At 40.3% G+C, this 141018-nt stretch overlaps 19 protein-coding genes across 20 annotated transcripts in view; 10 read left to right on the top strand and 9 right to left on the bottom strand.

Annotated features, from left to right (window-relative positions):
• The window catches only part of LOC107192256 (cell surface glycoprotein 1-like), a 71794-nt gene extending 63628 nt beyond the window's left edge, over positions 1-8166 (bottom strand). Inside the window, exon 1 of the mRNA XM_015581469.1 lies at positions 8062-8166. The gene's annotated coding sequence lies outside the window, so the exon portion shown is untranslated. The remainder of the gene's footprint in view (positions 1-8061) is intronic.
• Positions 8167-8705: 539 nt separating this feature from the next.
• LOC107192251 (radial spoke head protein 9 homolog) lies at positions 8706-9872 on the bottom strand. Its single transcript, XM_015581463.1, has 4 exons — positions 9544-9872; positions 9313-9478; positions 8935-9223; positions 8706-8866 (listed from the first exon to the last, which is right to left on the bottom strand). The coding sequence occupies exons 1-4, from the start codon at positions 9768-9770 to the stop codon at positions 8706-8708; spliced, it is 843 nt and encodes a 280-aa protein (XP_015436949.1). The 5' UTR covers positions 9771-9872.
• A 107-nt stretch (positions 9873-9979) lies between these two features.
• Positions 9980-10841, top strand: LOC107192252 (ankyrin repeat domain-containing protein 49-like). The gene is made up of 3 exons (XM_015581464.1): positions 9980-10176; positions 10255-10415; positions 10506-10841. The coding sequence occupies exons 1-3, from the start codon at positions 10029-10031 to the stop codon at positions 10839-10841; spliced, it is 645 nt and encodes a 214-aa protein (XP_015436950.1). The 5' UTR covers positions 9980-10028.
• A 374-nt stretch (positions 10842-11215) lies between these two features.
• Positions 11216-25644, bottom strand: LOC107192216 (lysosomal-trafficking regulator). The gene is made up of 25 exons (XM_015581426.1): positions 25405-25644; positions 23999-24084; positions 20669-23343; positions 20516-20581; positions 20063-20217; positions 19730-19971; positions 19490-19659; positions 18871-19389; positions 18601-18705; positions 18204-18513; positions 17966-18120; positions 17672-17893; positions 17391-17587; positions 16858-17307; positions 16463-16780; positions 16271-16387; positions 16004-16204; positions 15670-15930; positions 15207-15597; positions 12939-15136; positions 12685-12871; positions 12438-12602; positions 12215-12351; positions 11898-12133; positions 11216-11823 (listed from the first exon to the last, which is right to left on the bottom strand). The coding sequence occupies exons 1-25, from the start codon at positions 25477-25479 to the stop codon at positions 11343-11345; spliced, it is 10119 nt and encodes a 3372-aa protein (XP_015436912.1). The 5' UTR covers positions 25480-25644; the 3' UTR covers positions 11216-11342.
• A 3969-nt stretch (positions 25645-29613) lies between these two features.
• On the top strand, positions 29614-31168 carry LOC107192237 (palmitoyltransferase ZDHHC23). Its single transcript, XM_015581449.1, has 3 exons — positions 29614-30178; positions 30250-30426; positions 30775-31168. Exons 1-3 carry the CDS (start codon positions 29649-29651, stop codon positions 30965-30967), a joined length of 900 nt encoding a protein of 299 aa, XP_015436935.1. The 5' UTR covers positions 29614-29648; the 3' UTR covers positions 30968-31168.
• A 358-nt stretch (positions 31169-31526) lies between these two features.
• Positions 31527-33862, bottom strand: LOC107192182 (calponin homology domain-containing protein DDB_G0272472). The gene is given in 5 exon segments (XM_015581388.1): positions 31527-32171; positions 32324-32522; positions 32606-33258; positions 33306-33594; positions 33657-33862. Coding segments are annotated over 5 exon segments (1992 nt in total).
• An 899-nt stretch (positions 33863-34761) lies between these two features.
• On the top strand, positions 34762-38559 carry LOC107192240 (PR domain zinc finger protein 10-like). The gene is made up of 11 exons (XM_015581452.1): positions 34762-34926; positions 35005-35407; positions 35545-35874; positions 35941-36267; positions 36342-36551; positions 36621-37124; positions 37206-37470; positions 37536-37677; positions 37756-37944; positions 38013-38204; positions 38284-38559. Exons 1-11 carry the CDS (start codon positions 34762-34764, stop codon positions 38557-38559), a joined length of 3003 nt encoding a protein of 1000 aa, XP_015436938.1.
• A 1549-nt stretch (positions 38560-40108) lies between these two features.
• On the bottom strand, positions 40109-42079 carry LOC107192181 (potassium channel subfamily K member 13-like). Its single transcript, XM_015581387.1, has 5 exons — positions 41951-42079; positions 41676-41868; positions 41117-41191; positions 40646-41051; positions 40109-40583 (listed from the first exon to the last, which is right to left on the bottom strand). The coding sequence occupies exons 1-5, from the start codon at positions 42077-42079 to the stop codon at positions 40109-40111; spliced, it is 1278 nt and encodes a 425-aa protein (XP_015436873.1).
• Positions 42080-42988: 909 nt separating this feature from the next.
• Positions 42989-45151, bottom strand: LOC107192248 (coiled-coil domain-containing protein 85C). The gene is made up of 4 exons (XM_015581461.1): positions 44481-45151; positions 43517-43889; positions 43166-43431; positions 42989-43079 (listed from the first exon to the last, which is right to left on the bottom strand). Exons 1-4 carry the CDS (start codon positions 45042-45044, stop codon positions 43035-43037), a joined length of 1248 nt encoding a protein of 415 aa, XP_015436947.1. The 5' UTR covers positions 45045-45151; the 3' UTR covers positions 42989-43034.
• Positions 45152-48069: 2918 nt separating this feature from the next.
• Positions 48070-50070, top strand: LOC107192225 (UDP-glucose 4-epimerase). The gene is made up of 7 exons (XM_015581436.1): positions 48070-48120; positions 48519-48664; positions 48879-48994; positions 49060-49350; positions 49415-49595; positions 49671-49955; positions 50018-50070. The coding sequence occupies exons 2-7, from the start codon at positions 48535-48537 to the stop codon at positions 50068-50070; spliced, it is 1056 nt and encodes a 351-aa protein (XP_015436922.1). The 5' UTR covers positions 48070-48120; positions 48519-48534.
• A 3710-nt stretch (positions 50071-53780) lies between these two features.
• Positions 53781-68717, top strand: LOC107192212 (protein bark beetle). Its single transcript, XM_015581421.1, has 27 exons — positions 53781-54158; positions 57438-57607; positions 57871-58064; positions 58157-58331; positions 58420-58589; positions 58677-58915; positions 59002-59251; positions 59454-59839; positions 60116-60768; positions 60843-61296; positions 61416-61806; positions 61890-62317; positions 62397-62642; positions 62720-63660; positions 63750-64216; positions 64300-64496; positions 64577-64975; positions 65052-65329; positions 65409-65662; positions 65738-65949; positions 66027-66151; positions 66223-66453; positions 66534-66659; positions 66739-66997; positions 67071-67272; positions 67335-67582; positions 67665-68717. The coding sequence occupies exons 1-27, from the start codon at positions 53838-53840 to the stop codon at positions 68454-68456; spliced, it is 8808 nt and encodes a 2935-aa protein (XP_015436907.1). The 5' UTR covers positions 53781-53837; the 3' UTR covers positions 68457-68717.
• Positions 68718-73258: 4541 nt separating this feature from the next.
• Positions 73259-106491, bottom strand: LOC107192258 (RNA-binding protein fusilli). Of its 2 annotated transcripts, XM_015581474.1 has the most exons (12): positions 106252-106491; positions 94577-94771; positions 93500-93728; positions 90219-90308; positions 88121-88175; positions 87921-88031; positions 87214-87484; positions 86909-87124; positions 86575-86802; positions 86276-86477; positions 74174-74376; positions 73259-73608 (listed from the first exon to the last, which is right to left on the bottom strand). In XM_015581474.1, exons 1-12 carry the CDS (start codon positions 106396-106398, stop codon positions 73429-73431), a joined length of 2127 nt encoding a protein of 708 aa, XP_015436960.1. In that variant the 5' UTR covers positions 106399-106491; the 3' UTR covers positions 73259-73428. The 2 variants fall into 2 exon arrangements, with proteins under 2 accessions (XP_015436960.1, XP_015436958.1); XM_015581472.1 differs by lacking the exons at positions 73259-73608; positions 74174-74376 and having other exon boundaries at positions 85638-86477.
• Positions 106492-112357: 5866 nt separating this feature from the next.
• LOC107192180 (GPI mannosyltransferase 3-like) lies at positions 112358-117421 on the bottom strand. Its single transcript, XM_015581386.1, has 3 exons — positions 117050-117421; positions 116779-117019; positions 112358-112464 (listed from the first exon to the last, which is right to left on the bottom strand). The coding sequence occupies exons 1-3, from the start codon at positions 117419-117421 to the stop codon at positions 112358-112360; spliced, it is 720 nt and encodes a 239-aa protein (XP_015436872.1).
• Positions 117422-118503: 1082 nt separating this feature from the next.
• Positions 118504-121111, top strand: LOC107192247 (zinc finger BED domain-containing protein 1-like). The gene is made up of 4 exons (XM_015581460.1): positions 118504-119784; positions 120050-120465; positions 120552-120709; positions 120789-121111. The coding sequence occupies exons 1-4, from the start codon at positions 118504-118506 to the stop codon at positions 121109-121111; spliced, it is 2178 nt and encodes a 725-aa protein (XP_015436946.1).
• A 2069-nt stretch (positions 121112-123180) lies between these two features.
• Positions 123181-125561, top strand: LOC107192235 (T-cell activation inhibitor, mitochondrial). Its single transcript, XM_015581447.1, has 8 exons — positions 123181-123283; positions 123354-123468; positions 123690-124084; positions 124167-124479; positions 124554-124654; positions 124715-124858; positions 125019-125150; positions 125218-125561. The coding sequence occupies exons 1-8, from the start codon at positions 123261-123263 to the stop codon at positions 125450-125452; spliced, it is 1458 nt and encodes a 485-aa protein (XP_015436933.1). The 5' UTR covers positions 123181-123260; the 3' UTR covers positions 125453-125561.
• Positions 125562-126054: 493 nt separating this feature from the next.
• On the top strand, positions 126055-129241 carry LOC107192226 (engulfment and cell motility protein 1). The gene is made up of 7 exons (XM_015581437.1): positions 126055-126364; positions 126693-126980; positions 127062-127490; positions 127569-127985; positions 128046-128483; positions 128574-128880; positions 128953-129241. Exons 1-7 carry the CDS (start codon positions 126233-126235, stop codon positions 129114-129116), a joined length of 2175 nt encoding a protein of 724 aa, XP_015436923.1. The 5' UTR covers positions 126055-126232; the 3' UTR covers positions 129117-129241.
• A 494-nt stretch (positions 129242-129735) lies between these two features.
• On the bottom strand, positions 129736-132030 carry LOC107192241 (probable protein S-acyltransferase 23). The gene is made up of 8 exons (XM_015581453.1): positions 131849-132030; positions 131648-131762; positions 131442-131567; positions 130914-131359; positions 130590-130839; positions 130342-130514; positions 130107-130272; positions 129736-130021 (listed from the first exon to the last, which is right to left on the bottom strand). Exons 1-8 carry the CDS (start codon positions 132028-132030, stop codon positions 129818-129820), a joined length of 1662 nt encoding a protein of 553 aa, XP_015436939.1. The 3' UTR covers positions 129736-129817.
• A 1163-nt stretch (positions 132031-133193) lies between these two features.
• LOC107192229 (RNA polymerase II-associated factor 1 homolog) lies at positions 133194-135351 on the top strand. Its single transcript, XM_015581439.1, has 7 exons — positions 133194-133340; positions 133419-133511; positions 133576-133900; positions 133983-134126; positions 134199-134302; positions 134377-134834; positions 134912-135351. The coding sequence occupies exons 1-7, from the start codon at positions 133267-133269 to the stop codon at positions 135325-135327; spliced, it is 1614 nt and encodes a 537-aa protein (XP_015436925.1). The 5' UTR covers positions 133194-133266; the 3' UTR covers positions 135328-135351.
• A 492-nt stretch (positions 135352-135843) lies between these two features.
• On the top strand, positions 135844-136920 carry LOC107192179 (CCAAT/enhancer-binding protein gamma). Its single transcript, XM_015581385.1, has 4 exons — positions 135844-136000; positions 136382-136492; positions 136590-136746; positions 136817-136920. Exons 2-4 carry the CDS (start codon positions 136382-136384, stop codon positions 136918-136920), a joined length of 372 nt encoding a protein of 123 aa, XP_015436871.1. The 5' UTR covers positions 135844-136000.
• Positions 136921-141018: the final 4098 nt, after the last annotated feature.

Raw genomic sequence — 141018 nt, 5'->3', positions numbered from 1 at the left:
AGCAGCAACAGCAGCAGTAGCAGAAACGTCAGCGGTGCGGCTGCGCCAATGTAGTCTAATCTTAACACGTTTCACGAGGCGAGTTGATCGAGTTAAGGCGGCCACAAAGGCACGAAGGCATCGCGCCATAATCGTGCCATTGTACTCGGGTTTATCCAGCCGGTCATTTATTCATTCGCGAGAACGTTGAGGAAAAGAAAAAATCGACGACGTCCCACGGTCGTACGGAAATAACGCCGCTAGATTAACGTGGGTGTTCGAGTGACTCAGAAACAATTAACGTGACTGCTCGTCGGCGCCTAATACAGATGCAATAGAATCATTTGTAAGCGACCGAGCATCCCGGGAAACTATACATAATGCGGTTAACACGCGTGAAGGAATCCACAACTTGCAAAAAGTGTATATCGGCTTTGTGTATCTCGCCACAAGTCGATATCAAGGATCTCTACATACTTTTCGTTTTTTATCTTCACGGTTTCATTCATTGCACTTCGGTTTAATTTCCAAGAGAATCAAGGGGGAATCAAGTCCCTCGGGCGTAAGGGCCGAAGTTCGTGTAAAAAACTTTCGCTTTAAGTAAATTAATCACGCGATTCGACAGGAACGGACGGCCGCGGTTTGAAAAATCGCTGAGAACGGGAATAGGAGGGGGGGGGGGAATGTGAAATGGAAGTGAGATCGACGATGAAAGTAATTGAACGAGACTGTACGCGAAATGATTTATAACCCCCGGTCGAAGAAGCGTTAGTCAGGACGTTACTATTCCCGTGGATGGTCGGAACGATGCAACGCGAGATTTGATATTTACGTGATACCAGGCCGACGTTACTCAGTTCTTCAATTATCAGATTGCCATCGATCCAACGATTCGTTCCAACTGCCGCTAGGATACCCTCCCCACCGATTGGGCTATCCGGTTTTGCCATTCGAAACGTAGGAACGGAATAATAGAGAAACACGTGTCGTTTTGGTGCATCCGAGGAAAACAAATAAGGGTCCTGGTCTCTTCCGAAGCAATATCGGGCCCGACCACCCTCCCGGTTCGATCCGTGAAATTCGAAGCTGTAACTACATTTCCTTCGGTAACGGTGTTACGGTTCGGGACAAAACGGCATCGAATAAGTACACAGGACACGGGAAACCCCACTCGATCGTAATAATTGGAACACGATGCTCTTTCTTCTCCATGAACGTTACAATAAAAGTCTACGTGATAACAGGCGGGAACGATACAAAGAAGTGTCCTCGCGTCGCAGTGGCGCGTAACATGTGACGATGTAAGACGAGGAATGCAACGCCACGGAGTCGTGCAATCGCATTAGTTGGACCAATTAACGTAATTAACTGTAATTAATTAGAAACAGTCGGAGAGTACCGGACACTCGTGGAAGACGTTGTGCAGCCGGTTCAACGAAAGCGCCGTTCTATTCCGAGGGACGCCGTCAATTTGTACAAACGGTTATCGTTCTTCCCGTTTTTTTTTCCTTTTTCGGACGTCGAAGTTAAAACGAGCAATTGCGAGTTTCCGCGACAACGGTCCTTTGTTCTCGACGTGCTTTCTCTGTTTCGAGAACAAGACGCGGTCGATCCTCCCGCATCATCGCTGCTGACAGATAAGTAGCAGCCGTTATACTTTCGGCAAGGTAAATATTTTTACGACGGACATTCCTTTTCGCCATTTTTAGCGAAGTAATTTCGGATGATATACTTCGGAGTCCTCTGCCGAGTAAAAAAGGAAAAAAAAAAATTAATTCTGACGCGGAAACGGATCCATCAGCCGTGCTCTCTCGTACAGCCAAGTATCATCGTCTTAACAAGCTAAGACAGGAGGATAATCCCGAAGTCAGAAATTCCTACGCTCCCCGGCGTTCCTTCTTCAAACTGGCAGGGATCCGGCAATTCTTTCCTCTTCCCGTGTTCCAGCCTCCTTGGCCGATACGCCGAAATGAAAAGGGGGCGCGAAGGAAACGAGGAAAAGGTCCTCGTAACCACATTATCATGGATTTTCTTGTCGGTTCGTGGCTCGTCAACCGGGACGTGGCTTAATCCATATTATGTAGCTACTGTGTTGGCTCTTCAAGGCGGCTTTTCAAGCGTCTCGTGTGCGCGCGCCTGCACACACATCTCCACCCACACCGTCTGCCTGCTCTCTCGTCTTTCGTTCGAGCAAACAGCGATATGTATTACTCGGCCGACGACGACGACCACCACCACCATGCTCTGAGAAGGAACGTCGGACGTTCGTTTCACGTTCGTCGGAATATTTCGCGTGTTACGGTTCGCAAAGCCGGAATGGAAGCTGAATAGAGGGGGTGGGAGCGGAAAGGTGATGCGCTGACCGACAATACGCGAAAATGTTGGAACCGTTCCCCCGTAAACCGGGAGCCTAGAATAAGAACGGGGTAGAAGAAAGGAATACTTTCCAACAGTGACGAGTTCGGACTAAATATTCGCAACATCTCGAATCGTTCCATTCTACCGCGACTGGAATATATATATTATTATGTTTGTTTTTTTCTTTTCAGAATTTCATGTAGACCGATGCGGTAATAAACCATCGAAATCCGTCGTATTTGCATAGGAATCTCGATGTCGTAGCGAGGGGAGGCCGGCTCTGTCAATCATTGGAATCCTCGAGACACGACCCAAGAAAGAGTCCTGTTGCAGGGTCCGCTTCGTCAAGGCTCTCGAGGTCCTCTGGACAAGATTTATGTCCGCTCGGGCAAATACAAACAGCTCCGATATATTTCGACCACATGTCCGGGTTATGTAATAAACGTGATCATCCCCCTTCCGGCTACGTGGCTCGCGCGTGCTTTCGACGGACTCGGGATTTTCTACGACGACGAATCGTACGATAACCGTTTTAAAACGTTCCGAGAGTCATACGAAGAGGGAAGATTACGAGTGGTGGTGATGTTAGACGACGGAGAGGCAACCCCTTTCAACGAGAAGACTTCGGGGGAAGAAAGTCTTGCTCCGTATATATCCGTCTCGAGATCCCTCGCGTCCCGAGGAGTCGGAGAAAGAAACGAGAACGAGCAGAGAAGCACAGAAGCTACGAACTTTTGTACGATCAGCATCGAGGGGCTAAGGTTGGAGGAAGGGCGAGGCTAAACCGAGCTAAGAATGCGGGGGAGAGAGAGCAGCGTGGAGAGTAGGGCACGGATGGTGAACAGCTGCCAGTGCCTATGGTGGCCGTTTTGTGTGAACGTGCCCCCATAACCCCCATACTCCCCTTTGCCCGTTCCCTCTTCGTTCTTGTCCGTTCATTCGCTCGCTCGTTCACTCACTCTTATGGCCACCGTAAGCCCTCGTGTATACAGTCATCCATCTATCCCCGCTGGCTCCCTGGTTGCAAAGAATAAAGGCGCGTTCGCGACCCGCGTGCAAGTATAAATACAACCGATACTAATCTACGTGTCCGATCGAGCCGAAAATCTCCTCGTAGAATATTTCTTCGACGAGAAGGAAAAGTACGGGCCCCCGCCGAATAAAGAATAGAAAGGTGAAATCATCGGTGTTGTCGGAACCCAAGGAATGCCACGGTGAAACACATTTGATGACCATAGAATCGTAGCATCGTCACGGCTGTCGTGCGTTAAAAGAACTTGTTTCAGGAAGCGACGGGCATCTTCATCATAATATCGTCACGATCGACAATAGGACACGTGTATTGGGTTCTATAAAAGCGTGGAAAACCGTCGATGATTCGTTACCAACGTATCTCCCCGATGTGCTCGATGGATCTATGAAAAAGCAATCTTGTCTCGATTATTCGACGCGATCCGGTCTTATGTGTCTCAATCGAAATACCAAGTGGCCAATAGGCGGAGGTGGCAGGTATGGTGCGGGTTACACATAGACACCGAGACACCGGCTCTCCGTAACGGTAAATCAATGCGCTCCTCTTCAACCCTCTTTTCCATTAAGGCTACGCCACGAACAGATCTACTGCTGAACGTGACCGGTCGATGATAGGATTCGCAAACGAGCGTTCGTCGCGACCAAGACCAAATTAAATGTAACATGTTTCGAAGAGTCGATCGATCAATCCCGCGGAAACAATTGGTACGAAGTTCCAACGACGGGGAAAGAAAGCGAACAAACAAGAATTGCTACATCAAAGGCGACCGTAAATTTCTCTTAACGTAATGTTTACCTAATCGGCTACTTTCTATGTTTGCGCGTACAAAACGACGAAAAACAACGATGCGATGAAGAGATTTTTCATCGATCGAAGAAACGTAATAAATTATAACGCGATATCACGGGGCGCAAAACCGAGCAAGAACGCTGTTCGGCGAACACGATGGAGAGACACGCAAGAAGGAAACATCGGAGCGGGTCGTTTTGTTCGGCAACGGTAACATTGTTGTAACACGAGAAGATATTGTCCACTTGACAACGGAGCCACGGCATGGAAGAGAATCACTCCGAGTACACGTGATGCCCGGCCCCGACCGATACTCGGCCTCAGGCAGCCTTTTCGTCGAGCCTTTAGAAAATGGTAAATGCCCGGGAGCCTTTAACGAATTACACCGCGCCATTTTATCACGCAAGAATGAAACTATACGAATACAATGTGTGTATAAAAATTCTTACAAAGTAACGACCACGAACACACGAACGAACAGGGGAAAAAAAGAACGCAGTCGCTCGTAGATAAGCAAGCAACATTGCATACATTGGCCGGTTCTCGTATCTTTTTTTTTGTTGTTGTTTCGTCGATGAAATTCCAACTCGAATCTAAAACGATCGGGAACGTTTCGTAACGTCGGCCAGGTAGGCAACAGCCGTAGAAGGAGAAGAGGAAGAAGACGGAGAAGAAACAAAGCAAATGGAGTAAAAGAAGCGAAGGTGGCGAAGATGAGGGGCAAGAGGAGGACGCGGAGGAAGGGCACACACGTTTCGAATGGGCGGAGGGAGGTTCGAGAAAAGGCGGTTTCCGAGGCTCCTTGTCCCCGACGTTTAATTTCAGGCAGTCCAAGGAGCTCGTAACATCTCTGCCGTGTTTAACATCGAGAAGAGGGCCTTGGGAAGAAGATGCCCGCGATCAACCCAGAACCAGTTCTCGCGCCTTAAACGGGCGGTTCTCACGCATTATAGCCCTTCATCACGCTTTCCATTCGACCTAATTGCCCAAGATCGTGGCCCGTGAGAACCACTGTGTGTCTCTCGTATACCGTTTGCGGAACGCTGGAATATCTCCGCGGATAATCCAGTTTTTCGCAAATTTGAATCTTTGCAGCTCGGTGCGTCGCAACTATATTGTAATGAAGACTGGTCACGAATCACGACGATAAATTATTAACACGTAGTCGTATTCTTTTTTTTTTTTTTTTTTTTTTGGTTTTCAATTAAACGCCTTCGGAGAAACGTCGATTACGCGACGAGGAATAAGACGACCGCCATCGAATAAATGGTAGAACGAACAATTGCGATAACACGGGACAAAAGAAATCGGAATTGAACGCCACTCGTCGCGTAACCCGGGTTGAGAATTACTGTGTACGCGATACGATCCTATCGTGATCAATAATACGATCGTAACGGTCGGTATAAGAGAAGGCGGCCATGCTCTCTTACTAGCTTCCAAACGTTAATGAGTCATTCAGCAGTCGGTGTTTTGACACGTATCTGGTTCCTAATTGCACGACTCGCGGTCGACGAACAAGTTGAGTTTAGAACAAATTCACGAAACATGTGCAACAAATTACAAGCGCACGGAGGCTCGGGTAGGTAGGTACTTGGGACCACCTCGCCTCTCGCCTCTTCTCTCGCCAGTTGGAGGCTACGGAACGGGAGATTACGCTAGCGGAACAAAGAAAGTCAATGCCGTGACGTTTCCACGAGGTTTTTACGGTTTACTCTAAGTCCCGTTACCAGAGATTTCGCCGCGATCGTCGTGGAGTATTAAAAAAAAGCGACAAACCGTATCGGGAGGGGTCGATAACCGGCGTTCGATGCCTCGAATACTAGAACCCGAGAGTGCTTCGGGCAGGAATCGTTGCGATACGATACGAAGGAACGTTTCTTTCCGCGTGAAAAGGTAATTTCGAGACGAATTATGGTCGACTATAAAGAAACAATGAAAAATGACAGTCGGTCGACCGTCGAGTTGCGCAGGAAACGACAATGGCAGCAAATGGCCAATTTCGACCTTGTTGAAATCGTACAAATATTTACATATCGCATAAATGGTTTTTATACCCACGTATGCATATGATATTTTCTATGTATATCTATATTCAACGTAAAATTCTCTGTCGTCCTTCGATCGATGCATTCTTTATTACGGAGTAATCTGTGGCGGAGGAGAATGAACCGAGGACCGAGAACTACAGAATGTTCTATTTCGATCATAGTGGTCCTTTCGAGGAATCGAGTGGTCGAATGATTTCCTAGGAAGCATAGGCACGAAACCGTAAGCATATATCCACTGACTGGACGATGCTTGGAGTTATCGACGAGGAAGACGAAGAAAAAGAAGGTACGTCGGGATACAGAGAGGATACCACTTGAATAGGAACCGGAACTCGCAAGTCCGTGCTCGGAATTGACTACACGATTGCACATGTACGGCTGTGCATATGAATCAGATAAAAGAGAGCCGCAGGGTTTCCTATCCGTGCCCCGCGTGGAGAAAGAAAGAGAGAGACAGGGAGAGGTTATCGGCTCCGTCATTGATTTCTTCGTCGCGCGAAAATAAATCTCAGTATCGAGGAGGAAAGGAAAGGAACGATGGAGGCCAGTATACGAACACGCCGAGTAGAGGTGGACGCTTTCGAAACCGCAGGGACGCCTCGAAAATGGTACAACAAGAATATCCCCTGCCCCACTCCGCGGTCCCTACTATCAAGCAACACGAGATGCGTGATTGTTGAAACGAAAGGATTAATAACAGAGATTTTAAACGCTGCGTTGCACCTGCAACTGGTATGGTCTACTAGAGTCCGCGTGAATGCTATCCGCTAGCTTCTAAATTCGATGCTCCGGTATTTGTAACGAGTCCATAGCCTTCGATTAATTCGACAGACCACCGGAAGTTGAGGAACAACACCCCGACAATGATACGACCAAAGAAGGCGAGGTGAGCAGCCTCGTACGGGTTATTTTTCGATTGTAAAATTGTATGAGTATCTAATTTATCGTCTTTTACACGTTCACAGGTGCGTCCAAACTGCATAAAATCTACAGATTATTCGTTAACTATGGTAGGTAGCATATTAACTTCCCAAAAGACTTGTTTAATTGATAAAAACTGTCAGTGTTTTTATGAACTGTCTGGTGAAGAGTATTGTCCAATAACGGCGGACTTGTTAACTCCTCCCTCTGACCCAGCTAACCTTCAATCGCATCGTATAAAAGTTCTTATTACGAATAAAAATATAAACTTATATCGACGAAAGCATACCACGCGATTTCGATCGTGGTTTATCTTTAAATATTTTCCGCGATGGATGCGACCGTTTCGTCGGATTCAGTGAGAGGAATTTGAACGATTCTGCGACGTCGCCGTAGGTAGAATAAAAACGATACGCAATGAAAGTCGATCGATGCAGAATTGTCGTGTATAAATCGGTGTTTTGGTTTACATCCATCTTGGAATGTTATTTGTATCGATACGGTATCGTTGCGTATCGATCTTATGGCTCTCCAATGATACAATACGAGCCGGAAATTTCGACAACGTCAGGTGACGCGCAATTCGTGCGGAAGCAGGCAGAATCTTGACGCCGCTTGTCTGTCAACGAAAAAAAAATTGCACACGACGACGTGTTGCGTCATCGATAAGCGATGTCGTTATATTTTCTAGAAGCTCTCGAAAAATTACTGGATTTTAAAGAACCGGTAACAGCAGGTATCCTAAACGTTCGCCCAGAGCCCGCTAGGATCCACGTGCTAGGAAATACGTTTCCGCAGAACCGGCGTCACCCGGCGATACGCCGTTACCAAACTTGTGTTTTAACGGTCGAAGTAAAGCGATTTAACCGTTCAAAATTGGTTCACCGATATGAGAAGAACGTTCGGGAATATGATGAATGTTTTACTCACCGTTAACGGCAATATATCCTGTGGAAATGCGTCGGAATACGGATCCCAGGCACTTGCAACAACACTTCACTCGAGTACGCCGGTCACTGCGCTTGTGCGTTCAAATTCATCGTCCTCCAGGGAAACACTGCCGCCATCTGACGCGATTCAATGGCAACTAATTTACCCACAAAGCCCGCGAACAATTCTCCGTTTTAATTCAGACACGTATGAAATTTATGAAAATTAAATACTCATTAATAGAAACTCAACTCGTATGTTTGAACAATTACTTTAAAAATAAAACGATACGCAAGGGGTACCATTAATATCATCAGATCTAGAGATAATTTTAGGTTAATGACTTACAGCGTCACTACTCAAAATGCTTGAAATTTTTAATGACAATTTTCTTCTGAACTCAAGTCATGATTGGAACTGTTGTTACTTGTAAAATTAACAAGGTGACGGATTTTAACATACGTCAAAAAAAAGGAACGTTATGTTGAAGCGAATGTTTGGTTGTCATAGAAAACAAAAACGAATCTGATGTTCGTCAATATAATTACTCGGAAGACTGGAGTGGACTAAAAAAAACGATATATTTTATAAAGATAAACAGAGACACATATAGACTCTTTAATTTTGTATTATACTGTTTATTGTCAAACCATAAAGACCACGTCCATATTCTTTTTTCCATGTCCAAAATAAAGAAACCCGTAATGTGGTGTATTTAATTTATGAAAGAAAGTCATACCAGGCCAATACAAGCTATGCAAAATTGCTAGTCTCTTTCCTTGTAATAACTGCAGGCTCCAACACCCTAAACAAAGATATAATAGAGGAAAACTACATTAAATTAATTACTTTATATATACATATGGCTAATACCTTGCGGAACGTCCAGATCAATCGTATCTAAAAAATCCAATGCGTAATTATAATCAGGCCTGGTCAATAAATTAGTATTCCATTTCTGTATGGGAGGACGTGCGTGTAAATACGATTTTAAATAAGTTGCATCTGCAGAATTAAGTCCTTCGAAGCTTAAGTTTTCTGTGATGTCGCCATTCGGACATTTAAACCATGCACCACGTGGAATTACAGCAGCGTTTTCTCTGATTAAATCTACGGTAACCGCGAGTCTATCTTCCTCTTTCAGTTCTTTCGGTATAGGACCCTAGTATGCATTAAATTTAATTGATTCACTATTAATATTCTTCCTTTCCTAAATTTAAAAATACATTCACAGAATCGTCTTCATCTTACATCATAATACTTTTTAGGATCATCGTTCGGAGGAAATGGAGGATTTACGTTGTAAACGTTCGTAATAATGGATGGATCACCTTCAAATTTATTAATTGCAAGAGGCGTCAAAAATCGTGCACATTTGTTTGCCTTTGGTAATAACAGCCAATTTAAAGCATCGGTACTAATCATACAATACTCATGTCAGTTTATTTTATATTGAAAACTGGTAATATAAAATTTGTTTACCTATAATAATAAACCTGTCCATCCATACAGTGTTTTTCAAAGCCATAAGCAATATGATAATCATTTCGTATTCCGTAGATTTTGCCCCAGTAATAGCATTTTTGAAAATGATTTTCGTGTTGCAGTATTATAAGAGAATTTTGCAATAACTGAGAATGTTCGGTTCCCACGCAATTACCCGCATAACCTAGAACATCTACACTTTCCAGCAGTTTCAGGCATTCCATTTTCTGACCGTATATTTTGTCGCGATGATGAAATACCAATGAATTGTTAAAACAAACTGCCAAAGAGTTTTAAAACATTCTGAAAACAAACAAAAAGAAGAATATCTCTCACGCTTTAACAAAACTATTTAAATATATGATCTATGCTGCAAGGGAAAGTGGCTCCGCTTTTAGTTGACAGATTCAACTGACAGAAGATAGGACGATAATTTGAGGTTCGTAGAATAGATTATTTCTGTAATTGTTTGTAAGAGAAAGATGTCATCGTCTGACGAGGGAAGTGACAAGTTGACGGATTTAGAAGCGATTCGTGATAAAATTTTAAGTGAACCGCGGAGTGAGCGTATGCAAGTCAGTGCTTGGGAAGACGATGATGATGGAGTAGAAGCTGACCGTGATGCGAAAGGTTAGAAATAGAGAACTTCAAATTGTGTTTCCAATGATCGTAATAACAATTCAATTAATTACATATTTCTTTTCATAGAGCCTGATGCACAAGAAATTCTCCATGCAGCTGAAAAAGGTAATTTGGAAGAAGTGAAAAAGTTAGTACAAAGAAATCCGCGATTGTTAGAATGCACTGATAAGGATGGTTACACTCCGCTACATAGAGCATGTTATGGAAATCATGTGGAAGTTGTAGAGGTACAGTTTTGTTATTTTCTGATTCTAATTTCTTAACCAGCAATTTTTCTTGATAAGATCACTGTTAGCTCGTATTTGTTTTATTTGTAGTATTTACTTCATGCCGGTGCACAGATAGATGCTAAAACTATGGATGGTTGGCAGCCACTGCACTCAGCTTGTTGCTGGAATAATGTGGAATGTGCTGCAGTCTTAATTGCATATGGAGCAGATATCAATGCTAAGAGCAAAGGGGATCAAACACCTTTGCATTTAGCATGTGCGAGTTCGCACAATTCTCGTTCCTTGCAACTCCTTCTCCTACATTCAGACACAAATCCTCGTTTAGTAAATTCAAGTGGTGACACAGCGGAACAAATTGCTAAAAGATCAGGAAAGTATTATCCAATGTTTGAGATTATTGAAGACTGCTTAAATGTAATCTGAGGTAAGTTAAAATGCATTATACTGATTACGTGTCATGAATTTATTTAATATCCTTATATACATACATTACAATGTTATGAAGATAAAAAGTTTATGAAAGAAATAGTTTGATATAAGCGTATCTTCAATATACTATTGTTCTATTCATAAATATATTAATAACAAAACGTGTACTTCCTGTATAAGTGCATTATATGCTTTAATACAACAGAGTATAAAAATATAGATGCAGATATATTACTAGAAACATAACAAAAATGATAAATGATTGTAGTGAAAGCTTCAATAAAATAATACTTCAACATGTTGCTTTTTCTTCAACAGATGCAAACGCGATACGAAACTATTTCTCTAGCGAATGGACATAAGTTCGAGCGATTTTATTTTCATAAAAGTGCAAATGCGACATTGATGCCGTATTGATTGCATAAAACGCGTTTCTCCGTTCAATACGATATCTATAAGGTAAAAACGAGTGTTTCTTGGTTTCATTTATTTACATTAGAGGGATGTTAAGTTAACGAATTTGGATGTACCGTTGCTCAAACGTTTCGATCCTTCCCATATGAGAACAGTCGAATCTTCCGTAACTGCGTACAAATGATGCTGATCTAATGACCACGCGATCGCGATTACCGCTCCACATCCTTTGATGCCATTTTTAATTTCTCTAACTAATCTTAAATCCCAGCTACTCCATAATCGTATCACTCCGTTATCTAACCCTGTCGCAATAACGTTCACGGAAACTCCCTCGGGCGCATTGCTGTAACAAAGAGCTGTAATCTTTCTCCTAGATAAAACAGAACCAACAGCTCTCGCATTTATTGTAAATACTTTCAGTTCTGACTGACTGGAAGATGCGTTCTCCACTGTCTTAGATGTTTCGTACGTAACTGCAATATCTCCAAGAGTTTCGCTAATCGCTAGTAACTGAATAGGATAATTCTCTTCGGAAGATATCGATCTTACGTATGTTAAACTGCAACGAAATAATATATTATTTTAACGTAGAGTTTTATGCAGGTTCGCATTTATATATTAACAAATATGTACCTGTTCAAGTCCCAGATAATAATAACTCCACTTGCATCACCGGTAACAGCTATACTAAATGCCCGTGAAAGAGATATCGTTATTACTCTACTCCTGTGAGCCAAAAGCACACACGCTGGTGCCGAACTGAAATCAATTTTGCTTGTTACCACGGTATACGTATGCACTGTGATTCTACCAGATAAGTGACCTGCCCATAGTTGCCCACAATCTGGAGCAGATCCTAAAATAGTAATCTAAAACAAGGGATATATGATTTTATGTTACCAAATTTTCAATGGAATAGATCATTTTGAAACGAAAATTGTATTACGTACTGGATCGAGACCTAACGACTTAATTAATGGCTTTGGCGGTTGTTCTTTTTTACATTTCAGTCTTGCAATTCCATCTGTACTGCTCCATGACACCAGGGCAGCTCCCAATACAGACGTTCCACTTAACATACTCGCGCCTGAAAACATTACGAATCGTGGAATTAATAACGAACTATAAAATACTTAATGATGTAAAAATGATCAGATTAAAGATCAGACGCACTTTTTTCTTTCGTGTAACCAAGTAAAAGAGTAGTATAACTAGGTAATCCGAAAACATCCCCCGTCATTAAGGGAACCAAACTCGCTAATGTTGCCCTATTTTTATGCTTCCAACATAAAACTGGTTCATTTCTGGGTGCACCTACGTAATTTCCCCATTTTATACCTGTAATAACGTAATAAGAAAATTTGAGTTTCAGTATCGGAACATATAAAAATAAAGAACACGTTTCAAAATTGAAGCGTACCATCTACACCTTCGATTACTTGTGGTAGTGACGTATGCAAAACATTATTTCCAAGGTTCTGTAGTGGTAGTGGGTGAGCAACTGTAAACAGTTGCGCTGGTGTCTGGCCATAAGTTCGAACCATAGTTTCCCAAGCTTCACGTACTACAGTATCCGCTATCTGTTCCACGTTAAATCCGTAATAGGTCTAAAAACATCAGTTGAATGAATTTTATGTCGAATTTTGAATTTAAAAAACAATCACTTTAACTTACTGCAGGATGAAAAACATTAATTGCTTCCACTGCTGGTCTTCCTGTCTGCCTAAATCCAAAAACTAGATCGATCCAGTAGGGTAAAACTTCTCTAACGACATCTGCTTCTAATGCTGCTCTGTGAGCAAGAATGAAAAGTCTTGCATCACCTCCGCACCATTTCGGTAATTCAACGTCTCCCACCCTGTTGCCATTTTGCCGCACACCAAAATTAAATCCTTCGGAGTTTAATAAAAATTCAGGCAAATAAAAAAATTCCGGAATTAATTCCTTCACGTCGGTCGTAGAGTCGCAGCTAGTTAATCTCCATGTTGTTGCCAGTGCGTGAAATGTCCGATCCGGAATATCAAAGTTATTATCTTGATAACATAGGAACATGCTAGTGAACGGTGGTAATCGTACCAAAAAATGCAATACCGTCCCGGAATTACTATAATGCGATCCATAATGATACGGTTCTTGATGTAATGTGATTAATTGCGCTTGTTTAAGATAGTTATAATTATTTATATAATGTTGCTCGTTCTTCTTATCCTGCACAGCCATAGGTCGTTTGAAGTTTCGGTATATCTTAGGATTATTTAAATCGATTTTCTCACTGGTGTAATCGGCTAATACAAATGGGAACACGGGATACTGCATCAAATCGTTATAGGAACGACCAGCCAATTTGTTCAGACAAGTTATGTATTCCCAATTAGTTAAAGTTCCACTTCGCCACAGCGTAATAGCCTCGTTTAAATCGTCTCCAGGCACTCGCCTCGGTAAATTGCAAGCGGACAATTCTGTCACGAATTCGTCCCTTTCTTTGGACGAGTTGAACGCTAATAAATAAGTTCTTCCGGTGATTAAAAATATTTCAATGGCCCTCTCTTCTAGTTGATACCTACGCCTGTGCAATTCTCGAATGTCTTCGAGACGCCAAGCTGTTCCACCCGCCATAGCCAAGTCCAATCCACCTAGAGCTATGTCCGTGTGCAACGGTACATCGGGTTTATCAGGTACAAAGTAAAGACAAGTCTCGCCGATAAGAACTTCTCCGGCTAATTCCGCTCTAGGCGTAACTACTTGCGCCTGGGACATTTTACGTATTCTTTCGCTGGTATGTAGTCGTTCGATTAACGCCGTGGCATTCGCGTCTTGGCGATCCGTCATGAATAAGTAAGACAATGGCGCTTCGATTTCCGTTGCTTCTAATTTATTTTGACAGTCTGCCATGAAGAATCTCTTGTCGATGTTCAGGTGACACCGTTGGAGACGTATTCTGACTCTGGCAGGACCTTCCGTTGGATCCAATTCCCAGCTTCTTGGATAACTTTTTGGAAAATGCCAGGGAGCTCTTTCGTGCGTCAAACGTTTGGTCAAGTCTCTCCATTTGGCAACAGCCTGAGCTTCCATTGCCCTCGAGTGTTTCAGTCTTTCCATTAATACTTTCCGTTCTTGATTCTGTTCTTCTACCACGGTTCGCGTTATGGTCATCGCACTCTCTGTTAGTTGTTTAGCGAGCACATCGAACCTGTTACCGATTCTTTGGATAGCTGGAAGATTATTATCGATCCATATGTCACGGTCCCTCATCAGTTCGCGTCTCAGCAGCGCCAATTCCTCGTTCCACATTCCTGGGCTACTTTGTTCTATGCCTTTCGCCAAGTCCCATATGTTCAAAGCTTCTCTCAGCTCCGCGCATATTCTCGCGTCAGCGCTGGGCATCTCGTCCCGTCTTTGCAACAGATCCCAAAAGAACACTGTAAATTTCTGTTCCACCTGAGGATGAACTTCCAAAAGGGAAGATAATATTTCACGAGCTTTTGGTTCTTCCATCAGCGATCGAACGGCAAAGATTCGCGTGTTATTACTCTGATGCGGTCCAAGAAGCCACACCATTATCTTAGCCGTGTACTTTCTTAGAGCGTGTCTGGTCGACCATCCACTGCTCCAATGATTCTTCTTTTCGAGCGGATTACAGAAACCGTGTAACAAAATCGAAAATAATCGTTTGGTCAATTGTAACTCGTTTCCAGTCGGCGATTCATCAGCGGTTGTTATGAATTCAACGGCACGGGTTAGAATAATACGGAATCGGTCTAATAGTTCCCCTTTGCCTGGCTCTCGCATCGTTGCGATCGCTGGTGCGTGCAAACTCGTGAAACTGGACGATCGAGAGCCGTGATCGCTTTGATCGCTAGACGTTGTGAAAACTGAAACGTACAAGATTGTAAAGTAATCGATAGTTTTAGATCTTTTATATTTCATTGATACAATTGTTACCTGAAGTTATATGAGACGCTGACGCTAGGTACGACGCCGTGCTTCGTAAACGGAAGCCCGACTGATTCGAGACTTTAGCCGTGAGTATGTCGAGTTCTCCATCGAAGAGGGCAACTTGTGCGTCCCTCACGACTGACACGCAAGTTCTATTCTTCGTGCAATAAGCCTTCTCTTTTAATTCCACGTGATTCAGTATCAGATGTAGGTCTAAAATAGCTTGTACTTGATGATTTCCTGGAGATTCTAACATTTTCGTAGCAATAGCCAAAAATAAGACATGGATATCTCGGCAGAGGGATGTAGACCCACCCTTGTGTGCTCCACCGACTAATGCTTGGGCCAGCGATTCGATCAGCCCTTGTTCCAAAAGCATTCTCAAAGCGTTGGGATTCTAAAATGAAAATTAATGCATTCTCTTGTTTTCGTTTAATAGTAGTTAAAAGATTCATCTGCAACTATTTACCTTCCCAGTTATATCAGTGATAAATGATACTATTGGCCTGGCTATGTTCGATTCAGTGGCTGCCGCTTTCGCAATCATAGCCATTAACGGTGGTATCGCAGCCACTGTTGGTCCCCTTAAAGCTAGATTTTCCAGAGCCACTACGAGCGGTTCGCTTCCAGGATACAATGCTATCTGATTGGCTAAGTGCATGAAGTATTTTTGCTTGATAAATTTGTTGACTTCTTCATCGCTGGCGCGTTGCAAATATGTTTGTACGACCTATATACAACGTTCACTGTTATATATCGATGCGATTACAGAGAGTATTATTTTCTTATGAGTCGTCTAATACCTTGATCAACGCTGTACGAACTCTAGCATCAGGATTGTTTGCCAACACGAGCAAGAGTTCAGCTCTTAAAACATGTTTTAACACCGAACCAACTTGACTGTCGGGTAACACTCTGACTGCATCCCGAAGTAGTAGTAGGAGACCTTCGCAAACTAGGCCCTGGCAGGCTCTTCTTTCGTCCGTCCATGTGGATTGCTTTTCCTGCATAATAAAATTATGCTGAGTGATTATAGTAATAGGAAGAGAAGGTAAACATTTTCTACTTACGTTGCTAAGAGGATTAGAGCCATCGCTAGCCGCAATTCCAGAATCTTCTCCAGCACTGGTATCTTGAGGGGGACCGTTTCGACGTTCTTTTCTCTTTGGCATTTTACTTTTTTGTATCTGTCAAACGACATACACTTAAATAATGTTATGTTTCTTCAACTCTAATCACAGTTCTTTGTAATAAACACCAACCTGTGCATTCGTTAAACCTTTGTTCAATTTACTGTTCTCTAAGGTTCCTATCGATTCTTCCGAGGAACTGGTGGTTACTGTCGAGTTGATTTTTACTAATTTCTTTTCGCCAAGAGATGGTAACAGAAAGTATATATTGTGCCTAGAATGTGTGATGTATGTTTCCGATGCCTGATGTACGAGAACTAGAAAATCAGTGATAGCCACCAGGTGAGCAAATTCTGGAGGAGCGCCCATAAGTGCTCTTATTAACTCTACAACAGCCGTTCCCGTTGAAGAGTTTAGTGCAGCTCCCAATTCCTCGTACAAGAAATGCTCCTAAGATATAAAAAAAACTGACGTCTGTATTTTGTACTTGAAATGGTTTGGTACATGAAAGATCGTTCAAAATTTACCTTGCACAACGTCAAAATCGTGTCGACGATTTCTACTCTGTTCAATTGAGACGCATTAAACTCGCGCTGCGAGTGCTGATCTCTTAATAGCAATAGCAACGCTTGCAATAGCAAGTTCAATGTGTCATATTTAGCCCATGTTCTCCACGCGGTCAGCGCGCCTTTGATTAATTCAGGATCCGTGATGACGGCTTCACAATTTTGCGACACCAAATGATTGCCGCTACCGATATCTTTTATTAGGATCGAACTATCACAAGCTGCGTCTAACATTGCTTTCAGAATATGTCTACCTGCGTGGCATCGAGACGATTCTAAAACACGTAGAATTAACGATGTCCCACCTTCTGATCGATATTCATTCAACAATTCGGAATCATTTCGTATTAAATGCAGAACTATCGAGAGAGCTAACGCTTGTTCTTCCTCGGTGGAATTCAATTCGACTACCTGCGGTGCAATAAAATTCCGTTTATTACCGATCAAACGCTTGTGCATTCTATGTATATATGTACACGGGGGGTCATGCTTACTCTTGCAAAAAGATACAGAAATATGGGCACTCCGCCCACTAAGGTGGCTGCAGGTACCAGACCCCTATACTGTTGACATTCTAATTGAACGGACAGGATCGGAGCCACAGACAAAGGCGGTTGTTGCGAAACTCTGTGCTCTGGCGCAGAGACAACCCTAAAACCTGGTTGACCCGGAAATAGATTTCTTACCACGGCTAGAAACGAGTATACGATATTTACACGTAAAAATTGACGACTCCAAACATCGACAATGTTTTAGCTTTAACTTGAAAACTTACCAGCAGGATTCGCGATAGCTTGAGGATACAGATGCACGGTATTGGGATTCTGTGCTTCGTAAGTTAGAAGTAGATTATTCTGTAATTCTCCCAGATGAGAATTCGTAGCATCCATAACAGTGTCCCAATCAATTTTCGTGTCGGACACTTTCGTCTCGATGGCATGTCTCAAGTACGTTCCGCCGTATGATTTCCTCCGACTCGTATCGAATTTTCCTCCTTCTGTGCGTTGAATATAGATGCTATTCAATATCCCAAGATAAAAATAACGCATAAGTAAATTATGATACTTACCGAATCGTATTTCTCGAACGCCGTCCAATGCTCCAGATGCAATTAACGGTGCAAAATCTGGCTTCTCCGTGTTCAAAACACATTCCGCGAGATTAGTATAATTAGGTCCGAGACTCGCTAGGTACAGAGCCCTTTCTTTCGTAAACACCGGACACCTGTAAAGTAATTCGTTTATCAATAGGTACGCAGAATACGTTAATCAATTGTTACCATAACGCCACGCAATAAAGATGCATACCTAAATACCATTAAGTTGCCAAGATACCAAGCACCGATGCTACTCGAACCGACTTGTCCTAATAGAACGCATGTAGTTCCAGGTTTTCTCACTAATAAACCGTCGAACGGCAATTGTGCACTGATTTCTCTCCATCCGTCTACCCAAATGACAACTTCAACCACGGCGCTACGTTTGTTTAGAATAGTGTCCTTAAAATTCAGTGCTAAGTGATGCCATCGGCCAGAAGGAAGCATACCGGTTATGGATGTCTCGGACACCGTTCGATTCGTCTTGTCGCTTGGCCGTGTTAACCGTAAGATTAATTTATCTAAAAGACGAAATCAAGATGATGTAACTACGTCACGGTCAATAAATGATGTGCGATTAATTGTAACGTTCGAGTGTAGTTAATCACCTGATCGCAGATCCAACCATGTCTCGAGAACCAGAGACTCAAATCCGACAGACATCAAATGTATAATCGACGTTGGCGTAGGCGGTGACGTCGAACCTGCTATGACTGACGTACCGGAGAAAATATCAGACATTGATTGATCTTTCCACGATAATTTGAGGAGCATGCGTTAAACGAAAAACAACACTTATTGCTGCATTTGTGTTATACGTTAAAGTAAACACGTATTCTAAACCTGCTAGTTCGGTTAGGGTATTGTGTTTTACTCACCTTCGCGACTCCAGTTATCGGACAGTACGCCCCAATCGGACAAACTTTCACTATCCGAGTCAAGTAAAGGTGACGTACTGATGAGTGTTCCTTTGCCAGACGCAGGTGATCCTCTTTCAACTCTTAACCACATAGAAACGGAGCAACCGTGTAGCCAAACTGGCCAAGCGATTTCAGGACCAATTGGTAAGCACGCTGCGTAGACAGACCACGGACTGCATATTCCTGAGGCGAGGTGTTTGGTCCGAAAATTATTCACTAGATTTTCCGTCTTCTCAACGTTTTTGTACTCTTTCGATTGTGTTTTTGGCGTTACTTTCGTTTCAGCACGCATCGGGAACGACAGGATAAAATTCGGTTGAGGTCGTGCAGTTAGCACGAGATGAAAAAGCGGTTCAAGTAGCGATAAAAGCGGAGGTGCATCGACTTTGAACAGGGACAAGTACGTGACTAATTCTGACGATGAAATCGATTGCGTCGCTAGTAATGTGAACACTTCTAGAACAGCGTGTTGCAGATCTGAAACACGGTATTACAATACATTACGGTGAGCTGTGAAAATTCAATGCGAGTATCGTCTTGGTATTAAATAAATATAATTTTTTCATGTTAATAGAACCTTGGTACTGAGGATCTCTGCTAGTGAATATATCCCTGAAGCCATTTAATAGTTTTGTAATCACTCCTGAAGCTGCTAGGGTGGCACAACTCGAGGCACTTTCTCTGCAGGTAGCCGCAACTTTTCTCAAGCCGGCAGTTATGATAGTTCCTCTTTCTGCGTCCAAACCTCTGAGGAAGAAATTCGTTGATTGAAACTCTTATCGATCATCACGGATCTGTACAACATTTAAAAACTCACTGCTCACTGAAGTGAATCAGGAGATCAACCGCCAAGGAACACAAAGCTGGGTGTGCGTTTGCATTGCCCCTGGGCTCGACCACCGGCCCCAAAGAGTTGCTTCTCTTCACGGTGTTTGTGTGAGGACTTCTTCCTGGTATTTCGATGTCTGCTTCATATCCATCGTCGGCAGTCACGTATTCGCCTGTGCTGCTGTCGTCCGCGGCACAATCCGGCATAGCGTCCAACGTCATGATCGGTAGCTGTAACGAAAAATGATCAGAGTTAAACGGACGAAGTCGTTGCCAAGCGGCTATCTAAATCGTTCAATATGGAATACACGAAGGAACTTACCCTAGGCCGAGCGTACTGTGGTATAGTTTCTTCTTGAGTAGGTTTCAGCATAGAGACTTTCAATAGGGCCTCCACGATCACAGCCAATCCACGACCCAATTTGACGCCGATCTCCATCAGTGCTCTTCTCAGCTCCATGACTACATCGCAGTCACCTGCGCCGCACGTCATTTTATATATGTATTACTCGTAAAAACAATAGAGCGTTCGAACGTGCCATTAGTGAAAATTACTCTGTACTACGATTCTAGGAAAAGGGTAAGCTCGATTGACGTTTGATAGCTTCGAGATGTTTACCGGTGCTGCACGTTCTGTGAACTATTTTCACGGCGAACGATTTCTCTGAGCTTATTGGGATTATAATCCGCAGCTGCGCGCGATCCGGTAGCACGTAGAACAGAAACGTACTCCAAATGCTTGTGATTCACGCGTTCGTTATATAAAAGTACTTACACAACGGAGACGTCAAGCAGCACGTGAGTAAAGCCTCGAAGAGTCTGTGCGCTGATTTATTGGTATCTAAAAGCAGGGACAAATATGTTAATATAAATCCAGATATTTTTATATCCGACATTCAATCTGATCTGAACAGTTTTAGAAACGTACCTATAATACTGCCCGTGGAAATACGTATAGCCAACGTTTTGAAAAGCCTCAGGGATTTCTCCGATATAGAGTGTAGCGACAATTCCATTCGGAATTTCGGACTGCTCAGAGCTACACCGGCCGCGGCTCTCCACGCGGCGCTCGCTTGATACAGATTCAGTTTCTTATTTGTATCCGCATCGGTATCAGCTTCTGCGTATGTTGCTGTAGCTTCAAGATGATCGAATACTTCCGGAAAATATGAAATCGCACTGACAGAACTATCCGTTTCGCCACTTTCCATTTGAGAATCATTTTCGGTACTGGTATTTATTGTTTGCTCGACAATTTGATCGTTGTTTTCTCGCTGGAATGTCTGTTGCATTTCATCGATTTGCCCTGGATTTTCCAGATTGTGCAATAATTCTGTCGTTTCTTTTTCGAGGGAGTCGAATAAAGATTTCGACGCGGGTTTCTCGCCACTCTCGGAATCAGATTCCGCGGGACACGACCTCCAAATCTCGATGATAACTGTGACTTCTAGAAGAGCGTACACGGTTCTCGTGAAAGTGGCGTCCGATAGTAAGGTCAACGCCTCTTCCAAACCGTTTATTTCCGTGAACCCCTCGCATATCTGGGTGTTCACGATTAAACAGGATATCACGGATAGACAGGCCTGAATGAGAAACTTAGCAGTCGCGTTACTCCTGTCGGAGGCGTAGTAAGTTTTAGCATTCAGGAAGGTGGGGTAGAACACTTTCAGCAACAGTTCCCGTCGAACTTGGTATCTAGAGTTAGGCCCTATCTTCAGAAGGTGCGCCATTACAGCGTAACACAGTTTCGGTTCGTCGGGAGTTAGTAATTCAGCGTACATCTCGAGAAAGTCCCATGAATATGTCGTAGGCCTGTCGCAGGTGGTGCATAGGTCTAATTCCGAGTGAGCACCGAGTTCCTTGAAGAAGATACGCTCGAGAAGTGCCACGGCTGGGGCGTAAGTGGCCGGATCGTGTCTCTTCAAAAGAGACACGACGTTGAACATGAGTATCCTGGGCGGGCAACAGCAACAGGTGCCCGCCGCCGTGGAGACTTTGATCAGTCGGACTTGCAGCTCGCTGGTAAAAGGATGAGACTCTTTCAGGAGATTAGTGAGCGTCACGAACAGAGAGGAAATACAGCATGCCTGTTTCATAACGGCACCGACGATCGGTTGAGCGTACGCTGTCCCAAATACGTCGGAGTGATGATGCGTCTGAATGTTATTGATGCAGGATTTGTGTTTCGTTCGGTTGCAGTTGGCCGCGTGCGAAATATCACGTCGCACGGACTTTAGGCCGCTGGTTAACGCACCTATCATATCGATGACTTTTCTGGCGCGGATAACCGACCTCGTTGGATCGACGCTCGGCAGATCAACAATAGCGAGGATGGTTCTTTCGACGAGCTTACCATCCTGGCTGTCGGTGAACAGCTGAAACAACTCCAGAAAATCGGACAGCTTCTCTATAGCGGCACCCTGTTGATGTAGCAAACAATAAAGGAACGTCACGATGCCGTAAATGGTTGCGAAGATGAACTCTTGTAGCAGCGAGCCCTCCTCCGGCGAGAACACGTTCACCGGTTTGCTGCAAGCATCTTCGAGTAATCTTAGAGTCATGGGTAGTAAACCATTGTGAATGACCGCAGTGGTCGGCTCGTCCGCTCTCAGTACGCGTTCCAACGCTGTGAGCATCAGCCTAGCGGCCGCTGCCTTTAACGTGGCGCATTCCGTTCCGCTCAAGCCGGCACCGTCTATGCCAAACTGAAGAGACCATAATGTGTCCAAGGCGAATTTCAAAACTTGCACGGCCGGAGTCTGCTCGGCCGGCGTATCGTAATCCCGCAGTCCCTGGAGTAGCTGGATAATTAACAGACTAGTTTCGAAGTTGCTGATCCTTGCGTCCAGAACGTTCTTGATCCTCTCGTCTATGTAATCCCTCGGCGTTTTTTTCGACGGTCGTGTTGGTAGCTCATAGAGCGCCGTTTGCCATTTTTGTTCCTCGTCGCTTCTAACAACGGACGTGAAGTATTCGAAATCCATCGGGTTCAGGCGGATCTTCAGTGTGAGCGACCGTGCCTGATCTATACCGTCTGTCAGCAATTCGGACTCGCTGCTCGCGGTTTCCGGCGTGGTACGCCGCGTTTCGAACATACCGAACGATCTTTGCTTATGGTGGATCGGCATCTTGGCACCGATACTATGTCTACGACCCGTTCTTCTTCTCGTCGAAGCATTGCCCTCGTAGGAAACACCGTTTCGGCTAGACTTTGTCGCCTTGCGCTTCGCGTGCGGCACGATATCTACCGTGTCGACGGTGTCGTCGTTACAGTGGAATTTTACATACGGATTGCGCGCCGGCCCGACGAACGCGGAAGTACGCCCGGAACCGTTCGAACCTGCGAAATCGACCTTCTTCACCTCCTCTTGAAGGGCGACCGGATAGAGAGCCACCAACAGAGCGACCAGCTCGCGCGCACAAGATATACCACGTACGCCCAGCAATTGCAGAACCGCCAGGCAACGCCAGCCGCGATCTTGAGCCAAATACTTCCTCAATCCGATAAGCTCGTCCCCGTCGAGCCTCTTCGCGCAGAGCTCGTGTACATCAGAGAGCAGCTCGCAAGCTATAAGGGTAGAAACTCTGCCACCGGCGACCAAACTGAAATGGATAATTCCATACTACGTCTTTTTATATCTGTAATCTTATCCATCGGGCAAGGTGCTCTTATCGTTATATTATCGTCCCGGATACAAACTATTGTTCGAACGTCCGCGCTGTATGCAATCTTATTTCCAGTGGTGGACGTGATATCTTCGAAGGAAGATTTGTACGTGAAATGGAATACAAGTTCTGTGACGAAAGTTGATTGTACGCCGAATGGTGATACATATACTCATGACCCGACACGAGTAGACACGAAATTATCGAACTCTCTACCCTATAATATTTAGACGAAAATATGAAGTCTATGGCGAGTGCAAACGTGAGAAAGTGACGACGGCAAAGTAGGAAGAGTGGAAACTAACAGTCGAACGTAAAAACTTGCATTCAGCATCGAGACCGCAAACACGAGATCGTATTATCATTCTGCGGTCAGTGATCGCCGTGACGTATCGTAAAAATCACCACGTTGCTGATTCCTTTTCTACTTTCTCAGAGCACGATACGTCGTGATTGTGGTTGAATTACGTTCGCGAAGTATATTTCGAGCCTTGATTTTATTTTTTTCGTTGCAAGAATTAATCGTGAGAAATCTGTCACCGGGAGACGCACTATCTAAATCGAATCGAGTAGGTACTCTATCCAATCTTACCAAAACGATAGGGCATCTTTCACGTCCCGGCCTTCTCTTACTTGAGCAAGAAGCTCGGCGAGGAATACGTCCAGCCAGGATGACTTCTGTAACGAAAAAAGGATACGGTAATTCGTACGAGGATTCGCTCGAATCACTGGCCAGTCGAAATCGAAATTCTGATAATCGAAAGTTCATACCCAGAGCTCGATAACGCTAACGAACAACTAATTAGCATAGTCTATATAAATATAAATAATTTCACTCGTTTTTTTCGACGACAGCATGCGCACCAGATTCGATACGGTAGCAAGAAAACAACTCGTTACGACAGAGATACGAACCAGACGAGGAAATAGTAGATATAGGGTACTGAAGAAAGATATGGCTTTCTTCCATTTTCGAAATGCATGACGATTATTGTACGCGTTGCCGATAAAATAATCGACACGATAAATTTCGCGACCGAAAACACGGTGATTAAGGTTTCTAAAATGTGATTTCGCTCTATAAATTCCCGTGGCATGTGCGATCCTGTTTATTATTATTAATTAAACGCTTGTAATTTAACCCTTTGGAAGCGTGAAAAGGAAATTTTGTGCACCAATAAGCGGCGTATCGCGTTTGTTCGAAGCGTAAATACATGATTCACAACGGAAAGACCCCCATTAGAACATCTTGTCGATCGTAGATTGCGGGAGCTTTGTGTCAATTTTGACGGATAACAATTACATTCGTGCACGAAGAAGAAACCACGTTCGTGGTGATAACGTTTTTTTTTTAATTTAGAAACATTACAGCTGAGTGGCATAATCGTTAACCAAGATTTTTCATTGATACGAGACAGTTATCTTGCTAAAAGGAACATCCATCAATTCGATCGGTTGCGAATCTTCTCCACTGTTATTTCAACAATCGCGCCCGAAGAAATCGATAGTGTTTACGTTATACAATACCGGGAGATCACGCGTTATTTCGCTACCTGTGGGCGAAGTATTGACATGCCAGCTCCGGGTAACTTGTATGTCATCCCGATACGGAGCTAAGGTGGTGTTTAACCGTGGGGAACGATCATTGTCGATGATTACGAAATCTTGCATAGTGGAACGTCGCAGAAGACACGTTAATCAAGAATGCATTTAAATAAGAATGCTTATCGTTGGAGATTCTCGCGAATAGACGCTGCTAATAGAACTCGAAAGAGAAAGGACAGTGCATCAAGGTGAATGTTGCTTGACGTTGATCAAACTGAAAAGGATTTCCTTTACTCGTCTTCGATAAAGCAATCGTCTCTAACAAAAAAAACCTTCGTTCCTAAAACGAGACAATCGTTCTTACGAAGACCGTGTTCGAAAAGTGAACAGTAGAAACGATGCGAAAAGAAAAGGATCACCCTTGACATCCTAAATTCAAGATTGATTATATACCTCGTAACTCTGAGGCTCCGCATGAATGAAATAATCCCACAAAATTTGCAGCTTGTTGGTCGAAGCTGAAGACATTCCTAGACGTTCCTCGTACTCCTTCTCGTCGTCTTCCTCCCTGTCCTCGGTCTTCAGTCGCGTATCCTCTTCATAGCTCAGAAGCTCGTCGAAACTGAACCAAGGGTACAAGGTGTCCTCAAGCAGCCTTCGAGGATCACTGCTGGCGCACGTAACTCGATCACCTGAAATGATCGTTCACTTTATACGGCGTTTCGTTCGATCGGATTCCCCGTGTTCACGAGCATTTAATCGTTCGAAATGGTCGCGTTCAGCACACGCGTTTACGCGATTCCAGCCACTGACGGCGAGTATCCTCCGGTCAGATCTCCGCGGCTTTGACTACACGACATGTTCGCGCGTGTATGCGTTTCTGCCTGATCAACTACAGCTTACATAACATCCCCACGAGTCCACGGGCAGACCAGTTTCCAGCCTTCCGCGGGAAGCCTGAAAGCTTCTCGACCCACGAAGCACAGCCCACAGGGATAGAGAGCAGTAACCCCGGACTCATAAGCTCCTGAATGCCTCCGTCGCCACTAACATCGTGGCTCTAACGATACACCACTGGGAACATGGTGACACAATTTGTTGATTGCCGTCAGCCAGGACAGTGTCAGAATACCAGAGTCTAACCAGCAACTCGTTATCAACCGTCTTACTCTCACGACGCCTGCCTCTCTTTATCGCTTCGTCTTGGACCGTGCGACGATTCTTTCTTATACTTCTCAGACGTCCGAACGAAACCAAAGATCGTCGAACTATATACTCGAGATCTCACTCTACCAGGATCCCCGACGTATGAATCGATCTCCCTGAAGGACAACTACTGTCAATGCCCCTCGAGTACTACTATTACCGTATCATCGTTCTCGGCGAACGGTCGAAAAAAACGGTTAATGCACGTTCCGACCATCACCACCGGGGGATCACGACCTCTTCGAGTGATCAGTTATCATTCCGGTCAAGCAATAATGATTTACGAGTTCCCTTCTATTTCGACTTTTTACTATGACGGGGAGCCACGGTGGTCATTGATCCTGCGCTCCTCGCAACTTTTGCTACCGAACCGAAGATACCGTTGGCGGACAAACACGAAGGAACTTTTCCGACAGGACGCAATTACTGCCCCCGAATAAAAGTCACGCAACGTACTAGAAGAGTTCACGGTGTTACACTTTACAAACAGGGTCCCGTCCTATGAATTGACTATCCGATTTTTTTCAAACTCTGTCGCTATGAAATCCACGGGTGTATACATTAGCGAAACTTGAAACTATTCGACCGCTAGCCGTGTACATCGCTAGGCTACAAAATGAATTCTTGGGAAGCGAGAGCGCGTCGTGATACGATCGGAAACGTTGACGAACGACTACAAGGCTACTTTGCCGGCTGATCTCCGATGAGTCTCCACATTGGGATCCCCGTACTGCCCCCGTACTAACTGTCTACACGACACTATGCGAAGAAGGGGGAGGCTGGAGGGACGAGCCCCTCGTAGGTCAAAGAGAGCCTCCAATCGGCTTCTTTCCTGGACGAAAACTTATGATTCACACACCCCGAACGCCCACCCTTATTAAGAAGAAAGGAGGGTACGCGAATCCTATGAAACGTAGACGACGCCGGTAAACAGAATAATGTATACATACATATACCCCTCCCGCGACGCTCGATGCAAACGGAATGACCCCCGGAACAGGGGGTGTCCCAACAGGTATGCAATTAGTCAGTCGTTCACTCGTGTACCCGGTCACATAGACCACCGCGCAATAGTGACCGTTAAACTCGTTGACCCGTGTTTACTATTATCTGCCTATCAAACGTAAAAAGAGTAACTAACGCTCTAACTATTGTATAATTCCGATTCTAGAGGATTTCATAACGAGAGAAAACGGCGTTACGATATTTATGCTGATATCTTAACGAAACTGTATGTACAATATACATATACATATGGTGTCCTGAAATAGTACGTGGTTCTTTCGTTCAATTGGTAGAATGATGCTTTTAAAAAAAAAATTGACACGAACAGTAACGTATATATTGCTTAATCCTTTCTTCTCTCATTCTTTTATTATTTTTCAAAATAAGCACCATCTTATTCCGGGACGTGTCTCGTGTATTTTCTGAACACTGTGTGCACATTGGAAATCTGTGCCGTGAACGACAATGCATTTTCACCGTAGGAGAGCATTATACTTATCGGTTATTTGTACCATGCTGCCCCCCCTCCCCCTCCCTTCCACGACCAACCGTCCCGACCGAATCTGGCAAACAACGATAACGGCATGAACACGTGCAAACAATTGAAAACATTCAGTTTCAGCTAGGCAGCAGACGTGCGGTCGTAATTGTCGATCAATCTTTAACTTGCACAGTTCGCTCGTTATTGTGCCGCGTGATTATCTTAATGGAGTTCTACCCCGTCGTTCTTTAATTAGCCTCGGCACGACAATGTGCGATAATGGTGTTCATCCGCGTCTTCGGCTTCGCGAAAAACCGATCGCTATTCGTCCCGTTGTTTCTCGTGTTCATAAAAGAAAGAAGTAGACTGTAACGTGTGATCCTCGACACGAGGGAGATAAAGAAGATCGCAAAAAAAAGTGTTTGCCTGATTTTTCTGAAGTAACCACTCATCTATCGGGCGTGATTCTAAAAAGCAGATTTTTCGTTGATCATCTAATACAATCATTAACGGTAATGTACAATAATATTCGTTTAAATATTCATACGTATATAAATATTTAACATAGCGTGATGCGTTTAATCAATTTCATTTATAGAATTCCAAGTATTATAGTAACTCTATTTTAGAGAAACTAAATAAAAGACAATCGTAATGTATTCTGTTGTTTGTATAAACAGATAGTAATCGCTCGATCGATTTATCGATTGATAATCGAATATCCGGTAATCAAGATCTCTGACTTTCCGGTATCATTATCGACATTACACTTCGTTCAATTTTTTGTTTATCAACGCAAGAGATTACACTAGCATTATCTTAGCTTTGACTTTTATATTTCTTTCGACTAAAGAACTATTAAAGATTACTTTCAAATATCCTTTTCGACTTCCATCAATTCAGTAACCGATTGATCAATTTGATCGAGAATCACTTCTACCTGCCGCGTATAAATTAGCGTATAAGTTCACCCCGGAACGTTTTCTAATTTTCCATAATTTGATGAAGAACGATATATACCCTGTAACAAACAGTCAGCTAAGATAATAGTTAACCTTCAATCCTTTTGGTACACTTTTGATTATTAAGATACTCGGAAATTCTTTTCTTCTATGTTAAAACTCCTTCTTCTGGAATGAAACTGAACGTGTTTTCAAGTGCGTCATAATTCCCGCCACTGGTATTGCGTTTATGGTTTCATGCGCGACGAAAGATTACGGGAATGTCACACGGGAGAAGGAACGAAGAGGTAGAACAAGTTGACAATGTCTTTCAAATAAATGCGACCAGCTTGTTTGCTCGTGAAATATTCGTTACCTGAGATATGTCGTTGGAACGGAATTCGGTGTAACAATTAGTAACAATCCGGTACGATATTTGATAATCGTAATAACAACACCGACACCATTGTTCTTTTCGTACTGTACGGAGCACGTACGGTGATCGTGATTGGGCACTAGAAACTGGAACTGTTATTCTCACTCTCCCTTGCGATTTTTGCGCCACTTTCAAAGCACTGTCAGTTGCACTCTTTTTCGTGAGATTTTTCGTCGAAAGTAAAGTATGTACTGTGTCACAGAATGTAGATAATTAAATTGTGAAAATATGTGCGCAATCCTGATTTTGTCCCGAAACAAGCCGATCCGTTGTTTATAAATGTCAACTGGAGAAGATTCCACTCGAAAGAAGAGTATTGATTTTTTATCGAAACAATGGCTCGTTGACGAAAGAAAACATCTTCGTGAGCGTTGATAGAGTACCTACTCGGAATTTTCTAATCATTTATTAAATTATATTTAAGTAGTTTAAATGGTGCTGCCACCTGCTCCTTCGAGGGATACTTTTGAGAATCATTAGACAAAAATTTATGATAGCTCATACAAGATACAACGAGATTCCATGAAGCATTTTTAACCTCTGCAAACTGTGTGTTGTTTCCTGTATATACACAATACAATTCTCCATGAAAGTGTAAACGTATACGTTCGATAATTATCGTTGAAAGATGACTGTTTGGGAGAGACTGCGGAACCCTTGTGGTTGGAGATCCGGTGCTAAACAAATCTCAGTCGATGCTATAATACCGATTTTTGCAGTTCCAACATTGGCGGTCATAGCCGCACAAACAGTTCTATGTACTGTAATCATATTCGTTGCTACTCCGTTGCTGGTATATTATTTATATCACAATTTCCTGAGGTTTCTACTGCGTACGAAATTTTTTCTAATGTGGACAATCACCAGTGTTATTATGTTGATGCTGATCTTTGAAATGAGTGTCGTACCATTATTAGAAATCTTACCAGAAGAGAATTTAGTGTTTATAATTTGTGTGGTGGGAGGTATATTGTGTGGTTATAAGAGTAGACTAAATGCAGACTCTGCTACTCAAGAAAGTACCTTGACCCAAGGTTTAGAACTTGGTGAAGGAAGTGGAGAGCTATGCATTACGTGTAGGAGAAGAGCACCTCCAAAAGCTCATCATTGTCGAATGTGTCAGACATGTATTCTGAATAGAGAATATCATTGTAAATGGTATATTCTTAGTTTATATAGAAAATGATCTTTATCTTATGTAGTGATACAGTTTCTATTTTATATTGTAGGTTGGATTGTTGTATAGGTTCCAGCAATTTAAGATGGTATCTAGGATGCTTGTTTTTTTCAGCCATAGCTTTTATCTATGGTTCCAATTTAACTATGACTAGTGTCTGCCATCCATTTATACTTATTGGTACTGTCCTTTTGCCAGATGACTGCAGTGATGTATATCATCAATTGGAGTATGTATTATTTCAGTTATATTTTCCATTGAGGGACTGCAATTAATAAAGAATATATAATCTACTGAAATTAATTACAATTAGTGGTGTAAAGTTGTACTTGGGGCAAGCACAACACTTCTCATTATTAAGATCCTCAGAACTAAACTGGAAAGATACTGAGGATCTACAATGTAAACTTTAATAATCAGAAGATAGTGATAATTGTGGAGACTTCTGTTAACGTCGTAAATATTGTAATATCTCTTATTTGCTTTCTGACAATATAAAAGTTGAATAGATAACGTGTCGCGCAACTGTTTGCTTCAAGTACCCAATTGATATTTAATAATGTACATATTGTTCCAGCATTGCCCTCTGCTTCATCTCGGCACTCTACAGCCTGCTTGTTGGTATAGTGGTACTTTTCTACTTAATATATCATCTTTGGTTAATATACATTGGTACAACATCAAATGAACGACGTCTTCTTGAAGCTGGAAGCCAATATGACAATGGAATATTAAAGATTGTATCTCGATTGTTTTGCTGCAAAACTTAGATATTAAATATAGACTAGATTATTAAATTTAATTTATATGGGAGACTATAGTTTTCATTGTGCAGAGGGCATTAAAAAATCTTAAACAATGAGGTCAAAACATCAGGCATAGCGGTATGTGAGTCATAATGTAGACTTCAATATTAGTTCAAGCACACCTTTCTTTATTAATATACTTTTTACTTACTCTTGTTTTTTTTTTACAATAGTAAGATAATTTATACTTGAACTGTTGCTCATGATACTGAACTCCATAATAACATTTCACAATGCAATAATGCTGATTTTAGTTAATGTACTGGTTACTTTCATTTCACTACTGTGCACATTATTTATATATTTATTGTAACTGTGATAAAGTGGCCATTGTACGATTAATGCAATAAATTATATTAATCAATCGTGTATAGTACATCTACGGTCTAAACATAAAGAAATTACATGTGATAAGTGTCCGCATTTTTTCATGCAAAATAATATAAAATAGTTCACGTATCCATAATTTTGGTAACATTATAATACAGTCTTCATATTTTATTTTCATTAATAGAAAATAACTTTAATCTTCCAATGCTACACCTCTCTGTTTGGGATCGAAGTCAGGAATCACTGTTTGCACCAATTGCCTCAATTCATTTTTCCGTTTTTCGCTTTCTATAACATCTGCTGCAATTGTGAGATACTTTCTCCACATAAAAAAGTATCTAAACTTTAACTTATTTACATAGTGACAGGTAACTAATTTTTCCTTTCTTTTACATTCAGCTTTAAGTTCTAAAGTTATTGTTTGCCATAATCTAAAGTATTTATCTAACAGCTTCATATCAGAGAAATCAGTGGCTACTTGATAGCTCAAATTCACCTCATTAGCCATCAGCTTCCATTCCCTAAAAGCTCTCACCATTAAATTTCTATTATGAAAAGATTCGGCAATCTCAACCTTAACTTCATATTGAGTCTTAGTCTCTTGTTTCCACATTATAAATATTTTTCTTGTCAAGCTTTTTCTGTACTGATTATCTGCCTTTTTAACATTACTTTTTTTTTCTTCGATAAGAGCAATTAATGGCTCCATTAAATAATGTCGCAGCAGGTATTTCCGATAAAATTTATCTGCTATATGGTTCAGTTTCTTAAATCTTTCTATTTCACGAAGTCGGTTCTGTTCCTGTTCTTTGCGCAGTCTTCTCGCCTCGGCTACGGCCTGTTAATAAATGAGTAAAAAATTCATTACATCGCGTACGATCATATAATAAAAATGTATTGTCGAAGAGATAAGGGAGCTTGCGAGGTGAAATTAATGCTTGTGACACTTAGTATGACATTAATATAGTTTGACCCCATATATTATCTGACCTCTTGTTGTAATCTCCTCTTCTTCTGTTCCTCCTCTATTCTCGCAGCTTCTTCTTCCTGTTTCTGTTCCTCTAATTTCTTTCTGCGCAATTCTTCCGCTAGTCTTACCCTTTCTCGCCTGGCCTCTGCTCGAGCTTCCATCCTTGATAAAAATTTTGGTGGATCCGGTGCTCGGTGGGGTACCGTTAAACTTTCATCTCTTTTCAGAAAAGATACAGAATCAATTATACTTACCTGTGAGTAATCACATAACTCGTTAGTTGTTTTGTATACTTATATTACCTGTAACCAGCTTGTTGCATTAATTGAACTAAAGTTCTCCTCGTTTTTTTCCCACAGTAGGTCAGCGTTTCTTTGGCTATGTCTACCGTGTCTTTACCCGCTTTGTAAATTTCCTTTTGCGCCTCTTTCAGTTTCAGTTCATCGATGATTCTCTTCTGTTCTGCCAATTTGGCTCTCTGTTCCTCTATTATACGCTTTTGAGCGTTTAATCGACTCTGCGCGGGCGATTCGACAATAACGGATTGAGAATAAACATTTTTCCTTATCATTTCCGTTTTGTTGGTATCTTTTGCGACCACAATACCATCTCTGGCCTTTGGTTTCCGACATTTCATCAATTCCTTTTGACGATCTGTAATCGCGCTTATAAACATTTCGATCTTCCGTTCATCAGAAATCTCTGTATCCTCCTGTTTTCGCGTATTAACCGTTTTGCTTTTTATACACGTTCTCCAAATATCAAAGTACTTCTTCGTTAGCCTCATAGTCACATTTTGTTGGATCTTCGTCTTGATGTCTCGAAGACGTTGCTCTTCCTCAGCATTATCTTTCAGAGCGTCGAAACACTTCCTTAAAATATACAAACTCTGCATCTCTGTTTCAGAATTAGACTTGTCCTTGATCGTTACTTTGATACTTCCGACGCATGGTACCTCGCATTCTACCTCTTTCTTCTTTCAAAGCCACAACTTCTCTCCGCGTTCTCCTTAGAAGTAGTCTGTAAAAGATTTTGTATATTTTAAATTATGGTAATGGGTTTCTTCCTTAATTACGTGACATTTGAACCAACATTGCGTTTAGTTTTTCTAAATGTTCCCCAGAAATCTTCGTCATCCGATGGCGCAAAGCTTCTTCTTTTGCACGTGTACGGTTTATAAAACCTAGGCCGTGATTTTTTCAGTTCCGTTTCAAACCTCCTCAATTCACGTTCCAAATATCGTTGCTGCTTCTTCAAATACAATTGCGCCTCCTCCTCCTGTGTAAATAATCTGCGAAGTGTACATTTTTAAGCAGGAATTACTTTCTTTCCTTTTTGAAAAGCACATCGTACCTCTTGGCTTCCGTCAGAACAGAACGTTTCGTGGGTGAAATGGATAAATTCTCCCTATGTATTCGATGTCTTGCATCCATAATTAAGTTTGGATCAAGAAACGTTTTCTCTTCGTCCCTTAGCATTCGAAGTTTTTCCGTAGGGTGGAAAATATCTACTTTCAACATTTGATCCATCAGATCGGTCACTTCGTTTACGCGTATCATGACTGTTTTATATTTTAATAAAATACGCAATGATGGTACTAAATGTATCGGCTAATATATCGAAACACAATACAAGTCTCTTGTTGACGCGTTGTTGTTTCGTTGTTAAGGAAAGTTATGAAAGGTACCCCTGTACACGCAATTGAACCACCCCAACCCCATTCATAAATCAGGGGGTAGAAATAAGTAGTATGGGGCGCCAGAACGCTATCGACTTGTTTCGTCCTGAAAGAATTTTCGTACTCTTATACTAGTAGCTGTGTATATATGAAACGAAAAAATATACCAATTACATTATAGTTTATATTATAAATACTTGAGTATTCAAATCAATTATATATAAACCAATAAATATTTTAATAGGACGCAAGAAAATATAAACTTGCCAACTGGATACTAGTGCCTAGGTATTTGGATTTCGTAAAAAATGAAATTTATTGCAAATCGCTATGATTCTGCAAAAAAATGTAATTTACTCCGAAATTTCTCGGCAAAATTTCATTCGACAATTCGAAACTTTCCCGCCATTGCAGTGGTGCTCCGTCAACATTATGAAACTGATAACGTTAATTGTTGACGAACCAGTGTGCTGCAGCAGGTGCATCACAGGACAAAAAGTGCATCGACTTCGAGAACTAATGAATTGAGGATGGTAAGTCTTCCTCTTTCTAGGACACAAAGATTAAACCATTGTATGCTTATTTCGAAATTATCGAAAGTATTATCGTACCCTATCAGTCGTCCTGAAGTCACGCGAATGCATTCGTTGTGGTTAAAGAACATCAATTTCTTTGCCTCCATTCGTTCTGTAATAGCGGAACTATTTAGTTGTATTCTCAAAGTTCAATTTTAACAGGTAAAGGACGTTGTAATATTCGTGGTACAAAACGAGAACTAAAATGGATCCAAGGGGCCCTCCTGAGGGGGCCCCTGTTCATTCCTTTGAAATTCTAAACATTGATAAAGTGTCTGACACTTCAGTGAATTGGCCTGCTGATCATTCACTCCATTCATCAATGTGTGAACAGCCTAAAAAAATGAATAACAAATTATTATTTTTAACTGTAAGTAAACTCCATACAATTGTGTTTCTACCAATTCCTTTTCTTAACTAACAACAATTGAATTTATTTGTTTATTAGGTGGAGTACGTGGAAGATCAGACTCGAGAATATCCTAGACTGTTCCCAACATACGAACAAGTTTCCTTTTCCCCCAGAGCTTCTTCTCCACTTTCTGACTTTGAACACCGTGTTAGTCCTCTTGACCCAAATATGAGTTCAGCTGCTAGGTATTCACCTACTCCTGTACAACTTCCACCATCTCCTTTTCATAATGCTGTTGTTGTTTTACAAGGTCCATCTTCTCCTTTAATATCCCCCCCCGAGTCAAATGAAAGAACATCTGTTAACTATGTTTCTCAGTTGACGCATCCAATAGATGCACAGAGTGTACAACAGACAGATAATAATCCTGACTTTGTTGCCAATGAGAATGAAGAACAGTTGGTCCCTGGTGTTAGTAGTGAATTGATTCTGATGCAAGGTAAATTTCACTGAACAATATCCTTAAAACACACACTTCTTAAAACACACTTCCTTAGGTAACTGATGCAAGGTAAATTTCATTGAATACTATCATTAAAACACAGTTTATATTGTAATTGCGAAATATATTTACAGAAACTAATGCTGGATTAGTATCATCAGCAACTCCATTGATGCTTACAGCAATTCCTAGTACAGACTTTGCATTAAGTAGAGATTTTCTTGTTATGCAAGATGATCAGATAAACGTTATAAATTCGTTTAAAACTCAAAATATTGATGTAGATGATGCTACTTTATCATCTGCTGCAGAAAATTCAAACAAAGAGAATGAAACAAACGCTTTGGTTGAGCTAAAGGGACAAGAGATTAATCAGATATTAGTGAATACGGAGGTACAGAAGGATAGTGAAAAGCAGAATATTAGACGTTCCAAACGTCGTATAAACGATAAAACAGATTCTTGTATGTAATTGCATCATTAGATTTATAATTTTCTTAATACAATTCTAAGCTTATTTTTGTTTGTAGGTTGTGACGAAGGTGATGATGTCTGTACTGGAGATAATTGTACATCACATAATGTATGCACAATAGCAGATCAACCTGTACCATCACGTGCTATAGCTACACTGCCAGGGTCGTATCTATCCATAAATAAATTGTCTGAATCCGAAATCATATTAGGTGGATCCGATTATGGAGTATTTGCAAAACGCTATATACAAAAACGTACTCAATTTGGTCCAATAGAGGGCATTTTGTACCCTTATGATGGTTCTCCATTTAAAAATGAATTGCCACTACTCTACGAAGCCGAAAACGAGCAATTTTTAAAAGTAGACGTTTCAAATGAAAGTACGTGTCCACACTTTTAGAAGTAATTATTAACAACTCAAATGTTAATTTATAATATCTTATTCGCATTGCAGATACTTCAAATTGGATGCGTTTCGTCAGACCTGCATTGACGTATGAAGAACAAAATGTAGTAATTTGCCAACAACGCGATGGAATAGTATTTCTTACAACAAGGCATATTGTGCCAATGGAAGAATTAAAGGCTGGTCCTAGCACTGATTATGCAGTTCGTAGGAACTTAATAGTACTGAAACCTGTGCAAGAAACTAAGGGTGATAAAGGTACATAATAATTAGTTATGTAAATAATCATTTAGGTGTAATCGTTATCCATTTAACTTCTAATTACAGAATCAAAAAATCAATTATTTTCCCGGACACGATTAGAAGATAATCAGTCTCGTCGCATGAAAGTCTTTCACGGTATAAATTTAAAAGAAAAGGAAAATTCGAGACAAAATAATTCGAAGGAATGGAAATGTTCCGTTTGCAGTTTAATTTTTAGAAAGCCATTGCTGCTTAATTTACACACTCTTGTTCATGGTACTGATAAAATAAAAACGAAGATTTCGAACACTATTTGTCCACAGTGTGGACTGCGCTTTCAGAAACAGAAAGAATTAGTTAATCATGTCTCACAACACGGTAGATTTACTTTTAAAAAAAAAAACAGATTGACTCCTTTGTCTACATATAAGTGTTCGATGTGCTATAAACGTTTTGCTACAAAAGTACGGTTACAACAGCACTGTTTGGTGCATGGTGCTGAAGACCAAAAACCACTGCCATGCAACATTTGTTTCAAAAGATTTATGAATAATTCAGCCCTGTCTTGTCATTTAAAAACACACAGAGGTAAATCGTACTTGTATTGAATAATATTTAGCATAGAAAAACTTTCAAATCTTTACGTATATCCGTTTTATTCTTATTCAGAAAATAAACAAGTGTTTGAATGTCCAATGTGCCGAGAACTATTTAGTCAGAGCATCACATTGAAAGATCATATTGAAACTCATAAGAAAGAAGACGATACTTTCAGCTGTCCCTACTGCCAAAGAATATTTATGAAATATTCCGTTATTCGCAAGCACATTAGAGCGCATCATTGCGAAAGAAAACACAAATGTCAAGTCTGTACAAAACGCTTCGCTACAGTTGACAAATTACAAATGCATCTGCTGAAACATTCTGATCATAGGTACACTGAATTCAATATGCTATACAAAAATAAATATTACACACATTATATAATATTTTTTACAGAGAATTTCATTGTGCCAATTGTGGAAAACAATTTAAAAGAAAAGATAAATTAAAGGAACACATGACGAAGTTGCATAATTCACAAACAGCTACCGAAGAACAAATGTCGCAAGTTACACAGACAAAGAAATTTGTTCCGAAGGTATTCTTGTGCTATTGTTATATGTAGCATTTAATGGAATATTCAATAATACAGTTATGTATTATATAATATGAACAGGTAAACCCTAATGATTACAATCGCTTCATTTATAAATGTCATCAATGCCTGGTGGGCTTTAAACGAAGGGGAATGCTTGTTAATCATTTGGCAAAACGTCATCCTGATGTTGCACCAGAATCTGTTCCAGAATTGAACTTGCCTATCTTACGCCAAACAAGAGACTATTACTGTCAATATTGTGACAAGGTTCGATACGATCTATTAATGACGTAAGTCAGCTTATACTTAAATTATATCTTTATATTATTCTAAAGGTCTATAAAAGCAGCAGTAAACGGAAAGCACATATCATGAAAAACCATCCGGGAGCTGCTTTACCACCGAGTAATAGGCAAAAGGAGTCCGATTATTCTGATCTACCAAATCCAACGTTTAGTCAAACAGTTGGTAGTGTTACAACTACACCTCAGGGTTGTCAGTGGTGTCACAAACAGTATGCTAGTAAAGTGAGTACTAAATCAAATAATCGACTTGTAGCTGGATATATTGTAAAAACTTGAAGAAAAAATTAATTTGTTTTCATAGGCAAAGTTGTTACAACATCAACGTAAGAAGCACTCTAATATGTTGGAACCCGCTGACCAAGTACCACGGACGCGCAGCCGACAACCACAGAATCAAAATCAACCCCCTATACTTATCGAAGATCAGTTCGTGTTATCCGAGTATATTCAAGCGTGCGACACGAATTCCGAGTTCTTTAAGCCGAAAGTAATCAAAATATCCGAGGATGTTGATCTCATAAGTAACGGATTGGAACTTGTCGGGCAACAGTTTGTTCGTATGCGAGACATACGTTGAAAGAAGCCATGGCGACCTCAATGCGAGGTTTTGTCAATTTACTGAGATATGAATCTCATGAATTTGTGCACAGTGGAGGAACATTGTGCTTTTTGCTGTCGTTGCCAAATAAGGGTGTCGTCGCCCACGAGGAGCCATTGATGCTCCGCTGGGAAATATTTAGGCCACAGCTTTGTTGACGTCGGTGCGAAACACTCGGCGTCGATTTGTTGGTTGTACGGTTGACATAGACGTCGCGACCTTGACTAGGTCGTGGCATTGAAAACTTTGTTGGAACGGAGTATACACTGTTTTATGAAAACTTTCGAGCCCAATGGGCAAACACAGGAATGAAGATTTAAGCCTAAACACACAACGGGAAACACAAACATGGAGATTTAAGACTAAACACAACAGGAAACATGTAGTTATTGAGATCTATGCTCAAGGTATTACGACTACAGAGCGCAAAAAGGTAGAGCAACTCCTTGTACTGTTGGTACATTTCTCTGACATTAACTCCTAGTAGTTTCTTTTAAAATTACAAACAAAAAAGGCTTCAATTCGATGTGATTCAATTATGGATGTTAGTGGTCGAATTTGAGCATCAAGTTTAAAGTGAAATTTAAACTCGGCTTGAATTTGAATAACACAGTTTCGCTGAATCTTATTGTTAGATCAGTATAATCTTGTCTGTGCGATATGACATTTTTTTATAGACCCGATTGTAGTATATCTACATGTCGCATTTGGCTTTCATGATAAAACAATTGTCTGTAGATTACACGAGAATATAGTAGTCCGTAAAAGATCGTTCACATTTTACTCTCTCGTAACTTACAATGTTTCGTCGTGATCGCTGGTCTCTATCATTCTCGTGTAGAGGAAAATGTCTGTATTTTCGGTCATAGCTCTTCAATCGAAAAAATTCTTTTTCGCGGGATCGACCCGACCAGTTTCGCTCTTGCGCGATCTAGCGCGACTAATTCGCATCCATCATATGCTCATCGAATTGAAATATGTGGTTGAAATTGACGGTATTCAATAGTTACTTAGACAAGAAATACTTTTGTCTTTGTAATCTTAGGATGCATGTAAAATCTGTAACGTTTGGTGAATAGATTCATGCGCACTTTATCGATTCATCGAATTTCCATTTATACAGAAAACACTGAAAAGACACCGCGAATTACAATTTCCAGCGCGTAACCTCTTTAAATAACAGATTGCCAAGAGAGATACGAAATTTATTTTACATGCATTATGTATGTACACATAATATGATACATATTATGTCGAAGCGAAGACAAAAGAGTGCATGTTTGTTAATGTTGTTGAGTACATGGAGAACTGTATTGTAAACATGACTTAAATAAAGTTACCCAGTGACTGACATACGTACGTTTAACTATACCGGAAGATCCGGTAATAAAAAATATTTAGAAGTGTATCGCGTGTACAAAGTAAAGATAAACGTTTTCGACCGGACAGATTTGCTACAAGAATAATTTCCATTTCTCTGTTTATCTAAAAAACTAGTGTCGTCATTTAGCACGTCTAAAAGTCTGTTTTATCTATTTTTGCAAATTTTACTTTTAAACTTTTCGCTGACGATAGCTAGAGGACCAACCGCGTCAGGTTTAAGTGCACTCGCGTTGGATACTGTCGCGATCGAGGTACCTCCTTTTTGCAACTGAGCCATTTCGTGCAACTGTTTTTGCATTACAGTCAAGGAGACTTTGTTCGCTGAGAAGAAATCCTTCATAGAGATCATCTCTCCAGACATCCTTCTAGGCATCTCTGCAATGTCTCCCTTGATAGAATCTCTTCCGACTATTCTCGTGCCCCTCCTCTTCGAGAAATACATCGTTGATACGGAGGACTTCCTTCTCGGAAAATGTGGCGCGATGATATCCTGATCTCCGGATTGTAACTTCTGTATAATGTAATTTAATCCTTGTTTTATCACGATCGATGTCACGTTTAACAGGGAATACGTGCAACAGCAACCGGCCAAAAGGAACGCAACATTAACGAAACGGTACCTGTGTCCAAGAAAATGCGAATCAGTAACTGCAATGTACGTGAACAGTAACAAAATACGTACCAATAAACATAAGAATAGTGCGTTTTTTCCGTAGCGACGAAGTCTCCGAAGCCAATGGTCGTGAAGCTAACGAAGCAGAAGTATAGAGCGTCGAAGTATTCCCAATCCTCGAACGGGGCATAAATAGCAGCGACGCAACACACAATGGTAGAAGAGAATAACAACAGATAGAGCATCACCCAGTAAACGCTCGGTTTCCACTGATCCAGGTCCATATCGTTGTCATCATCGTCACATACGTCCGGTACCGACGATCTCTGCCGCTCCAATTTTTTTGAACCGTGCCGTGTTGTCAGCGATGTCTTCCGAATACGTTTTCTTAAACGGTGCACATGAATGATCCGCAAAATCCAGGCAAGAAACGTGATGATTCGTTCGAGAAACAAATTGAAGAACAGAATTCCACCTGTACCAAGGAAATTAATGTTTCTTCGTTAATCGATCTTATTAGACAGTAATGAATATTTTTACCGGAACAGCCAATGAATCCGTAGATAATAACGGCAACTTTACCCGCCGTCGTCTGTGGCGCGGTGTTCCCGTATCCTGGAAAACGGATTCAGAATCAGGTCTGTAATTCCTTTGGATGCAATTCAGAATACTGGGCTAAAGGGATTGCAGGGGATAACTGCAAGACTAGGTCGCAAGATATTAAACATTCTGGAATTCACCGGTACATTCTTGCGCGTGCCGCGGGCGACGACCCTTTACCCCTTTATATTCATCGCAGTTCTGACCAAGTTTCGCGCGATAATAACAGTAGTCAATAAATCGACTTCCAGAGAACGATTGGAAAATACCGAAACGCACGAAATACGAGGTATGTGGGGCGAATGTTGCAAAACGTTTCGCAATAATATTGTTTACATACTCGATGGAAACATTTTCCGAAACCGAATGAAAATATAGGAGTACGATTACGATAAAGTGTACATCGCACACGTTCTACTGACCCGTTATTTCGGTTCAATTCCACGGTACGAAACGTAACACGCAGAATTTCAAATTAGGCCACGATGTTGTTTCTTACCGATCGTGGAAACGATGGTACCGACGAAGTGAAAGCTGCCAGGAAAATCCCATCGGCGACTCTTGTTGATGATGCCGGAGGACGAAGCGTTTCCATAAGCGTACAATAGTTCGTCTAGTCTCTGAAGAGCGACCGGTCCACTTTGCAGATGATGCCTCCGAAATGTATGGTACACACGCCAAAACTCTGCCGCCTGCACGGCGAACGGAAGTTTAGCATAAATGCATAAGCGTTTACCGCGATTTTATCGACTCATACCTTTATACACTTCATACCTGTTGTATTTCAAGGTCAGCCTCCAATCGCTGGAAGAGTGCAGCGCCAGCGAGCATGTACACTGTCAGAAGACCGAAAAGAAGGATGAACCTCGAGTTGTCCTCCCCGAGGCAACTGCACACGCACATCACCGGCGATTCTCATCTCTCCCTCTTTCTCTGAACACAAGTGACTGGACGCGCGATCCCCACCTTTACTTTTCATCCGGGTCGGCGCAAACTCGGCGAAGACATCCGCGAAGATTTACGGATGCATCCCCCTAATGAGCATTACAAAGACGCATTATTTAGATTATCCGTTTGAATTTCACGCTTAGCTACTGAATTCACTCATTGGGGTATCTAGGTAAACGTAATATTCAGCAAATCGTAAGCTTAATCAAATTTACTCTTATTTTATTACGGTCGTGTTTTCCATTCACGTAAAGTCTCTACTCGTTGGAGTTTCTATTAAAATGGTAGCTTACGGATTGTGTCAGATTTAATTTATTTAAATCCTAATAACGCCTGAATTATTCGTACGTTACGTAACTCTGTACGGAAACTAAGTCGTAGGAAATGTAGGCCACCGCTACACCCAACCCTGAAAACGGTTCTTTGACACGCTAAAAATAGAGACGAAATCGGTATACAAAACGAGACCTTTTTGTGGATAAAGGTGTAGCATAAACTCCGGAAATAATTATTTCATGAATGCTATGGTACTTTGGATTGCATCCCTAGATACGTGTTGATTCCGTTTAACCTTGCCTTTGCATCTCCAAGTAGAATCTCTTCGACGAAGCAAGAATGGGATATATTCAGGATACACGAAATAAAATGATACCGATTTATAATAAAAAATAGAGTTTCTTAACAGTTCCTGCAGATGATCTCTTGGCGCTACAGTTTTCATATAAATACTACAAACTCGGCACACTTGACTCTTACATCGAAATACTTGTAGGTACATGCGTATAAATCTATAAAATTCATAACATCCGCATTAACGACTATAATACTATTAGATACGCCGTCCGAGCAAATGGATTGCGCAATAACGATTTACATTACGATTCAACGAATCGTGCTTATAATACAATTTTCAATGCCTCGTTTGCGGGCCTTCTTCTAACTTTCGCCAGACAACCTGGAATGAATTAAAACTATCATCAGTACGTGTTATATCGATATTACATTTACAAGGGATTCCATAGGGTATAGAAAAGAACTTACGTTACACATTTCTCTGACTAAAGCTTTTTCCCCGTCGTGGCCGCCTTCTCTTTCAAGCTGTTCCCTGACCTCGAGAACCTGAAGAGCTCGTACCACTGCTTCCGGTCGACCTCCTAAATGTGGATTATCGCCAGGACTATTTGGATTCTCCCAAATTTCACCCGGGGGTACTTCCCATCCTTGTGCCCGTGCCTGTAGGACACTTTTATCTTCCTCCAATTGCTTGACTCGTTGTTCTAAACTCTTTACGTACTGCATCGTTTGATCTGTAAAATGTTTTCGATGCTTTCGGTCGGGTAAACGTAATTTTTGTCACTTGAAAGGCAGGCTGCTTCCCTTCGAAGAACTTACCATTAAATGTAGACGCATGCCTAGGTCTTGGGAGAGCAGTTTCTTCGGCATTGGTACTCGAACTTGAACCATCACCGTCGTCCCTTTGGCCTCCACCCCGCTCTTCGTCCAGGTAAAGACACAACTCCTTCAGCTCTAGATTATCCTTGATTAACTCTTGCTGCTTGTTATCCAACTGACGTAATTTATTCTGGTAGGCGGAGACTTCCTGGCGCATAACGCTCGCAGTATACCTTCCGAATCTCTGCCATTCCCTCGCCAACTTCCGTCCTTTTTGGCGATCGTCGTCCAGAAAGCAACAAAGATCCCGCAGCTCTTGGTTATCGTCGCTTAATCTTTGGTTCGCCTCCTTCAACGCTCGCAACTCGCCGAGCTGTAAACAGACACGGTCCCGCATAATACATATGTATGTACGTATTGCATTAATTTAAAATGTGAATTTGAAATTTTTATTATCTAAGATCTTACTAGACTAATTCATTCGAACACAATTTCTTATAGTGCATTATATATTCGTGAAAAGTATCATCATCGATTCCCAGTATCGGTTATCGAATTCGCCAAATTAAAAAGAATCTGACTGTCGTCGCGATCGTTCACGGTCAGACTCACATGTGCGTGACTGGTTGAAATTACGATGGTGAGCTCGACCCGTGTGACCTAGAAGAGCCTCAAAAACTTCCGTGTAACGTGCTCAGGAGTATGTAAGTAACCAGAAACGAAGGGGGACCAAACGAATACAGTGCTTTGAAAACAAAAGTAGCTTTGATTCATCGTTAACTTCGAATGAAGATCGAAAAACCGGGAAACATCTTAAAGTTTTGCCGTGAAAAATTAAATCCGCCCCGGAAACATGTAACAGATCCGAAGATTTCATATTTTTGTAGAATTTTTGTTCATTATCTGCGCATGTAATAACGTTATCTGGTTTTCAGATATTAATCGGAAAACACACGGGACTCACCAAGCTCTGTATCTGTCGGTTCTGCTCGGCTGCGAGCCTCGCGATATCGCTCTCTGTCTTGCGGACGAATTTGAGCATCTCCACGGGTCCGAGTCTGAGGAACTCGTCGTCGGTGATCCTCTGTCTGATCGGTGGCGTTTGTGCAGTGTTTACCGTGGGAGGATACTGACCGTTAGGTGGCAAGTACTGACCTTGGCCGACCTTGGCCTGAAGGTAGCCGTGCGGCTGGGTTTTTGGGAGGGCCGTTGTTATAACAGCGTTACTGCCTTGAGGATGATGTCGATGCTCTATCCTGGGCGAGTATTTGCTCTGCGCATCCTTCTGCTGCGGGACCGGTCGCGGTTGTGCCGTTTGATGATGACTCAAGGTCGCAGCTGAACCTTGAACAGCGGTCGACACCGAGGTCGACACAGAAGAGCCAATACCAAAATGAGGATGCTGATTTTTTAGGATGCCGGTGGTTGGTTGCGGCGGTGGTTGATATCGCGGTGGCACTTGCTCCACTGCCGCTGACTTGATCACGTGCGACGGATGCTGCGGCTGGGACTTACTCTTATTGGACATCGCGGCTAATTTAGCTCCAGGCTGTGCCGTGTCCCATTTCAGAAAGTCCACCACCGTGGCTTCTTCTTGCCGGCTTACCTCGTACGACCCGCTAAAATCTGGGTCAATGTGCGGTCCCTCTTTCTCTTACTCTCCCGCACTCTCTACCTATCTCTCTCTCTCTCTTTCTCTCTCCCTCTTCCTCTCCTTTCTCTTTCTCTCCGAAGATGAGATTTACCACTTAAGTGCTGGCCCGTCCAAATACCCCTGCCTTACCTCCGCGAGCTTTACCTTATCGGCCAACAGGCCCCTGTGCCGTGGGTCAAACTATGCCGTGCGTCTTCTTCGACACCGATGTGGACCCCTCTGAGATACCTTGCATATTCTCTTCACGAGCACTGTTCTTCGCAGTTACTGCGCGTTTGTTAAATCAGTACTCCACTCACTCGGAATTTTCAAGGCACTGTTGTTTATGATTGTTCTTGGATCTATTGCTGGATACTTATTGCTTCACTCTCTTCGACACTATTACACAGTTCTTCGAGCACAGCTTCTGTTGCTTCAGCGTATTCTGACAAATTCTGACAAAGTCCTCGCAGATATACTAGAGGCCGTGACAACTTTGTTATCGTTGAACTCTTGCGCTGAACGAATCCCCGATGCCACGTACGGAACAGCCTTGGCTTCGACGCAGTATTAAAGAGTCGTCGTCCTCGCGTTACGCTTAAGCTCCAAACGATCGCGCGGTATGCTCGCATTCCATCTGTCAGCGGCGGTTCGATCGACGCATATAAGCATAGTTCGACTACGAAAGCAACTAGGAACACAGAGGCTCTGGCCAGGAGTCTGGTGTTCCCGTCTGTCCGGCCCAAGGCACTCTCCCGCTTGATTTTTTCCTCACAGAATCCTGTGGATACCGGCGATATTGCACTCCCGAGAGCTAATGCGCTCGATCGGGCCCCCGTTTTTTCTCACTGCCGGGCCGCCGCATTTCACAAGCAGCAGTGCCGTAACACCGAGTGGGGCATTCCAATGAAACCTTGTCGTCCGTGACCGCTTCGCACCGCACCGCGACGGATAGGCTTTCACACACCGCGTGTTCAATTGTTAACCGATTAGAACGCTGAACCGTTTCCGACTGAACAATTTCTCGCTCCCTACATTCAGTCTCTGACATACACAAGGAAGCGTAACGATTCGATCGTTGACAACACCCGTCTACTCCAGAACAGTATATTCTCCTAGTTTGCAAATATTATCTTATCACATTCATAATCGCATCATGTAATTTCAATTTATGTCGAATCACCGACACCCAGAACGTCGGCGTAGATCAAGGGTTCGCGTGAAAATCGCGCACTAGAAACATAGCGATGAGCAGGGCCCTGCGATCCCAGAAGCGATTGCCGACGATTCTAGGGCCTTAAGGTCGCGACGCGGGATCGTGACGCAAACCTCTGATTGGGCCGTCCTGCTGTTTCAGGAGGGGGAATTTAACAGCGTGCCTTGCCTCGTGGGAGGTTCACAAGAACAGAATGTTGCGGCTGCGAGAGGCCCCAATCTCGGTGCACCGACTCTCCCCGGGCTAAGACCTCATGCTTTGCAACTTGCAACGTCGACTCAACAGAGACGTGTTGGTTTTTCTTACGCCTTACTGTTAGACCTCTAATCCTGTAAATTCTCGAAAGAATATTTTTTATTATTAATCCCGTTAAACTCAGGAAGAGAATAAGATAATGTTGAGTACTAAGAGGTGATCTGATTTATTATCAGAATTATTTGCGATGGATAAACTACAATATTTTATAAGTTTGAATAATATTTAAGCCTTGTTTTACTGAATTTATGCACATATTGTTATAAATATTTTGTAAAATCGTATATATAAGTAGTATTTAAATTTGTTGTGAAATTTATTTAAATACTATTAAGTGGTACAAAACAATTAAGTGGTACATATGTGTTGTTTATTAAGCCTATTACTACGACTACCACATATTTTAAATAAATAAATAAATAGTAATTGGTAAACTTAGTTAAATTGCATTAAAATAAAATTGAAGTTCAATTTAGCGCGAAATTTGAATTTGAAAAAGCGCGCGAAAACTGCAAAAACGGGAAAATTATAAAATTTCGGTAAACACTTGGTGGTGGAAATTGGAACTAATTCTAGAACTTTTGACCTAGTTCTCAAACTCGCCACATGTCAGTTTCTTCCAGTTTCCCGCGCTTTTTGTGAAAGTTCTAGAATTAGTTCCAATTTTCGCGACCAGGTGGCTACCGTCATTTTAGCAATTTCTTGATTTTGCACCTTTCGCGTGCTTTTTTTTAATTTTGAGAATGTATTATTCTGCTATTTGATAGCTGAGAGATAGTGCTGGGATTAATAAATAACGCATATGTATGATTTGACTGTCTTTTTATTGAAAACTCTTTAAAAAAATATACAATTTACAATGGTATTTATATAAAATTAACAACAATTGTCTTAAATTCTACTTATACATAATAATTTTGTTGTAATAAATTCACAAAGAGCAGCTTGTTTTAACGCGCAAAATCTTCTTATGTCACGTAAGACCACTTCCAATTGATATGATACATTTGTGGTTCTGATAATATGTGTATCGTGCTATCCGTTGAACTATAAATAAGTTCTTGTATATGCTAACGTGACCAGCATTACATGGGACACCCTGTATACAATTTGTATACATAGATATATATAGCATATATTGAGTCTTATTGACAATGAACAGAAAACAAATAGGTGTTTGAATTTGTTTGCATTATGATATCGCATTGTTATTTTTGTCCAGGTTTTATTCAAGTGAAATTTATTAGATAAATAGATTAATGATATTTTTATTATAAAATGTGCGAGGAAGTTGTAACCTCAACAAATTTTCCATTCATTTGTAGTTTAATCATAATTCTACACAATAGATTGGCGTCAAACCCATAATGACGTATCCGAATTGCGTAACGTTATCAGGAAATACAAACTTTTATATCTCTCGTATATTCTCACCGAGGTATGCAGTATGTTTCCTGCTGTCGTGTGGCGAGGTTAATTGCTTACGTGTCAAACATCAAGGTACAATTTGTCCCATTTTTTTATAACTATTTGTAACTTTTTTGTATGTTGTGCGAGATATGATGTTAATAAATATTATGAGTAGACTGTGAATTTTATCAATGTATAGTTCACTCAAACAACACAGTATAATTAACAACTTAATACAATATAATGAAGTATTTACTTGATTTGCAAGTTGATAGTACCTTTAATAGAATAAACAGATTTTTGGCTGGTTTTACTTTGTATAAATTGATCTGTGCCAATCTATATTCACATAATCATTCATAATCTAAATGTTACATTTAAGTTTAATGTAGAAGACCCAAACATGTTGTAGTCTAACTTGAAACAGAATGTAAGAATGTATATTAATTTATGGCACAATAACTGTTAAATGTGATATTAACAATTAGCACAAAAAATAAAACAATGGGAAATGATTCCTGGAATGTACTGGTGACGGGAGGTGCTGGTTATATTGGTTCTCATACAGTATTGGAACTAGTAGAAGCAGATTTTACGGTGGTGGTAATAGACAACCTTAGTAATGCTTATAAAGGTGAGGAGTAATACATCAAATTAGAAAAAATATTTGTCAACATTTTATTATATTCTTTGAAATTGTACTAACATTTGTTGCCTTTGTTTGGATGAAACTATATAGAATTGTTAACTATAAATATTTAATCAGTGCACTTTTAATTCTTTTCCCTATTCAAATTGCCATAACTATTTGATAATTATTATATACTTCAATACTTCATCTACAGGAGACAGTAATGTAAAACCAGAATGTTTATTACGAGTAGAAAAATTGACAAATAACCAAATTACATTTCTTCCATGTGACATAACAAACATCAATGAGTTGCGAGATGTATTTAAAAAGGTACAATTAATAATTATATCAAGGATCAAAATATGCAATTAAAACTACAATTATTTGTATTTTAGAATAACTTTCATTGTGTTATACATTTTGCTGCTTTAAAAGCTGTGGGTGAATCCTGTGAGAAACCATTAGAATACTATAAAACAAATGTTAGTGGAACATTGAATTTGTTAGAAGCAATGAAAGAGTATAATGTCAAGAATCTAATATATTCAAGTAGTGCCACTGTTTATGGAATCCCAGAAAAGCTTCCACTAGTTGAAGACATGAATACTGGCAACTGTACAAATCCCTATGGAAAGACAAAGTACATGGTTGAAGAAATTTTAAAAGATTTATGCATATCTGATAAGGTATAACTTTTTAATATGTTTAATTTTTGTTGCAATTCAGTGTTTGTCACAAAAATATTTCTAGGCATGGTCTGTCATATCTCTAAGGTATTTCAATCCAGTTGGAGCTCATCCATCTGGCCAAATTGGAGAAGATCCTAATGGAATTCCAAACAACTTAATGCCATATATTGCTCAAGTATCTGTTGGGAAAAGAAAAATGCTAAATGTTTATGGTAATGATTATGACACTACTGATGGAACAGGTTGGTGGAATAGTAAAACAATTGTAAGTTTAAAAGTATTTGTAGTAAATGGTGTAATTTTAATATAATCTATAGGCGTTCGTGATTATATTCATATAATGGACTTAGCATCAGGCCATGTAAAAGCAATGATCTATCAAAAAACTCAATGCCCAACTGGATTCAAAGCAATCAATTTAGGTACTGGAAAAGGTTACTCAGTTATTGAAGTTATTCGCGCATTTGAAAACGCATCAGGTCGAGTGATACCATATCAAATTGTTGAACGTAGACCTGGAGATATTTCCGCTAGTTACGCAGATGCTAGTGTAGCTAATAAGGAATTAGGATGGCAAGCCACTAAGAATATTGATGATATGTGTAAGTCATACAAATACTTAGTCATCTTGATCAGTTCTCATTTAACATATAACTTATTTTAGGTAAAGACACATGGAAATGGCAACAAAATAATCCAAATGGTTATAAATCTTAATTATAATTGTTGAAGCATTGGCTAGTTAAATATTGTTTAATAGTTCAATGGTTTTTAATTATTAAGATGTAAACCATGGTGGTATCTAGTTACCAAAGTTTAAACCAAAGCTCAATTTAGATGTATATTAGTCTAGTATTAAGCATTTTCTACTTTCAAAATTAATTTCAATACATGTATCTCTGTGTAAATGTAATAATTGATTCATCCAGAAGTTTTATACAGAATGACAAACTATATTAAACTAGTGTGCCATATTGATCTAAGCACTTGCAACAAATACACAAATTGCTCCACATTAAATAAATATGATTAAGCGTCCTATAAGTACAAAAAATGCAAATTACATTCTATATGTCTTGTTACAATGTGCAATAAATCATAATTATGTTAAATAAAGCGAGAATTCTGAGATCATGGTTAAAGTCATGATTTACCACAAGAGAACCCGACAGCAGTAATACAAAGTTCATGAAAAAATTTATTTGTCCGAATAATTATTAAGTAATCTGTTATGGAAATTGTAATAAACATTAAACTTATAATGCGCACATACAAAATTTATTATGACGTGCTCGATCTAAGAATCTGGAACTAGATTTCCTCCTACCCCTACGATCTAACCCGCGCAGCCTGCGTAAGAGACCCCTGTGAGTGAGAAGGTGGGGTCATAGAGCCCCCGGGGATGGCCGGAGCGAGCGAGAGCGGGAGAGCGAACACGGTATCGGTGCTCTCCGTCGGTGTGACGCCGCCTGTGGGGGCTCTGTGACCCCACGGTCTCACCGCACGGAGTCCCTGGCGCCACCTATGGGGGCTCTGTGACCCCAAGGTCCCTCCGCACGGAGTCCCTGGCGCCACCTATGGGGGCTCTGTAACCCCACAGCCCCCCCCCGCGGGGTTCAAGGCGACGGCCGCGGGGGGCTCTGCGACCCCATGGTTTCACCGCGGGGGTTCCTGGCGCCACCTGCGGGGGCTCTGTGACCCCACGGTCTCACAGCGGAGGTCCCTGCCGCCACCCGCGGGGGCTCTGCGACCCCACGATTTCACCGCGGGGGTACCGGGCGCCACCCGCGGGGGCTCTGTGACCCCACGATTTCACCGCGGAGGTCCCAGCCGCTACCCGCGGGGGCTCTGCGACCCCACGGTTTCACCGCGGGGGTTCCTGGCGCTACCTTTGAGGGCTCTGTGACCCCACGGGCGCACCGCACGGGTTCTCTGGCGCCACCTGTGGGGCTCTGTGACCCCAAGGTCTCACTACACGGTGTCTCTTGCGCTACCTGCGGGGTTCCATGACCCCACCGTTTCCCGCCATCTTGGATTCAGAAAATGTGCCGGAAAAATTTGGGAGAATATGGGACATTAAGTGGCGCCCCCATCATTTTGTTAGCGAAAATTGGAACTAATTCCAGAACTTCCAAAACTTGAAAGTTTAGGAATTAATTATTTTGTTATTATTTATTATTTCTTATTACTTTTTTGGTTAATTGATATTAGGATAGGAGTGAAGATAGTGCGGAGATTTATGAATAACGCATATGTATGATTTGACTGATTTTTATTGAAAAAATCGTACGAAAATATACAATTTACAATAATATTTCTATAAATTTAACAACAATTGCCTTAAGTCTACTTATATATGTATTCCTACACACTGATTCGCCGTTTATGAGATAGATTCAAAGTTCGCAGCCATTAGCTCGATACTGTCTTCAGTTTATAGTACTTTACCGATGATAATACCGATTGCCCAGGCCTCACCACGAGGAGGTTGCTGCGAGTGGAGGCCCAAGGCAGGTAAATGGAATCACAAGTTCCACATCTACCCACCTTTCACAATGAACCTTATAAATAACTTAAATCTTAACTATGTAATACTATCGGTACTAAAATCCCTCGGCGGATGACTTCTTTCTTGAGCCTAAATCTATAGAAACTAAGTTGCCTCGTCGGATGTCTTCGTTCTTCACCTTAGAACTACTATCTTAACCCTTTCAGACCTGGTAATCGCATTTTGTAGATGAACTTTCTTACAAGATTTTTTTTTCAAAAAAATATCTATCAGCCTACTGAGTTAAAATGTGTAATCAAATATTTTTTTTACTCTTATGAGAAAATTCAGTTCTGAAAGGATTAATACTTCATATTCAATAGTAGAGAGTCCATATTAATCGTAATATGCACTGGCATACTATTGAATATAATCTTAATACTCTTAATGCTATTAATATAAAATAACTTGAACTAAACGCTAATATACCGAGTATTTATTCGAAAGATGAAGGAAGGGTATATATACTACGTATACCTACTCTCAGAAGGTGAGATAGAATTCGTGAAAAGTGTAAGCATACAAGACCATCCTAGAGTCACGGAGCGTACAGGGAGACAGGGGAGACAGGTTTCCCAGTGAGCGTATACTCACCTGTTTCACAACCTGCGTGACGTATCCGCGTACCGTCGGTCACGTGACATGCCTTTACCTTTCAGCGTTCGTAGGTGGTAGCAGTAACAATAGCAGCGGTCGTCTATGGTAGCCACGACAGTGTAGTGTGCCTGGCGGTAGGACGCGAGGCGAGGAGGCGCGTTCACTGGCAAAAACCGACGTGAACAGACGACGGAGTCGAACCAGTCAAACCGCGCCCAACATGACGCCAGGTGGCCATCGCGACGCAGCGACGTTCCAGTGATCTACGTTTGTTTGTGATCCGTTACGGGGATCCCCAATAGATCGTGGTGGTGGTGATCGTTCAATATCCATCGAAAGAGGACTTGTCGTTCGTCGACATTCGTGTGAACGCCCTCCGATCGAACGTAAAAGTTTGACGTAAAATCGTGATCCCGACACACGACCGTTCACGGAGAATAACAGATTTCTTTCTGGTAAGGACTGTACACACGGCGTCTTTTCCGATCGTTGTTCGAAGAGGGTTTTCAACGTAGAGTATAACGGCAACCGTGAGGCCGAGGAGTCGCGCCACAGTCGAGCTGCGATCTCTCGCGCGTGAAAGAGTACCAACGAAGAGGAAAGGTTAATGCTCGAATTTAAAATATATACGGTGGTGCACCTTTGCGTTTGCGTACAAGTTCCCCGTGGAAGTTGAATATTGACAGTGATCTGATGGATCCTCTGACGGATGTTTTCGGCGAAGTGAATGTTTACAAGGAGACAGAGGATCGAACCAAAGATCCTTGAATGATCGACGAACGTTGAATTATTGGATAGCGTAGGAGCGATACTAATAAAACCGTGTCTTGTTTGTCCACCTGTATTTACACGCTGGGGCCTAGAAATTCTGTGCCGAATCAATCCACGATGTACATTGGCGATTAATCGTTCGACGCGTTAATGACACGTTCAGTGAAAGTGTATTGGTCCGATTCACGCGCGTCACGAACCTGTACGGATCGCATCATCGTTGTGTGACGCATCTGAATATCCGCGGAAAAAGAACGAGATTCGTAGAACACGAACCGGATTGCGTGTTAAATATACTATACCTTTGAAATCTGTCGATGTAAACGGTTTTATCGGTGTACAAATATCGTTATCAATTTTTTTTTTCCCGTAACCGGCCCATGCTCATTCAGCTAAATGTTGCAACAAGTGTCACTGGAGTGTCCGAGGCTCCTGAGCAAGACGACGCACAAAGTGAAAGACCTTAAGCTACATGATCGTTCGAATATTCATAATTCATGGTTCACGCAGGATCCGGTGACAGAGTGATTCTTCAGACTTCAGACTTTGGATTGAGTGCAAGAAAAAAATGCTACTGCCAGGTCTGCTGTTCGTTGTTCTGGCTGTCGTTGGCGGACAGTCGGACGAAGGGTTCGACCAGTCGTCCATTTACTACACCGAGCCAACTTTCATTAACTCAAGTAGCGGCAATGCGAACAGGGGCCTTACGGAACTAAGGGACGGTCATATTGTCAGGGGACAACGAGTACTGGAAAGATCCAAAAGCCCTTATCTGGTCCGGGAGGATCTGTTCGTCGAACGGGACGGCGAACTGGTGATCGAGGCAGGAGTAGAGATTCGATTCGGTCCTATGATCGGTATCACTGTTCGTGGCATCGTTACTGCGAAGGTAAGTCACTCGTAAAAACGAGGTGTAAAACCGAGTGCGTTACGATGCTACTACGTGGAATACATTTCACGGAAGGTTGAGTACAAAGGTGGTTACAGATTTCCTAATACGAGAATACCCTACATATTGCCTACTGAATATTCAATGTTGTACATTATTCGGTATTAAGTACCTAGTATTTTTTAGATCTAGTGCATTGGATAATGAGAATAGAGCACCTAAATACTATTCTTGCGAGTACACTGTACTGAAATTATCGAGTATCTAATATTTTTGAGGTCAAGTGCACTGAACCATGAGAATCGGGCATCGAAATAATATTCTTACGAGTACCTGTAACTACCCCAAGTATAAATACTATCAAAATACAGAGTACATGTATCGATAACGATCGTAACTCAAAAGGAAGCAGACGTATTTCTAGTTACTAATTGCCAGTAATTAAGGTACAAACAATTAAACATGGTACGAGTACAGATTTCGTTTCCAAACGCATATTTCTAGCCGTGCGTGTATACGCAATTTGGATCATCATCGCGGTCGTGTATACACACGAAGAAGATGAATGTTAAAGGCGTGTATACATGTGTGCTAACGTTGAATGAACATGACTCATCCAGACGTACGATTGTGCACACGTGTTACTACTACAGAGGACATACCAGAAACCGGAGAATGACGGTTACCAATTTCACTTCCCGGAACATTTTACGAGTCTCTTTCCAACGAAGTATCGCCGCAATCCGCGAGAACTCTTTTTCTTACGACCGTCCTAATTGCTGCAGCATTTCACAATCGCTTCCCCCGAACGGATATAAGAATGTTCTGGTATCTCTGCTCGCGTTAAAAGTATCCCAGGGGATCGATATCGCCACGGTATTCGATAAGAGATAAGCACGTTCCTTGCCTACACTCCCGATGCGGCCTGATTATGAACGTGTGGTGATTGATGCCTACGAAATCAAAATCATCATAGTACAAAATTAATATAATGAAGAGATAAATAGTTAAATTTGTAAATTCTTTCAAGTAAAAATCACAGAGCCACGGTTAAATTCATGACAGGATTACCTCGTTTCATAGGGAAAAAATATGTCAAATTGACGCAAGGGACGGGGATGAGGGTTAAGTCAACGTGTTTAAAAAAATTTGAACGGAACCGTCGCGTAACCGTTTCGTATCCGAACGGTTATGATGGTATTGTAAACTAACCTTTATTCGCGCGTAGATCTAGCATGTGAAACGATTTCCCAAGTGTATACACGTCACACGCCAACGCTAAACACGTTCCACTGTTTGTCGGGAAATTTTCTGGACACCCCACCCCCTGTAGACACTGATTCTCACTTTCTACGAGGTGCATTGTCCCGGCACGCTCTAGCCATGTGAAATTTCATCCGGACGGAATAGACTCCCGTGGAGGAAAGGGTGGTAACCTTATATTGCCTTTATAAAACTGTCTTTCCGGTGCAATCGTAATCGCTGTCGGCTCTCGAATGCCCTCAGCTCATTTTGTCTCTCGTTACGCGCTACTTAACCGCGTGTTCACACAATGCAGACCCGCGCACTTTTGAATGTCGCAAAAAGGGGGGGGGGGGTCCGTTGGAAATGGAGTTTCACGATTCGCAAGTAAGTGATGGAGATACATTTGAATTGTATGGATATTTGGTATCGATACGTATCGATACTCAGAGTATATCGATACACACATGTATATCGGGAATAAAATATCGATATCATCGGTATTGATACTTGCTATGAAAGTCGGAGTAATAAAATCCAACAATGAAAATAAATCATTTATTTAAGCAGTTATATGCTAAGGCAGCATCTCATGCTAACAGTGTGAAAAAGAAATCAACCAATCGCAAACTTTATGGGAATCTCGGTATTTATGGGTTATTAAATATCATTATCTGATTTGAAAAGTATCGATATTCGAAATATCAATCCCTTTGGATTGTTGTCTTTTAAGGGTCGAGACCTTTCTCCGGAGTCCAGGGAAACGTTAAACGACGACGGTTCGTGAAGGAACGCGCAGAAAAGGTCTCTCGGTGCGTGTCCGTTGTAAAGGACAACATAGAATGACCGGAAATTCCAGAAACACGCAAGCTTGGGCTGAATTGTTGCTTTATTCGCATCACGTACCCGACAGGGTACGATTGCTGCCCGGCCGTGATGCGTATACGTATTGTGTGCAGGGCACTGATGCACAGAATCGGTGTTATTAATAGTTCGATCGTCTAACTCCTAACGTATATCTCAAATTCGAATAAAGGAGCGTTTTTTTTAGATTTGTTATAAATAAATTGTACGCCTTCAACAATAAATAACTATATTTCTTAACTCTCCGATCCTTATATGCGAGTCCTTTAAGACGTTCGACTTTTGACTAGTTACATCATTGTCGTATGGTTTGAAAAGACAAGTTAACATTTGCAATTACAAATTTAGTGAGGAATATATAATGTGATGGGACATTTAGACAAATCTCCCTCTACGAGCTGTAAATTCCCCACGATCATCACGATATCTTGCAAATCCCATACGACGATGATTCTAACTATTCTTATGACACCCATGTGATTGTTAGAGAACTATCGAGTGTGGCGCTGAATCAGATGAGATTCTGGAATCGAGTAATAGGGAAAGCTGTTAACGGAGTTCAGGGAAACTCTAGTGGAAGTAATCCGCTGTAACGGGAGGATTTCTGATCCGAGCGTTTCCGCGACAGTGCCGCCAGCTAGAGCCCCCTGCAAGGAGTCGGGCAGCTAATGGCACGATTAAGAACGGGATGCGAACGGCCGTGTAGAGTGTAAAAGGCATGAACGAGTGAATCAGCTCTTACGCGCGGCCGCCTCCGCCACGCGGTTGCGTTCAGGTCACGGATCAAACGGCGGTTCTTGGCCTGAACTGTTAACCCACGACCCCAGTAATCCTCTTACGACTGTGTCGAGACGAGACCTTCTTCCACCTTCATCCGCGGCCAACGAATTAGGATGATCGTATCATCGGTCGTGACTCGTGATTAATTCAGCTTGCTGGCCACCCCAGAGAGATTACTAAAATAGAAATTAGATGTCCCCATCCGTAACCGAACGAAACTCTCGGTATATTCGTTGCTTAAACGTCAACTTTCCGTGTAGAAAATATGGTGCAGTAGATTCTTGATAAGTGCTAACAAGATATTAACTGTACCAAACGATAGACTATAACTGATTCTTTAGGATTCCCTAGATTATATCCGTGTACGTACTATTTTCGAATTACTAATTCCAGGGTGAACCACAAGCGCCAATTGTTTTGACAGCAGCTGAGGCGAACAATCAGATTCATCCCGTTGAGTCGCCGCTAACGATACGACTGGTTGACGGGCCGACTCCGTTCGAAGGTCGACTAGAGCTTTTCCATCGGGGCGAGTGGCGAGCTGTATGCACAAATTCACGAAAGTACGTACCTATACAGAGTGTCTCATTTAAGTATGACACACCGAATATCTTTTCTAGTTGCGAAGACGCAAAAAATATTTTATAACGTAACTGGAATGGTATTAAGTGGTAGCTATATAAAATATTTTTTGCATTTTCACAATTAAAAATGATATTCGGGGGGTCACATTGTTAAGTGATACGAGACTGCCTATATACGTTAAAACTCTTTTGGACCTGATGGGTGATCGATCACTTCCTAATTCATCTATATTCGTGCACAGTTGGACTCGAGCCGATTTGGAGACGGCTTGCAGGCAGCTTGGTTTCCAAGGCGGTCGATGGTGGTCATGGATGGACAGACAGTGGCCCGCGAAACCACGATTGCTTTACGAGCAACCAGGTTGCAGAGGTACCGAGTTCACGTTGACAAGCTGCGAGAGGTGGTCCGACAGGCAACTCGGGGGAGGCGTTTGTGGTAAAGCTTTTCGAGCTCTTACGTTATAGTGGGGTCCATAAATCACTTGGTCCCGGACGATGCAAGATACATTCTTGTTCTTGTGATTCCAGACTATCATCCTGATCTTGGCGTCGGATGTTTACCGCGTCACGACGGCGCCACGAAGGCGATTAAACACTGGAGAGGTATTCGCTTCGAAGGGGCCTTGTACGAACATCCGCTGATCCAAGAGAACACTCTTTATATACGAAAATCGAAGTCGATACTGCGGAACATAGTGATCGAGTAAGCTACTTGTGTTCCATTGTGTCGACTTTCTGTAACGTTTGCCGTGTCAGTTTGGTAATATTGTTCTCCCTTCTGGTTTTAAAAGGCACGCAGGAACGGGCCGAGAGTATAATGTTACGGCCGCGATCGATGTGGAAGGTGTCCCGCCACAGATGGAGTCGATTTCGGTTCTTCATGCCGCCTTCACCGGCATTAATGTCACCACGCCGAACGCGCCTGTTGTAATAAATAATTGTACAGTTCAGAACAACAGAGGTAATATTCGATAATAATTCACATGCTAAGCCACAATGCACAAGGAGCCGAAGGATACACATTTTATACGGATTAATTGATTTATAGGGTATGGAATTTATGTAAATAGTTCGTCCGGAATGACACATATCAATGACTGTTCCGTATTGGATAACGGGGCGGACGGAATCAAATACGTTCACTTCGACGAACGACCCGATGATAGACTAGATCGTACAGAAGTATTCGATCTGTGCACGTTTCCAACAACAGCCAGTCAGACGTTCCCTGTTATAATATCCATGGAACAGAGCAAATATGCACCGAACATGAAACGGTGCCCACAAGTACATAACTTTAAAAAAATTGAGATTATATGAAATTACCCCGTAATCGTTAGCGTATACACTATGCGTAATTAAACTGGTTGCAGCACATTTTTACGCGGCCGGGACATGTTATCACGATGCACTTTCTGCAAATGAAGACAGACAGAAACAACAGCGCGATCATAGAGGTGTACGACGGTACCAGCGTCGCGGAGAAATTATTAGCCAGGGTCAGGATCAAGAACGGCACGTTGCCACAGAGCGTGGCGACGACACGTCAGAATTTGTATGTCAAGTTCATCGCTGAACCGCGAACCAATACGCTTGTATTCGTGCGATTATCGTCGGGCTACAGTAAGTCTAAAAAATTGTACGATGTTGTTAACTAGTGTTGGGACTGATACCGCACTGATGCTAGCGATACCTGGTCGTAAATTTTCATCAGATGTAGAGTAGTATCGAAAGGGTTCGATACCCCTTATGAAATATCAGTATCAGTCCCATCACTATAGTGTTAACCACTGCAACAGAATGTGAAACAGCTGTTTGTTATCAGAGAAAACGTACGATCTCAATGTGACTGGGAGCGTGATCGCTGGCAACAATGGCAGAGGAATCGCGGCGGAGAAATTACGTTCAGCCCTGCACATTCACGAGACGTCTGTGTCCAGCAATAAACACGTGGCTGGTGTACACGTGTATGGTGGTGCTGCGGACGTGAATGTCACAAGTAGTCGGATATCGTTCAATACAGGGGACGGAATTAATATCACCCATATAGGGGGAAACCGTAATGTGTCGAGGACTAGCATCTCCTCGAATCAGGGCTATGGGTTCGCAGTCTGGCTGAACGACAGTTCGACCACCGAATACGTGAACTTCAATCAGACAACCGTGGTGGAGTATTCGCAGATATTTCGGAATAGGGATATCGGTGTCCTTGTGAGTACCGTTCTTTGATTGATAATTTCGTTACTCGAGCGAGTTAAAGCACTCACGAGAGATGTTCGCGAAGCGACACACACCGATTTTTCTGTTATTTTGCTCAGTGGGACCAATCTAAAAATTTTGCCGTGATTAGTTGGTATTATTTTTAGACTTTAAGTGTTTACTTATTCGTTTGTAAATCGTAAACTACTGAAGATAACAGAAGACACTGCTTGTCTCAGTATTGTATTTTATACAACGTGTAACGTTTCCTTGACATTCACGCTACAGGTTGGCAACGCGACTGGTAATTCGTACGTGAACGTGACCGGTAATTGGTTCAATAGCAGCACCGAGACGGCACTACAAGTGGAGTCCAGTTGGCGGCAGAATGAAGGGCTGTTAAGGCTTCAGATTGGTCACAATTCCTTCGTGCAGAACGCGAAGCTTGGAATTAAACTGAGCCCGGCGTTGAACTTGGATGGAACCATCGAGTACAATCACTTCAGGGAACAATCGAGCGGTTGTATATCGATTAAAAATCCTCTCTACGAGGAGTTCAACATTCTACCCGCTGACATCACGATCAAGCACAACGAGTTTTACGGAAACCGTGGCGCTTTTGTGGTCAGCATTGGCCTTTCGCCGTACAGCGATGTGCAGAAATTATTATTCACAAGAAACTTTTTGCGCGACAATCGTGTCCGTGAACTGTTCGATAATGGTAACACGATGGGATCCAGATTGGTACCGCGTTCCAGAGTAGCAGCGGCGGTTGTGGTTTCGTCCAGTAACGTTGAAGTTTTTCGTAACATTCTACACAATCCTGAGTCTAGATATGAAATCGGGTCCCATTTGGAGGATCAATCGAAAATTATTAATTGTACTTACAACTGGTTAGGATTCGCCGAAGAGAACCGAATATTCGATAGATTGTTTCATAGGTTTGTCTTTCGCTGTACAAAAGAATTAAATCACATGTATCTATGAAGATTGCTGATATAAAATTATATTGCAGAAAGGACAGATACAATCTTGCTAAGATCGATTACCTGCCGTATTTGCTACATAGCAGTAATCCAGGTGCTACCACGATTATCTCTAATCCAACGTTTGTGCCCCGGTTTCTCACGCCCGGTACAAATTTAGTTGGCGGCGAGGTAGATGGCCAGGAGTTATTGAATTCAGGAGAATACATTGTCGAACGTGACATTAATGTACGACCAGGTGGTAAATTGACCCTTCACCCTGGTGTCACGTTGCTTTTCCCACCTGCTGTGGGTATGATGGTCGCTGGCAAGCTCGATGCCCGTGGAAAACGACCTAGCGATATTTTATTTACCTTGAAAGAGGAGGTCATCATGGACCCGGATAACCAAACGATGATGGTGGAGGGACTGAACGAGATGAACGAAATAGAGGCGCCTGTGCGACTTCTTGGAGGGAAGACCAATCTAGAGGGTAGATTACAGGTAGAAGGAATTTGTTAATCATGAATTCAAGACTACTTACTATATAGTTTTACTGTACATCTATTCTGGTCCAGAGCATCAAAATTGCTTGGAAGTAATAAAATTGTTCATTCGACAAGGTGAAAGTTGGCGAGAAATGGGGAACTGTCTGCAACTACGGCTGGACCATCCGTGACGCGGCCCTAGTCTGTCACCAATTGGGCTTAACTTTAGATCCGGATTATTGGCTCATGCAACGCTCCCAGATTCCAAACGCGGGCATCAATGAAGATATCATTCTCAGCAATGTTAGATGTACAGAGGACGACAACGACATCTCCAAGTGTCGTGCAGAAACCGCGGAGAACTTCGAGAATTCCTGCAGCCACGAGAACGACGTGGGCGTTAGGTGCTCAGAGGCCGCGTGGGCGGGTCTGCGATTGGGCCCGCTAGCTCAAAGAAGCGATCTCCAGTATGTGACCATTGAAAAGGCTGGCTTACTTGATTATGCCACGAACTCGTTTAAGCCAGGTAATATTGTCACAAAAATGTTCAAATTATATAGACGTATTTATGTATATGAAAAACAGTTTGGAACATCTAAATGTTTACAGCTCTACAAATTGACTTCGCTAAACACTCGTTGGACAGCGTCCGAGTCATCGACAACCTACAGGATGGCCTAGGAGTCCTTTATTCAGATATATATTCAGCCGACGCGATTAATACCGTAAGAAACAGCGATTTCTCTCAGAATGGAGGCAGCGGTATCAGCTTCAAGCAATTAGGAATGGAGATCATCAACTCCAGAATAGAGAACAATAAGATAGCTGGGATAAGACACAATCCTGCTCTATCTGCTGTCCAACAGAGAGAATTTGCTGGGTGGTTCTTACGGGCACCAGATTCAATCGATTCTTCCTACGATCCGATCGTCATACCGTACCACATGCGGGACATTGAGCTTTCTAACGAAGAGACAAAGTATATTATTACGGTTAAAGTCAACGGTGATTCCATCAGACAACGTATTAACATTCGAGTAAGTGCATCAGAAGCATCGTTATCTTCTTATTTTTTGTTGTCTGTGCAAGTTTCACACAGTTTTATAAATCTTACAGTGCAGGCCAGGATACGTTATCGGTATCCAGCTCCTCAATCCTATTGAAAATCGAAGTACAGAACAGATTGTCATACACGATTCACAGTATGTTGATCTCAATCGAGATGTCTGGCATGTGAAAAGGGATCTGTCTGTGTTCCCTGTTACATCCAGCTCGTTCACTGTAGTACTGGATTATGATAGTGGGACTAATGCGCTTGGCGGAGCTGTGATCGTTATTACAGCGATTCAGGCCCCAATACAGGTCCGTACATAATCTCAAATCTTACTGAAGTCTGTTTAATACCGTTTTTAAAATAAATGTTTAACCTGTACTCGTAGGATATAAGGAGTAAAATTGTAAGAGGGCCGATTCCGACTCTTTTGGTCACAAAATCCAAAATCAAGAACAATAAAAAAGGAATCCTCGCGTCGTTTTACAACAGATACTTGGACGAAATTGGTGACCATTTTCTACGAAAGGCTAACGAATCCGTGCAGCTAGTCGGCTGTGAGATATCTCATAATCAGGAGGAAGCGATTTATGTAAACTCGCCTTATTGGAACATCTATCGAACCAACCTGTCCGAGATCGCGATCCATATTAATGACAGTCTGATCACCGATAATGGTAAAGGTATATATCAGTTCAGCCGTGACGCGAGATACTCGAACAACCTCTTCCATTGGATAATGCAAGACAGTACCGTGGAAAGGAATCGAAGGGGTGGCTTTGATGTATTATTACCAGACGTGTGGCAGTATAACGAGAACTTCACGCATACTTTGTACTTTGACAACAACACCTGGCGGAACAACGAACAGTACAGTTTCATAGTGGACGGTCATTACGCCACGCTGAACATTTCTCACAACCGTTTCGAGGGGAACCGTTGCAAGACTGGTCTAATCTCGATCCGCGGAATGGAGAAAAAGATGCAAATCAATAATAATCGTATAGAGAGCAACACCGGTGTTTACATGGTGGAGTTCAAAGCGGACAGCCAGTCTGAAATTCTGGGAGACGTGCATGCTCGTTTCAGTCATAATGAAATTAAACAGAACAGCTATGATCTGGCTGGTATGGGGCCACGTCGTACGGATGATAGTCCAAGTTACGTGGTTGGGTTCCACGGTATCCAAAAGGTGCAGATAATTAGGAATCTGTTCGGTCAGAATTCTTTGGACTATGAACTGTTGGCTGGTATCAGAACGGCTAAGATTAATAATGAAGTTGATGTCACTGAGAATTGGTGGGGTACTCCTGATGATATTGATATAAGGTAAGGTGGGACAAATATGTAAGCTTTTGTACGACTAATGATCCTATTGTACAAAAATGTGTACGATTAACAATACTGAACAATTTTAGGCGAAGAATATTCGACTTCGACGACTGGAATGACCACGCTGTGGCCAATTACAGGCCCTTCTTGACCAGTGATACCTTCGATTCCTCAGTTTCCGCTTCCTGGCAGATTGCAAAGGAGGTGGACTTGGACAATTTGGGCGGTCGTATCGTAGAGAACTTGTCCATACACGCCAGGGATAAACCTTACGTGATACGATCGGACATCACCGTTATGCCGGAAGCCACATTGCACATTTATCCAGACGTGGTAATGGAGTTTGCCCCCAACGTTGGGATTCTGGTTTTGGGCACACTGAAGGCCGTAGGTGCGCCTGGCCACGAAATCATAATGAAGCCAATGGAACGTAACGATACAAATGATTCTGCGAACCCAAGACCGACCAAGACTTCCGGAAATATCATTTCAATGTCGGAAGAGACTATTCGCTTGTGCAAAGATGGCCGATGTTCTTCCTTGTACAACGAAGGTTAGAGCATTTACAGTGAAGATAATCAAATTTAATGGACCAGCCTGTATATACTTTACATTCACTTCAATTAATCGTTACAGGATTTTTGGAATTTTTCAATAAAACAACTTTGCAATGGATACCTCTGTGCGACAATAGATTCACCGAAAGAAACGCACAAGTGGTCTGTCGTCAATTAGGACACGATTCGCTAAATGTTTACGTGTCCCATGACCGCAGATACGAGCTTCATCCTGGCTCTCTGATTCGCGTCTGGTCCTGGCCAGAACCGTTACAGGTATACTGTATATGCTAAAAGTAATTTATGTATTGCTAGAAGAACAAAAAAGTGGAAAATTCTAACACCATATGTTTCAGTGCACTGGAAAAGAAGAGAAATTAGAGGATTGTCAGATTCGATTGAACGGTCAGCTCTATGGTCACCGATACGAGTGTCCATGGGACAACCAATTCGTCTTCATAAACTGTGGAAAACGGAATCTGGACGACGCACATGATTACTGGGGCGGGATACGTGTCGCGAACAGCGAGTTTGAGCATCATTTGTACGAGCATCGTATTCACGACGTGGTCACCCATGAAACAGTCAGACGCATTGAGTCTGTATTGAAATACATCAACATCACTGGCGCTGGAATTCTCCATTTCGAAAAGTCAGCTGCCTTGCAGACTATCATGAAGTCCCCAGCCATAATGCACGTTAACGTGACACGTAGCGCTTACCATGGGATCAACGTGATATCCCCAACTCACACTGTTTGTATCGAATTACCACGCTTTCTGATGAATATAGGTTACAACTGTTGGTTCAATTTTTTATTTATTCTTTTAGGTTGAATTGTTATTCAATACTGTGGACAATGTTCTTGGAAATGGCGTGAACGTGCTCTCGATAACGGGGGAGGGTCGTGAAGCTGACGAAAGTTCATTCACTCCTATTAAGGATCTGAATATCCCTTATCATCTATTCAGCATGATCGATATATGCGACACAACCAAGGAGATCACGTTGGAGGAACGAGTGATTGTGTATTACAAATACGACAATCATCCAGTGAATTGCGTGAAAATCTTCCGCAGTGCTTACAAGGCGAAGCCGTTTGGATTTAGGTTTGTTTCCATTAACGAGAAGATCTTTTATCGCCTGTGAGAAAATGATTCAAGATTTGTGCTCTTGTATATTTCACAGGCTTCTGCAGTTCAATCTTTTTAACTCTACTGGAAAGCCAGGTCGCGTAGATAGTATAACTTTGTACGATGGAGATATTTATAACGTCACTGCCAAGAGTATAGGTCGTTTGGAAGCTAACAGTCCTGACGAGAAGAAGCTATTCAAGACTCAGGAGCCCAGTCTCAGTGTGAGTCTGTTCGCTAATGGTGCAAGTAGTGTGCACGGTTTCATCGCAGAAGTAGTCACTCTACCAATCTCTGCCATTGGATTTAGTGAGTTATATGAACGATTGATAATTATTGATTAATTTATGATCTTGCGATTGATACCGATCTTTTTTTCCTCAGATCGTGATGTGCAACACAACATTTCTTATTCTGTGATATCGAACTGCCGGGAGGGAGCGATCAAGTATGCTAGCGCTGGCGAAGTAAACGCTATAATGACTCTAGAGCGTAATCAATTCACAAACAATTGTGAGAAATTATATGGTAACTTCTCGACGTGCAAATCTGCCATCTGGTTGGATGTTCAGAACACCCAGTCCTTATTCTTTAGAGTGAGTGATTTTATTACTAAAAACAGCAAATGATTTTTGATGACATATCTTTTTAATTACGTCGGTGGTTATTTTAGAACAATTTGGTCCGTAAGAATCAAGGTGGACTCTCCATTCGCGCTGACTCCAGGGGTTCAGCGACTTCTTTGAAAGGATGGATTCACAATAATATGTTCGCTGAAAACTTCAACAAACCTGCACTGTATGTACAATATATATATAGCGTTGAATGTTCTATTTGGAGATTATGTAACTACTTATCCTTCTTTTCAGATATGTAGAAGGTCGTCAAAGCAGTCCGTATCAAGAAGTGACGATATTCAGGAATTACTTTACGAAGAACAACGCTCCGTACGATAATAACGTCGTCTTGAAACAAGTAGTCAGTAACATGACCCTTAATTATTTACACGGCAATCTTGGTGCGCATCTTCTAGAAATTTCAGGATTCGAAAGAGTTCGATTGCCCATTTATCAAAGTACATCTCATAATGGATTTTATAAGTAATTTTTCTTATTCTCGATGAATAATTAATATTAGTTATCAGGCTTCGTTTTTACTAAATAGTGAAATAACGTTTCAGAAATTATGCAGTGGACCGTAATGGCCGCAGTACAATAGTGGCTGGTACTCCTGGTCAACAGTACGTCGACAATGTCTTCTTCAATCCAGACAATGATTATGAAATGCTCACCGTAAATCGATCACAGTCTGTACCATTCTATATATTTTCCGCGACATTGCAATACGTGACATGACACTAAATAAACGTATTTTTAATTATACAGACAACTAGAAATGTGGAGGTCCCATATAGATGCAAGGCATAATTGGTGGGGATACAACGAAACTCTGGCGGTAGCTGGTAGAATCAGAGACAGAGGGGATTCTCCTGAACTACTCCAAGTTGATTACCAACCTTTCCACATGAGCAATAAATCCGTTCTGAATGGAAAATGTCCACCCGCGTGGGATCTTGTGGGTGACACATGCTACATATACATTGGTGCTCCTATGGACTTTTATAGCGCTAGAGATTTCTGTAGGGTGAGTTGATCATTGACACATTATCGGTATATGTTAGTTACGTACATGTTATCCAAGCAATTATGTTTCTCAGTCGGTGAACGCATCAATGCCATTTATCATGGGTGATTATTTGGAGCTTTGGCAGTTTCTGCGGAAACAACAGGAACGTTATGATTTTTCGGACCGTGCTTGGATACAACAGTTAGACAGAGTAGATCAGTGCACGACGTTCACGTACCAAACTATTGAAATAGATCACTGTGCTCAGCCAAGTCCTTTCATTTGCGAAATTGGTACGTAATTTAATGTTTCTGATTATCATAGAAAATTATAACAACACCATATATTGTTATAGATCCCAGAGTGGACATTGATCCGTTATCATGGAGGAAAGACATTGTAGCTGTAGCTGTATTAGGGGCAGCAGGCGTGGCGCTTGCATTATTAACAGCTGCCATTGCACTTTGGGTGTCTAAATCGAAAAGAAGAAACATCGAAAGACTGGAAAGACGAAATTCTATCAGACAGTCCCTGCATTCTTTAAGATCCGTCGGTTCTACGTCTGGATTCACTGAACTTGCTTATCGTCGTAAACCTATTACGGTACATATACTACCTTAAACATTAAAATTAGTTGTGCCTTTATTAGTACTGCACTTAGTGTATTTAACAATGTTCATTTCAGACAAAACATTCTACGGACACACTGAACTCAAAGTCCCTGGATTACAAAAGAATGCTCAATGGAGGAAGCATAGACTCCATGGACAAGTCTCAATTGAACTCCTCTATGGAGGACAATCAAAGCTACGACGTGTACGAAGCTCACAATCCACGGTACTCGCCCAGCACCAGTGACTTCAAGAGTACAGCACAGAAGTTCGGAGCCGCTCAAAGCGGAGAAAATCCAGTGTTCGACCTAACCTACCGCAATGAAGGTTTCCGTAACCATTCTACGTTCACTTCAAGAAGTACTACTGACTGGCCTATAGAATCTCACACTGAGACAACCACGGATGAAACCCCAGTTGTGGATGCTACACAGGAGAGTTCATACCTGCATAATACGTCCACACTTCCACTGCACTCGAGCCTCGTTTTAAATGATTCCATCAGCGAACTGAAACGCGACATTGAGGCAACAGCTTACAGTCCCGTGGACTATGATGTTAGACGTAGCTACGATAATGCAACATTAACGCCAAGCCAGGCATCCGAACCTGTGCCTGAATACGCCCCAGACTTCAATCCTCCTATACCACCTCATCCCTATCATCAGTACGACGACAGTAGACCAAGAAGCGAGGCGCTTTTAGAAACTAATTTGGACAATGGAGAGGAGAAACCATTGAGATCGAAGAGCGAAGCTCTGTTGGAGACCAATTTAGATGTATTCCTCGCCAACGAACCCACAGAACTGACTCAGCTGTCTGCTGGAGCGAGAAGTAAGAGCCAACCTCTCGAGACAGCAATGTAAACTGCCTTCAATAGGCTAGTTGTATGAAGATTTTGGACTGCAGTGTGCAACGACACTTAGATTCAACTCCGATCACATAGGAAGAAGACTTAAGTGAGATTAAGTAAACCCACCGAGTTTTACATTTAAGACAGTGGATCATAACAAATACAATTGATACGACGGTACATCGCTGGGTCTTTTGATGTTCATTAAGGCTTCTTCCTTACCCGACTTACAATTAGTATTGTTCTTGAAGACTAGATCTCAACACTCACTTCAGCCGGAGCGCGTAATTCTAACCTTGGTTTTTTTTTTTTACACGCAACTCGTGAGTCGAGTGAAGCAGAATCGAACATGGATTGCAAGTTGTACCTAATTATGTAGTATAGTATATACGCTAATATATCATGTAGACTAGGGAAACTTAATTCTACTGACGTGTGTACAGAGAAACGTATCATACAACGATGGGAACGATGGTTCGCGAACTAGGGTAAAATCATCAGTCGCTTGCATGATCATGAACGAGCATTTAAACAATTCGCGTAATACTTTGAAGAATTGTTTATGTAACAGTAAGAAAATATTCTTGTCTGATGGAGATCGTAAAATTTAAGAATTTTTAAACAATTCGCGTAATACTTTGAAGAATTGTTTATGTAACAGTAAGAAAATATTCTTGTCTCTGATGGAGATCGTAAAATTTAAGAAGACGTCACAAATATATTGTATTACACTGCCAAACTAGCGCAGAATACGCATTTAGGTACTCGCAGAGTGAGGTGTACTCATGTTGTGATAGATAACTCATTCGAGTATAACTTACGTTCCCGTATCATTATTGTACTAATGATTCCAACGAGCTGTTCATTAAGGAATACTGTATCTGTCGTTTAAGACTATATAATATCGTACAAGAATCATTTATTGGATATAGTTTTCCTTAAAGTAGGTGATCTCACCAAGCGCCTTGATAATAACTTTATATATGTATTATACATATATTGTAACAGATTATCCGTCCGTATGTGTAAGTTCATTATAAAAGCGACCAGTGCCTTTTACAAGGCGCACGATATTTGTGTATTTATGTATGTATAGATATACACAAACACCGGTTGGATGTCTTTTAATGGTACCCAGCGGAATTTCGTTCATATTTTTTATATCGTTATTAAAGAAGTATTATGAAAACTTTCGTATGATTTATCACGGAACGATAGCTCAACGAAAACACGTGTGTTCTACTGCGAATTTATTCTTCCAAAGAAGGACTGTTCGGCCTCCGACGACATTATTTCTACTATAAAACGCGAGTGCAAATATCTTTATATATTTATACGTTTTTTTTAATAAGTTGAATAATGTATGTCGGAATATTCGTTTTTACAATATCCGTACTTTAAATTATATGTTGTTCACGGCAGAGCTAATAAACGAATCGTATCAATTTTGAATTAAAAAATGGTTTCTTTCTCATTGTTCTATGCACTCGATAGGGACAAATCAAATGGTAGAATCAAAATTTTACCTATCTTTACATGGTATAATTAAATAGACATTTCGTAGTGTGTATACAATATAATACACGATATAATGAAAGAGGTTCACGAATAAATTACGGAAGACTGTTTTAAAACAATATCGAATATATTAATATTAATATCGTTAATAACATTGTTAAATATCGGGATCAGATTACTATTCGTCGTAGTCGTTCTTTTGGATCGCGGATACGATCCATCGATAACGAAATTTCGTCTATGGTCACGTAGACGAAAGTTTGTTTTTTTATTTCTTTTCTTTTTTAGATTTTTCTGTTAAACTACGATAGGAGAGTCACGCTGAGATCGCATTGTTAGAGACTTTCGTCGGATACGGAATTGTTTCATTTGATTTGCAAGAGACCAATTAATGATTTTGTACTCTTAACATTCAAAGGCAGTCAACGTATTACAATTCCTTTTTTTTTGCACACAGCCAGAGTGTTAACCTGATACGAGTAACAAAGTTACCGTATTCTTTGACGTCCCACAGTGCAGGGGATCGTATCGCTGTGATCTCGAATGGACGCGTGACAACAAAAACAAAAGATCAAGGGAATTATTGCACCAATCGAGCGGACACAGTGCACACAATAACGAGAAACAACGGACTACAAATTCGTTCGCGTTGTTCTTTGACTCGCAGCATTGTCACCGCTTAAACTTCGACGTACTTATCGTAGAAAAAAAAAGTAAACTTAAAACATAAACGAACTCGTTTACTTACGAGCGACGTCAATCTCGTCACACTTCATTGCACTTTCTCGACACGAATCGCTGGACACAAGAAAGAAAAAAAATACAACATAACAAATCGCGCGTGTCAGTAACGGTTTTTGGCGCGTACGTTCGACGAAACAATTTCAGGTACGTTTAAATCGAGAGCTCGATCGATGGTCGCGACATACTGAACGTTGCGTCTTGTCACGGGGCACGTAACTTATGTTGGTAGCATTGAAATTGAAAACACACGCGATATTACTCGATGCCTTCAAATCGGGATCGTACGCTGAACTTTTTGGCAATTATACAAAATTACACGTCGATTATAGATTATTCGAAGTTCACTTCGGAAAAACTAGACAAAACTAGACTCGAGCTTACGGGTTTTGTACTAAATACAGCCAAAGCACGTGACCTCGAGTGAAGATGTAATAATCATTCGTAAAGAAACATACATATGTCCTATGTATACCTATATAATTTGTATATATGCAATAATATGTTCGCGTCGCGAGAATTATAAAGTATTTTACCGGAAGTAATTCTTACTTTCTATCGATAGAACGACCCTGGGGCTTTTCAGATGCCACGCATTACAGCTAAGATTGCACCTTTGTACATGAGCGCCGTTTGCAGGAACAGGAACAGAAACAGATTTTGTATCTGAAGCACAATGGACTTAACACAATATTTTGTCCGTAACTAAACGCACACGATAATGGAACTTGTCTCCGACTCCACCCTCAAACTCGAATCTAATTTGTAAACTTTTTTTTTCGTCAGTTACAAGAATAGCCTCGTTTATTTTTAAAAGCAATAGCATCAATTAACTATAGTTTCCTTTCGTTGACCATTCTATGAATGGAATTTCAAGAATGCGCAATTAGCTACGGACAAATCTAACGTGGATATAGGCACGAGAGAAGAGGGGAGGAAGATAGAGCGAATAACTGACTGAAGAAAACCACGATGAAAAACTCTCGAGAAAAGAATAGTTTTCATAATTACCTACGAATTAATTACGTAGTGATTGAGCGATCAGTTAATCTCTGCCGCCGTTCACACTCTTGACCTGGCAGTTGACCAACTGTAAACAATTAAACTAATTCTTGGCGCCAATATATCGTGAATTATTTGAACAGTCCCGTAACGTGCAGTGGCAACAATGCGAGAACCTTATTTCAAATATGTATCCCGAGGAGATACATAAACGAAACCGATCATAAAGTACGAATCGCGACGTTAAATAAGATTTGCTCGATGAAATAACACGCTAAACGGAAGACGTTCGTAATGTTTGCTGTTACACGATCCGGTGGTCTCCCACACACCAGCGATTCCGGGACAATCGATGAACCTGGGGGGGCAGACGAACGGACACGACATTTTACAGTCGAACTAATAGCCTTACATTTACAATAAAAATGATACGTAGAGCGAATCAACGATAATAAACGTATATCGTTTGTATTAACGATGGGCGATAGGGTATATATTAAATTTCCATATTAAAACTTTCATATTAAATTAAGTAAAACTCTTACGATAAAATAAAAGCGCGAATCGCGCGTTAATTCGTATCAACAACGACGGCTGCTCGCGCGTCGGCCACGTCGGTATTTAAGAATCAACGTGGTACCGAGGCGGTCGAACAAAAAGCGACGCGCAGGGCTCAATACTTGGAACGTTGCAAAATGTAACTTTGTACAAAGTAAAAACTAATCGTCGCGTGCCAGATTAACTAATCAAAATTCCAAGCACGAACCGTCTATCACGATCGTTCCATTATAGCGGACCTACTTGAAACGATCGAAGCCGATTACATTTAGCATTTATACCGAGCTCACGTGATACGCTCTGTAATCACAGAAAGGTAACGAACTAATTGAATCGGTTTCGAAAAACCATTCCGCCCACGGTAATTCCAATAGGTTCGGATTTACCCTTTCTGTATTCGAATGAACATGGGAACGTATCAAATGAGCCAAGCGTACATATTACTGTTGTATATCAAGGGAACCGAACGATTTCGTCGGTTGCCCTTTTACTCCCAGGACGATGCTCGCGAGCGCGGAGCAACAAATGGAATCGAGGAATGCAGATACAGAAGGCGTGGGCGTATACGATAAACGTCAGGAAACAACGAGGATCGGGAAAATAGAGAAAGAACAACAAAAGGTAGAAGAAAGAACGTGCCTTGCGCGTTCTGCTTCAGAGCAACTGAAACAAACGACGAGAAAGAAACGACGTCACATGCTGCGACGACTTGCATCTGTCTCTAGACTAGAAAGAAACCGTGTCACCTGGTGACACGTTAGATTTACAGGGGAGGGGGGAGTGGGGGAGCGTTCTTTGAAGATGAGAAAAGTAAAATCGTGTGTCGCGCTGGATAAGCTTTCCAAGACCTCGTGTGTGTTCACGATTCTAGGGTATTCTCAGTTTCCAGAGTAGAAATAAAAAAAGCTGACGAGGACTCCACCGGTACAAGTTCGTACCACCCATCGGTCGAATGGAGAACGTTCTTATCCAAGGAGCAGGAAAGACATAGTGACGTCCATACACAGCCGTGTATCCACCGGAAAAAAGCAAAGAGCAAAACACTTGACCGGTTGGATACGCAACTTGAGGCTTCTGTTTGTGCGAGGCTAAGGTTTCACGTGTCGTCGTTCGACTCGACTCGGTTTAACGATCAGGACACAGGTGCTCGCTCGAGGCTGTGATCATCAAACCATGAAGACTTCGACGAACGGACTGCATTCAGCTTGCGGTGGTGCAGGAACAGGTACACGTTTCTCTAGTTCCATTCGTGGAAGGAAGGCTTCTATGCGGGGTTCCCCTGTCGGCGTGGTCGCTCCGGGCACTGTCGCGCCTGGCGCCAATTGGAGACACTCCGCCGGCGTTAACTGAAAGTGAAATTATATTCTACTTAGTAAATATGAAAAAATTACCTCGTAGTATAAATACACATGATATTATCTCCTGAAACACTTCTTTCACCTTCTGCACTTCAACAGAACCTATGGAAACGTCTTTCTGCCAGGTGGAAGAACGTTCAATGAGCCCCAAATTGTGCATGCCACTGCATAATCACACGCAACAACCTGATGATACAATGCAGTAGAACAGGGTTTATTGTTCATTGGCGTTTAGAAGACTTCACCGACCGTTTTCCCCAGTAATAGTGATCACACCTTTTTTCATATTTCTCAACCGTTTGTGATCTCTCTTATCATCTCCATATTATGCGTTGTTGAGAAGATGTCCCGCAGGACGGTACAAGAGCGAAAGGGGTACAGTAGACTCGCAATAACTGCCTGCTGGATAAATACAATTGTGTATGTCACCACCGTTTCAGCCAACGAAATACGTATGCCCTATCTGTTCGATTGTGATTGTCATCTTCTGAACAACGCATAGGTCACAGGATTCAACCTAAAAGAAATAAGACTATAATTATTGAACACTTACCAGCGCCGCTTGCTGTGGAATGGCCGCGATACCACCAACATTCGCCGTGTTATAATAATTGGTTGGGCTGACCGGCGGCGACGGATACGGCCAATAGAATATCGGCGGCGGATATGGGGCAGCGAACTGTGGCGGTCCACGCGGTAACATCGCAGCCGCTGGCGGGAATATCGCGACCGGCGGCGGTGGCAACATCGTGCCTCCTGCAGGGAAGAACAAGAAGGAAGACAATCAACGTTCGATCGTGCGCATCCGATTGGTCGTATTCGAAGGATAAGAATAGTACACGGATATCCAAATGTTCCTATCCATTAGATTACTTTTTCTCTGTTCACCGAAGAACTTTTTTTTAGATCTCGAAGACATCTGTTTTTTTTGTATCTGTAAAAAGATCCATATACACCCACGGACAGGAACAGATACGGAAAACCCTTACGACTTTTTTTTCATTCGCGTACTGATTACGTGTATCTAACCGAAGCCATGAGTATACGGTAATTCTCTTTATCGCGTGGATTAATAATACCGACCAAAAAAATAAAAAACAATTATAATAAAAGATCTGATAACACCCATTATAGATTCTATGTATGTACAAACGTAAGAAGAGTGCCCAAACTATGTAACCACACCACGGATCCCGTGGTCGATGATATCGTGCAGAGATACAGATATTAGGCTGGTGCACACGAAATGTCGTTTTCATAAATTCCATCGTGTATTTAATTGAAATAATTTTCCCACGAGTTTGTATACTTTTTACCAACGATTAATTATTTTCTTTGTTCCAGATTTATGGAAATCGTTAAGTGTTAGAATTTAAAAATTCTTCAAAACGCTGCTTTTACACATCAAAATTTCTTTTTCGAATCCTTGAAGTATTTGAATAGTCGTTTTCGACACACGAGGTCTTGCATGGTCGTACAACAGAATTAGTCTCCAACTGTTTAACAAAGTGGGTTATTTTCTTTTTTATTAATCCCACGTGCATTTCATCTATTTTGTTTGCAATATACGCCTGCTATAATTGTAGTCTCATGTTAAAGGAAATGATGATGAACGATCCTTGGAATGAAACTTTTTTGGAAAAAATTTCTTGTTTTCGCTTATCATACAAGATCCTATCTGCATGGCTTATTTTCATTTGAAGCATGCTAGTCCTCTTGTTTGTCGTGGATTGTCTTCATTAGTATTTCTTAAGATATTATTTGTCTATGGCACTTTCTAGACCTCCTTCTTGATTCATTTTCTAGTAAAAAGTCTATCATTGTTCGAAGTTAAAGCTCATATAAATGTTTTTCTCTCAATAAATTCTGATTCTTCATAACAGCTGATATTGAGGTTTTTAATATTTCTATTACAAGTTTCGTGTAATTAGTATTACAAACACCTGTATTACGACGTATTTTCCCCTCTTCTTTAATGCGATTCTAGCTAATGGATGTTACTGACTCCGGCAAATTCAAACTCCACAGAAAAACAACATTTCATACGCACCAACCTAATACGACGAGAAAACTCGTGTGGTACTTATCCGTTCCCGTATTTCATTAGTGATATTTGGATGTCACGATCATTCCCCTACACAACGTATTGCCGTGTTCCCGCAACCTGCACGATTTCACGATTAATCCGACGACCGTCTCTACGGTCCGTGTGAAACTCTCGAACCGACTTGATCGAACAATCAAGTAAGAAATTTCTCCTATAAATTACAATTTTGTTAAAATTCATTTTCATTGTTATGTTCATTTTATGGTATTTTTTTCCGTCTGATTTAATTATTTCGGTTGGTTCGCTCGGACCGTAGAGCCAGATCGTCGTTCGAAGGAATAATGATTTGGACTTGGCCTACCTGGAAGCACAGAAGTTAGTATTTTGTAGATCCCGCTACCAAACAGCAATCGACACTGCACCATTGTAACACGATATGTACGTAATATTTTTATATATAAATATATATATATGTAGCACCAACTTGCGATTTCGCCCCCTCTGCCAAATCACCAAAAATTCACTCAGACTCTCCTTCTCTCTCTTTCTCTTCCCCTTTTCTTGCTCCCCTCTCTCAGACCTTTCTCACATACACAAACACTCACTCTCTCTCTTCTCCCCAGCAATATTAAGAAAATAAAAACAAAAAAAGCCTTTTTGCGTGCGACCCCCGTATGAAACAAAACAGCAGACATTACAATAAAAAATTTTTTAAATAATCCTCGAACCGTCGTTCGAACGACGTGCTTTTTTGACGAAAACCATCCTTGTTTTCTCTTTTTCTTCTGAAAATAAGAAATTTTCGGCTGGTTTTCGCCTTGAACGCCTCGATCGAACCAGAGATGGACAAATTCATTATTTGGATAAAGAATTTAGCGTGACGAACATAAAATTTAAAATAAGTACTTCGACATTTTTAACCCTTAAAAGCTACCATGGGTGAAATTTCACCTTATGCGAATTTTATTTTCATACTATTGAAACACGTGATACTAATTTTTTAGGTATTCATGTTATCAATAGTGATAATACAATTACAAAAGAAATCAGTTTTCTCACATATTTTAGGCAATAAACATAGCAAACAAAGTTAGTTTTGGGTTAATACGATTAAAAAACGTAACACTAATTTTTTAGATACTTATTCATAGTATCAATCGACACTTGGCGAACTCTGGATCGAACGGACATCAACATAAACAACAACAGTTCGCGAAAGTGACATCGATTCAACGTGGATTCGTACCGCATCGAGGCAAAATTCAGAAACAACGAAAGTTAAAAGACAAGGGAGTGAAACGAAGGAGGAACGGTTCACGTCAAATCACGAAGAAAAAAAAACTTAAAAAAAAACAGAAAATTACTTGGAAAAGTCGAATTTTGTGATGTGAGATCAGATATACATAATCACAGACCCGTCGTAAATTAGATTACAATGTGCCATGACGGTAAAAAACAATGTTAGATCTAACCACAGGCTAGCCCGAACGCTGTGTTAATGTCAGCACACGAAAGTAAATAAAAAGAAAAAATTGTTAGGCCCTTCGAGAACCGTGACCGTTCTTCGTCAAGGATCCAGAAACAGGGAATGATGATGATGATGGATGGATCGAGCCAACGATCGAGGGTAGGAAGGTAAGAACAACATAAAAATTATGCAGAAGAGCGGGAGAGATAGCGAGAGCGACAAATTATGTTTGTGTGTGTCTATGTAAGAAAGATAGAGAGAATGACAGAGAACCTATATGTGAGAGCAAGAGAAATTACAAAAAAAAAAAACAAGGAGACAGAGAGAGAGAGAGGGAGGCAAGAGTTACGACACAGAAAAATCTCCAACTTGATCTGTAGACACCAAAGATACCTGCGAGCCCAGTGAAAAAAAAATGTATAGAACGTAACAGGGGATATATACGGTGGTCGTAATTTTCATGGGGACACGCCCATGAGTAGAGATCCGACACGATAAGCGTTCCTCGATCTCTCTCGAAAACAGGATCTCCACGCTCGAGATACCTACGAGAGGAACGTTCCATCCAAAGGCAAAAAAACAGAATTTTCTTACCGTCGAAGACGAATGAAGTTTAGGTACTCGGTCGTGTATATCGTGCGCAACGGACAGAAAAGGTTTCTGAGTGTACAATAGTGCCCAGACAACCCTTTAACGCCCAGGCCTTTAGACATATATATTTTGTATATTGTTAATTTTGAAACTAACACTATTGAAAAAAAATTAATTAATACTAATCAAAACAAAATTTGAAACTAATTTTGCATACTTGAATTTTCCAAACGAAAACGCCGAGATCTACTTTACTACCCAATGATCCTAGCTGACAAGTTAGATATCTGTGACAGAATTTGATGCACTTTTAAAGTGAGTGTTGCACAGGCACAACACTAGGCGTTAAAAGGTTAATAGACATGTATTTGTTTCCCTGTTTAATTGAGGCGGAGCTAATCCCACTAATTTCTGGAATTACTTCCACAGAGTCTACATTATCTGTGGTATATATTATAGAACAATTTCTGAAACTTCTACATCCCTCGATAACTGTCCCAACAGGGACTTAACCCCACGGTGCCCTTTTAACCCTTTGACTGCGAACCGCGCCTTTAGACATTCTTTGTTCGTTTGTAACAAGAAATTTGGTATAATCATTTTTGAATCTCCTGTACGCTTCTTCTGCAATAACTACAGTTATTATATTTCATCAAATTTATACAAACAATTTGGATGTTTCTTCAAGTAATAACAAAGAACGTCGTATATAGCATTGGTTTTGACTGGTTGGCAGTCTAAGAGTTAATTTCTATGAAAGTAGCATACCTCTTGTACCCATTGCGCGCGCCACGAAAATTACCACCACCACCAGGCGAGGGTATATCATAATCAAGGGGGTAAGAGTCCACCAACCCGGCAAGCAAAAAGATATGTATGTCCACAAGGCACATTTATTAAACATGATCGTTCACCATCGATATAAATCGTCGATATACAGAAAAAAAAGTGTATACAAGGGGTAAAAAAAAGATCAGTAAATATACGTCTGTGTGTTCGTGTGCATACTAATATTACGCCCGTGTGTGTGTATGTACGTGTGTACGAGTGTTCCGTAAGTGTCCTACGATCCCAGTAAATAAAAACGCAATCGGGGTAAAGAAGAACGTTACCGATTTAATCGAGGGGAGGATAAAAAAAACCCGGAAAAAAAAACCAGTTGGGTGTGGGTGATTAATGGGAGGAGACAAAAAGTGTCGCAACAGAATCGAACTCGGTCCCGTTCTCTCGTTACACGTCGCGAGATTAATTGACTGACTCTCGCCGGGATAATTATAAATTGGCCGTGAAAACTCTACCGAGTCTCTCCGGCTCCCCTTACCCCACTCGCAACCCATTGACCATTATTTTCGTGTCTGAACGAAAAATTAATAGACCAAACACGGGATATTATAACCCTTTCGGTGTCAAGATCGAACACCACACGATATATTCATTGTTAATCCTTATGTGAACTTAAATGGACTCTCGATATGTTGCCGCTTCCGCGAATAGTAACCCTTACAGTACCTTAGAGTCGAAATATCGGCTTTCCTTTTTTAATATAATTTAAACAGATCTAATGACACTTTATAAAATAAGTTTATATAGTGGAACATACGTTTACTGGATAGAAGTATGTATGTTTTACCAAGTTTTGTCTCGGTTGTTATTGTAGAAGTATATGTTCTATCAATAGTGTGGCGGTAGTTTTCAAGATATTTTTGGACGGTACCCGGAGAACTTAGGTACTACAAGGATTAAGGTACGTTTTCACGGAACAGTAAAAGTCATGATTTTCGTTGTCGTGACATTGTGTGATAATGGAAACCAATGTCACATCCAATTTTCACGACGACATAAGCCATAACATTCAGTGTCATGACCATAAAAGTCACGATTTACTGGCACGTGGAAACGCGCCTTTACTCTCCTGTAGTCCCGGCCGCTACAATATATCAGGAGCCCACTGTACCCGAGAAACGTCAATTAACGTTCACTGTACACGGTACCGATGATTCCTGTAACCGAGAGCCACCGAAAGGATATCGAAAGGATCTCACGAGCAGGGTAAGAGTGTGTGCCACCTTCAGCCTCCGTTCGAAAGGTCCCTTATTTGGAAAGACCACGTTTGATTAACATATACAACAGGACACGCGCCGCCGCCTCTCTCGGGTCAGCCTCTGGTAAGTAGCGACAATAACGTACTGACGACAAACAGTACCGGCGACAGATGAGTTAAAATGTAAATTTTGCGAAAGGGACGGACACTGTCAGTCACCAGGTTAGCGATTCACAATTAAAAAGAGAAAAATGTATATATATGTATAGAAAAAAAACCAGACGACACACATCCAACGCAATGGGAGTGGAGAAGTAGGATTATTTGCCACACGGACTTCGTCCGACCAGCTACTTGGAGTTAGTACGGTGCACGATGGTTCAGAATCAGAATTTAGTTCTTAGACCCTTCTGTATTATCAATCTGACTAAAAAAAAATTCCCTAAAAATTCAAACTTTCATGAAGATGAGAGAACACTGTTAGTGAACGATGACGTCATCCAAGAGGATCCCTGAAATTGGTAAAAAAAATGTCTTCTATGTAAATAAAAATTATAAGCTTCAACATGGTTGCTCGAGCTAAGTAAATCATACAAGCTGCTAAATTTTGATTCTGGACCACTGTGGCGGCGGTGGGACGATAAAAAAGTGTTCTGTGAGTTGCTACTCTTACGCCTCCTTTCGTGCTCTAGCCACACACACACACACACACAACACACTCTCTCCCTTTCTCTCCCCTCTGCTGATCTCTACATATGGATACGGAATTGGGTCTACTTGGTTGCTGACTTTTGAAGATACGCCATCTTTGTTAATAAACCACCTTCGCCGCCTGTATAACAGAAATTAAACAAAGCTAACTCCAATCTCGCCAATCATCCTCAATGTTGCTTGTAACAAGTTCTTAAAGCGTAAAGCGCGCGAATAGTCATACATGTGAATAAAAGCGTTAGTTACTGTTCAGGTATACAGGCGACGGAGGTGATTTATTCTCAAAGATGGCGTACCTTCAAAATTCAGCATGCTATGCTTAAAAGTCCCCATCCCGTATTCATGTTATACAGATCAGTGCTCCCTTCGCAGCCTGCGGGATACGTGTATAATACGGCTCGTGTGTGTGAGTGCCCAGCGAAAGCTAATGCCAGGTAGTACACAGTCGAACGACCTTACGCGTCCATGTGATCGGGCGACAGTGATGATGACGGCTACCCAACTAGACTACAGATTTCACGTATTAAAGGTATTACTCGAGTAAAGAAATTGATCTGCAGTTTTAGTGAAGCTCGATGAAGATGTTTATTTTACTTGGAATATGATAGAACCCTACCGCGAAACGCGTATTCCTGCGCTTGATCCCCAATTTACCGTAAGTTAGTCCACACAAAATCTCCCGTATTTTTATCCCACATAACACATGACACTTCGAAGACGCCGATTTTACGGCTATTTTAGGTCTACGGCGCCTTTAAGCCGTCTTCAAGGCGTCATTGGGCGTCATGTTCTATCTGGGATTAAACGTCCACAACTAAATAATATTACTCACTACATTGTAACTAACTAGCAACAGTATAATCCGCAGTCTAGTACGTTCTATACAATAGCTGCACCCACTACTGCGTAAATGCAGTATCCGCACAGAGTCTAAGAAAGAATTCGAAGACGGAGAAACTCTCGTACGGGTATGTTTTACCGCGTTTATAATGTTCAAACACGGATAAAGAGTAACTAGGTCGCTCGGTCCATTAACGAATAACGTCGTCCGTTCAATGCGTAATCTCGTCCATTGAGAAGGCGCATCTTTACCGTACAGGCCGCAGTCGACTATATGATAACAGTGCGATAGAGCTCCATCGATCTGATTGAATACGCGACGCCAAAGACCATCTTTGCGTTAAATAGTATACAAATCTAACAAATTATTCTCTAGACACGCAAACCAGAAATTAAGGGAATGCCCTCAAACTTCTGACGTACGTCAACACCTCGTCTTAAGTCATCTTATTTCCGCGTCCCGACAGATGGAGCTCTACCGTATTTAAAAAAAAGAGGAATCAGCGCGTTGACCAAGGTCGTCGAGAAGTCCTCGATCCTCGATAGTTTACTGATGATCCATTTTCCATGGATATTTCATGGCTGATGATCGAGGTTGCCACGTGGACTTCTTGACGCCCTCGAGCGATACATTTATCTTACGTTCGAAGACTCACCAGGATGCGCCCCCACGGAGGCGACATGAAACGAGGGGGACCGAATGGTCGAGCCCCCCAACAACGGATCCACGTTTCGCATCGCCTCCGCTAATATCTAGTTTCTAGGGTGTCTATATTAATATGCTAGGCTGAAGCCGACTCAGGAAGCACAATCCCGATGTGAACGTAATATCGGCGGGCAATATACCCAATCCTCGAGTTACAGCTGCAAGATCGGGCTGCGAAGTATCCCCGGGCCATCGACGCGCGCGCTCCGCCATTTTGTACGTCGAGACAGTGTTTTGAAAGAACCGAGAAACCGGCAAAAGGAAAATCGCGATTCACCGTAAATCTATCTGTTACAGAATGAGAACGTTAGAATAGTGGAACATTGTTCACAAATTTGTAATTGGATTTCAAGCCCACCGAGAGCCCCGGTCACTTCGCGCCGTCATTTTTTAACAAAACAGGACTAGGGTATACACCAAGGTACTACTACTTCGTCCCTATGTGATACGCTACCGAATCCTGTCAAACAGAGGGGAAAGGCTTGTGTGCGAGATTGTACAGGATCACGCGTAATAGTACGAGAAGATTATTACAGGACATATCCGGTGTGGATATGAGGAGATAAGAGTGGGTGAGCAGATGAGAGGAAGAGCCATTTGGGAGTCGAGAAAACGGGACGATTTAACATTACAACGAATATATTAGGGTCGTTGCACGTGAAACGGTGTTTTCGTTCAATCCACGAGGTTTTTTGTTAACCGCTTCTTATGTAAGCTATTTTGTTACTGTTTCCTTAACGACGAGTGATTTCTAACCGAACCGGTGAAAGTTACTCTGGCCTAATGACCAGGAACTGCCTCGATAAATCAGAGCACTGATGGTGCAAAAGCCAAAAGTGTTCAACGAGTCATAAATAACCGATCTAACCTAATTCTTAGGCGCTACAGGCCCTTAAGTATAACGTTTCTACGATACTTATGCAAGGCCATGTTTGATTGCCCGAAAGCGACGTTCCATACACGCTAGCCCTGATACTTATACACGCTGGAAAAAGTGGGAGGGTACAGGAGAGAAACAAAATTAACGCGTTATGAAATCGTCTGCCGGTCACGAACGATTATAGGTAACGAAAAAAGATCAATACAGGTACTTGTATGCACGTCCCTCCACAAAACCACCGACATACATGCAAACCAGTCATTTCTATACCCGTGGACTTTGGACTTTCCCGAAGGCAATAACGATCGTCGTGCGTTTCTTCGGTCACACTCGTGTCCCCGTTATTGCTGCACGTATATATGTATATATACATATACGTGTGTATATGTATGTGTATATATATATAATATAAAAAAAAGGAATGAAGCACGTGGCAAGAAGAAATTGTATGATCACCGATAGCACTTCGCGCTACCAATGCGGTAACACCAACAGATCGAGCGTACAAACGAAACTGTGTGTAAACAGGGCGTTCAAGAAATAGATTACTTGATAGAAGATGTGTGTCTTCGACGTCCTCGCGAAAGGCACCGTAGTTTCCAATGTGGACGCCATTTTCTCAACAGACACTTGTTTTCGATGGAACAGATTTTCTGTTAACTTTGATCTATTTCACCATTTTCGGAAGACCTAAAGAGAACTACTTCCTAAATTAAGAAGATTATCCACTAAATTAGGAGGACTATCCACTAAATTAAGAGGACTACCACCTAAATTAAGAGGGATACCCCCTAAATTAAGAGGGCTACAGCCCCTAAATTAAGAAGACCATCCCCTAAATCGCCCTGTACACACAGTCGGAAGGTTGAAAGGCCAAACGATCGCGAGATCGTAAAAGCTCTTCGCGGTTATGGGCAGTGTATGGTGGACGTTTGCATGGACGAACTTTCAACGAGGTTACACACCCGTACTCTCAAATGTTGGCCCCTCGACCTGCCTCTTCTCCAGTTGCACATCGACCACGTGAAAGGGGCTGGATGGATGAATATTAATCACCGCCATACCGTATTTGGGGGATGATGACGTTTTGAGAATCCAACGATGACGATGAAAATTTGAATTTCGTACACAAGTAATTCGAGAACGATGCTACGAATTTTCTACATATTTGATCTTAAAATCGGAGCCGAGTTTGCAAGGTCTGAACCATCATCCTAAACGTTTTATCGTTACGTCAAACCCCTCGTACACATATCCAAGTGGTGATAGTGTTTTGTGCTCTACCCGTCGAATATTCATGAAAGACATTATTAATATGTTAGCATGTAGATTATGGTGTTTTTTCCAATTTTGGGTACGACTATTCGTCGTAAATTTATTTCGAATTACGCTACTTTAGGAATATGGTGGGTCTTAGAGATGGATCTGTGAAGTTGGTCGTGGGTTCCTGAAAGCATCTAGCTTCCAGTAGCCGAACTTATAAATCGATTAAGGCTCCCGTTACTGTATGTTCTCGAATATATGCGTAAAATAGATGCCGCGTAATAGACGGAGAGAAGCTACCCCCTCCGTGTGGATTGGAGCATAAAAACTCGATAACATTGTGGATGGAATGTCCATTGCTTATTCGCTAATAAAAATATTTCTAGCAAAATATACAAATCATTCTTATATATATATATTTATATATAATATGTTTTCGCGTCTTAGATACTTTGTATAATATATATATTTATATAGAATTCAGTAGTATATATGTACATATTCATATAAATCACGAAATCTCCGAAAGAAAAAAAAAAGAGAAGAAAGAAACCTAAATTAAAAGAGACCTTGCTCGAGTTTAAGGCACTTGTTTGTTGCTCGACGAGAAGGAAAAAGAAGATATAACAATTTCTCTATTAAAAGGCGTTACACGATCGTCGAAAAACCTTGGAATAACGATTACGTAAAAAAACTGTAACAACGTAAAACGCACTAAGTACTGCTGCTCGATAATAAGTATCAAAATGGGAAAACTAGTATGAAAAGACCGACTGTATGCAACACGAGTATGTACCGCGTGACCTCATCACGCGAAACGTGTTCTTACTCAGCAAATGTTCCAACAGAATTTCTCTGTCCAATGATATATCATTTTCAACGAAACTATTCCGGTCAAATGGACTCCAACCCCAATGCACAAAGTCGATTCTATACTTCAACGTTGCCTACTGTCAATGGAAATCTCACACTGAAACATCTAGACACGAATGGTCATTACAAAAAAAAAGTACCAAGTACACGCAAGTATAATAGAATCGCTTCAGCTGAGAAAGTCAGATGGAACATCGTGCATACACCGAGTCTAAGGTGAAGAAGGTTCAAGGACAAAAGACATCCAAATAATAGTATGCGGAATGTTTGCAGATAACTACTACGAATAGAATTATGTAGTATATATACCGGTGTACACACTTGTAGACAGGTGAATCATACGTTGTACCAATACAACAACAACCCTCTCTCTCTCTCACAGAGTGACGAAGCACAGAGTGTCTAATTAGCCTGAGACTTCAAACAGACATTTCCGAGAAACGTGTCCCCGTGAGAAGAATCTAAAGATAATACGATGTTCAGGTCGGTTGTCGTAACACGCAACACCGTGGAAAAAATATGCATAAACATGCGTTAAAATGAGAGAAGCATCGTGGTCAATCGATCTAATCCGTTTGTGACCTATCGATCCGTTTTCTAGATCTGGGGGTAAAATTGAGCAGGATAAGGCAAGCCTGGCGCGGCAGCCGGAGTCTGGGCGAACGCGGTCGCCGGTGTGTGCCACGTGGCGCGTTTCGCGACAGCGCCTGGTCCGTCTGGAGGGAACGCAGATTCCCAGGTTCGTTTCAATCCCATAATCGCGGCTGGATTGATGGGAGCTTGAACGAGAGGAGCGAGAAGACTGTGAGGCGTTGGAGCCCTTAGAATCGGAATTCTCGAGGGCATATTGAAGAGCAGAAACGGGGCGGGACCCGGTGGTTGAGCGTGGAGAGCGGCTGCGGCTAGTGGAGGAGACATCGCGTAAGCGGGAATCTGATGCTGAGGATTCGGCCCGGGTAGGGCCAGTGTTTTCGAGATCGACGAGGTCGGAGAGGCGGGAGTGGTAGAGGTGGGCGGTGGATTCGAGGCCAGGGCCATCAGCCAAAAGTCCTGGTTACGGATCGCCTGCGCCTGGGCCTGGGCCTGGGCTTGAGCCTGCGCCTGTGCTTGCGCCTGAGCCTGTACTAACGCGTGAATGTCCCAGAGGGGAGGCTGCGCCGACGGTACCGGGACCGGTACCGGCGTCGGCGGCGGTGGATGTGTCAATGTGGTGGGGGTTTGTGTGGTCAACGTACCGGGTGATAGCAGAGCCTTGGTCGACGGCGGTGTTACCGCACCTGTCAATACCAGATTCATATCGTCCCCGCTGCACTGAAAGACTTCGATGTACCGTTGCTTCTTCCCGTAGATCATGTACCGGTGATGCCGTTGGGAGGCGCACGCAAACGCAGAACTCTCGCTGTCCATCTGAATGAACGCTTCGCCGGACGGCTGGCCCTGAACGAAGGAGAATTCACGTGGTTTTTTCCTGTGTACTTTTGCGATTTATGAGTAGATGATTGAGAAGAAGTGGGAGGGGGGTGTGTACACTTACTTGAGCGTTATAAACCATATGAACACCTTGGTAGACAATATTCTTAGAATGCTCCCCCATGAACTCAAGAATGTGCTCCACGAGTGCCTCGTACGGAAGGCCACGCAACCGTACGCAATCCTTACGCGTACCAGATGTGATTATATGCTGGGGAAGTATCGCGGAAAGCTGCGGAATGGGTGGTGTTGGAAGTACGACCTGTTTCGGGTCGATCGCCCTGTTCAAGACCTACCAAGTCACAAAATCGATACATGCAAATGTACACGGTTATTTTCACTACGGTCCTACATCGACCATTCTTCTGTACCCGCATGGTCTTTAATCCAGCACGCACCTGTTGCACCTCGGCGATGGTACTTCGAAAAAGTTCGATGTACCGGCTACCAATACAATCTCTGTGCTTGCTCAAAGCCTTCACGGCGTCCTCCTCTTTTGCAAAAAGAACGAAAGCGTCTCCCGTTGCCCTGCCATCTGGTTTCTTCACGAACAGAACACCGTCCTCCCCGTCCAACACGTGGCAGGGCTTCTGCCCCGACAAAAAGAAGTCCAACTGTGAACAAAAATCCGATATGAATAAAATGAAGACACAAAATCTGTTGAGAAATACACAGTAGGATTTTTTGCAGTTTCGGTGCTCACCACTTGCTTAGCGACACAGTCGTACGGCAGGCCTCGCATTCTAACAATTACTTGAGCTCCTCTTGACAAAAATGCATGAGCCTCGCCACTTGTTCCGCCGGCAACACCGACAAAGTCCTCGCCAGAGGCCTTGTAAACTTCGATATACCGTCCTCCCATGTGATGTTTGTGTCTCTTTAGTGCCATATCTCTGTGTTCTTTATTAACAAATCGTACCAAAGCTTCTCCGTTTCGTCTTCCCATAGGACTCAAACACAGAGCTACACCACCCCTGTAATGCAAATAATATTTTTTTTAATCAAATTGCAAGAGAGTACAATGGAGCATTTTATGGTTCTTAAACATCAGACATTTGAAAGAAGTTGCAATTACGTATGTTACCACCACAACGATCACAAAATTCGTTGGTAAAGTTACAGGACAAGATCCATGACCCCAGATAGTACTTATCATTGCATAAGACATAAACAAGCAAATGTTTTTAAAAGTTGTTTACTACCTTGTCCAAAGGTAAACACAACCACCTTATTAAACTTTGCACATTCATTCAGCATGGTTTGACACATTATTAGCGACACAAACATACTGATGCAGCAGATGTAGATGTTTACCTTTTTTAAATGCATCCGAGTGGCTTGGACACAAATACACACATTACAATCAGTCTTAGGTAATTTCTAAAGTGTGAATAGAAGAACTTCACTTACTTGGCAACATTTAAGCCGCGAAAAAATTTTGCTATATCCTGGTCTGATGATTGCCAAGGAAGACCACGTGCTCTTACTACACAGCCATTGTCCACTTCTTCATCTTTTGAGCTATAAAAAGCAAAAGAAGTATTACTAAATCACTCAAACCTTGGCAGACTCATTCTAGGAACCTAACTAAGGAAACAACAATAACTCACCATATGCCAGGTTCTAAAATAATGTTAACTACTTCAGGAGTTTGGAAGACGTGACCTAAAATAATATCATAAATAATTATTATGATTGCATTGATAATTAAATTGCGCAATTAATACATTTATTTTTACAGTATCCATTTATATTATTATAAATGTCAGAGAAGAAACTTTAATTTAGTATGTCAGAAATATTTTTCATATACGTATGTATATAAGTTTTCAATCAAATTTCAAAAACAATCGGTATCGTGAACGACGACGCATTCCTTACGAATTATATTTTTTATATATCCTGTTGTAAACTGTCCGTACTTCATTAAAAACTTATATCCATCAGTAGTACTTCTGACAGGTGAAGCAAGGTGACAGGTGTACATATGTACTATGTGTAACCTCGCTTCCTCTGACTCAACATACGTCTGCTGTATGTGCGGCAACATGGATTTGTAGTGTCAAGAGAAAGTTAACAAGCTTCCTACATCAACAACCATGAATCGATCAGATCATCTCTTGTTGGATCTGAAGTTTCACACGATTCTTTTCGTGATTTTTTCTCTATACGAATCTCAATTCTCCCGCGAAAAATGTAACCGTCGTTCCGGTGCCTCTGGACTCTAACGCTTAGGAGTTTGCTGTGTAACCGAATACCAATGGTTTGTCTCTAATTTCTCGTGGCTTAGCGAAATGCGCTCGAATTTGCCAACTCAATGCAACGTGTCAGCACACCTTTCCTAGGATTGTCACGTTTCGTTTTCTTCCGATCGAAACACGTTACATACATATACGTATATACATATACACATACATATAGTTATGAGACCGTTCAAGTTTTGTGAGTTCTTCAACGATTGTTCGACCGAACATTAAATAGACCAACCGTTTCGAAAACGTTATTACACATATTTAAATTCTTTGGACTGACTTGTAATTTAAAATCAAACCGATTACCGGTTGAGCACCGCTGTGATAAGGAGTATATTATAACTACCACTGCTTATAACATTACACAGCTTGACCCGCGCGCTCATAAACCATGAACACGCAGAAAGGGACCGTGCACACGGGCCCGCGAGACAGACAACCATTCACCCTCTCTTTCTCCGTTCTCTTATTCTGACATTTTGTCTCCTCCGTGTTCGCTCTAGCTCGCCTTTCTTTACTCGCGTGCGTATATGTATACGAAAGATTCGTATCATTGCCCGAACGAAAATGGTTTCGTGCGAAAACTTTCGATTGTAGCGAGCTTGAACACGAAGAGAACAAAAATACGAGGATCACGGTTAATATTATCGGCATGCAAACGGAACGACGAATCTTTATTTCACTGAAACTTCCACATTTTTGAGCGATGGCAGCACATATGTATTTAACGGTTTCTACTCGAATAGACCTGTTTTGAATTTTATGTTCCCGGGAAGACTTTGCGACGGGTATATTAATCTTTCGCTGTTTTATGATAACTGTAAAATAGAATACGAATGACAGCGGAATAAGTAGCGACACTATTTTAAAGACGTATATATAAGTAACTGTACCCGGACTTATTATTTTTATTAATGAACCGTCAATGTAGCTTAAATTAAATCAAATTTTTACTCCTAGAGAATATTATCGTGATTCGATGTGAAAATCCGGGAACAGCCTGTACAGAGAGAACTGTTGCTTCTACGAAAAATATTGCCTTGAAAGTCACGTGACCTTGCGTATTATGGCTGAAAAAGGAAAGATTCATAGTCTGGCCACGTGCCGGTTGAAACGAACCTCGGAACAGGATTGGAACAACTTCCAAGTCCACATCAATATACTTCACTGTTAAGCGTGTAATAGGGATTCGAAACGATCACGATTAGAGTCCGAATTGCGTTTAATGAAATACTGATTGTAACCCAGCGGAAAGGTTATGATCAAAGTGAATCGCGGTGCTTCGATCCACACAGAAATATAAAGACTATCTTTTTCTTTCGCCAGACACAAATTACAAAAGACTATCTCTTATCGGCCGAAAGAGCAGATTAGATATAAATTTTTTGTTCTTTTTCTCTTATTACTCATTGCAGCCACGAAGGAAATTCGTGACATCTGTCAAGGCATAACTTACCATCTTTGATCATCCTTTGTATCACGCTAATCATGTCCTGTATTTCTTTCACGTGATAATCGTTCTCGGTGTCCGACGATAAACCGAAATCTGATCGTCGATAGTCAAGGATAAATTTCTGTTCGTGATCGATTGTCGGATACGGGGTAAAAGAATAAAAAGAAATGCGACTGGGACTTTCACAATCAGTGCCATTTACATAAGAGATGTGCCGAGAGATATCGAATGAGTCTAAACATTATCAAGACTTATTATCAGCCTGAAATCAATTTGAAATCAGTTGCAGTCAATTTAATACAAACTTTTTATCGTTGTAAAACTAAGCCCAAGACGGGAAGCATCACAAGTACATATTCATAGTTTTCAGAACGAATAAAAATCATTTCCATGTTCAAATTAATCGTAAGCCAAATTCGTTAAATACAGAGCAATTATTATTAAAGGAATGTTCGATTCGTGTGTCCAGAATGGAACAGCTGAAAACGCCAAGAAATCGAACGAACTCGTTACGCGCATAATTATCCGTATATCTCGTTTGGTTGTCAAGCTGTTACCAATATCTCTACCAAGTTGACCTTTAAACCATATTCCGCGGATGATAAGACCGCGCGTTGCCCACTCGGTGGGACTTTCTTAAGTCACTCGACTGATATTGGTGTCGCGTACATTTCGATTTCGTCCGGATTCTCTCCTACGTTATCCCCTCTGTTATCAAGAAAACTTCGAAACAATTGTACATTTATCGGCCGGACATAATAGTGGCCATGATATATTTCGAGTAAAGAAGAGACATCTATGTAGTGTCCCCCATGCATTATTCATGGTTTGTTTACAATGACCGCGGAGACTTCAACAAGGATGAAACGCCTAAGAAATTGAGGATATCGCATCCCACACCGTTATGCCACTTCCGGGTCATCTACGTATTTTAACATATTTTACGAGGAATACACATGTAGAATTGAAGAAATTTAATGTTCGTTGATTTTCAAGCCAGAAGAACCCCTTAACCTTAAATCGAAATTTCGACGCGACACTAATCATAAGATTCGAGACTTACAGCTGTAATCCGTGACCTTTTGCAAAATTCAGGATCCCAATTATAGTCGAGATAAGTTTACCAAAAGTACGTACACGCGCACACACACACACACCACGATTCACACGACCGAATGCCTCAACGGTAATATAATAATCCGTGACCTTTTGCAAAATTCAGGATCCCAATTATAGTCGAGATAAGTTTACCAAAAGTACATACACGCGCGCACACACACACACCACGATTCACACGACCGAATGCCTCAACGGTAATATAACTTCTTCACGCAACGCACCCGACATCGATCGATATTTGTGCGAGGACTGTATCACGGCGCGGCCACAGGTGGTTTTGTTTTATTAACGGCAGATACGCGGGGCGACAAACACACGCGCTTAACCGGGAGCATAGAAAATCAAGCGATTATAATACCGTATCCTCGACACGAACTTAATGCCGTGGTTGGATTATATCCACGGACAGGTAGCCCATTTGCATTTTCTACCGGACCGTTTCCCCTTTTCGAGTGAATCTCACCTACGATTCCCCTACACCTTTCATGCAAATGCGAAAGAATGTAAAAGGAACACAGAGAGACTGTGTGTATACACAGATGCAAAACAAATATTCCCCTCTTCCTTCAAAGGAAACTGCAGAGACGTCTACATATAGACATTTTCTTTGAGTCACTACTTCCTAAACTTTATAACCACTTATTTGTATTTATTTCGAAATATTGACAAGATTGAAAACTTGCTTGTAGTCGATGGAACCCAGCCTTGTGCGCCCAATAAGGTCTAAGATGAAGTCGTTCCTGACCTGTTGATATTCGACACTCGCGTGCTGTTCGGAACCCTACTCAGTTTTACCCGCGTCATTCAATTACAGTTAGACCGTGCAGTTCAAACGTATAAGAATAAGTATTTCTATGTATTCTTCTTGAATTTAATATATTATTTACGTTATTATTTATAAATGGATTCTTCAAGACCTTGAACTCGCGACAGCCGTGTCGGTTAAGAGACATATTTATGTAAGGATGTACGAAATCTTTGCGCGGTAATGCACACACACGCACGAATGACTGGGTACGATGATAACACACGACAAGGCGAAAAAAAAGAGAGGAACAAGCCATGATGCATCGGAACTTCGCGAGGAAAGAAATTTCCATCTCGAGTCTTTCTTTTTTGAATGCATTTCTCGATCAACACAGATCATCTTATAAAATATGGCATTTTCCATAGGAGAACACGAAACAAAATAAAACTGGTCCAGACCACAGGATCCTTGGATACGTATGTGTGTATACATGTTGGGAATAAGGAAAAACATACCTCAGAGAATCGTGTGTTTGTTGTAATGCGTTTCCAAACACGACCAGATTTCAGGATACTTGTTGTCGAAAGGAACGGGAATAATTGCACACTCTCACTGACTCATCAGTCTACTTTCCAGAAATAAAAAAAATCGTTTCGAAAACTCACACGATGCGAATAGGAAATGCGTAGAGAGCCCGTACCGTGCACACGACCGTTAAGAGCGTAATTACGACGATATAACGCACACCCTCGGCTCTGCTGCAGACTGACTTTGCACCAGCAGCGGCCCAGACGTCGTCGGGTTCGTCGAATATGTACGTTGGGGATTCGACTTCTGTCGCGCCGCCTAACGGCCGCACGCCTTGGAATTCTCGATTCTCGTGCGGAGCATAGCGTCGTCGTCGCCGCCTTAAGGCGATCGCGTGGTGCTATCAAAAACCGAAGCTTCGACTTTGATCCACCGAGAGGCATTACGTGACGGATACAAGCGAAACAAATATTTAATTTGGCCACGGGCTGGCAACCAAACGACGTGTATTCACGATATTCAAAACTTGTACGGCGGTTCTTTTTTGCTTTGTATTTTTACGAACGTGGAAAAACGGGGGGCCCCTTCATGTGCGTTCCTCCCACTCTACGTATGAACTGTGGTCTGTTCATAGAGGGCACACGCGGTGGGTAATATGCGGTGTATTTATTGGACATTGGGTGAGTGGGGTTGAGAGATGTAACGGAGATCAAATGGGGAAATATCAGGGATAAATAGAAAAAAACAGAGGTATAAGGATAAAAATAATCGACTGTTCGGAAATTAATGATCACAGATAACAGATATTCTTTGCTTGTAAGGGAACACAATGGAACTCTGTAGAGAGACGTATTGACTCTCTTTAATGCGATTTTGAAAAAAAGGATACATTCCAACATCTCCTGTATTCCAAAGGTCGAGAGCTCCCCGTGTGTGGAATAACAGGCGACGAATTCCTTGCGGAGATCGTGAAAGAGGTTGTACGGTTCCGGCAACTCGATGTCTTTGTTACAAGCCTCCGGGTGCAGACATTGTCTCAACGGCGCCTGTCCGTCTACGACGAAACGCGGCGCGGTACCGGACGTCACACAGGACATCGACGACCACCATGCCTCGAACTTTCGTTAAAAAGAAATTTCTTTACACGTTACTGCTCGAGTCCTCTGTACTTAACCCTTTGAGTGTGGAGTACAATGGAAACTGAATGCTTATCGTGAACGTTCACTCTCCACTGTGGACGTTATCCATTTATCGCATACATGACTGCGTGCAAAGCAAAATAAAGTGGGGTAGATGTCTCAATTATACTACTACCTTAACACTGTAGGGTAAATTCATTTAATCGTTTTCCGTACATATTGTTTAATCTAAAAAAAAAATAATAGTTTTATAGATTAAATATGAAAAATTAATTAATAATTCGTTCAAATCTGCGAGCAATCTCAATAGTCCCTATAACTGTCGTCTCAAAAATCAAAGTAATTCGTATATACGTTTTTAACGCTCAACTTGCACTTTCATTTTTCAACATTAATTTGTAAATACCATGTATGTACGTACATGTATTTCTTTGTTTTGTATATAAATCGGAGTCCCAATTTAATAATAAAATTCGTCGTATACAATTCTCTATACGTTATATTTTTATTAGGTATAATAAATAAAATGGCAGTAATTGGGACATATACCCTAAATATCGAAATTTTATGCAGTGAAATATTATCCGATGACGACATTTTTTACATGCGGCCACGGTACACAAAGGGTTAAGGAAAGCAACGTTTTCGCATTTTCGAGACTCTCATATGGAATACCTGAATTTATGAACGCTTATCTCGGTTTTTATACGATAACAGCTACTAGTCCCTTATCGGTTCTTACCGAGTATAAACACATTCAAAGAACAATTAGTTTGAATACATCGAATACTCGTTTGTAAAGGTCGAGAAATAATGGGGCCGATTACCTGCTCGATGGCCTGTTCCAGGGGAATCCCGTGTTCCCGTACGGTTTTTTCAGTTAACGTCGGAGCATGAGTCAGTGCCGCCTCGCTGATCACTCCGCTACTTCCGGCAACCGCCGGATTGTCGCTACCGGTTCCAGGCGTACAGCTCTCGTCCATTACCATCGGTCGTACAATGTACTGTTGCCTTCCCAGCACCTGCAATTGTCGACAGACGATTAAAAAAAAAAATGCTTTCCTTGATCTTCAACTCTTAAACTCTTCGTAACTAATTATACAGGCTGTTAAACATTGTGTGGAACCCATTTCAATGATAAACAATGTCTATCCAATGGAATATGTACTTGTTCACACGTAACTTTTTTCATTGAACACTCTTGTATTCTGTCTACCGTCCAGGTGGATCATAAATATTATGAAACAGCCTGTACTGAATACTTGGGTGTTATCAATTCAAGTGACAACGCGAATCCATTGAGTGGATCTGTAACGATGCCCGCGCCGTAATTAAAGCGACACGTTACGTGGCCCCTGTAACCCTGCAACGTGTCACCGTGGCCCCTCCAAGCCAATTTGGTTGCGCGCGTACAGGGGTGAAGCGAACAGAACAAAACTACCGGGCGCACGATGGTCCAAAATCGTTTGTTGGTAGCTCCAGTCGTCGAAAACAAATTTTTGTTATCTTCTAAAAGAAACTCACATCAACTTATTTACTATGGAAGATTTATTTCATGCATTATCTTTAAACCCCTCCGTATCGTCAATCTCAATGAAAAAAAAAGAAAAAAATTCTGTAACAGTTCAGACTTTCATGAAGATGTAAAATTGATAAAGATTTTTGTTCATTTCTTCACTTCGATTGAAATAAAAATATAACAAGTTTCGTACCTTTCGATTTGCCCCTCAAGCTATTAAATAATCGTACGGAGCAGCTAAAATTTGTATTCTCGACCACCTGTGGGGCAGGGGCCTCGTTCCTCGTGAGCCACAGGACATTTCACAAAAACTTACAGGTTTCCTCTGACGTAACCGCGAGAAATTACATCGGTGTGCTGGCACAAACCGTGCACTGACAAACTTTCCACTCTTTTTCGTCCTTTCTTACATAAGTATAGACAGACCCGGGACGTAAATCACCTCGTCATCAAGATATGATAATAATTGTGCACAGTGCGTTGCACGCACACACACGATCCTGATGGCTATGTGAAAAGAATTTAACGATCGTATGTTGATCGACTGGGTCTATGGATTAATCCTTGTCCACTATTCAAATAAGTGTTAGACAGGAATTCGTTGGGCAACGCCTGGGCTAATATGAGTTACGAAAATGTGTAACTTTTACCTGGACAGCAACAGACACAAATTGTTCATGTAAGTAGTCAAAAAATTCTGATTTTTGTTAAAACTTCGTAGGTCAGTAGGGGACCTCGATACAAACATCGGGCAATTTTTCGTTTTTGCTGATATTGGGTGAAACCACTCTTTAAATTTTCCTGTGTCTTGAAAACTGTAGTAGATATCAAAAACTGTTGCTAAAAAAGTTAATGGCTTTCCATGGTCTATACAACTGTGTAACAAAATTGTTCAAAATTTATTTGTTTATTTATTAATTTAAAAAACAGATTCTTAAACATTTTATCATACAGGTTTAAAGAGCATAAAAAGTCATTAGATTTGTATTCTAAGTGTTTTTACTATAGTTTTCAAGATATACAGGAATATAGGAAAAGTTTTCACTCTGAAGAACCGAACAGCAGCAAAAAAGAAAAATTACCCGATGCTTCTATTGAAGTCCCCTACAAACCTGCGGAGTTTAAGAAGAAATCGTAATTTTCAGAGCCAAATTGAGTTCGAAGACTGCAATTAATTTCATTTCTAAGAAGGTATCGATTCGGTAGTTCACAGTAGTAATCTCAGAAATCATAATCCTCTTTGGATACTGCCACTTTGTAAATAGATTCGTCTAGTTGAAGATTATGCAATTATGTTCTTCAGAGTTTAAGCTTCTCGTTTCACAGAAGAAGATTAAAAAGCACTTAGGAAACAATGCTTGGTTTGTTGATGCAGCGAATGGACGTGTCTAGCACGCTTAATCGTACGCTATTCGCAGCGTGTATGACGTTTAATTTCAAGATATAAAATGATTTTTTAATATTTCGCTTTTAAGTAAATAATGAAATTGTGAATGAACAATCGACGAGACGATCAATGGTTTATCCCGATCTGCTTCGATCCCAGTCACAGCCAAATTAGCGCACACATTCTCGCACCGATCGTTTCCCGTTCTGCTTACGTAAAACCTTTACCGTAACGCACTATAATATTATCTAAATGAGTCTAAATATAGCATACAGCGTCTACATAATTACACCTGTGAATCATTAATTACAATTCGGACCGTTTCGATTAATCATGCGTATCGCGTGAAATGAACCGACGGTCGAAATTAAATCGACCCAAAGGCAACAACTTCTGTCAACCTCTGTATACAATTTTCGTAGGAATTAAAGAGTGATATTACTGAAAGTATAATATGGTGACTTCCTCAAGATATAATAGCACTCTGCAACCATAATCAATCGAAACTATTCCTTTCTGAGCACTGAAGAGGCCCAATTCCTAGGTTTATTTTTACCAAAAACAAGATCCAAAGACAACTAAAATAAGAATTCAATCCGTGTTTGTTAGATCGCGATAGAAACGAGCATTATCGCAATAGCTCGTTATTATATTTATCAATAATTTCAGATTACTACCATGTCACGTAAACATGTACCGACGATAATGGGGGTCCCTTCCACCGCTCGACCGATTTCTTCGTTTCCGGACACGGTTCTCCGCAATATATGAAGACTCATCGCACGAGTGACGCGTGTGTGTACTATATAATCGCGATAATCGGAATCTGTGCCGTATAATACGTAAATAAGGTGCACGTGGATGTCGCGAAGCGACTACTACCGATAGAGACTAGCGAAGCCGTGCAAGAAAACTTAATAAGCAGGTTCTTTGACGCGGGGTTAACGGATCAAGGTAGAGTCTCGGTACAAGAGAGTGTCACCGTGTTTGCAACCATATGGGAGGGGGGGGGTTTGAATTATCTTTGCCGACGTGTCGATAAAGCCTCGCGGTGTCATTCGCGCGATACGGCTACACATATTACGTAAAAGTTAATTATCTATCTGATAATTAAAATCGGGATGCAATTCGCTACAATATTTCGATCTTATTATAATATTAGTATTTCAGTCTGTTTCCGTCAGGCATTACTATGGTACCACACAAAAATACCACGCAGCTTAGCGATGTCCGACATTGTTGCGTGCAACGGAACCGTTGTCCCTCCATTATTTTTACTGGCGCCCCCCCCCAACCCCCTTCTCTGAGGGTATTACACCGTCCCGATCCTCCGGAGAAACGATTTACGACACGGAGAAATAATACCGATCCTGAGGGTTGTCCTCGAAACCCAGGTAAACGATCCTGGTTGTATACCTGTCCGCAAGCGGCTCACCTGAAAATTCGACCCGACCGAGGTGGCCGTAATGAGGGCCCGTAAAGTGTTTTACAGGATACTCCGAAACAAGTAGGAGCACGGTAAAACCGATCCCTGGAGCCATAAATTTTTGCGCTCGATGCCCCGTCTAATACAGGTGCCAGAATTTATTACAAATCATGATATTAGAAGCTTAAATCAAATCCCGATTTTTGTATATTTTTTACATTAACTCCTTAACTTCCAGTGGTGCAACAATCATTTAAAAAATGCGTCATATTCTGTCGCAGGTTATTGTTTAACTTTTGTCAGAAAGGATCCGTGGTTTTACTGATGAGCAGTAGATCTCAACATTTCCAGTTGAAAAATTCAAGTATTCCCACGAAAAATAAATAGAAAATTAAAAATAAATGAATTGGTTTCATATTGATATTTTTGACTTAAAAATAACAAGATATATATGTCAGTCTCATAACTTTAAAATAACGATTCAAGGATCTCGGCCTTAAAGGGTTAATCCAATCTGCTGACTCTTGAACTTTATGTTAAGTTCTTAACCAGTTCATTAGTATGTATCTCTAGTTTGTTATCATGTGCTGTTGCAAATTTTTTTATATTTTCTTTTACATATTTCATTCTTGGGTCTTTATGGAGTTTCCCCGACAAAGAAGACGATGGAAACGTGGAACGTTAATACTAGCATGATTTTTTGTCTATACCCACGAAGAGAGTGACGTTCAACGCGTTTGTCCCGTTTGGAAATTTATGCGGTTCGCGGATATAATTCTTCCGGATTGATCGATAAAAAGCCGCAACGACAAAGAAGTAACGGAAGAATAATAATAATAAAGACGTGTCGTCACATCGGTATTAAAGTGTTGCCAAGCATTGAATGTCGTCGTCGTTGTCGGCCGTAGACGAGTCCTCAGCGCCGTAAAACAGCGACAGCGAACTCATAAATTGCAAATTGGAGTCGGATACGAGACAACCAATGACCAGAAGAGAACATTCGCTCGTCGTTCGGGAGGGGGCTGAACGGAGGGAGGTCAAAGGTCGTGCGTTACGTCTCGTATTTACTGGGAACTCGCTTGCCCCTCGTGGAGAACGACGACGAATCGGAGCGTGGAAAACATGGCGGATTTTTCATGCCTGGGCTTCTTTTTACAAATTTTATATGCCTATCTAACAGAATTGATTTAACTTATTTTAGATCATTTAGATAATACCACTGGACTTCTCTTAGGATTCCCATATGTGTGAAGTTTATCACATAGGGGAATTAATGCAATGTTCACCATTTTTACATGTACAAACTAGTCTTAAATCCATTCAATTGTTCGTAGATAGTGATTCTTTCTCGCTCAATTCTTACCGAACGGTTCCAGAGTTACAAGGTTTTCGCACCTTTGACTTGCTCTCCTCTAAAGTGTGAAAAGTGTGACTTAATACATTCTGACTCTACGGTCCAGAAATAGAAATTGTAGAAAAGTTTCGATACCTAATTGGTGTTTCAGAAGTCTGTGAACGCACGTGTGAGTCACTGTATCTCTATTTCCAAGTGTACGTGTAATCTTTGAATACTAAAAAGTTAGATCGAAAATATAGAAAATGAGATAACTAGAGCGTCCCCCAGACCTTTTCATTGCTCACGTTGGAAACCTATGTTCTAGCTCCTCCAGTATCCAATTCGTTCGAAAAATAATAGATTCTCATAGATAGACATTGTTTTCTAAGTAACAGCACAAAACCGTGGGAAGATATTAATGAAAATGCGCAAAATGAATTTTTCCATTCGACAAGTTCACACACATACAGACAAACAGTTCTCCACAGGATGATACCTTGAAAGTTCATCGTGCCAGTTCACCCCTCCTTTCGATAAATAGAAACGAGCACCTTGTCACGACGTATAATTTCGTTCTGGTAATGCAGAAACCACCGCGTCAGAATAGCCTCGATGATAGTCGACATTTTTCTTTTGTCGAACGATATACATATAGAAGAAAAAAAAAAGGAAACATCTTAAGGTCAGATTTAATTACAACGATCTACTTGTATGTACACATATCAGGCCTTTATGCATTTGTTGCGCAATCAGACGAATCCATATTTATAGTTCCTTCTGTTACGTTCGCGCGATGAACGGGGAATCGCGATATTTTCGGTAAATCGCGAAGTCATTCGATACATTGTGCTGAACCACTCTGTATGTACTTGCTTCCAGGCAGACAATAAAAAAAAGCATTAAAATAAGAAATAATTTTTATTAGGTATTAAACACACGAAGTGCCTTGGTACCTAGAAAAACCCACTTAGATACCTTGCAACTGAAGTGGTGACATACAACGTCCGGTGGTATTGAAATAATTTTTTCTAAAACTGGCCAATTATCTACAAGTGACCCACCCACTACAATACGATACAAAACACACTTTACATATTCTTATCATGATATTAACATATTCTGTTATGACTGTGAAAAATTACTCCATTACTTCAGCGTTATCTCAGTGAACTTTCAAATACGTCAAAAAACTGTTGCATACGTTCATTTCGAAGCATATCAAACAACTTTATCGAATTTCATGAAAATCGAAGGGTACACCACTTCAAAGTTGCAGGTAAAAAAAAAGGAAAGACTGGATATCATTTGGTGCCTAATATACAGCGTGAAACAAAAAAAGGATTCATCACTTCTGGAGTAGATAGTACTTGCCTGATGATGAAAAAAACCCCAATAATGTCCCAATGGGAAAAGTCCCCATAAACATGCAAATACCGAGCACGACAGTTCGAGCCACGAGATCCACTCTCCAATTATTTCGAAATGTCCCTCTTCCGTCCACGATTTTCCTCACACTAAAGCAAACCAATCTAAGTGGGGAAGGAGGGGAACACATACAACACGGATTCGAGTTCCTTGACGGAGGTAACGGCGGCGACAGCGGGGCCGAAACGATTTTTAACGACTGATCTGCCTCCTCCTCCTTCTTCTCCTGAAAACCTTTTTTCCCACAGAATACATTATGCTCTTAGCAGTTTATTCCGTGAGACGAGAATGCCAGGCGAAGAGGATGGACGGCTAGGGGGGAGGGGCGAGAGCACAAAGAGGGGAGGAGGGTGATGAGGAGGGCGGAGAAGAGGAAGAAAAGGTTCGAGCAACGGAGGACCGGAATGGGGGAGGGGAAGGGGTTTGGGGCGGACGCGAATAATAGACCTGTGCACGCGTAATATCTAAGCTCGAGGAAACCGTGGAGGAAGATGGAAAAAGAGAGAGGCCCACCAGGTGTAATTGGACGGTCGACGACGACAGTGGATTTTGTGCCCCGTGTTTGCAGAACGAAAACTCCTTCGTGCAAATATCAGCCTACGTCCATGGACGAAATAACGTGCTCGGGGACCGTGTGTACCACCGGGCAGGATAATATTTATTGTTTATTAATGGTTTCGTGGAAGCAGAGATAGGCGAATTTATTGTCCAGATCAGGGAATCTTAAATATTTTTCTACTCACGGCCCCTTTTCGCCCAAAAAAAATTTTACCCCTGGTATATAAATACATACGTATGTACACGAAATAAATATACAAATAAAACATTAACTGATAATTTCACAATTTCTGACAAGAATGTCTAAAAATTCAAATGCAGCAGAGTTTTCAATTGTGTACTAAAGGCTTTACTACGTTAATAATAACACATAATTGATTAACCCGTACAGTAAATGCCTACTTTATAACTTTAGTGACAATATGTGGAACATTTCTTGCCGATTAGCATTACGAAACTACTTTAAACGGTACCCAAACATTAGAAAAACTGTGTTACTGTGACTACTAATTCATTCTTTATCGTGAGTAAACATATTGTTTTGTATCTAAAAATGAAAATGAAGCCAAATTTTTAATGTTATACTGCAAGTTTTACTCATTCATAATAACACATAAATAGTAGTAAACTTTATTAAAACTTTTATTTTATTATATTTACAATGTTAAGAAATGTTACACATACATAAACATCCACAGTCTGGTTATCATTCGAATACTGTTATTAATTATTCGATACATCCGAAGGAATATGATCGTCGGAATGATTCCACTTTCAGCTATACGATGAAACACGCAGCCAAGCAAATATGCATAGCAAGTCGAAACCACCTCGAACCGGTATACGCGAAAATCCACGCAAAAGGTCATACCTCAAAAATCGACGTATACATAACTCGTTAATGGTCCCCTCGACCTGGTCGATCGATTTTAAACGCCGGAAACGATTCGCAATAATCACCGTTGCGGCGAACATTCGCGAAACGATGTAGAAGACCAGTTTCCGGATTGATCCATCCAAATACGTAATTTTAATTATAGTTAAGTGAAATTTTATTATAATATGTTCTATCTGTTATTTGAATGTATATTAGACGAATTCACGCCCGTTACATTAAATTATTATTATTATTATTATCATTATTATTATCTTTCAGTTTCCTTCTCGCGAATCCCGTCCATGTCGACGGCCATTTTCCTCCAGGGATCCCGCGTAATGGCGCGTCAAAAGCTACTAGGGAGAAGGCTCAACCAAAAAATCTGTCGTTCTACCGGTGTGATTTCTAAAAAGAAAGTTTTCTCGATCGATGGGTCTCTTCGTTGCGGCCTATAAAACCGTTGTGGATCACGCGAGCGTTTCTTCGTCTTCGATTCTACGAAATTACAGGCATTTACAACACGTAAAACCAGACGACGCTCGAGGTTACTCGGCCTCGCGGAACGGCGATTTCGAGCAGCGATTCCTTGGCTTTCCAAGAGTCAACGTCCTCGATTTTCACACGGTGAAGAACGTCTCAACGGGTCGTTAGAAACAATCTTCACGCCCCGTAGATGAAAGATATAGGAATACAATTTTACTAGTAATCAATCGTAAAAATTACGACTGAAAGATAACACGTGATATTTCAGAGAAGTACCATTTCTATTGGCATAGAAAGCTACGTGATAAGTATTTATGATGGTCGGACTTGAAAATAATGAAAAATTCAGACAGTAATTATTCAGCACCACCTGGGCACATTCTGACAACATTGACGACAACGTGCTCCGATTTTTGAGAATCGCAAATTCGAGGACATAATTTGGACGATAATTTATTGATCTAGGGTTAAGGAAAAATTGTTACAGTTGTTGAATGTTGTATTTATCAGAGGAATCTTGCTGTCGATCGATCTTAGGAAGTTCATTGGAACCGTTATCGGTCACCATCTTAGGTAACTATGACTCTATGCTAATATTTTCCCAGGTCCTTTTGTTCCTGTACAATAAACGAGAAGTGAAAGCGTTCGACGTTTGCAGCGATCGAATTCGTTTCGAGCGAAAGAAAGAAGGGAAGCTTCCATGATTTTCCACTCGAAAGATCGTGCAACTGGGAACTTTCGTTACTTCCATTTAACGTCACGATACATTTTACGAAGACTTTCATTACTTTGCAGTCATACATGCAGATTGCGTACTAGAGAAATGCATTCACGAAGAATCGATTATGTGGAACGTCGATATTAATTTATTCACGGCTCTGTCCAACATGTCAGGCGAAACGTTGACTCGTGAACCAAATCCACATCGTTTGATTTGTCATGAATATCAGCGCGATTCGATAACATTCCCCGATTGGGACGATAATAGATCACCGATAAAGTTGCCAATATTCGACCTCTGTTTGCATCGATCGAATTAAGGTGCACAATTATTTGGAACCTAAAGTTCTTGGGAATTCACAATGGAACTGAAAGTAACTATCAAATCCCTCATACGTATTCCATAACATCTCTAATCTCGGTGTTTAAAAATGGAGTACATATATAAGAACGAGAATTTTCACAAACATGCACAATCTAATATAGTTGGAAAATTCTTTCCAAGACATCCTATAGACGTCCTTAAATTGTTACAAGAATATTACAGAGTTAATATGCTAAGTGTTGTTGTCCTCTTAAGAAGTTTTAACGTTCACCAAAGTTTGGTCCTTCGCTTTGAAAATAATTTTTACACGATAGATAGAGTTTTAACGTTCACCAAAGTTAGATCCTTCGTTTCGAGGATAACTAGTAGACGATACAACACGATAGTAGCAATACGGTACATATCGGTCGGATTTCCTCGAGGGCCCTTGGCGCGGCGGGAGAAGCTCACCGGCGGCCATTGTCCCCGATCGGGCACGATCGGAGATAGTCAGGTATGTGACTCGAGGGGAAAAAGGAAACACGACCGTCCAGCTGGAACTCGGGCGCACTCGTGCAAGGCGATTCACAATAAAGAATAAAGAAACTTGGACGCACCTGTTGCCGCCCCGGATGCTCTCAATTTCGCAAAAAATATTGCCTTATTCCGAAGAGTTCGTAGCATTTTTTTTTTTTATAGACTATTGATAACTGCGTGCTGTATCGCGAGTTCTGCAATAAACTTACTGGGACAGTTTCAGTCTGAAAGTTTACAGCCATTCGTTTTCGGAGTAAAGTAGGAGACTACAACAATCGTATTATTCTTACGGAACACTTCGAAATTAATACAGAATGGATACTTTTAGATGAGAAATATTCGCGAACTATAGTAACGATGCTATGGCTAAATGATTATGATGAATCAGAACAAGTTGAACGAGTAGGATGTTCAAGATCTTTCACGATTTTCAATTCCGGGTATGAGATATTTCTGGAAATGCTTTTCACTGTATGGTCATTGCGGTTAGTTTGTACATTGTACATAGATACGCGGACCCCTGATAAGGTTACCTTCGAGGCTAGAAATCTTTTCTGAAGACACGTTAAAGACCTTCGAAGATACCTACTGTACGAATATACCAATATTTTCATTAATAAATGCGTATTCTGTTTCCCAATGCTCAAAGAACTTTCTACGAGTTCAAAACATAACATTCTGCCAGCTAACAAATACCCGCGATCCCTTTCAATTCTCAAAAACAACAAACACGCAGCGGCAACTTGAAGCTTTTATAAGGTACACTGTTATGAAGAAAAACAACGCGAAAGATAAAAGTAATCTTGAATGAATATTTTAATGATTAAAACAGGAAAAACGTTATTTTCGTTAAACGAATGTTTATACAATTGCCCGCTATTTAAACGACACTTTCTACTCGTTCGAAACAATCATTATGGCGGCTGACAAGTTACCCACAAATCCCTGTCAATTGTCTTTAAATGCCCCATTAGACGTAAACAGTCACGAAAGAATTTCAAAGTAAAGTTGCGAAAGAATTTCGGAGTAAAGTTTCGAAAGAATTTCGGAGTAAATTCGTAATAGGAGGCGATGTAGTTTACGAACAAGGTGGGATTATCGTTAACATGGATTATGGAACGCGTTCATACAGGAAACGCGAATTCCCATCGTCGTAATATGGGAGAATTAATGAGAGAAGGAGTCCATGGCGCCAGATAATCTCGACGGCAAAGCTGGAGGTAATGGACGACCTTTCGAGGGCGCGATGCTCCGCCCCCACCGGATAATTCGAGAAACAATGGCAGCCGGAGACACGCATAAGCATTACGGCTGAGCGGGACTCGCGGCAAGATTGACAGTGGCCGGAAAGTCATCAGTGAATGACAGTTGTGTCAACTGTCGGTCATTCGACACTTCACACAAAACAATGCAAATAAAATGAACGCTTTAAATCCTGTTATTAATTTTACTCCAAAACTCTAATAAGCATCCATGTTATGTGCTTTGCACAAAATTGGTGGTTTTGAAAGGAAAAAAAAATAAGAATAATCACTCTCGCATGTGTCTATACGATCTCATAGTGTAATTCATTTGACTTTGGTAAAAAATTTCAAAGAGAATTTAATAACCAAAGAAAAACATCGAAGAACTAGTATGTATCGTCCTAAATAGCATTACAAACCGTGTAGGTTATAGTAAGTTTACAAATCACGGTTGACTGTCAACTATTCGAGATACGGTACTTGCACGGTATCTCGATACAACAAGAATTTTGTTGACGACCTAAGCAATTTATTTATCGTTTGAAACAAATCGAATTCCATATAAAAATATACTTTTTACTATTCTGTCGCGGAATTACTCCGAAAATCTTGCGATATATTACGATGAACACTGTGCACGATAAAACGTCTAATACATATACCTGGTCAACAGGTGGAGTAATTACCTTGTTCTGCAGCACATCAATGAGCACGTAAACCAGCAGCGTGATCTCCTCCTCATCCGAACCGAGAGCATTACCCTGAAGACCGGCGGTGGCCACGTAAAGGGCGACCAGGTGGGTCGGTCCCCTCGCGCCCGTCGTCGTCTGCATCTTCTATGCCCACGGATTTCCGTTCCTCTCGATCCGTGTTCCGACACTGTTGTATGTATTCCCACTTTAGGTAGTCGAGAGGAGCAAAACTTATTCCACGTGAACCGAATCTATCGATGTAGAGCTTCACACTTCACGTCGCGGGGGGGACAAAACGGAAAACACGTAACCGTGTCCTGGATACGTGTGTGTGTATGTAAGGGGCAACAGGAAGGGGGGAAAAAGCAATAAGCTTTTCGTAGGCGCTCACCTGAACCCGGTTACTTTCTCACTAAACATTCACAAAATTCTCAAAATCCTGCCGGGCGACATATCGCGCTTTATTTATCCCACAATCTGTGTTGCGCTCTCTGTCCCCTCTTTCGAGGTTATGGGGACCGCGATCAACGATATACACGACGTATACACACGTAAATATATTAACTCGTCCAGCGTATCACACGTTTTTCCAGGCTGCAGAGTACGGTAAATATCGACACGATAAAACTCCGCGGAACGGCCAGCACCCGCGAGTAAAATCGTTTTTTCCACGCGGCCTCTGTGTCTCTCTGTCGACGGCGCGCCGTCCCGAGTGGCGAGAGGTTTCGTGCAACACTGGCGAACCAACCGGCGGGGGAACGGTGGGGAAGGGGGGGCGACCGTTGCGCGAACACGTCGTCGTTGCCTCACCTGGCGACTGCGCATCGAACCTGGTCGCTCGTTGGCTAGAGCGAACAGAGAGAGAGAAAGAGAGAGAAGAGAACCCCTTTTTTCGTCTTCGATCTTACTCGCTCCCTCTTTCGCTGGTTCCTTCTCTCTAGCTACCTTCCGCGCTCCTCCGTTGAACTCTCCGCGAGGAGAGTGTCTCGATACGTTGGCGTGACGAGGACGACGGCCTCTGCCAAGCCGCGCGCGCGTGCGCTCACTGTTACCGAACGGGCGCGACGAGGATGGAACGATCGACATACGACGCGGTGAAAAAACGCGGAAACTCGACGATAACGGGCACCGGTATAGGTAGAGGTGTATAAAGAGAACCAACCACGGGTTAAATTCGAGAAACTTCTCTCTGGGCCAGTCCCCCCCCCCCCCTTTGATTCCACCACCACCACCAAAGTGGATCTAAAACCGATAGAGACACTAATGTGACTCTTCTCTGGTTGTGTTGTTGAGCGTGTTTGTCGTCTGTTGTGTATATACGTTTCGGTGAAAACGCGCAACCCAGCCAGGTTAAAGAGAAGCGAAGGGAAAGGCAGGTCGAAGCGCGGCAACGCACGGGCCAGGTGCGCAGACATTCCACTCGCCTTGCGGTACGCTCACCCCGCTACCTCCTCGACCATTTATTTTCTACTCGGAGGCGGCCACGTTTTACCTCTTCATGGCGGAGTCCTCAGAGGTTGTTCGATATATAGTATCGATTCTCGAGAGAGAGATGCGCACACGATTTTCTGGTCTCGTGTCTTGTCTTATGAAGGTCGACTACGAAATATGTATGTATATGTACTCTTTCCTGGTTGCTTAGTTGCCTCCGTCTTGGACTCCTGTGACATGTTTTGGGCAGCTTGTTCCTTGTTTCATCTAGTGTCTAAGACTATGGACTCCTCTGAGTTTGTAAGATCTGGACGGTTAAATACAGTAGAACTTTGATTATTCCATCGCCTGCAATTTCTGTTACCATGTTTTGGCAATTCATATTGTTCAAAAGGAGGGGTGAAACAGACTAATTAAAAAGTCTGTTCAATTGTGTGTTTATAATAGATAGTCTTATTGTTAGGCCTGTACTCTAATGGGTAGTCAAAGTTCTACCATACAGAACGTGCAATTGATGTACAGTAATTCAAATTAAGTATCGTTGAAGTCCATCTGAATAAGATCGTGTTTCATGAGGAATATCCTGCCATTGAGGATCCCACCGCAAGGATGCTCTTTTGTCTAACATCGCCAAGGATACTTTGCCAATCGATGAGCGGTATACGGACATTGGTCCGCGAGCGTTCACTTCGAATCACCAATGGCGAATGATTGGCGTTAGCGGAAAGATCCCGGTCGTTAGAATGAACTGTCAAGCAGGTAAACAGTAGGTACATTCGATACGATAGCGAAATGTACACAGCGGTGGTTAGATACATATCGAGTAACGATAAGAATTATGGCATTAGTATTAAGAATCGTCACGTAGTTTGGAGTACAATCGGGATTCTCCATGTTTGACGAATAGACTTGCCACTTTGCAATTTAAGAAATCTACCATTCTAGCGGTTACAATAGAATCGAGAAAATATTAGATCGACACACAAACAAGTTCAGAACACTTTGCAACTAACACTTTGATGTCATTACATTAATCAAAAGCTCACGAACTTCATGGAGATGTGGCACAAGTTGCCGGTTGTCTATGTCAAATTCAATAAGAAGATCAACGTGCCTCAAAGAAGAACATTCAGAAAGGATACGCTGAGGGGGGCCAAACGGAAGGAGTTTCTGCGGTTACCAGGACCTTTCGTCGATTACCAATCCCTAATCTTTAGATCCTCGACTTATTTCTAAACAACAACGTTCGATCAATCGTTTCAGGAACGGTCTACCCGCAGTGTTGAAGTCTAGACATACGTGTGTGTATGTGTGTACATTGCAATCGAGGGAAAGGAAAATGGCGACTACCTTGCACGCTCCCTCTCAACACACAAGGAGGTTCTACAAGTATCTCTGTAAGAGATCACACACAGGTTCGCGGCGCACAGAGTCGCCGGTGCCCCCGTTTTGGTACTCCCTTCCATAACACAATCACGGCCTTGATAGGCGTGCGCGTGCACGAGCGTGTCTCTCACGACCGGTGCTGATTTACATCAAAAGCCGTATCGGGTCTACGGTGACCCGGCCATAAGAAATCCCTTGGATGATTGTACCCTGACGAGCAAACTCGGCTTCCACAAGGGGAAAAAATAGCGTAAGGCCTCCTACTATTTACTAAATTTATTTCAAGTACTAAAAAATACATGTTAAACTAAATGTTAAGTTTACATAAATTTCAGTAACTCCCGAGAGACCAAGTGGCCCAATCCCTACGTCGCTTTTTCCCCTAACAAAAACCGCATTTGCTCGTGAGGATACCCCGTCGAGAAATGTCAGGGTAAACCATTTTTATCTAGGTAGAAACGTGTCGGAACGAACTCCCCGGGGTCTGATCTAGCTGCAAGCACGCCGTTTCTACGAGTTTTCAGGCGACTGTTAGGAAGAATGAGACAACCCGAAGGAAAGCCGACGAGCAACAGGTTGGCACGATCGCGCCGACACTGGTGGGGGAAAAACCTGGGGAACGGAAAGAAGCAGCTATGTGTGTGCGTGTATAGAGACAGAAAACACGAAGGCAACGAAGTGGGAAAGCCAAACGTCGTGTGTTGGATTTGATCGGATATGTATATGTACCTACGGTCTCGGAGCGGAATGCTTAGCCGCTGCTACGTAAAGGAGCCGAGACGCGCGGTGTGTGCGTGTGACACAGGGAGGACCGGATTGGTTGGTCACCTGTTGCTCGCAGCGTCGTGATTGGTCGGCCCCGACGACGCGTAACGACTGTCCACGAGAGAGGAGGACAAGTGCATCTCTCGTCGACTGACTCTACGCGCGATGGACCAAGATCGAGAATAGGCAATATAAAAGGATGCTGTGATTTCGTTTGGCCCGTCACAAACATCCGTAGTATACACGGCATAATAGAAACAGAGACGGGGGGGGGGATTTTCGGAGCGTATTTCATTCGTTTTGTGGTCGTGTAATCGTAAAATCCGAATGTTTTTCCGGATAATAAGATAATACACACAGGAGTAGGATCGTAAACGTTGGTTCAAATTAATCGCTGAATTCCATCGTAAACCGAAGGTATTCTTATTTTGGGAAGCAATAGTTTGGCGGACTCTTGCTCTCACGACACTTCTTTATCTTTAAATTTTTAACGCCCAGACCCTTAACAAATTTTTAAATATGGACACTTCAGAATCAGCTGTATGATAATTAATTGAAGTTAACGCTGCGTCGAAGTACACCGGCTCGACCGGCCGAGCCGTGCGGTACTATGTAGGCTAGTTGGTAAAAGTCTTGAAGTTTGTCTATTTCCATCACACCTTGTATATACCTACGTGTGTAGATGTATGCACGCTACATTATTCGTCCTTCCTCGTCAGCGGGTCGACCACGGAACGATTATGAAATAGGTACATGTTTACCGTTTTTGTAAGTTCGTCATTTCGCGTTATAATTACAATCAAGTCTATATGGGACAACGATTATATCCACCGATCTCGTTGAATGACTGCAAATATTGCTTGCGTTGGAAAAAAAACACAAGAGTATACATGTCTCTGCAGATAGTGCTTCGCATTCAAAGGATAATTAACGGAGAATGTACAATGAGTTATTGACTATTGTAAAATCAGACTGCTCAGGATGATCCTGGGAACAGGTGTAAGCTGGCCAAAGCATCGACGGCAGAGAGAACCAAGCGCGAGACCAAAGTCCCTGTACAGAGAGCAAAGTCTACCGCGACGCGACGATGGAAGGAAAGCCGGTTTACGATATCGGACTCTGAACCTCCCCGTGTCATATTGATTCCATGCGATCGAGAGAGCCGCGTTACTATTAAATAGATGCGAGTCGTACTATAAATATAGACTGCGCATGCATAACCGTCGACTGTTTTTTCTTTTTTTTTACGGTGGCCTGTTACTTCCTTTTCAACCAACGGACGATAAAATTATCGATCTATGACGAAAGACAACACTTTACGAGAAAACGGGGAGATCGTTAACCTCGCAAATTTCTCGATGAAACCAATACGAGTCTGCTCGAGAATGCACACAGAGCGCAATCGATCGAACTGTATTCTTAAATAATTTATCAGGTGGTCAATTCTTAACCCTTTTAGTATCCAAAAGCCGAAATGTCGGCTCCGCCATCTTTGCCACAAATACCTTGAAGGTATTTATATTTCGGCTCTTCATACGTAATACAAATTATAAATTCTGATACAGGAAGTGACAAAAGTATAATACTTCCAAGATTTTAAAATAAAAGAAAGTGTTAAATTAGCTATCTCTTTAGAAAAAATGTATGAATTTTAATGACTATTTTCCAAGGTACTTTTAGATTATCTAGATGATACACAAAAAAATTGCCAAGCATTAAGAAGGTTAAAGAATCAAAACGTCACGATGACTTGGCTGTATAGATTCATTGTTGATTCCCGGCAGGCCCATGGCATTTTTCACCGAGCAAACTCAATGAGAAAGATAATTCTCAATTGTTATGAAGCTAGAGAAACGTTTTATAGGTTAAAAAAATGTTACCTCGCAATGAGATAATTGATTACCACTGAATCCTATTCACGGGATGGTAATAAACTCGCCGGAAAGAGCGCCTGGCGCGCGTAATCAAGCTTCGGAATACCAAACAGCCGATTCGGCAAACGGCGCAAGGTCGACTATAAAAATCGACTAACGAAACACGCGATGTTGTCGTGTGGAAGGTGGTCGTCTAGGTACAAACAGACACGCTTGCAGGAATCGACGGATAATTAATGGACGAATCCTTGAAACTTTCATGAGACGCGTTCTTCTGTGGTGGACTCGAAAGACTTCCTGGTGGTGCCGTGCCCTTCTAGAAAATGCTTCCGACCTTTGGCTCGTCATCGTAACCGTCTTCGTCAAAAGTTAATCGTATCCAGGACAAGGAAAAGTTGGTATTTACGTACGACCATTTCCCTGAAACGTTTGGGGAAAAAAAAATAAAATTGAAATTGAAATGAATAGTCGTTCCGAATATCGTGTCGACATGATCTAGAATAAATAATATACAAATTCCGAATATATCTGCTTTGCAGAACATTTTACACGGACGGATCCGAGAGCGATGGCAGAAGGGCAAAAGGCGGACACAAAGGGGCGAACTTCCTCAAGACAGAGAACACCTGCCAGACACCTGCTTCTTAGGGGATCCCCTGTAGACCCTCGGGGGCCAACGTAGGATCTTCTAAGCCGAAAACCATGATCCTACCGTCGTGAAACGGTGATCGTTTTAAAACTCCTGGTCGACCTGGAATGTAAAAACATGTTCAAACGAAACTATATACATACGTTTACGTACGAGCGGTAATCGTGGCAATGCATTAGCGTCAAGTTGCTGTATAACTTAACCTACTGACAATCATAAGTCTTTTTGTCGTAAATACACTGCCGTACGTAAGTATTAGGACACTCATCGAATATGCAATGGATGTTCCTAAGGCATTTACGAAATTGCTAAAAGTCTGAAGTAAATATTGCTTAGGGGATATTAAAGATCGATGGACAACGTTAGTGGTACATGGTATCATTTTTCATTTTTACGTACATAACACCTGTTTCGTACAAGACCAGGTGCTTTAATATTTATGCGCAGTAGTGTACATTGAACCGAACCAGAAAATACATAAGCGATAACGGTCGAATCGGTGGACTGTTTCGCGCGAATATAGAACAATTCTAAAAGCTTGCACCGTATTATTGCTGCTGATCATACGTCACAATTAATTTGCTTCTTTAGTTTTTTGACCGACTTCGAAAAGGAGAAAGTATACAATTCGATGTGTATGTATGTTTTAAATACAACAATATTGTAATGTTTAATTTTGCGCCGTCTCTGAAATGGTTGCAATATATTTAATATGCTATTTAGTAACAGAAAATAAGTTTTCTTAACCGCTGTTACATTTCTGAATGAATAATAAAAACAGGAATTTTTTCTACTTTTTAGTGCATTTCGAAGTTGGACTACAATTTTAAACAAAAATTTTTGAAATGCTCCTCCAGTACTTATATACGATACAACAATAGTAATATCATCTTGTGACGCGTTCGTAGGGAGAAACGATCGATATCCTCGAAAAACATTTCGATTGTAATATACAACCTACTCGTAGGTTCGTAGCGACGAACGATCCGCCGTTTCGGATGCTCTTTCACGATATATGTAGAAGGAAGGGGAGCGGATTCACCGTTGCGCAGAACTTTCTCTCGAACGAGAATTATACCCGTGGCTTTCCTGCACGTTGTGAGCCACGTAACTTTCAAACCGTCGCAAATCACGCTGCTCCTTCCGCGAACGGTTTCCCATTAATGTTTAAAATCGAGGCGGAGTCGAACATCGAAGAGAAAGAACGGATCCCTCGTCCAAAGAAATGGCGGAACCCTTTTTCAGACTTAGGACGCTACACTTTAGAATTAATGGACTACGAATCACGATGCACCTATGTATGTAGCACACTCGAATATGTGAAACACGATAAAATAGAATTCTTAACAAGAATTAATAATAGGTACTTTTCTTCTATCCTTAGCCGTCATCCGTCCCTTGTCAATTCAACACATTTTCCTCCTAATTAGTATAGGTCCGAATGCAACAGTCGTAGAATTAGTTATTATTGTTATTAATCGTAGACCTGTCCTCGGATCTTCTCATTCGAAACCATTTGTTTCTATGGATAACGGTCACGAATTTTCCGATGTTTCCGTGGCGCGATTTAGAGGGTCTCTTACCGTAAAGCAAGCGCGGAACGGAGTTTCGCTAATAACGAAGAAGAAGAAAAAAACCGGCCACGAATGAAGAGAGAAGATAGAAGGAAGAAACAGAAAAGAAGAGGAAGGCGAGAGGAGAAGCTACCACAGGCTTGGTCGCTGACCCGCTCGGAACGTTGACTCCATGTAGTCAGTCCCCTCTATACACATTTTCTTCCATCCCGTTTGCACACCACCACCACCACCACCATCATCGCTCGCGGCCCGTACCTTCGATTACAGCCACCAGTTATACCTTACCTTACTTTACCTTGCGTTACTTTACCACGTCCGCCTTTCTTTAGCCCGCGCGACCATTATATTCTGCGCTTAGCGTCTCGGGGGATATACGTATGTATCTTGTCCGTTGCTTTCCCAAGCGTCCCTCCTCTCCATCCGCATTCTCGACGTCTGTTTTTGTTGTTGCAACACCACCTAGCAGCTCGAACGGGCGAACCTGATTTATCTCGAGTTCCGCTGGGGAACCGGAAGCCTGGACCCATAACCTCGCTAAAATCTTTCCACGAATAATCGAACGAGACACGGGCGAAAACAATTGATGGAGGTTCAATCTTGATTCTTGTTAGAACATGTTTTATACGAACGATGAAACGTTAACAGGTATTATTAATTTTGCGCCACACACTTTTCAGCTGGATTTCGTAAAGACAAATTTCCTTTGTCAGACGACAAAGACTTTAACGCAGTGTTTACCAACGTGGAGCGTACGCCCCACCGATAGGGAATTTGAATATTTTGGGGGACAATTAGCAATTGACATTCGTCACCTCATCGGCAACAGTTTTATTTACGAGCCTTCTGTATTTGAATAATGTAGCTATTAAACTTGTTCAACACTTGGTTCACTATTATGCTAAGGAGGCATCGAGATCTTTGAGGCGTTGAGGTGAAGCACGATACAAAAAAGGTTAAGAAACACTGCCTTAATGTAAAAGTAAATGAAAATCGTGCAGGTAATAATAGTAATGACTCTATTGCACTATTTATTACACCACGGGAACGACGAGCGGCCGGATTTTTGAAAGTTTCTTAAAATGCTTTCTAACGATCGACAAGGATTAAAGAGCAGAAATATTTCGAGTACGCAACATTGTGGATAGCGTTGGTAATGATCACGATAAAGTAGATAACTACCGGAGCCGGGCAAGTACCGTTAGAATCTCTATCATTCCTGGCGTTGTTTCGGAGATTCAAGCCCTAGTCGGTAACGGTATACACGTTTGTGTTTCTCCCCACCGCGAATTTTCGACCGTTTGTAGATCAGAATCATATCGTGATCGAAGAATCATTTTCGCGTCGAGAATGGTTCCGCGAAAGATGGTGGTCTCCGTCGTCGTTCCCATCACTCTACACCTTACCTTTTTTCTTCTCTCTCCTAGACCGTCGTCGTTGGTCGCCACCTCCTTGGAACCAGCCCTCCACTCGCGGTAAACTACCCGACGGGGAATACACGGCTCCTCCCGCCCATGGCGCTCAATTATTTCTATTATTACCGAGACCGCCCTCTTCGACGCTGGTCCAACCTATTGCTGCGTGTTAAGTAATCGTTCACTAAGTGTAATCGTCGAAAACGAATTGGTTGTCACTCGCTTATCGACTGGCCCCTGTTGATACATTCATGAATGGAGACGTTCATGGAATCATACGGAACGCTTCATACAATCTACAAACGTAGCTTCAATGACGGAATACAACAGACATAGAGAAAGAATGAAGAGTATTTGTATTGAATGTTTGCTGCTTTTTGATGTTTAGTATCTGATCCAACGTACTCATTTTTTGTTAAGAATTAATTGTATCTTTGTTGAATGGTAGAAGCTCGATAATTGAAGATCCATTAATTGATGGCTAGGAACGCCCCTCGCTAACACGTATATCTCGGCACCCCGTTCTGTCGCCCAGCAAGAAAGGAAAGACACATACGATGTCGTGTTTAACTCACATATTTTTCATCACAGAAAGTGCGATATAGGTATATAATAATGCTTTAAATCGAATATTTCAATACTCAATAACTTTTTTGATATCTCTAACAGAGATAGTAAGCTGATCAAAAAGTGTGTACATCCAGCCCACCTTGTATCATGCAGGCTGTATGTAGCTACGTCAACAAGTGAACGAACGATCGGCGAGAAGAGCGCGTGTGTGATTGGAAGCCGTTAATTGATCAATTCTTAGAAATCTGGCCCATCACAGCCCCAAAAAGTGTAGAATTTACGTTTCCAAACATATCGTTCGTTTGATCAGTAAAGACTTAGACTTAGATGGTAACATACCGATATATGACAATCGTGAGTTATGTACATATTCCAGTAGAATGATCTGAAGTTTATTCAATATCGTATGCTTTCATATCATAAAAAATAATTCATATTTTTTTATAATAATAATATTAAGGACAGACCTAATAATATGAATACAAACAAAATAATAATTGTTGCTCTGGGCCTGCAAACATCTTAACACGCTCCTGCAGCCCGCGATGTTTCAACCTCTTATAACCTAATCAACTTCATTTACTTTTAATTCTTCATTTTAGTATTTCTAGTAGTGTGCTTATGGTTACGCATTTTAAACGTAACTATGAAATAGTATTATCAATTTGGTATATAATAATATTGGTTTAATTACTTTTTATGTCACAGAATTGATCAGCTTAGTTTCTCAATTGTTCATTTCAATGAAAGAATCTTCTATTTAGAAATAAACTGCAGAGGAAACAGAAGTATGTAATATATTTCGTTTCTTACAATTCAAATTCAATATTTTTATTTCAGTTTGTATATATGAATACATCTTCCATAATTTGATTGAGGAAAGTGCGTATAAAATATCTCAGAAATGAGTTGATAATGTTCTAAAAATTGCACTATTTTTGGTGAGACATTGTCAAATGTTATTACGTGAGTAGGTATTGTTGCAGCATCATTTTCATTGTAATTGTGACTCAGCCATTGCATTGGATCTGCAAGAAATGCATCTGCTTCGTCCACGTAATTTGTAGAATTATGAAAATTAGGCTCACAAATCAATATTCTTATGGGTACCAGAAAATATTCTTAATAGTACCAGTACCAATTTATACATAAGCTATATAGTGTCCACTTATTTTTTGTCCATTGATAAAATTTGAATTCTCCATAAGCAGTGATTAATGCTTGGAATATTCTAGGCACTGTTGTCAAAACTGTTACATAATCTAATGATATTAGTGCCAATATTCTGTAAATGATAGATATCAGGAATGGATAGATGTAATTGCGAATGTTTGCAGTCCATTCCCACGTTAAGTATCCATATCCAAATGCTAAATGATGAGCCACTTCCAATGATTGCCAATATTTATCTGGTACATGTGTAGTTTGAACAAGAAATACAGAGCTTAATCTCCATACCAGCAGCAACAATAGTATTTTATACTTTCTAGGCAAATACATTTCTTCCAGTGAAAGTACTACTAACTTGATTACTTCAATTTTAGATTGTATTCAAAACGAATACCTGAAAAATATTAACGAAATAAAATAGTCGCATTCCGAAAAGTATTATCAAAATTTCAGATCTGATAACATTTCTACAAATAGAACTTTCACTAAAAACTCTTCATATTTAATTGTTTCTTCCATAAGAATTCACTTTTTTTTGTTAATAATTAAATAAAATGTATGCATATAATAGACAGCTTGCAAATCTTTAACGCCCAAGCCTGGCAGGGAACTGTTCTTTTTACATAAACAGGTACCTTCACGAGCAAACTCGGCTTCCGCTAGAGGAAAAAGTGATGTAAGGGAAAGACCTCCTACCACTTGGTCTCGGAGTTATTGAAACTTATGCGAAATTAACATTCGGTTTAACATTTACTTCAGTATTTGAAATAAATTTTGCTAAATGGTAGGAAGCTCTTTTCTTACGCCACTTTTTCCCCTAATGGAAGCCGAGTTTGCTAAAAGCAACAATTAAAAATAGAATACATATTTTTTTATATGTAATTTCGTATTCCCATGGTTTTATGAAATTGTTCCTCTCTTCTTTCTGTAATGAAATATTTTGTTTTCATTTAAACAAGACTATATATTGTACGTAATAATCGATAAAGATGGCGCCACGTTGAAACCTCACCATTTTGTGGGATCGATTAGTTGAGAGGTCTACGCGTAGCGATATTTCTTTGAACAAGAGAACGAAAGTCGATAGCGTCGTTACGAGAGGTAGTCGATAACCGATTGGGCATCGTTCTTTTCGAAACGAGAAATTGAAGTTCGATATATCTGTAAAATCGCTGCTTTAAGATATCGGATTGCTTCGCGGTAAATTTGTTATACGGTTACGAGCACGAGCCGGACACGCGGATATTCTAAACGGAAAAGCAATGCATCGTTCCGAACGAAAATCCTCCATTTTGATGAGAAAGAAGACGCTATGAAATAGCCGAAATACAAGAAATACTTTATATTTGTATTTTAATACCTAAAACGACAACAAGACCCGCCCGGCACATGTGGGTTTTTGATTTAGAATCATGGAAAGTAAATCAATATCATTGTCGAACAGCGGAAAATCCGCCACGGCGGAGGATTCTAAGACCGAAATGCAAATGGTACTTGCAAAAATGATGGAAGAAAAGCATACGTACACGTACAAGAAATTAGTGGTGCCCATGTCGATGCGAAGTATCTATTGGAAGTTCTTTGGATTTCCAGCCACAGACGATGGAGACATTCTAACTAAAGTCAAGATTATTTGCATCTTATGCAAAACTCAAATCGCCTACAATCGTAACACCAGCAACTTGCGTATGCACTTGCAAAACAAACATGCTCAAGAGTTGTTAGAACTCGAAACTACTAATCCTCCTCGAAGGCGGATACTTTCACAAGAAACGAAAGAGCGGAGAGCTCAGAAGAGGTTATTAAAGGCAGGTTTAACGTCCGCACAACATATTTACACAACTAATGCTGATGGTACTGTACAGATAGACGGGGATATTCAGTTCGTGACAGATCCGAATATAAGTCTTTCTAACATCGAGGATGACATTTCAATCGGTCAGCCGTTACGAGTCATGATCAAAAGCGGTTCGAATATTAGTAATAACAGCCAAAATGTGGCCTTTCTTATGGCCGAAGAGAATATTAATCAGTCGAGCATCGACGGGAAAAATGTGTCTGATGCTATAGCAGAATTCATTATAATGGACTTACAGTTACCTGAGGTAGTGGAAGGCCGAGGATTTCAGAGGCTAGTCGCGACTCTACGGTCGCCTTGCGAAATTCCGAATAAAAATAAATTAGAAGATGAAATCATACCAAAGATTTATGACACCTTCCGTGAATCAGTGGCGACAACTTTGACTTGTGTCACTGGTGAAGTGGGTCTTACCGTTGAAGAGTGGAGATCAAATTCTGACGAACGTTTTGTTACTATCTCTGTTTACTATCAAAATGTCGGTGAACCAGTCTTAGAATGTAAAGTATTAAGTACAATTCATGCGCCGTTGGATTGGGAAGAGTCTCAATGGGGCAATACAATAGATTCTTTGTTGCTTGATTGGGATTTGAAAATAGAGAGGATAACTGCTACGGTGGTAGCTACATCTAGAACAGAACTGTTAACTGCATTAACAAATCGGGGATTAACATTAGTTCCTTGTTTACTTCATACTTTACAAGTATGTGCTCAAGCTTGTTTTGAAAATCCAGAGGTTGCTTCTATATTGTCTAAATGTAGAGCAGCTATCGGAGCTATCATAAGCCATCCAGCTGCATCGGCAGCTCTATCGATGCAAGAACAGTTACTGGAGGTAAATTTAAAATTATATTGTACACAAACAATGTTATGGTAGAGTTCTACCTACAATGGTTGCATAAATAAAGGGAACTGTACTTTAATCTTCACTTGGTGGAGTGGAACAATAATAAACCTGGTTCACCAATTAGAAATTGTAAAGTCCCTAGCAAATTCTATGCAATCCTAGTTAGGTGAAAAGCTATTCACTTTATTGATAATTAAATCGATTGTTAATTGATGAATGAGCAAATTTTTTAATTCATTTAACATGATTTCAGCTGGAGGAGAATACCATGCTGATGGATTATCCGCCCGTGTGGACGTCAACGTACAACATGCTCGAGCAGATAGTCCTACGTCGTAATATCGTAACGTCGATTTTAGAAAGCATGGAAGGAGTTGATCAAGAGATGGTTGATGTAACAAATGAACAGTGGAAGATCATAGAGGATCTTGTGACTGTTCTGGAACCGTTCAAAGTCACTATCATGACGCTTAGCGAGGAAAAAATGCCTTTGATATCATTACTGAAACCATTACTTTGGCAACTTGTATCTTCTCATCTCAAAGTAAAAGAAACTGACAGTGATATAGCTAGATCTTTCAAAGAATCCTTATCCGATATGCTTTGCGATAGATATGCGGATTACAATGTTACTCTTTTACTTCAAATTGCTACCACTCTAGATCCAAGGTAATTATAGATTTTTACTTGTAGTGTTTAGCACTGTCAGGTGTGTCTGTAAATGAAAATATAACTAAAACAATGTATAACATTAGATTTAAGCAACTTCCATATGCTACTGAAGAAGATAAAAATCTAGTTGCAACTCCTATTAAAGATATGTTAACAAAATTAATACAGGAAGAGTCTGGGGATACTACAACAACTATTAAAATTGAGGACGAGCCTCCAAATAAGAAAAGTCGTTTATCTGGTACGTACAAGTATCATAAATCATAATTTAAATTCTTACAATATTTAGTAACATTTGATAATTAATGAACCACATTTAGGTATGGAACTTTTACTTGGTGGTTTATGTTCGACAAAAAGTGGAATGCCCGCAGAGGAGAAGGCAGATCTTGAACTTGTACAATATCATTCGGAAGCGACCGCTCCTCTTGATTGCTGTCCGCTTCAGTGGTGGGCTAAAATTTCCGCAAAGTGTCCAAATTTAGGGAAGCTGGCTTGTAGATATAATTGTGTGCCTGCATGTTGTGCACCACCTTCTAGAATCCCAGCGGAGGTGCAAGTTCTGTATGATACAAGGCGAGCCGCTTTACCTCCTCATCTAATAGACAGATTGCTCTTTCTTCATGGTAATCATACGGTTTAAGGAGAATGTTAAATAGTACTGAGATTATTTTAAAGTATTATTTTGTGGTACGTGAAAACAATCTTTAAAAAGTTGATTGTTTTTAGATGATTGAAGTTTAAAATGGATTTCTAAGCATGCTTATAAATAACAAGCTTCACGAGTTATTGATTCCATTTTCAATGCTACATCGAGTTAAACTAATTTTGCTTTAAGTACAATACATTGAGTCTACATTATTGTACTTTCAGTCAGTGTCTTTTCGTTAGCATTATCAGTCAATGGATTTCAAAGAATGTATAGATAGACTTAGATAATTTTAAATATCTTGAAAACGAAACATCTATAAAGATTTTATCACAATATATTATTGTTCATGATACTAATGAATGATGAATTTGTTTCCATCAAAGTTTCAGATGAAATTTCGTACTTTCAAACTACAGGAAATGTATTTGAAATTTATTTCGACTTTGATCATCTCTTGTTAAGTTTTCAATAATATTATATTATTAGTTTTAAAAGAATTTGGATTTCAAAAGTTTAAAGGGTATAATAGATGTTAAGGAAATGAATACCCTACTTAAAAAGTAATAGAAAAAAGAATAGTTTTCAAATTTGACGCCATATAATGTATCACGACATGGTAGTTTTAAATATTATATACCATTATGAAGCGTTGGAAATAAAATTTCAATGCAATTAGTATTATGTTAAAATAATTAAAATATTGATTTTTTATTCAATCTTCGTATTTATTTGTACATAAATCTTAGCAGTAGTTCATTTGCAATAAATATGCAAATGCAATTACACAAGCAACTTGTGATACGTATACTGAAATATGTACCGAAAATATGTTAAGTTACTGGCATCATTGAGATATTCGTTTGTTAGATGTACTTCAGCAATACCTCCTCTTTAAAAATAATATGAGAATGAACATTGTAAGAAATGAAATTGTAAATGTAACAAATTATTTGCAACTTCTATTTTTGCATTGGTGGACTTGGAAAAGTGCATTCTTGTAATATTAACTGACATTTAAAAATGTTAACTAGTACAAATTCAGCATTTTGTATCATGATTGATAATTTTGTTACAATTAGTATGTTTCCTCGTTTGTTTGTCTCTAGCGACTTATATTTCAGTACTTGAATGGTAATGCAATGGTGTATATAGTATGTGTTATGTATGTCTAATATTAATTTAAATATGATACCCATATTTACGAACTCTGTACAAAGACTTTACACTTTATTTTTGTAAAATGTTAATACAACTGTAAAAAAGGTACTTTACAATAATAATTTTTATACTCTACATACATATGGATTATTCTTACATTAAGAAATTCATTCAAATGTTGAATTATTTATGTATATATGTATATGTATAGTAAAGCGTGAAGCTAGGTTAGGTATATACACATCACAGCTGACTATTATTTGCATTCTCTTAATTTAACTCATTCTAGTCATACTACCGAGGTATTTATTCCAAGAACAACTTTTGAATCAATAATAAATATTATCTGTTTAAAGGAATAAATACATATACTACTCCTATAAATATTCATTTTACTTTAAATTTATGTAATTAATCAGCTACAGAAAATCACATCAATTCAAGTACAACGATTAGTGTTATTTAAAACATTTATTTTACAATTATTATTTCAAATTTCGCTGGGTTTGCGCTGAGCAACGCTGCTACATATAAAGTTAGTGACGTCAGTATTGTCTATAGCACAGATATTCCCTGTGTTGTTACAGTAATGCATCGGATATTTATATTTATTTTTAACAGCACACATGGTACGTGTTATATATGCATCTAACTATATATTTACGTAGATCCCACCATTGATTAGACAAAAAGAAAGAGGTTCAAGTCCAATGTTACATCGAGTTTGCATATTGGAACGGAGCAAGAACGGTCGCAGAGCGAAAAAGAACAGAAAACTGCAGAAAACTCGGGAATCTTATATGCCTGAAAGATTGTGTTTTGCAGCCAATGAGCTACAGACTCGCTATTTGTATAACATATATATATATATAGTAGGATGTTTTGGTAAGTTCGATGAGCGATAAATACGATGTTTATCGCGTTTTAGCTGGTAAACTTATGTGTGATGTGACGTGTGATGACATTACGGTGAGCTACAAAAATGTTTTGTGCTCTGGGAAGATGGTAAGTGAATCTTTTTTATTGAATCGTAGGAATTCGATTGAATTATATTTAAAAGTGACTTCTTTGACAGTTTTTGCAAGAGAGATGCTGTGAGGGCATTAAGCACAGGCGAAGTGTCAACGGCACTTCGACCTTTTTATTTTACGGTTCATCCTGACCTTTTTGGTCAATATCCCACGCAAAGAGTGAGTATTTATTCGTCAAATATTGGTATATAAATTGTAAACAATTTCGATCGACTGCCTCTTGGAAACGCAGTTTACTGCCCGATTATAACTAGGATTATTTATAGAACAAAGGAGATGCAATAATGATTGCACCTACATTGCACTTACTCCACTATATTGATGTTTATTTTTTAATTTTGCTTAAGTTGTTTGAATCTAAATGAATTTGAATTTTCCAGACTGTAAATGAAAACTCCTTAAAACAATTAAGCTCCATCTTAGAGTGTTTGCAACAACAAAGACCTATACGGCCTACCATTTTGCCATTTTATTTACGCTCTAAAGATGAGAAAGAAGTCAAGGCTGGTAAATTTACTCTAGTACAGATACAATTGAAAGAAAAGGATCTGAGACAAACTATTCTCTCTATTTTAAAAACATGCGATCTGCCAACCACATTTGTGGACAAAATTGAAGAGGAAAAACCATCAGATACTACAAAATATAAATCAAAGTTTTGGCAAAGAAAAGGAACCTCAGGGGAGGATATTGATTTTTCAGAATTAGAAGATGATCCTATTTATGCATCTATTATAATGAAAAGGAAGATCAATACAGAACCAGATACCCTTAAGTAAGATCAATGTTGAATACATCTTTCTCAGTTAAATAGCCATAACTTTTTTTAACAATTTTAATTGAATACTGTTGATTAGGGCTTATTTAGATAAACATATTAATGAAGTACATGTAAAGTTGGAGGCATGTAGGCCAATGAGAGAGGAGGTACAAAAACTAGAAAAAATATTATGCTCAAAATTAGGCTTAAAAAATATTATATGGGATTGCGGATGGAATATAGCTCATTATAGAGGCTGTTTGTTAGCATTCAAGGCTTTAGTTGAACATCATCCCGAACCTATGGAAGTATTAAGAAGTAGGACACTAGTATTTGCCAATGACACAGGCATTAGTCTAGAGGGAAATGTTATGTTAAATTCAGGAGAAGTCAGACACAATTGGCTTGATGTAAGAATACATTACTGAACGTAAAGAAATGATTATTAATTATGTTTCATTGTTAAAACGATGTTTTCTTACAGCTAATCAGAAATGTTCAAAAACATGATGTTGTACTGTTGAGATTACCAGCTTTCGAGAAGGCAGTTTCACAAGTACTTCTTGACATAAAAGTTGGTCGACGGTGCGTAATACAACATATTAATTGAGTGACGGTAAGGCTCAGGGTGCTCTATATGTGCAGGAAATTCATGCCAAAGGTAATGGTTAGCCAGTACGAGCGTCAGCTTCGTCAGTTAACTACGACCCTCTCAGACTACAGAGGAAGGAGAAACTATCCAAAAGTGTGGCCAACCAACTTATCAGCTTATGAGATTGTAATTGAAGCGTTAGTATTATCTCTGAAGTATTTAACATTTCCTATGTAATATATTTACTTTTGGTTCCTATGTAAGTATCACATAGATTTGATTATTTCACTTGTAAGTATAGTAACTGTTGTATACATTTAAGATAAATATACATTCTAAAAGAACCTTTATTTACAGGGAAGCTGGTCCTTTAATGCTCTCTCCTACTGGGCAATTTATAGTTCCATCTTCATGCCCAAGTTTTCTTTTAGTTAATTTCATTACAGAAAACTTGGAAGAAGCCACTAAAAGATTACATCACTATAACAAGTAAGATTTTCTTTACTATTTAATTTCAAAAGATTACATTCTTATTCTATATATTAATTCATTGCAGTATAAAGTATGTAGAACGTGAACTTCACGACAAAGCTGTCAAAGAATTGGGTTTAACTGATCTTAATAAGGATGATAGTATTACGCCAGATCTGATGATACAATGCTGTGAACGTTTATTGTTGCACAAAAGTATATTGGCGCCTATGTTAGAAGGTGTTATGCTTTGGGTTACACATTATTACTCTGTCATGAGTGATGGTGTCTTATGTATACCCTGGGATTGGAAACTATAAATTCCAATGTAAAATGTTCTTCAGTGCTTTCATGTTATATTTTATATGTATATCAAATATTAGAATAACTACATCGAACGATTGTACAAATAGTAGTTAAGTAATAATGTACAGGCTATATACAGAATGAAGAAATAATGCGTACTATTTTCTTGATAAGTTCAAATATACAAAGACTACAAAGAGAAGAGATACTAATATTGCGAAATAAATAAGTAAATAGTTCTGAATAGAAGAAATTTGTTTTACTTTATACAGAGCATTTGCATATTATAAATCTTGTACGACTAATCTTGACTTTACATTGTATATCAATTTTTAATATAAACAAATAACAGAAAAGTATAGAAATGTTTTCTAAGGCAATCAAAATGAGAAAAACGGTCATCAATAAATAAACAATTTTGAAATATTCCTTATTCCCATTAAGATTCTTTACCTATAAGTGTTAATTATTTTTCAGTAATTCTACAAAATTGGTTTTAAATAATTGATTAGCTTTGTATTGCCGCCTACCCGTAGGCCTGCGCGTAAACGTCATTCAGTTCAGTCATTACGAAACACTTCCTTCTGCTTCTGTTCATTTAATTCGTGGAGGGGCGAGGCCCCACTGTTGAACGCTCTGTGATTTGAGACAAATGTAGCATTCTGCAGCATGATGGCCGTCACGTTGTTATGACAAGAGATACGTCAAACTGATAACATTCTTTGGAAGAGACTGGACCGGCGTCTATTTTCCGATTTCGTTTCGGTAATTAAATAATTGTTCCTCATCTCTTCATGTACACACAGACAATAAAAATGCCGGTCCAGAAGGATTCAAACATTGTGAAAATCGCTGTCAAAATGACGGATCAAGTGCCGCAACTCATCGAATTTAATCAAAAGCACCCACTAACTGGAATCATTCAGGTATTTCGAATAAAATCTACTGTACTACGGAAATGATTATCAGATTGTCAATTTTATACATTTGTGTCATGAATGGTTATCTATAACTCAGTACAGTAAAAAGTGTTTATGTGGTACATATCTGATAAAACTCTTAATACGATAAATAGATTTCTGTTTTATTCCATTGTCTATAAATTAATTTATAAATATCTACATTTGCATAAAGATCCACTACCTAATCATTACATTTGTTACTATTTTTGATGGCATTTATTTAATGAAAAATATCATACTGATTGTTTATCAAATAGGAAGTTTTAACAATGTTTAATTAAATTTTTATTAGGAACTATGCAACGGATGGGGCCTCTCAGACCCTGATTCATATTCATTACAATTTCATGACACTAACAATTATATCACAGAGAAGAATCGTAATGAAGTGAAGAATGGCAGTATTCTAAGATTGGAATTTTCTCCTTCTAAAACAGCCAGTGACATTTTGGTCAAGCTTAATAATGGAACGATGGAGGAGAAAAATATAGCTCTGCAAAAGTTGAGCACACTCAGTACAGATATGACTTTTGCATTAGAATTTATAAATAAGCAAGGATTAGCCTTGATTATATCACAGGTATTTAAAGTCTTCCTAACTCTTCAATGTCTTTTAATTGCACTTTTTTATATCATTCTCTGTTTCGTGTACTTTTTACAGGTGGAAGGAAAGAAATACGAAGGCAGTGCACTTGCATATTCACTTCAATCGTTTGTAGAACTCATGGATCATGGTATTGTTTCATGGGACATATTGGAAACTCCTTTTATTAATAAGGTAGCAAGCTATGTGAACAACCAGGCTGTAAATCAAGATAATAGTGTTACCGAAGCTTCACTTAGCATCCTTGAAAATATAGTACTCAATTCCTCTGGAAAATATGGACAAGTTGAGAAAGAAGTAACTTTTCCTAACTTAGTGATGCATCTGCAAAGTATTCGTCCACAAATACAACAAAATGCAATAGCACTGATAAATGCCTTATTCTTAAAGGCTGATTTATCGAAACGCAGAGCGGTTGCCGCGACTCTTCAATCGAAACATGTTAGAAATGTTTTTTTAACCAAAATCATACAGTCCACTGGTCAGGTATGAGTTGGTCAGGTGTCCACTTATTTCTTTTATAATATTCATGTAAGTTTATTATACAATTGACTCCTTATATAGATTGGTGCAGAAATGGCGCATCAGTTGTATGTATTACAAACGTTAATGTTAAGTCTATGGGAACAGCGAATGATGACAAAAATGGATCCTCAGGATCAAGATGGACACGATAAAATTAAAGAACTTAGAAGAATTGCCTTTGATACTGAAGGAGCAATTGGCGGAGACGTGACTGCTCGTAAACAGGGTCTCTATGCTAAAGATTACAAAAAATTGGGGTTTAAGTATGACATTAATCCTGCTCTGGACTTCACTGAAGCTCCACCTGGAATGCTTGCTTTAGACTGTATGATATATTTCGCACGTAATCACACTGAAGCTTATACTAAAGTTGTGCTTGAGAATTCATGCAGGGCAGATGAACACGAGTGTCCGTTTGGTAGGACAAGTGTGGAGCTTGTTAAACTACTTTGTGAGGTAAGTTTACATTTAATATGAAATAATTTACTGGGACAAACTAATTCGTTAATTTGATAGGTGTTACGTATTGGAGAGGCACCTAGTGAACAAGGCCAATCATATCATCCCATGTTTTTTACTCATGATCATCCATTCGAGGAGTTTTATTGTGTGTGCATAGTTCTTTTGAACAAAACTTGGAAGGAGATGAGAGCCACTATCGAAGATTTTGTGAAAGTATTTTCTGTTGTAAGGGAGCAGGTCACTAGAGCGCTTCAGAGTAAACCCACAGGGTTGGATAAATTTAAAACCAAGCTACAACAATTAACATATTCAACAATTACCAATCTTTGGCAACAAGAAAGAACTAGTAGGGAAGAGTGGGAAAGTCATGCAAGACCAATAGTTGAATTGAGGGAACAAATCACACCTGAAATTCTAGACCTCATTCAACAACAACGCCTAGGTTTCTTGGTAGAAGGCACTAGATTCATGAAGTATAGTGCCAGAGGACAGGTACTTCATTTTCTTTTTCACATAAGCCTGTAATTTAATAATACATTTGTTAGATCGTTATACTTATTAGGAAAATTGTAATTGGTACAGAGAATCAAAGATAAATTTTGGTATGTTCGACTATCGCCCAATCATAAAGTATTTCATTATGGAGACTGTGATGAGAAATCAGTGCCAACGATTGACGAGCTGCCTACAAAATTAGCTGTCGTTGAAATTCGGGGTTTATTGACTGGAAGAGATTGTCCTCATATGAAAGATTTGCAACGACGAAAAACGACTCATCAGTTAGCTTTCTCCTTAAGTTTGGACTCTGTTGACGTTTCAAGTTTAGACTTCGTTGCTCCCGACGAACAGGTCTTCGATTATTGGACGGATGGCATTAATGCCTTATTAGGTATGTAGTAACACTATTTGAACGATGTACCATGGGTCGTACAGATTTAGAAAAGTGAGCATTTATTCACAGGCAACAGAATGACCAGTAAAGAGGCAGAAGATGATTTGGAAACATTATTGTCCATGGATATTAAATTGAGCCTTTTAGACGCAGAAGGAATTGACATTCCTCAGGATCCGCCTGCCATTCCTGATCCACCACCAAATTACGATTTCTGCTATGAACTGAAATGAAAAATTTCACTTGTGTTCGATAATTACTATAACGATTGACACGGGCATGTACATATAAGCCCGAATATCTGCCAAAATTAAGGCTATAATATTTTATTCTAAACCACAATTTTTATACCAATTGATCGATTTTACTATTTTTTACGAGTACTGTTTTTATACAGTACATACAGTTTTTAATGATGTAGATTGAATCAGATTAGTATTTTAATTAAGTTACATAAGGAGACGCAGTATATTTCACCAAAGATATATTATACATTTTACATAGACATGTTACACATAGACTTTTTAAAATTAATTGTATATATCAATTTTAAACATTTATGCATGATTTTAAGATTTAATGTTGCTTCTTTACCAGCACTTTTAATGAATTGACTTTAATTGTAACAAGACATTATTTGAAATAACATTTAACAATTCGTTCATTTTACAGACATTTTGTAAAGATTATTATATATTAGAGGTGTAATAAATAGAAATATGTAAGTTAATAAATTATTTATTGAAACATGCTTCATAAATAATATCATAGATAAAAAGTGACAGTATTACAAGCAGTAACAATGTAGATCATGTGCAGGTACATATGTTGTAATTATCCCCAAAAAATAGTATGAATTGTATAATTAATAACATTTTTTCATTTTCTACATGTGCAAAGGCGCTGTAAAATAGTGATCACAATTTACAATATTTCACATGATATCCTCCGAAAGTATGTGATAACTTTGAGGGTCGTTTGCCTGATGATTCGGTGGACAGAGGAAGAATTCAATGAAATTAAGGACAGGACCTCTACTAAATGGATTTAAGTACCTGCCCTTCTTGTCTCTTAAATATGAATATCGTTTGTAATTAAACATTTCATTTGTGGTTAAATTCATACATGCATGCAATACCTGTGGAAAAGAGATGCATCATTATAAATTCAGGCAAGTAAATCACTTAATATCATTGAACAAATACGATTGTATTTATTTTTACCGAAGTGCATGTTAAAATCCATCCTAATCCACAAAAGACCAAAGCTTCTAATACACCTAATACGTATAATAATTGAATTCCTTCAATTGCCATGCAGTAGCAAGCAAAGTAAATTGAAAAGGAACAATTTATTGCCACACACATAACAAAGAGGAAAAACCACATCCTGTAACAATAATTCATTGATTAATCACATTGTAGCAATATAGTATAGTAGTAATATCTTGTAAATTACCTGTTCCTTAAACCAACACAATTGTATATAAACGGACAATGATGGTCGAAATATGTAACACATCTATTGCAGATTCTACAGTGCTTTGCCCTCAAAGGCCTGAAACATCTACAACTGTGACATAACCGAGATAACAATACGTTTCTTTTTTTCCATTTATCAAAATATGGAATCTGAAAATGAACATTATTTTATTACAAATTTTATGATACACTCTAGCTAGTAACACTTAAATTATAAAGCAATACTTGTTTAATTGCCCTATAGTAGGTTTCACTGTTCTGTGGTACATAGCCAGGATCCCTTCTATTTGCTACAATCCAAGAGATCCACATCACAACGTTCCAATAGATGAAACAATAATGACTGCCGCGTAAAAGGTTCCATGTTAGTGGGATACATTTCAGTAAGTACATTGGATACCCCCATAGTAAAACAGATATCATAAAGAGCAGTATAGGACCTTTACTGTTTCCAGCTCCACCAAATAGTAGTGCCCTTCAAGGAAGAGAAATGTTAATATGGTAGTAAATTGGAATGCTGTTAATAAACGACAGGAATAATATATAAACCAAAGTTCGTTGATAGGTGGAATCCATCTAGCTCGACGTTTTTGTTCAGCTTGAAGTATCCTTACGATCTCCGAATGTCTGTGGCTTTTTGCCAATTGCAATGGTGTTTTCCCGTTCTTATCACGAGGTTCCAATTCAATTTTACTCTTTTCACATAATATTTTAACACAACTAACATTGCCGGAAAGGCACGCTAAATGCAATGGAGTAGATCCAAAATAATCCGGCTTCTGTAAATCTACTCCACTGTATATAAGTAATCTTATTAATTCCGCATGGCCTTTGTATGCTGCCCAATGAAGAGCAGTATCACCATTTATGTCTGTTAAGTGTCCCAAAGCACCAGATCCCAACAAAAATGCTGCTGTCGCAAATTTCCCAAACATGCAAGCTGTCATCAAAGGTGTTAATCCTTTGAAGTCAGCTGCATTAACAGCAACTCCTGCCTTAAAAGCAAACATAATGTAAATTCAATTATGTTAAACTATATTGTAATTTTCTAAATGATATTTTGATGAAATTACATACCTTTAACAACAATTGAACTATTGCACTGTGGCCTTTTCTGCATGCCCAGTGTATAGGCCTAGGTCCTTGTGTTCCAAGACAAGAAAGATCAACTGGTCCATTTCTTTCTATTAAGTATCTCATCACCTAGTGTATGACAAAAGATCGTCATTTTAGTGAAAGAAAATGGTATAATTTTTCACATTTAATAAAATACACAAACTAACTTCAATGTTTCCATCCAAAGCTGCCCAGTGGGCAGGAGTATACCCCCATTCATCTCTTGCACTTAATACACTTAAGCCATTCTTCTCCACTAATTCATCAACTGCTCCAATTTCACTAAAAATCACATTTAACGCTTTTTTTTATTATTTGGAAAGAAGATAAAAATAATCAGACAAGTGTCTGAAAGTATGTAGCCTCACCCGGATCTAAGAAGCTCAAAGATCCTCCTTGTTTCATCAGATGGTGTCTGACCCGATGTACGTTCATCGGCGTAAATATTGTCATCGGGTCCATTTCTTGATTGTAATACAGTTCCTTTGGAAGATCCGTGACTTGGATGAGCAGTGTTAGAAATTGGAGTGTTTGGTAGATGCCCGACCATGTCGGGATCGGGACTTAGTTCCCATACGGACCTCGCTGCGCCGGGCCCTGTTACAGGGCTCACGGGATACACCTAAAAAAAAGCAAAGTGAAGTCAGAAGAGATAAAAAACTTTTTACCATATCATGTAATTGTAATTTAACTTCAATATCGAATGGTTTATATTTATTTTTTACGCGCCAAGAATTTGAAACTTGGCGGTAGTTTCGAAGGTACCATTTTATGGCCGATTTCCTTGTTGATTGCGTTAAATAAGATATAATTTTCCAGGTCTATCATTAAGGTTTATAGTATGTTTGCATACAACAAGTTCTCTCCTAGTTTACCTTACAAAGCGTCGCGAGTTCCGTATTTGCACGTTCGTGTTCGGAAGGTGTCCTGAAGGATGCGCCCTGCGTGGATGTTGACCCACCTTCCGGGACGGTTAGTCACAAGGACACGTTTGGTCCAACCATTTCTTCTAATTTTTCTCACTTTATGCACCTTTTCCTTTACTATGATAAGCTCTGGAATATTAGCCCCGTTACTGGGCGACCCGATGTGTTACGAGAAGCAACGTCCGCATTTCCGAATGAGACCAACCATCGTTATTTGGCATTGCGCATTCAAATCAATATCGTGGTTGAATGAACGCCTGCGTACTAAAATCACGCGAAATGCAAAACCGTGGACATTATTTGTATTTACACTTGAAACGGTATTGTTTGTATGAAATATTATAAATACCTACAATAAACTGCGGACTTTATACATTGTTCTTAATATGTTCTACGAACTTTTATTTTATTCTGTAAAAATGAGAATAAAATAGCAGTTTATTTCTTTTATTATGGGTTTCTAGAATTAAAAATTATAATTTGCATAAACATCCATAATCTATAAATAATAATAAATCGTATATTGTATTTTATTGTTAAACGTTTACCCTCGCGTAACAACTCAATATGTAGTACATGTAGCGATAGATTGTAAGTTAACTATTTTCTGTGATATATAAGTTTTATATCTATAAAATCATATATAATATAAATCACAGTACTGTTTAGATATACTCTGAATTTAACACATATACATATTTTAAAAAAATGAAATTTTGGCATTATATTCAAACGGTGTACTGAACTAGATGGCGCCGAAGCTTTCATACACAAAGTGAGGTTTACACTGATAAAGTTACAGTGCTGAAGGATATTTTGGTGTGATGTGTAAAATATTGGCTTTTATTCATTGACGTGATATGGCTCCGACAATTCAGACAAATGGCAGTACTACAGACAGAGATAAACGTACCGCTAGGCCAGCAGAAAAAAGGTAAACTGTCCTTTTATGTCATAACCTAAAAGTGCCATTCTGAAACATTGTAACACCTTGTAATTGCCCTGATTTTAGGTCCGAGTTAATATGTAGGGTTAAATATTGTAACACATTGCCTGATATTCCGTTCGACCCAAAGTTCATTACATATCCTTTTGAATCCACTAGGTGAGTCTTGAATACTTGTATTTGAATAATCTGTTAAATGATGTATGATAGAATGATATTGTAGGTTCATACAGTATAATCCGACCTCATTGGAACGTAATTATAAGTATGAAGTTTTGACAGAGCATGACTTAGGTGTGGATATTGATTTAATAAATAAAGACACTTATGCTGGAGATGTTAATGCTCAATTGGATCCTGCTGATGAAAAGCTTCTAGAAGAAGATGTTCTTACCCCACAAGATTCTAAGAGATCTAGACATCATGCCAGAAGTGTCTCTTGGCTTAGACGTACAGAATACATTTCCACAGAGCAAACCAGGTTTCAGCCACAAACTGTGGATAAAGTTGAGGCTAAAGTTGGTTATAGTATTAAAAAGAACTTCAAAGTAAGTTTATACTTTCATATTTTTCATTTCTTCCAACTTTGTATTATGAATCAAAGTTGACCTCATATGCTTTCATTTTTAGGAAGAAACATTGTACATGGATCGTGAGAGTCAAATCAAAGCTATAGAAAAAACATTTGAAGATAACAAGAAAGAAATTGAAAGGCACTACAGTAAACCAAATGTGGTGCCTGTTGAGATACTGCCAGTATTTCCTGACTTTAAGGTATTTCTATAAAAAACTAAGTATTATAGTTAAATATTACTATTCAAACACATTATCATTGGTTACTTTCAGCTATGGAAATATCCTTGTGCTCAAGTCATATTCGATTCAGATCCTGCTCCAACAGGACGTTCTGTGCCAGCTCAAATTGAGGAAATGTCTCAAGCTATGATCAGGTATGTTATTAATTAATTTTATTTTAAGTTCTTTGTTATTAGCTACAGACATTACAACAGGAATATTATTTCAGAGGTGTAATGGATGAGAGTGGTGAACAATTTGTGGCATACTTCTTACCACTGGATGAGACATTAGAAAAACGTAGACGAGACTTCACGGCTGGAATTGATTACGCCGATGACGAAGAATATGAATATAAAATGGCTAGGGAATATAATTGGAATGTTAAGAGTAAAGCTTCCAAAGGATACGAAGAGAATTACTTCCTCGTTATAAGGCAGGACGGGGTATATTACAATGAGCTTGAAACCCGTGTACGCCTTAGTAAACGTCGTCAGAAAGCTGGACAACAGCCAAACAATACGAGATTAATCGTGAGGCATCGGCCACTCAATGCCAATGAATTTAAAATGCAAAGGTACAGGGAGAAGCAATTGGAACCACCTGGAGAGGAAGATGAAGAAGAAGAAGAAGAGGAGGAGGAGGAAGAAGAACCTCAGCAAGAAGTTGAGAAAGTAGACGAAAAAGGTCAGTAATATATCATTATAAATTCTAATAATTTGATAGCAATATTAAATTACAAGATTTTATTATTATTTCTGAAGGATCTGAAAATGAAGGTGGATCTAGAGCAACGTCTAGAGCGTCTTCCCGAGCATCTAGCAGAAAATCTCGATCCCGCTCGAAATCTGCTTCCAGATCAAAGTCTCGATCTCGATCACCATCAAAATCCAGATCTGCTTCCCATTCTCGCTCCGAATCACGATCTCCCTCCAGATCACACAGCAAATCGAGATCGAGATCTGGTAGTCCGCAATCAAGAAATTCTTCTAAGTCGAGATCCCGGTCGAAATCAGTTTCGAGATCTCGTTCTAGAAGTCCAGCTAAATCTCGATCTGGAAGTCCATCGAGTTCGAAATCTAGATCAAAGTCAAGATCCCGTTCAAGATCAAGATCAGGCAGTGGTAGCGGTAGTGGGTCTGGCAGCGGCAGTGGCGAAAGTGGTTCCGAGAGTGAATGAATACTAAAAGACTTTCTAGTAAAAAACAATGCAAAACAGAAGTTCTTGAGACCATTATTGAGACATACACTGTTTCAAAAATATTTGACAATTGTATGTATATAATGATTTTCAAGATTCATAAATGTATGATATATTTCGATACAATTAAAGAGTTGACTTTATTAAAAATAATATACAATTAAGGATGTTTGTAATTATTTGAAGACAATATAAAACAGAAATTGAAAAGTTTTTCATCAAATAATAAGAAATAATAACATGCGAACGATTATTAATAAATAATGAATATAAGTAATTTGTCACAGTATCCCAGATAAGAGAGATTCCCTTGATGATGAAGTACGCACAACGAATTGTATAATTACACGGATTCCTTTATTTTAATACATACAGACATTGTAACTATAATTAATCAATATCTTACGGAAAACTGCGGAAAACCTATCGTGTTCGTAGCCCTCTGGTGGTCAACATTGGTCAAGGAGGTGTCGCCACATCACAGATCACCTGCAAGCTCGCTTTAAATAGGGTTTCATCACTACACACGACATATCTGAATTATATTTTATTGTGTTACGTTTGGTAGTTTATTATCTGCAAAAGTGTCAATTTTAAAGATTTTGTGGTGATATTGAACTGAGAATGAAGAGATCTGTATGAAACGTAAAGTGTAAGTTAAATTGACGTGTATGAAATACATCTTTCGTCACTCGACGGTGTTTTCAGTATCTTAAACGTTTCGATCTTATTACGTGATACAAAAACATTGACCCTGACAGACTCTGATTTATACGACGACGCACTATGCGTATGCATGTTTAGTTCTGACGTATGGTAGACAAGTTGCTACGTAAACAATATGATACAAAATAATTAGCAAACGAACTCAAGTATAATTAGTTTATTTAAGAATATTGATAATTTGCCCGTTACGAATTTAGTCTGCCAGAAATATTGCTTGGTTATATACATATTTTGTGTACTGTTCTTCAAGTTAAAACTTTTAAATGCATAAGTAGATAATTAACGTACCTTTAAATATTATTTTTAGATGGCGCCAAAAAATAAGGAAAATAGTTCTTCTGCAAATAAAAAGAAGAGACAAATGTCTGAGGACGAGGATGGTGAGGATTACAGAAGAAGAAGGGATAGAAATAATCAGGTGAATGATCATGCAAAAATGAATTAAACTTGAATCCTGTAAACTGAATAAGTTACATATTATAGATCATTTATGTAATTGTATGATACTTTCACAGGCTGTAAAACGTTCTAGAGTTAAAAGTAAATTACGTACCCAGCAAACTTTAGAGCGTGTGAATCAGTTGAAGACAGAGAATGAGTTACTTGAAGAGAAAATTAAGATGCTCACCAAAGAACTTGGGTTTTTAAAAGATCTTTTCCTGGCACATGCAGGTATGGTTAACTCTTTGTATGCATCTCTCTTTATGTTTCATTTACTTACACATTGTGTTCATTATTTTAGGGTCAAGTCAACATTCTGTGAATTTTCAAGAGCTGGACTTGAATACTCTTTTGGCTGAAGATTCAAAATCTGAAGAACTGGCTAAAGGAGCAACTAAGCTATAGACTGTAATAGGTTCCACGTGAAAGGAGTAACGTGGTACTGACAAATTCTGAGATAAAGATGTACTTTGGTTCGTCTAATCCCATAAGCAAAGTAGGCATCTTGGAAAGATGTCTACTTCTAATTGATTTCTAAGAACTTTGAGGTACATGAAGTTTGTATGCATGTACCTCAGTACATTTGAAATTTACCAACATTTAAATTTAGGCCAATGCAGATGGGAGTGAATAAAATTGAACATTTGAATGGCCATTAGAATGTAATTGTATAGAGAGTAGATCATGTTAGCAGTTGAGTACTGAAAAATGTAAATCTTGTATATATACTGATTGGATAATGGAGCAGATTGGTGGATTAGATACTGATAAAACATAATATGATTAAGATTGTTGAGAATATTAAAAACTTTATGAGTCCATACAAAAAACATCAATGAAACGTTGATACATTTCTTTCAAGTGCTACCTCCATTTTTTAAATATTGTATTAATGCAATATCATTTGTTATAATCGTTCATAACAGCACTGCGTTACATTCCAATCCAGCGTTTGGATTTGTAAGTTGGGTATGCTTATGTAACTATTAGTTTATAAAGGCATAAGAATAAGAAGTAACAAATATCTATATACATTATCTATAATCGCAGAAGTAGAAAATGTATGTTACTAAATTATATATTTGTAAAGGATAGAGGCGTTTTTAAATTAAATAAACCAAAAGAGATTTATATAAACTGGCTTCGGTATTACTACAGACGAGGTATATGAATACACCTGTCATTCGATATTTTCTCGTGGCCAGTTTTGCGAGGCTGTAGGACCCCATTACTATTTTAGTGTCGATCACCGACGAGGTATGTAATTTCTGTCTCATACTTTCGGGGCTCCAAAGCCCTTTTACCGTTTCAGTGTTAATACTCGACGTTACTGATAATGGAGCATTATATATTCCATTCATAACACGTGTATCCAATATAATTTGGTGGGAATAAAAATATCGGATGCTTCGGTTTAAAGGATGAATATGATACTGATGAAATATGACGCACGAAAGTATATATTTTTTCACTTATCTATAAGATAACTTATTCTAAACGCATGGTTAATGAACATTTTAGTAATGTTACTTTTTCCACGTTCCTTTTTCATTCGTTTTTATATTTTCTGTTATCTGGTAACGTGATATCAGAATCTTAATAGGCACAATCAGTTACCTTCTGGCAATTGGTGAGGGAGTAATTAAATAATGAACTTCGACCTAACTAGAGCTCAAAACGTTAAGCTTTCTCCATTGTAAAGAATAGTTTTTATCTATTATTTAACTGGTAATATCTGTCAGATTGTATTTCATAAACTTTGGCGCCATTGTCAAATTGACAGGATTAGTCATCATAGATGGCGTTCGAGAATCATTGCAGGATTGAAAACTTCGAGAAGACGGTAGCAAAGTTAATATTTTTCATCTAAAACGAATTGGAATATCACATTTTCGGGGATAGTGTGTGTCTCTTTGTTTCCCTTTTATGATAGTCATTCCCTTCTGAATTAATCTCGGATGCATATTAGAAACATATATTGAAATATAATTCGATGGTAAATATTCTATTTCGTATTGATAAGAAGTGGCGCGCGGAGAGAGGGGACCAATCCTCGCGTTCCACACACCGATCCACCAATCATAGCCAGTCATGGGCAGCCTAACGGTCATTCTTCTCGATGAAGGTGAAGTGATTAGACGTGAAGTGATCTCGCTCGTGGGGAAGTAAGTATTATTACTTATTTCTTTAAATTATTTATGCTATTGGCATCTTCGTTAGCACTCTACTGTTAGTTCCGTTTAGTATCTACTCAATTCAGCGTAAATAATCGTAAATTAACTCGGTATTGCTGGATAAAGTGAACCGGCTTCACGATTTCTGTTGTCCCCGCGATACTACTTAGTATTTACGCAGTTTTTGATCAATTTGCAATCTTTGGCAACATTCCTTGAGTCAATAATTGTTTCTTTTTTATTCAATCATTGTGAATTTAGTATAACTACTTCGTATTAACGTGTATTTTCTGTTTCAGAATGCCGGCTAGAAGGAACGCGCCACCGATGACACGACTGGACTCCCACTAGACGCAATTCGGCGGGAAATTGGTGTCATTTGGTAACGTTTTATAACAAAATAGGTTACACATATTTCTCTTTTATTGTATTTTCGTTGCTTTTACCGTAAACATAATCGCGACTTTATGATTAGCTCTGTTAAAATCGAATCAGAATACTTTGGAGAACTATTGCACATTCAAATGCGTAATTGAAGCATTCAACATGGCTTCCTTGTTAGAAACCGTTAGAAACTTTAAACGAGATGCTTCCAGAATTTTCAGTTATAAATATTCGTATAGTACAGCATCTCGGTCGCGAAATTATTTAAATTTTAATAACTTTAGCGGTTAATCTTTATGATGTCATCGTACTTGCATTTATATACGGTTTCAGATATAAGTGTAATTATATAGAAGCTGCGTAATTTTTCATGCTCATCGAAGCTTGACTAAATTACGAAACTTTGATATTTGCAATAATTTTCTAAATATTTATAAAATTCGGTTCGTGAATTAGACAAAAAGTACGAACATTCTTAAATTCTAATAACGAATGTCTTCAATAAAATATACTAATAACAAATATATATGAGTAATGAATAATATATATGAACAAATTTGAGAATTACTCTGAAATATTTTTCGTAGTTAAATTGACATTTGCATTTTAACGCTTATTTATCATTGAATGACAATTTTTTCAAGGTAAACACTTGGTCGATATAAAAATAAAAAGGTTAAGCCGGTGAACGTGCGCCGTATTGTGTTTCTTTCCCCTCCTTTTTTTTCAGAGTTTGGTGGCCGCGCGCAAAGCGGTCGAGTCGAGTCAGTGTTTACAATCGTACAAGTTGTTTATGTTTGCGCGCAGCGAACTGTCTCAGATTACAATCTCACCGGAGATATCGTTAGGTCCTCGCGAAAGTCGAGTCAGTGTTTTTTGCGTATAATCGATTACTTTCAGAGTTTTGGGGCACTCTTTGCTTTTTTAGTCGCGAAAATAAAGTCATTTGTTCGCCGGCTTGGATGTTCGGTCGCGATAGTCTTTTATTTTAATTTTTTTTCTATTTGAAAGTACTCGTTCGGAAAAGTAGAGTCAGTGCATCACGGAAGAGGATGTTTTTGGGCGAAGCTCTACAAAGAGAGATTGTAAGTATCTTTATATTTTATTATTTACACTGTTCAACTGAAACAGCTAGAATTTTCAGAAGAGGTTATAACGAATTCTGTTCCTTTTTTTCAGATTTTTCCAGATACTGCATAAGCGACCACTACAGAGGATGTTCTTAAGCGAAGCTACACGATTTTTCGAGATTCTTCGAGTCTTATAGGGAGCTCTTCTATCATCGGGTGAGTCGCATGCTTTTATTCCTCCAGTCCCCAATCATGTCGTAGGACGATTAGTCCGAAGCGGCACGGGCGACAGGTTGTACACGTGCTTTTGGCGAGTACAGTGAACGCGGGTATGCAATCGTACGATTGTGTATTCACGAGTAGTATTTGATCTGTTATTTTTCTTAGTTAGGTTAGGGTCTTCTTGTACGCCGCGCTTATTATTAGTAATATAATTCATAAATATTTTGTATTCAAAGTATATTTATGAGTTAAATATTCAATGTTTGATATGATGCAGATGAAACCACATTGGATATTTTGCATTTTTTTTAGTGCTTCAATTTAACATGAAATCTTGACATTTCAAGATAGAGCGATCTATTATTTAAATAATTGTTATTTTTTTATTAATTGAGTATATGTCGTGGTAGTACGTTATTCATTTCACTAAAAAATGCAGTAATTTGAAGATGATGCGTATAATAGTTTCATTGTAGTCACTTCAGTATATTGTATACTCATTTCCATTTATGAATATAGCATGAAATAGTTCTACGCAAAGCGAATTACATAATATAGAAAATACAATAAATTCGCAATAGCCTATAATAGTCAGCTGATAAAAAAAATAATATTCATATCATTAATGTGTGCAAATAAATATCGTCGGTAGA

Source organism: Dufourea novaeangliae, unplaced genomic scaffold, assembly GCF_001272555.1.
Source record: "Dufourea novaeangliae isolate 0120121106 unplaced genomic scaffold, ASM127255v1 scaffold299, whole genome shotgun sequence".
Lineage (NCBI taxonomy): Eukaryota > Metazoa > Arthropoda > Insecta > Hymenoptera > Halictidae > Dufourea > Dufourea novaeangliae.
Note: the sequence above shows the minus strand (reverse complement) of the source record. Positions and strands in the feature narration are given on the sequence as shown.

Bases quoted from the DNA above. Each gene is read 5' to 3' on its own strand.
- LOC107192251 (XM_015581463.1), bottom strand. From the start codon at position 9,770: ATGGAATGCCTGAAACTGCTGGAAAGTGTAGATGTTCTAGGTTATGCG. The intron at 9,224-9,312 runs GTAAGATGAAGA...AATGCATACTAG, and splicing joins ATCCTAAAAAGTATTATGAT to GGTCCTATACCGAAAGAACT. The intron at 8,867-8,934 runs GTATTAGCCATA...ATCTTTGTTTAG, and splicing joins TGATCTGGACGTTCCGCAAG to GGTGTTGGAGCCTGCAGTTA.
- LOC107192252 (XM_015581464.1), top strand. From the start codon at position 10,029: ATGTCATCGTCTGACGAGGGAAGTGACAAGTTGACGGATTTAGAAGCG. The intron at 10,177-10,254 runs GTTAGAAATAGA...TTCTTTTCATAG, and splicing joins AGCTGACCGTGATGCGAAAG to AGCCTGATGCACAAGAAATT. The intron at 10,416-10,505 runs GTACAGTTTTGT...TTTTATTTGTAG, and splicing joins ATCATGTGGAAGTTGTAGAG to TATTTACTTCATGCCGGTGC.
- LOC107192216 (XM_015581426.1), bottom strand. From the start codon at position 25,479: ATGTCTTCAGCTTCGACCAACAAGCTGCAAATTTTGTGGGATTATTTC. The intron at 18,706-18,870 runs GTGAGTAAAACA...CCGGTACGTCAG, and splicing joins CGATAACTGGAGTCGCGAAG to TCATAGCAGGTTCGACGTCA. The intron at 15,137-15,206 runs GTAACAATTGTA...TGTACGTTTCAG, and splicing joins AGCGTCTCATATAACTTCAG to TTTTCACAACGTCTAGCGAT.
- LOC107192237 (XM_015581449.1), top strand. From the start codon at position 29,649: ATGACTGTTTGGGAGAGACTGCGGAACCCTTGTGGTTGGAGATCCGGT. The intron at 30,179-30,249 runs GTATATTCTTAG...TTTATATTGTAG, and splicing joins AGAGAATATCATTGTAAATG to GTTGGATTGTTGTATAGGTT. The intron at 30,427-30,774 runs GTATGTATTATT...ATATTGTTCCAG, and splicing joins GATGTATATCATCAATTGGA to CATTGCCCTCTGCTTCATCT.
- LOC107192240 (XM_015581452.1), top strand. From the start codon at position 34,762: ATGGATCCAAGGGGCCCTCCTGAGGGGGCCCCTGTTCATTCCTTTGAA. The intron at 37,945-38,012 runs GTTCGATACGAT...ATTATTCTAAAG, and splicing joins ACTGTCAATATTGTGACAAG to GTCTATAAAAGCAGCAGTAA. The intron at 38,205-38,283 runs GTGAGTACTAAA...TTGTTTTCATAG, and splicing joins ACAAACAGTATGCTAGTAAA to GCAAAGTTGTTACAACATCA.
- LOC107192181 (XM_015581387.1), bottom strand. From the start codon at position 42,079: ATGTGCGTGTGCAGTTGCCTCGGGGAGGACAACTCGAGGTTCATCCTT. The intron at 41,192-41,675 runs GTAAGAAACAAC...TCCGTTTTCCAG, and splicing joins TACCATCGTTTCCACGATCG to GATACGGGAACACCGCGCCA. The intron at 40,584-40,645 runs GTACGTATTTTG...TCTTGGACACAG, and splicing joins CACTATTCTTATGTTTATTG to GTACCGTTTCGTTAATGTTG.
- LOC107192248 (XM_015581461.1), bottom strand. From the start codon at position 45,044: ATGTCCAATAAGAGTAAGTCCCAGCCGCAGCATCCGTCGCACGTGATC. The intron at 43,890-44,480 runs GTGAGTCCCGTG...GTCTGTTTACAG, and splicing joins ACCGACAGATACAGAGCTTG to CTCGGCGAGTTGCGAGCGTT. The intron at 43,432-43,516 runs GTAAGTTCTTCG...AACATTTTACAG, and splicing joins GCATGCGTCTACATTTAATG to ATCAAACGATGCAGTACGTA.
- LOC107192225 (XM_015581436.1), top strand. From the start codon at position 48,535: ATGGGAAATGATTCCTGGAATGTACTGGTGACGGGAGGTGCTGGTTAT. The intron at 48,995-49,059 runs GTACAATTAATA...TTTGTATTTTAG, and splicing joins TGCGAGATGTATTTAAAAAG to AATAACTTTCATTGTGTTAT. The intron at 49,351-49,414 runs GTATAACTTTTT...AAATATTTCTAG, and splicing joins ATTTATGCATATCTGATAAG to GCATGGTCTGTCATATCTCT.
- LOC107192212 (XM_015581421.1), top strand. From the start codon at position 53,838: ATGCTACTGCCAGGTCTGCTGTTCGTTGTTCTGGCTGTCGTTGGCGGA. The intron at 58,065-58,156 runs GTAAAGCTTTTC...TTGTGATTCCAG, and splicing joins ACTCGGGGGAGGCGTTTGTG to ACTATCATCCTGATCTTGGC. The intron at 59,840-60,115 runs GTGAGTACCGTT...TTCACGCTACAG, and splicing joins ATAGGGATATCGGTGTCCTT to GTTGGCAACGCGACTGGTAA.
- LOC107192258 (XM_015581472.1), bottom strand. From the start codon at position 106,398: ATGCAGACGACGACGGGCGCGAGGGGACCGACCCACCTGGTCGCCCTT. The intron at 87,485-87,920 runs GTAAGTGAAGTT...TTTGCATTACAG, and splicing joins CGCGGCTTAAATGTTGCCAA to GGGTGGTGTAGCTCTGTGTT. The intron at 86,478-86,574 runs GTAAGTGTACAC...TCCTTCGTTCAG, and splicing joins ATATGGTTTATAACGCTCAA to GGCCAGCCGTCCGGCGAAGC.
- LOC107192180 (XM_015581386.1), bottom strand. From the start codon at position 117,421: ATGTATTTGCCTAGAAAGTATAAAATACTATTGTTGCTGCTGGTATGG. The intron at 117,020-117,049 runs TATTAAGAATAT...GTACCCATAAGA, and splicing joins GTATAAATTGGTACTGGTAC to ATATTGATTTGTGAGCCTAA. The intron at 112,465-116,778 runs GTATTCATATAT...TTTACATTCCAG, and splicing joins TCAATCAAATTATGGAAGAT to GTCGACCAGGAGTTTTAAAA.
- LOC107192247 (XM_015581460.1), top strand. From the start codon at position 118,504: ATGGAAAGTAAATCAATATCATTGTCGAACAGCGGAAAATCCGCCACG. The intron at 119,785-120,049 runs GTAAATTTAAAA...ACATGATTTCAG, and splicing joins TGCAAGAACAGTTACTGGAG to CTGGAGGAGAATACCATGCT. The intron at 120,710-120,788 runs GTACGTACAAGT...AACCACATTTAG, and splicing joins TAAGAAAAGTCGTTTATCTG to GTATGGAACTTTTACTTGGT.
- LOC107192235 (XM_015581447.1), top strand. From the start codon at position 123,261: ATGTTTTGTGCTCTGGGAAGATG. The intron at 123,284-123,353 runs GTAAGTGAATCT...CTTCTTTGACAG, and splicing joins TTTTGTGCTCTGGGAAGATG to TTTTTGCAAGAGAGATGCTG. The intron at 125,151-125,217 runs GTAAGATTTTCT...AATTCATTGCAG, and splicing joins AGATTACATCACTATAACAA to TATAAAGTATGTAGAACGTG.
- LOC107192226 (XM_015581437.1), top strand. From the start codon at position 126,233: ATGTACACACAGACAATAAAAATGCCGGTCCAGAAGGATTCAAACATT. The intron at 126,981-127,061 runs GTATTTAAAGTC...TACTTTTTACAG, and splicing joins TAGCCTTGATTATATCACAG to GTGGAAGGAAAGAAATACGA. The intron at 128,484-128,573 runs GTACTTCATTTT...TAATTGGTACAG, and splicing joins AGTATAGTGCCAGAGGACAG to AGAATCAAAGATAAATTTTG.
- LOC107192241 (XM_015581453.1), bottom strand. From the start codon at position 132,030: ATGGTCGGGCATCTACCAAACACTCCAATTTCTAACACTGCTCATCCA. The intron at 131,360-131,441 runs GTATGTAATTTC...TTTGCTTTTAAG, and splicing joins TAGTTCAATTGTTGTTAAAG to GCAGGAGTTGCTGTTAATGC. The intron at 130,840-130,913 runs GTTTATATATTA...TCTTCCTTGAAG, and splicing joins CCACCTATCAACGAACTTTG to GGCACTACTATTTGGTGGAG.
- LOC107192229 (XM_015581439.1), top strand. From the start codon at position 133,267: ATGGCTCCGACAATTCAGACAAATGGCAGTACTACAGACAGAGATAAA. The intron at 134,127-134,198 runs GTATTTCTATAA...GGTTACTTTCAG, and splicing joins CAGTATTTCCTGACTTTAAG to CTATGGAAATATCCTTGTGC. The intron at 134,835-134,911 runs GTCAGTAATATA...TTATTTCTGAAG, and splicing joins TGAGAAAGTAGACGAAAAAG to GATCTGAAAATGAAGGTGGA.
- LOC107192179 (XM_015581385.1), top strand. From the start codon at position 136,382: ATGGCGCCAAAAAATAAGGAAAATAGTTCTTCTGCAAATAAAAAGAAG. The intron at 136,493-136,589 runs GTGAATGATCAT...ATACTTTCACAG, and splicing joins GAAGGGATAGAAATAATCAG to GCTGTAAAACGTTCTAGAGT. The intron at 136,747-136,816 runs GTATGGTTAACT...TCATTATTTTAG, and splicing joins TCTTTTCCTGGCACATGCAG to GGTCAAGTCAACATTCTGTG.